At 39.5% G+C, this 121,896-nt stretch overlaps 4 protein-coding genes and 1 long non-coding RNA gene across 13 annotated transcripts; all 5 read left to right on the top strand.

The window, feature by feature from the left end:
• Positions 1–2,545: 2,545 nt before the first annotated feature.
• TLR3 (toll like receptor 3) lies at positions 2,546–13,602 on the top strand. 3 transcript variants are annotated; one of them, XM_030491844.1, is made up of 5 exons: positions 2,546–2,633; positions 4,475–4,923; positions 6,345–6,536; positions 8,209–10,028; positions 10,687–13,602. In XM_030491844.1, exons 1-5 carry the CDS (start codon positions 2,561–2,563, stop codon positions 10,913–10,915), a joined length of 2,763 nt encoding a protein of 920 aa, XP_030347704.1. In that variant the 5' UTR covers positions 2,546–2,560; the 3' UTR covers positions 10,916–13,602. The 3 variants fall into 3 exon arrangements, with proteins under 3 accessions (XP_030347704.1, XP_032775943.1, XP_030347705.1); XM_032920052.1 differs by lacking the exon at positions 2,546–2,633 and adding an exon at positions 5,668–5,948 and having other exon boundaries at positions 4,839–4,923; XM_030491845.1 differs by lacking the exons at positions 2,546–2,633; positions 4,475–4,923 and adding exons at positions 4,936–5,547; positions 5,668–5,948.
• A 1,433-nt stretch (positions 13,603–15,035) lies between these two features.
• On the top strand, positions 15,036–41,773 carry FAM149A (family with sequence similarity 149 member A). Of its 4 annotated transcripts, none has more exons than XM_030491846.1 (14): positions 15,036–15,415; positions 29,008–29,118; positions 29,909–30,041; positions 31,235–31,377; positions 32,642–32,767; positions 32,920–33,096; positions 34,596–34,786; positions 36,226–36,380; positions 37,266–37,366; positions 37,584–37,811; positions 38,135–38,255; positions 39,037–39,165; positions 39,544–39,622; positions 40,421–41,773. In XM_030491846.1, exons 1-14 carry the CDS (start codon positions 15,102–15,104, stop codon positions 40,492–40,494), a joined length of 2,082 nt encoding a protein of 693 aa, XP_030347706.1. In that variant the 5' UTR covers positions 15,036–15,101; the 3' UTR covers positions 40,495–41,773. The 4 variants fall into 4 exon arrangements, with proteins under 4 accessions (XP_030347706.1, XP_030347707.1, XP_030347708.1 ...); XM_030491848.1 differs by lacking the exon at positions 15,036–15,415 and adding an exon at positions 26,882–26,998; XM_030491849.1 differs by lacking the exon at positions 15,036–15,415 and adding an exon at positions 26,895–26,998 and having other exon boundaries at positions 29,011–29,118.
• Positions 41,774–44,421: 2,648 nt separating this feature from the next.
• On the top strand, positions 44,422–67,564 carry LOC115610388 (cytochrome P450 4V2). Its single transcript, XM_030491851.1, has 11 exons — positions 44,422–44,780; positions 47,714–47,826; positions 48,718–48,803; positions 50,059–50,249; positions 50,673–50,742; positions 52,426–52,552; positions 54,187–54,378; positions 55,983–56,085; positions 57,002–57,136; positions 57,294–57,473; positions 66,455–67,564. Exons 1-11 carry the CDS (start codon positions 44,570–44,572, stop codon positions 66,628–66,630), a joined length of 1,584 nt encoding a protein of 527 aa, XP_030347711.1. The 5' UTR covers positions 44,422–44,569; the 3' UTR covers positions 66,631–67,564.
• Positions 67,565–73,343: 5,779 nt separating this feature from the next.
• Positions 73,344–90,908, top strand: LOC115610814 (coagulation factor XI-like). 4 transcript variants are annotated; one of them, XM_030492832.1, is made up of 15 exons: positions 73,344–73,359; positions 73,979–74,037; positions 76,488–76,650; positions 77,319–77,425; positions 79,023–79,182; positions 79,759–79,868; positions 83,307–83,466; positions 84,251–84,360; positions 84,449–84,608; positions 84,739–84,854; positions 85,146–85,320; positions 86,486–86,661; positions 86,968–87,063; positions 88,410–88,549; positions 89,981–90,908. In XM_030492832.1, exons 1-15 carry the CDS (start codon positions 73,352–73,354, stop codon positions 90,134–90,136), a joined length of 1,896 nt encoding a protein of 631 aa, XP_030348692.1. In that variant the 5' UTR covers positions 73,344–73,351; the 3' UTR covers positions 90,137–90,908. The 4 variants fall into 4 exon arrangements, 3 of the variants coding, with proteins under 3 accessions (XP_030348692.1, XP_030348694.1, XP_030348693.1); XM_030492833.1 differs by lacking the exons at positions 73,344–73,359; positions 73,979–74,037 and adding an exon at positions 75,967–76,017; XR_003992344.1 differs by lacking the exons at positions 86,486–86,661; positions 89,981–90,908 and having other exon boundaries at positions 88,410–88,497.
• A 20,150-nt stretch (positions 90,909–111,058) lies between these two features.
• On the top strand, positions 111,059–118,414 carry LOC115610815. The gene is made up of 4 exons (XR_003992345.1): positions 111,059–111,161; positions 115,011–115,158; positions 116,705–116,814; positions 118,090–118,414. It is a non-coding gene; the product is annotated as an uncharacterized LOC115610815 (long non-coding RNA).
• The last annotated feature ends 3,482 nt before the right edge of the window (positions 118,415–121,896 follow it).

The following is a 121,896-nucleotide window of genomic DNA, read 5'->3' as shown; positions in this document are numbered from 1 at the left end:
AGATATCTATCTCCAGGTATCTTTAAATTCTGTTTGCATGGGATGTCTCAATGAAACCACAACATCTGGAACTTTCACCATTCAGTAGTAACAGGAAGTGTCTCCTTACAGTCTGACTTGCAGTTTGCAAAAACACTGAAGACCAATTAGCCATGTCCTAAGTTAATACACTTGTTTGTATCTGAAGATCAAGTTAAGACCAGTAGACTTTCTTTTTGCTTTTTTCTAGGCTAAGTTTTGGTGGCATGTTTGCTTTGGGAGTGTTTCATGGGATACTGCAGTTATGTACCCACCCTTTTGTGCTTACAGCCTGGATAAGTTTAAACTAGGTCTGTGCTGAACTGGTTATGCTGCTGTTAAAGATGTACGTGAAGTGGCTACATCTCCAGAATCTTGCCTGACTGCCTTTTGTCACCATTCCGAACCAACTCACTCAAGCTACTTTGCTTGACTACAATGTGGGAGCATTGCCTAGTTTTTGCATTGTTTTTTGCCTAAATTATTCTCTGGACATGTAGATTGCTTGACTTTCCCCTCCATTATGAGTTGCCATGTTCTTTCCAGCACTTGAAAACAGAAATTTAAATTTAAAATTCAAAGTGGAGTTACAGCAACTTGAGAGCCTGTTATGATTTCTTACCACTGAAATAAGCACAGATGTGTCCACTTTGTCCTCTGCCGCAGAAATATCATACTTGCTAAACCTGCACTGGTTGTGTACACTCTAGAGTCTACCTCGCACAGTAGTATCTGCTGGTTCTTGTAAGTCATGCTGCAAAATGCAAAGCTTTGTTGCTTTGAAATTTTCTGTAGTAAAATAAATGTTCGTACCCTCAGTGCAGGTGCTCCACAAGAGTGGAGCTTTTGAGCACCCTTGTGTCGTTGTCTCCCTGCGCTAGAGGAGTTGGAAAGGCACTACTGATAAAATTAGTAGCTTCATCAGCATCAGATGGTTTTCCTCCGTTATGTCTGAAACAACTCCAGCTTTCTAATAGTCCTCTATATGTATAGAGAAGAGAAGTTTGAGAAAGAATAAACTGTGAGGTGAGATCAAAGAGCACACTTTGTCTGCAGTATAAGTATAGTGCAGGGGAGTGGCAAAATACCTGACAGTATTGCTATGCTGGAATAATGATCTGCAAACATATGCCTCTATCATCATTGTGATCTCTTCTGTTCCAAAGCAGCAGAGTTATAGGACACAAAGGGAAAATCCTCCTCAAAGTAATTTAATGTGACTTCAGGTGGCTGTGCTTATAGTCAAATGACCTTGTCTAGTGCAGAAGCACACAGAGCAGCATGGAACAGAAATTTGATTTTCCCATAGCAAGGTGAAAGGGAGGATAAAGGTTTAACTGTGAAATGGGGATGAAACAGGCTTTAGAGCCTTTCATCTCCAAAGGAGCTTAGTTCTGGTCTCAGTTTCAGTGTCCTAACTCCAAGAACAAATATTAATTTATATTAGGCAGTTACCGAAAAAATTCAGAGAGCAGGAGGAGGAAGTAAGGGCCCTTACTTCTTTGTGTAGCCAGCCTACCTACCTGGACTCTCAGCAAATCTGTTGGTAGTCCCAGATTTAATGGGATATAGGATTAAAAACCAGCCCAGTGTCCCTCCTCAGAGCTCCTGATGGGCAGGTGGTTAACACATGGCTGCATGCTGTAATTTCAAATGCTTTAAATGAAGAATTAGTGCCCACATTTACTCTTTTCTGGGTGAGTCTGCAGCTACCCACTCTCCACTCAGGAGTACCTAAAAATACAGTGAACTCAGTGGTGTTGGTGTGTCCTAAGTGTGGCTGGATGAGCCCTGCAGAGGATTCACCAGTGCCAATGTAGTTGAAGTAGTAGCACCTTTTGGTACATACTGATGGAGTCTTATACTGAGGAAATCACCTCCAGGAAAGTGATGGTCAGGTCCCTGGGAGAGCAGGACATGTGAATTCACGAACAGTATGGAAAGGAGACACATCTAAAAGCTGTACCTAAAACTTTTACTTGGACTTTTAAAAGCAATTTCTTAATGCAATAGAAAATATTTGATTATCTCTCCTAAAAATGGAATATAGTACTCTTTCACATAAGCAAATTCCCTTTTAAAAAGGGATACTCTGTGTGGCTCTGTAGGATCTTGTTGGTGCTTTGTTTGTACATGAAAAGAGTAATATTTCTCCATCAGTAGTCTGTCAGTTGGTGTATCTGCAAGGATTTTTGGAGACACAGGAATTAGCTAGGAGTAAATTGAAATCGAGTTATAAGTAGGATTTTGTGATGATCACCCGTGACACATTTGTGTGCTTAAATCCATTTCTGCCAGCACATCACAAGTGATGATCTCAACTCTGAGTTTAGAAGGAGCGATCTCCACCCTCGGCACCTCTGACACATTTCAGGTCAGGGAAATGCATTGTGGAAGGGAGTACAGTGCTGTCGCTGTGGCTTGGGGTATGCTCCTCCCACCTACCCCACCGGTTCCGTCGCTCACCCTGACTTCCCGTGGCATAGGCCGCTGTCCCTGCTTTCGGTTTCACTTCTTCCGGCTCTGGGCAGCTTGTTTCCTCATGGTTTCTCTGTGCAGAGAGATTTGTGCTGTGCCTGGATGCCTCCAACCTGAAGCAGAGAAAGCTCACAGTGGTAAGTGGATGCTATTCTTCACTTCTTGGTAATAAATAAGGATATTGGAGGTACAAAGGCAAGTTTGGGCAACTTCCTTGGGCTTGGATTTCTCTTAATTTGCAAGTTAGCAAAGTCATATCACTGCTGCTTAATGTGTGTGCTTTGGTGCTTGTGCCTGGATGTGGTGTCCCCACCTGGCAGGTGGTATTTTTGCGTTTTAAAAAAAAAGGCAATATAGAATATTAGAATACCAGGTTGGAGGGGTCCTCAAGGATCATCTGTTCCAACCTTTCTTAGCAAAGCATGACCTAGACTAAATGTCCCAGCACCCTGTCCAGCTGAATCTTAGAAGTGCCCAGTACTGCGGAATCCACCACTTCCCTGGGGAGACGATTCCAATGGCTGATATAGGTCAAATGGGAATGTTTCTCCCTAGGAGATATCAGAGGCTCCCCAGCTAAATTCTCCAGGTTTTTTAAAGTTCTTACTCATAACATTAAAACTGTCATTTTTTCTTTTGCCTGTTAAATACTATGCTGTAACACTGTCCCTTAAGTCTCATAATGGGTGTGTGCTTTCCTCACTGGATCCCCAACCAAAGCATGAAACACCTAAAGTCTGACTCCAGACTTCCTGGAATGAAAAATGCAGAAAAAGGCAGCCCTCAGGCCTCACTGGAAGTCAGCCAAAGAACTCTGTTTGTGTTTGTGCAGTAGGTTTCTTGTGCTTTTCAAACTCAAGGAACCTGGCCAAGGAACCTGGCAGCTACCTGATCTCTCTAAAACAAACCCTCAGAAGGTTGCAGGCCAGAGGTAAAGATTTTGTTACAGAAAACTCCCCCTTTGTTTTCCTTTGCTCTTCCAGCAGTGGGGGTGCAGAGGAATGAGGCAGGACAAGAGGTACTTTATTTTCCTCAGCTACAGGGACATGGGTGCCAAGTTCGGCAGTGGCTATAGTAGGCTAGGCTGTCTGCAGAACCATCAGGTTCAGTCATTTGCTGCCCCCTCCCCTTCCCTGTTTGTTATTGGCAGGTGAGTGGAAAGCCAGGCTGTGTGAGCTGCAGGAGATGGGTCAGGCCCACAAGCAGTGCCCAGCAGGGAATTAATTTTTCATTAATGTTTGTTATAAATTGTCTTTTGCAGTCCTTTTTGTATGTCTTTGCAATGCTTTAGGTCCCTCTTTCCCTTGCTTGTATCCCCACTCCCACTGGATTTTACTGGTGTGTCTCCCTAGGCGGCCAGGTTGCTCCCACAGATGCACTCACAGGGTTCCCCTCTGGCCAGTGTAATGTGGCTTTTTGTCACTGGAGCAGCCCTAATGCATGCCCTCTGAAAAGGCAGGTCACCTACAAACTCTGCTGGGGTCTGACCTGCTAAACTCCTGTTTGGCTGTAGGTTGCAATGTCAGTTCCTCAGAGTTTTACTACCATTTTGTTATGGTAGTAAAAATGCTTCTCTTTAAAAGACATCAGTTCAGAAGGCTTTTTCTTTTTCTATACAAATGTGCTGGTTTGATTTCTCGCTTCATTGTTTGCTGTTGAGCAATAATCTAATGTACTCAAAGCAAGATCATGTTAATTAAACATAGCTTCCAAGCAAAGGAAAATGTGAGCTGGAGAATTAAGGAAGCTCATTTTCCTGGGAAGCTCTTCTAGTTTCCTGTGAAGTCCAGTAGGGTTAAATTCCCTTCTCCAGCCTGTGTTGTAATGGCACTGATAGAGCTGTTTTATGGGTGAAAAATACTGTTTGTTCAGTATAAAGCTACATGTTTTTTGAACCTGGCTTGCTTAACCTTCAGTTTGAGAAATAAGTTGTGTCAAAATGATTGTAATTTGTACTGTGCTCATTTTGCCTTTGCAGATAAAACAATGGGAAGTGCTGTTCTTTGGTGGAGCAGCTTATCTGTCAGACTGGTCTATGTCTTCTTGGTGTGTGTGTCATTCGGAAAGCAATGTCAGATCCAAGATGAAATGGCTGACTGCAGACACCTGAAGCTTTCTCAAATTCCTTCTGATCTCCCAAACAATATAACGGGTTTGGATATTTCTCATAATCAGCTAAGACAGCTAGGTCCTGCAAATCTGACCAAGTACAGCCAGCTGGTTTACTTGAATGCAGGCTACAACACCATCTCTAAACTGCAACCAGAATTATGCCAAACTGTGCCCCTGTTGCAGATTCTGAAGTTAGAACATAATGAGTTGTATAAGCTCCCTGACAGAGCCTTCGCTTTCTGCTCCAACCTGACTGAGCTCAATCTAGGATACAACAGAATAGATATAAAAAACGATCCTTTCAAAACCCTGGAGGTAAGCTTTAGAAAAGCATCTTTTCGTGTAAATAAAGTTTAAATGAGGAATTTACTGTATTTTCCAGTGTGTGTACAGAACAGCTGCCTATTTGCATCTGAAAATACCCAGCACGTTCCTTCACTGTTTTTCTAGAGAAAAGGCCTAGTGGCTTCTTGTGTTAGAACACACTGGAGTCTCAGCCATCCTTATGCTCTTCACCCCCTTTTCCCTCTTGTGTCCCACTGAGGGACCTCTCCATTCTCTTATGCTAAGAGAATAGCAGCAGCAAATGATGTGTAGGGAGAAGTGGATGGTGTGGAATTTGAGTTGCCTGGGGTCTAAAAATGATAGCTAGCCTAAATTCTCAAGGTCAAGGTGTAATTTCAGACCATGAAGGCCAGTGCTTAGGCTGAGTGTGCTGTCTCCCAGGGCTTTGGGGATTGAGAAAGACTAAAAACTTTTTTACTCTACCTTCGTTTTTCCTGGCAGTTTATATGTGGTTCAGTATTCTTCTCTATGGCCTCTATGAGGTTAGGGGACCAGCACATGAGGCAGGAAAAGACTATTCCATTGTCTTGGCACCAGGCAGGGAATCATGTGAAAGGAAGGGCCTAAGAAAAAAAAAAAAAATAGAGACAATGTGTAGGTTGTAATTGTACAATGTTCTAATAAGCATGCATGTTGTTTTGAACAAGTCTGAACTTTTATGCTAAACTCAGTATTCCAGTTCAGTTACATAAAATATACTTGCTTGCATTGTAGGACTGCTGACTCTCAACTAAATATAAATGAACACAGTCAGCTTCGGTGCTGGGAACAGAACTGAAGTTCTGGCCTTCCTCACTTTGCTGCTGCCCCGGTACTGATAGAGGCCAGGCTTGGGACACCTCAAGGCACATTCTGTGGAGTCACCTTTGGAGTAGCATCTCCCTCTCTGCAGGTGCAAGAGGAGTATGCACCTGGGCATAAACTGCAGCATTACAAGGTGTACAGCACTGATCTTTGTAGGCTGCTCTGCACTCTTCACCTTCCTCACTTTCATTTACAAGGGTGGACACAGTGAGGAGGGTGGAACACAAGGTTAAATACTGTAGTAGCTGTAACTGCAGCCAGCTTAGGCCTAGCTTTTATCATTCTAATTGGAGCAGGAGAGCTTTCAGAGAGTTAAGGAATTTTAGATAAAGTAATTTTTTGGTTTGCAATAGATATTTTAGCAGGTTAAGACCATGAACACAATGAAAGTTACAGGCGTGGAAGATACAGAAGGCTTCTTCCTGCAGGAGCTTGAAAGCTGCCATTTGTCCATTACAAACTTACTTTAACTATAGTATTGCAACTAATTTCTAATCAGTAAGACTCTAATGCAATATTTCAAAATGGTTTTGTGTTATATAAAATAAAAATAATTTTATACTTTTCTGTCTGCATCTTCTCCCCAGAACTTGAATATTTTGGACCTATCTCATAATTTTTTGAAGTCAGCAAATTTAGGGTTGCAGCAACAGTTGAAGAACCTTCGTGAGCTCATGCTGGATAGCAATGAAATCACTCAGTTAAGAAAGGATGATTTCAGTTTTCTTAGCAACACCTCATTGAACAGTCTTGATTTGTCATCAAATCCACTGAAAGAGGTAGGAAGCATTTCAGCAGAAATTCAACAGGTGTAAGTATAAAATGGAACTATCCTGATTTATTCTTTATAATTCTATGGCATTTACATTACATTTTTGATCCGCTCATGTCCAAGATAAAACCATTCTGTTGTATACAGCACTACTTCTGACCTCCGGTAGCGATACACATAATTATTTTTCTCCCACTGAAATCAGTAAGAGCTGGTTCCATGTATATCAGAGGAATCAAGCAAGAGTTAGGTCAAGCAGCTCTGTGAACCCTTACCAGGTATTTTCTATGCAAGAGTTTTGTTTATTTTGTATGTGCTGTAGGTGAACAGCTGACCTACTTTCTAAGTGGGGAAAAAGTGAAGTATTTGCAAGGCTAATTATACAATGTAGGTCTCAATTCCTAGTTAATCACAGGCACAAATGTTCTCTTCTGGGTACCCCACAGAAATAATACTCACTCCTTCAAAAGAAAGAAGTGGGCAGAAGTCTCTGCCACCTATCTCACTATTATCTCTGATCTGCTTCTCAGCGTTACAATATGTTTCTTTGAAGAGTGATAGTAAGTGTTGCTGTTCTAAACTGATTGACCCTCAGTGTATGAATACTGAATTTGCATTGAAATTGCTTGGGTTTGGGTTTTTGTGGGGTTTTTTTTTTTTTTTTTCCTCTTGGTTTATTTGTTGTTTTTTTTTTTTTTCTTCCAGTTGATTGATCTGTAAAGAACATGTACATTGAAATTACAAGACTATCTTAAAGTGGCATCAGCTTGTACCACTGCTTAGAGGTGTCCTCTTTCCCTTGGGCCTCTTTATCCCTTCCTCTTTCTGGTACAAGCTTTAATGAGGCTATGCACTTAATCACTGGGGAAACTGCAGATTTTTTGGCTTGGTTAGCTTGCAGTCAGGCTGGTTCTCTCTCTGGTTCACCATGTGGCTGCATGTACGTCCGTATTGGCACAAGGGTAAAGCCTGTGGATAAGTAGATGGGACTGCTTCTTTCTTGGGCAGAGCTGCTTTATGCTAGTTTAAGCTGCTCTGATTCTACAGTATTGCTGTCTGAAAAGCAGCCTTATGCTTTTGAATAATTCTGACAATTGGAATATTTGATCATTGAGCTGATACCTGAATCAAGATGAGAAGCCAGCACTATGATGGAGCCTTGATATTTGTACTGTGGAAGCAAGTGTGTAGTATCACATTTCAAGAGGGTAGCTTCTGCTTACACAAAGAAACTGGGTTTCTTCTTGGCTGTCTGAAGTTCTAAATAACTTTTTTATAGTATATCTGGTTTAGCACTAGTATGTTGTTATCCCTAGCAGATACCAATAAAAGAAAGCTGAAGGAAGATATTATCTCAACTTCTAAGATACTTCTAGTGAAAGAATTTTAGTAGTTAGATAGAAAATTGTAATTAACTTGCATCTCGCTAAGCAACTTTCTGTCTTCTTCTAAAAGAGTTCTACTACTATTATGATAATAATGTTACAAATTTAGAACTATTGTCACAAGCAGTATAAACTCCAAGAAGTGTTTGTCTGAATGTGGCCATGGAAAAATCTGAGTGTAGGAGTTATATTCTACTTGAAAGTCTTGTTTGAAAATATTTCAAAATTTTGGCTTTATGGGTCAATTTTCTTACATAATCCCCTTGTTTAGGTCAAAACTCTTTTTCCTTTCAGTTTGACATAGGATGTTTACATGCAATTGGAAACCTGTTTGGCCTCATACTGAACAATGTTGACCTTGGTGAAAATCTCACAAAGAAACTTTGCACAGAATTATCAAACACAGCGATTCAGAACCTCTCACTGAGCCGTGTTAAACTTTCATACATTGGCAAGTCAACTTTCCAGGGATTGCATGGAACAAATCTTACAGTTTTAAACCTTTCCCAAAATTCTCTGTCTGTGATAGAAGATGACTCATTTCAGTGGTTTTCAAGTTTACAATACTTAAACCTGAAGCATAATAACATTCATGTATCTTCACGTTTATTTTATGGATTATCCAGCCTCAAACATCTGAATCTGATGAATTCAGTTAATGGGAAGATTGAAGATTTTTCCTTCTATTGGTTACACCACCTTGAGTACCTTATAATGGATAATAACAATTTTGCAGGAATAACTCCTAATATGTTCACAGGTCTGAACAACCTGAAGTATCTAAGTCTCTATAACTGCAACATAAACTTACAAAGAATAACTAATAAAACATTTTCATCACTTGCTAATTCCAGTCTGCAGGTTCTCAATCTCACAAAAACAAGAATATCTACAATAGAAAGTGGGGCATTTTCCTCCTTGGGACACCTAAAAATTCTTGATCTTGGTCTCAATGAAATTAGTCAAGAACTCAGAGGTCATGAGTTTAAAGGTCTCAATAATATACAAGATATTTATCTTTCCTACAATAAAAAATTGGATTTGCAAAGTGAATCATTTATTTTTGTCCCAAGCCTTAGAAAACTGATGATGAGGAAGGTGGGCTGCAGTAATCTGGCATTTTCTCCTTCGCCTTTTCGTCCTCTACAAAATATGACTGTCCTGGATATCAGCAATAACAATATAGCAAACATGAAAGAAGACTTGTTTGATGGACTTCACAAACTTTACATTCTGGATTTGCAGCACAATAATTTAGCCCGACTTTGGAAACATGCAAATCCAGGTGGCCCTGTTCTTTTTTTAAAATATCTTCCCAACTTGCATGTTCTTAATTTAAAATCAAATGGGCTTGATGAGATTCCAGTCCAGGTTTTCAAGGGTCTATTTCAATTAAAAAACTTGGACTTAGGATCGAATAATTTGAATTTGCTTCCAGCAACTCTGTTTGATGACCAAGCCTCTCTGAACTCATTGAACCTTCAAAAAAATCTCATAACCTCAGTTGAAGAAGAAGTGTTTGGCCCAGCTTTCAAGAGACTGAGAATACTGGAGATGGATTCCAATCCATTTGATTGCACCTGTGAAAGCATTGCTTGGTTTGCTGATTGGCTTAATGGGACCCAAGCATATATACCTGGATTGCGGTCCCAGTACATTTGCAACACACCCCCTAAATACCACGGTAGCCTGGTGTTGCATTTTGACAGCTCAGCCTGCAAAGACAGTGCTCCATTTAAACTTCTGTTTGTGATTACTACCACTATTGTGACACTATTCGTTTTTACTGTTCTTATCATCCATTTTGAAGGGTGGAGAATAGCTTTCTACTGGAATATTTTAGTAAGTCGAATACTTGGTTTTGAAGAACTTGACAGACAACAAGAAGAGTTTGATTATGATGCCTACATCATTCATGCAAGACAGGACAAGAATTGGGTGTCTAAGAATTTCATGTCTCTGGAAGAAAACTTTCGAATTAGCTTTTGTTTAGAAGAACGGGACTTCGAAGCAGGCATATCTAAAATTGAAGCCACAATTAACAGTATAAAAATGAGCAGGAAGATTATTTTTGTTGTGACCGAACACCTCTTACAGGATCCCTGGTGCAAAAAGTGAGTGGGATATAAAATTTGATATGTAAGGGGAAAATTTCTTAACAGATTTTTTTTTTTTTTTGACAAGCGAATCTTTTTTGCTTTTTGTAATTTAATCAAAAAATACTATTTAATTAAAAATACCATGCAAATTCTACTTCGATATATTTACTTAATACAATTTAAGAAAAATTCCTAAATTAATGGAGTTAATTGCTCCACATGTACCCTAGTGGAAATTTGAATCTCGTAGTCAATGGTGGTGTTTTTCTCTTATTTTTCCAAACAATCAAGCAGATTGCTTTCCTTAGAATTACATGTTTGAAATAGAGCAATAATTGGTGAGATCACTATGATTTTTTATTTGCCTTTAAACGAGTCTTTTCACCTTTCTTATGTCATGATCTTGAAAAGAAAGGCACTTTGCTAAACAAGGCTATATCGAGACAGTAGACTTAGGTTATATATTTAGAGGATTATTTTTTTTCCTTAGTTAGAAGGTAACTCATTTAAGATAAGTAATGACAATTTTATATCACGGAATAGACATTAAGACCCCTATTTGAGTCCAGTCTTTGAGTTTGCAATGTGCTATTACGTGAACTATCAAAAGAACTGTTTGTCATTTTTCCCTCCGCATGAAAGAAAACGTGTCTTTGTCTTATTTTTGCTTCAGTTTTAAGGTGTATCATGCTCTTCAGCAAGCTATTGAACAAAGTCGGGACTCCATCATATTGATCTTTTTTCATGATATTGAAGATTACAAGTTGTATCATGCACTTCACCTGAGAAGAGGAATGTTCAGATCTCGCTGCATCTTGAACTGGCCAGCCCAGAAGGAACGAGTCGGTGCATTTCATCAGAAATTAGTGATGGCACTTAAATCTAATAGTAAAGTGCACTGAATTTTTACAATACAGATTTGAGTTATGGGGTCATGTTATTGCATGTTTTCTATCCTTGGAAAACTAACAAGCCTCCAAGAAGACCTGAAAAAGTTTGTCGTGCTGGAAAGATATGTATGAGCCACTATAATTTAAATTTACTTCTCTATATTCATGTTTTTCTTAATACTTTAATTGACCTGCACTGAAGTGACATCATGGTTGATTGTCGTTTCAGCCTGTGTATCAACAATGTGATACAAATTCTGAAAAGCAGTGAGAATGGCTGAAGTTCTAGGGAAAATGTCCATCTGATGCAGAGTAGCAAAGTCATAGACTCTGTACTTTAAAGGGGTATGCAAAAAACAACACAATGATAAAATAGCAAGTTCTGTGCAGAAGGTAGAGTGGACACTGCTGCTTGCTTTCATAAAACAAAGGGAGATTCAGTAAAATTAAAATTTGAAAGCGTTCCTTCTGAAGCACAGTGAGTAACATAGACAAATATTTCTGTAGTTGGAACCAAGAAATATAGCAGAGTTTCAAATTGAGCTTTAAAGCTTTTGTTTTAAGAGAAAGCCGCTTGATCCTGTGAGCAGCCTGGTCAGAACATGCATGAAAGATTGTTTATGCCTTCTGGCTGTGGCTAGTACTGGTGACAATCAAAACCAAATTTTCAGACTAATGAGTCAACTGATTTAATCAATGTGGTATGATTAAAAAAAAAAAAAATAAATTTACTCTTCCCTACTGAAATTCAGAGAGCTGACAGAAGGACATTCATGCTAAGAGATGTCACCTTCATTCTTTGAATGCAAGTAAAATTATATGTGGGCCTTTAAATAGAACTTGAAATCAGTGTGAAACGTGGCCAAGGGCACGGCTGTATAAACTGGGTAAAGGCATAGGTATTTCTGTAGCATAACTAGAATGACAACGATGTGGGGAAGGTGGCGCTACTGCAATTTTATTACCAAAAACTTTGTTAGTGGTGAACCCTCGCCCCCTGCAAAAGAAATAGTTTTAAACCTTATCAGGAATATTACTGTGACTACAGGTAGAGAGGCAGAAAAACTTCAAAACTAGATTAATTTCAAAATTTCTGTTTCCTTTTTCTTTATGATTGTATATAGTTTTGCCTTTGATATCTAAAAAGAAAATTGTAAAGAAATCAGAATTCTGTAGTTTAATTTCTTATGTAGTAATCTAGTTTGTTTTTTCCTTGACATACTTTACAAAAACATGGGCTAGTTGGCAATTGCCAGAGCATTAAGGTTCAAACACATGGGTTAGTATGTTCAGCTGGAGAGAGCTGAGCACCAGCCAAGTGTGCTCTGAAAGGATGTTTCTGACGTTTGAGACTGGTTGTAATTTTATGGAGTATTGAGCACAATTTATTGTAAATCAGACACTGGACAGCCATTTGTATGTTTTTGTTAATATTTAATTGCTGCGCCAAGGACCTTACAAAACACTTTTAGTAAGTGTGTGATCCTTCAATACTCAGGAAGATATTAAATTGTCTTTCCCCCCCCAGCATTTCCCTTATTAACTTCAATACCAGCATTGTTCCAAGAATGCTGTTTTACTTTTTTAGAAAACAGCTTTCAGACAGTTCAATGCTTAACACTGTGAGCAGCTTTTCTCATTATTTTTGATATGCATAGATGAAAAACCTTGGGTTTTAATAGGGTTGTATGTCCCACGATGATAAAAAATGTAAATGAGAAAAATAATGAAATAGATTTTGCACACACCAGAAGAACGAAGGGTGTGTAGACTGTCTTCACTTGCTCTGCAAGTGAAAACAGAAGAGGCTTTGTTTACAGTTGAAGTGATAAATGATGATTCCCTAATTACAGTAATAGGATTATCCCCATTGTGATGCTTTCATCTCATCTTTCTGACCTTTTCAGAGGAAGTGACAAATTCTTTCCTCATGCTCAGGCCATGAAAGGTGAGGAGGCAAGTTGGTAAGGATGTCATGCCAGGTACACACCATGTCAGTTGTTCTTCCCTTTATTTAAAGACTTGACATGTGAACAGGTTCCTGTATTTTCTAAATCTGTAATGACACACAGTAGCAGAATTTCTTATTCCACATCAATATAAATTGTTTATAAAATGTTAGCTGTTCACGTGGGTATTAAAAATTACACAAAGATGCAGAGGAAGCATGGAGAAATGCTGAGGTCAAATGTGATACAAGAGGACAGACGAGATGATCAAATGGTCTTTTCTGGCCCTAATTGCCTGACAAATGACAGCTTGGCTAAATTCTATAAAGATTTTTCTTGTTACAATAAATGCCCCAAAGTCAGTTTCAGAACAGTGAAAAAAACGTTATGAATGCTTAGTTTTGTGATATAGCTAAGAATACAAACTAGGAGTACTTGCTGATGAGTGAAACTTATTTTTAAATGATAAAACCATGATGATGCATTCTAGGCAGTTATTTTAGTACCTACATTCAGTTTAAAATATTTTACAACAGAAAAAATATTATAAAGGCTCATAATGGGAATTAGACTAATGTTAAAAAAAAAGACAAAAGGAATAAACACAGGGTCAATGGTAACCATCAATTATACTTGACGTAAAATTTCTTATCATTTTTCCCTGTTTGTCTGAAGGTTACCTACTTCTGCTCTGCTCCTGTACATTTGTCTGACAGTATTATTGAGAGTAAATAAATGGGCTTACCATGACGAAGAGTTGTAAATGCTTTCAGGATTAACAGACTATATCTGAGCTGGGTAGTTTCATTGCAGCAGGCAGCATCAGACTATATTATGCTGATTTGTTGAGGAGTTGGATACCAAATGAATGAAAAATAGTTGCAAACTTGTAGTGTCAAAGAGGTTACCTAGGACTAAAGGGAATCATCTGTACTGAAAGCAGAATATCTAAAGCACTTGAGTGAGGCAGAATGCTCAAGTCTGTAGATTTGGGGTGGAACCTGACTAGTTCTGTGGTTCTTGAATGACAGGGAGGAATGAACAAGTTACACAGTGATGAACATAATAGGTTCTATTCCAGGTCTTCTTGCAGGGTTGCTTCAGGGCTGCAGCTGAAATAAGTATACTACATCAACGTGCTCAATTATGCTACTTTCACTGTGGCTCAGTCAAGGCTTTTTGGTGTGGTGAGGAATAAATGCAGGTTGTGCTGCTGTTAGGTTTATGTGGACCTATTCCATAAGGTTTGGTCAGAACTTATTTACTTCAGTTTGCAAGACAAAAAGGTCAAGAATATCCCAGTTTCAGATCTCAGTCCCCTACTTGATGTCATGTGTGCTCTGCTCTGCCAGCTCATTGCACAACTTGATGTGCTAGGAAGACAAGGCAGGGATAAAATTTCCAGCTTTATATCCTTGGTTGTTGTCTACAGCTGGTTACTTCATGTATGTTCCTTGGCTTGTACATATAAACTTCAACCTCTGCCGTTCTTTTGGGTGCTGCCAAGGGCCACACTGCCTGCCACATTCTGAGCTCACACAACATTTGCCCTGTCCATAATACCAGCAATTACAGCGTCCCCACACTCCTGCTGGTGTGGTTACAGTTCTCTCCATCCACCCAGACCACCCTATGTTGCAAAGCTAGGACAGTGTTTGACCCAGCCCTGACTCGTGTGCCTCCAGGGGTCCGGCTTGTGCCAGTGAAGTTGTATTTGTACCAAAAGAGTGAAAGGGCTTTGGTCCTGACATCCTTTCCTGCTCTCCAAGCTGCCTGGGGTTGTCATTACTATCTTTTTGTACGTAGGCTGCTGTTCCTCCGCAGCTTCCTTCTGCAGCTGCCTAACACGGCGTGAAGAGGTGTGCTGGATTGGGTCCATCTGGGTTCCCATTACTGTTAAACTCTTTCTGCACATGAATGCGTGAAGGCTGTGAAGCAGGGCCCTGTGACCCTGGCAGACGGAGTTTGTTTCTGCCCCTTACTATCAGGTAGAATGTTAAAGAAAGGGAAAACGCCACACTTTATTCCGTTCACTCACAGGCTGCAACAGGTTACTGCCCCGCGCTTCCACACGACTCAAGTGCGGAGGCTACTGGCGGCTCACACGGCTGCTGCATGGGCGGTGCACCGAGGGCCGTGCGTGCCTCGGCGGGGTTTGTTTAGCCTAGCAACGCCTGCCGGGAGGGCCGGCGCCCGCCCCACCCGCGCCTGCGGCGGCGGGAAGGGGCTCCCGCGCGCCCGCCCGGGACATGAAAGTGGCGGCGTTGGAGCTGGGCGCTCTGCTCACCAAGCTGCGCCGCGCCCCCGCCGCGCCCGGGACTCGCGCCCCGCCGGGCCCTGGTCCGCGCCCCCCGTCCGGCGGCTGCGCTCCGAGCAGGGCAGTGCCGTCGGGGGGAGCGGACGGCCGCCCTCTGCGCCCGGCCCCTGCCGCGGCGGACAAGGAGCCCGGGGGGCGGGCGGGCGCCAAGGCCCTGCTCATCACCCTGCCCGACATCGGCGAGGAGGCGGCGGTGGACGAAGAGAGCGACGGCCGGGAGACGGCCGGCAGCCCGCAGCGCCCTGCGTGAGTGCGCGGCTCCTGAAACCTGGGGAGGGGGATGTGGTGTGTGTGTGCGCGCGCGCCTCTCCCGTGGGGTTCCACCCAGTCTTTTCTGCCTCTGCGCGTCCTGAGAGGTACCGAACATTTCCCTACGCTGGAGTTTCCTTCCCTCAGGGCTATGCTGAAGGTAGGAAGGAGAACCTCCAAGAGCAAAGTGATGGATTGCACAGGGGTTGTTTTCGGTGCCTGGAAGAAGCAAAGAGCAGGAACGCGCTCAGGGTCGCGCTTGGAAGGCGGGCAGCGGTGTGCTGGGGGAATGGAGCTCAGAGGCCGGCCCCGCGGGGCGCAGCGCTTAGGGCATGCAGGAGAGGCCGGGCAAGGGGAGCGCAGCTGGTGCTGAGCTTCAGTAGAAACGATAAAGGTAGCGCATACAAGTGTGGGAGTTGTAGCAAAGTCTGTTCCGAGGCTGCAGCTGTGCATCAAAGCAAACACTTCAGTCACTGCCTTGTAAAAATAACGGGTGTGAAACTTTGGATGCCTCAGTGTTTAATCTTCAAGCTACACCTTGAAAACGTTAAGGCTTTGCTGAAGATAGAAGCAGCGTAGTAACTATGGGTGCTGTAGGATTCAGTTGGTGATATTTTGCTAAAGCAAAGGTATAGTAAAGCAGAAGAGTTTATTAGAGTGAGCTAATATTTGTATTACTGTATTGGTGTAGTGTTTTGTACTCTTACAAAATAAGGTTACTATGTTACATGAACATCTAATTGCTGCCTCTAGTACTGAATAATGCTTGTCTTTGATATTGCTGATAACCAGAAAAACATGAACTCTGTCAAGTGTTGATAGGAATGAATATATTTTGGGAAGTTAGGTTTTTAACTTTTCAGGACTGAAATCTCTTTAGTAACACTGTTAAACTCTCAGATGGATTTTATAATCTCTACTTTTAGTTTGGCTTCCATGTAGCATAACATTTAAATGATATTCCCCTGGCTTTCTGAGTCAGTCTCTTGCTCTTCCCTGTCAGAGAAATTGTGCTTATTCCCCAGCATCCACGGTCATTAGAATAGGTATGTTAGAAGGTAAGTGCCTATTTAGTCCTTTTAGAATCAGTTTATGGGCCTAGTGTCTGTGAATGTGGCTGATCTGTTTTTGAATGTGCTAGTAGTGTTTGCTTCTGTAAGCTTTAGTAGCAAGTGTCTTGAAAGTCACTGCCTGCTCTCTTTTGGAGGAAAAAAAGAAAAGTTATTGTATTTCTGTTTAAACCCACCTACCGTTTTCAAGGAGTACTTTACACTTCTGTCTCGGTATCCTTCCTGATGTGGACGAGTGTTTCGCTGGTAGCTTTGTTTGTATATTAAGTCCATGATGACTCCAGGGTTGCTCTCTGAACTGTAACTACTGGTCTCAATGTCAACATCATGTAAAGGTGCTTTAGATAGTTTTGTGGGTGTTTTTTCCTGGGTAACTATTGACAATACATATTTGTAAATATATACTTTTATCTAAATATCTACACATTTATTTTAGCAAATAGTAAATTAATTGAAATATTATAATTGCTAGATAACTAAGCTATGTAACGCTATGAAAATAATAGAAGTAGGAACACAAACACTCCCTGATGTACTACTTTTATTTCCCCCTACTCCCATCTAACGTCTTTGGTTTTGTTTCAGAATAAATTGTAAGCTCCTTCAGGCTTAAAAGACTTAAACTTTCTGTGCATTTGTGTAGAGTAGCCTTGATGGAATAAGGAGGTTAATGTGGTTTGAAGTGTATTGACAGAATTCGATTTAGGTGTTTGATGCTTCATATAAACAATACCAGAACGGAATTAGTATTGTTTGCCTATAATTTACCGCTAGTTGTTTCTTTTATTAGTACCAAAAATAAAGTCAAATATAATGCCATATGAGCTGGTATTCCTTTTGAAGTGCTGATGACTTTTATCATTAAAGAAAAAAAGAAGAGATTAATTCCTAGGGTAAACTAACTGGCTTTACTGGGATGAAGAATAAACTCTATATACATTAAAAATGGTTGTGTGCAGCAAAATGCTTATTTTGGCTTGCTATTAAAACACTTGTAACTGCTATCCTCGAATTATCCTTTAACTGTTATACTTTTGTATGCATGGTGGCATTTCAAATATTTTATTCATAGCACTTGAGCTTATTCTGGTGAGGTATTGTCTGTCTCAAAAAAAACCCCCAAACCAAACCAGAAAGATGTAGAAGGAATAAGATACATTACTTTGACAAGGAAATTCTACACCTCCACATTAGCATTTTTTAATTAGATGGTTTCACTTAAGCTTTTAGAAGAAGCATCTTAATTAAATATTGAAAACTTTAGTATTCCTTGCCTAGAGTTCAGATTTGAATTTGTGAGTTACAGAATATGATATTATGTTGTTGATAGTAACATGTAGGAGGCTTTTGCTAACTGTTGTGGTTTAAGACCAGCCAGTAACTCAGAACCACACACCAGCTAAGAAGGAGAAAAGTAACTGTTACAGCTGAACTCGGAGCACTTGCTGGAACAAAGTTCCTCTGTGACAAGTGTTATTGCTGTTTAAGATGTTTTAGGAGACGTTAGCAATAGCCAGTGTACTTCCACTCATAGCAATTTAACTAGGAGTAATTGGTTAAGAAAGGAAAGGCTCGGTTTTATATCCTAAAATTTTTATTTTTTCCTTTTAAATTCATTTTTTTTTTTTTTTTTTTTTTTTTAGGTGCTGGCAAGCAATCAAAATATACTGAAAGTGCCAAGTGGCGAAAATGTGACACTGGTTTCTTCTTATCTTTCCCACATACTCTCAATTTTCTGAGCTCTGCAACTACCAACAACTGGTCCTAGTACTGTGTAGGGCTAAGCTACAGCAGTACTTTGTAAGATTTCACATTTACAGTTTATTTACATAGTAATTTCATATCTGTCTAATCAAATTGAGGGAGTGGTAGTGAATAAATCTCTTCAAAAGGAGGAAAAAAATCCACATTTATTACTGCTTGAAAAAATGTATTATGCTATAGAAGATCATGGAATTCTTTGGGAGGATAGTAAGATCACTTATTCTACCCTTACCACAGTATACTGGGGACACCAAAATACATAGTTTCCTTTTGTAAGAAATATTACAATCCTAACATCTTACAATAACTGGAGGAGACAACAGCCCTTAGCAGATCTAAACGTACATTGGGCAAGGTCTAAGTTACGTTGTTTAGGGGTGGGTAATTGTAGGAATGAATTGCACTGCTCCCCATTTTCAGGATAGTTTTAACACATGGAAAATGTGGATTTGAACTTGGTATGAGATGTGTAGTTTTATCAGTGATGTAAAAATGTCACTGTTTTCTGTCAGCTTTTATTTCTTGGTAGTTCAAGTTTTGGCCTTCAAAATGATTAACTTTGAAAATATGGACATGAGTAACTTGATGAGCTGCAGAAGAGGATGGAAACTCGGATTCTCTGTCTCCTGTTTTAACCACTAAAAGCAATAGATCTCTTTCATGCTGTAATGCATACTAACCTAGATAGAGCATTATGGTGTTACTTAGCTGCTCATTTCCATTGTTGTACTGATCTAAAAGAGTAAATGTAGTAATGTGGTGCTTTGCCATGGCCTATTTTTTCATTGCAAATAAGCATAAAAGAGCTTAGAAGAGAATTTTAATTTGACATGGTACTTTGGAAGTCAGTAAAAAATATGAGATTATGTATGTTAAGGTTAACCAAGTTCTGTCTCAAATTATCAGCATGGCTGCCATAGCCTGTACTTGTTACTCACCAAAATGTGTCCCAGCTACCTAAGCAGTACAAAAGTAAAGCATAATGGGAACTGTTCTGCACCAAAACATAAATCCCCTGCATTGTTTATTATGGGTTATTATGCCACATGACATAAAGAACCCAACCTTTTATTTCTTGCTTTCTATTTTACAACGTATTTCTAGTGGCTTTTGTGTTCCCCCAATTGGTTTTGTCTCCTTTTCATGTTGCTCTCCCTCTTCCTCCTGCTCCTTGCCTTTCATAACACTTTCTGAATGAGTGATAGTTTTTGCAGCCTTACTCTTCCCTCTCCTGACTGATTGTGCTGAACTACTAATAGTCTTTAAAGTATGTCCTCCCTTGGCCTTGTAGATTCCCCTGGATTGATTGGTTACTGTATTTTTATTTGCTATCCAAAATCATCATCTCAGCAATCACCAGAGGTTTTAATGAATGTTTGACCCTTCAATTTTGCTTTTTAAAATTATGTTTCTGTAACCTGACATTAAAGTGTACATCATCCTGTACTTTTCTGGATTTTTTTTCTTCCTATGTTAAAAATAAATGCCTTTCTCTGTTGACCTGTGTATGGACACAGAGCTTAAATGCTGCTGTGTGTGTTTGTTCAGTTCATAGCTGCTAACGTGAGGTGAAAGTTCATTAGCTGCTGGGTGATGTAGTGGCATTGTGTCCCGGAGGCTTCAGCCAGCAAGTAATAGAGGATTAGCACGGTGACTCTATGGCTCTTCCTAATAGTCAGAAATTGGGAGTATGCATGAGGGAATTCTTGTGGATGTGTAGCAAGAGATTACCTAATTGAACACTGTCCATCATCAGTGTGTAATACCTCTGCTCTGGCTGATACATCTCTTTCAGCATATTTACATACCGAGCACTTGTGCTTTAAAATATGTGAAATGTGCTCTAATGCTTTCTGGTATGGAAGAAAACCATTGGAATAAGGACGTTCTGCTCTGGGAACTTACTGCAAGATTGATTAGTACTTGTGATAAGCTCTGGAAGAGATGTGTACAAAGTACTGGCAGCATTTCGGTTGTATCCTTATTTTGGTTGTTCATGGCTACAGAGTTGGAGGGAGAGGCTTCTCCCATGTAACATTTTGGCAGGGTATTGGAGTACTTGCTGATGTTTGATACTAAATGTTAATGGCAACCTAGCAGATGAAATAGAGTATCAAGAATTATCTGGTGGTTTAAGTCAACGTAAGTACAGTTCTGGTTGTGTAAAGAGCAGAGTAGATGCGGTGATTATCTTTTTAACATTATAAACTCAGTGTCTTGACCTCACTGCATAATTCTGTAAGGTGTTTAAAACTGAGACTATTGAACAATTTATTGCTTGAAATGAAAGTTGTTCATATTGTAAGCAGACAGATAGATTATGTTACTTTGTGGCAGGTGTAGTGATCTTTAAAGATCAAGAAATCTGGAAATTTCAACAGAAAGGGCATTTTTTTTTATGAAAGGCAAAGCAAGCCTGAAATAGTTTGGGGTTTTTTTTTGTTTGTTTTTGTTTGGGGTTTTTTTTTTTTTTGTGGGGGTTTTTATTTTTGTTTGTTTGTTTTTGTTTTTGTTGGTGGGTTTTTTTTTTAGTGGGTTTTTTGTTTTTTTTTTTTGTTTTGGGTGTGTTTTTTGGGTGTTTTTTTGTTTTTCCCCAGTAGTGCCTTTCTTCCAATCCAACACCATGGAAATCATGCTATAGCAAGGGTAGAGAAGAAGTTTCATGTCCTCAGGTTACAGAAGCTTTATAGACATGAGCTTGACATCTCCAGCCAGGTGTGCCTGTGGTCCCAGAGGAAGGAGAAAGTTACTTAGTCTACCTGAGCATATACAGACTAAGGTCTCCCCACACTTGTATTGCTTCACTCTGTACTGTAGAGCTGTTGCCATACAACGTTTCAAAGACTTTTTTTTTTTTTTTAAATTCAATGTTCAAAGAGAAAAAAGTTTTGTTTCTGTTCTGAATTATTTATTATATGTCCAATTTTTTTCAGAGGTTAATGAACAGAATAGAAAAAATGTTCTGATCTCTGATGTTATGCTGTTGAAAGAAATCTGTTATAAAAAGGTATTAACTGAGTTTCCAAAGGTACATCAGTAACAAGATTATACAGGGAAAGTCTTGTGGACCACTTCCAAGTGTTTTGTTAGGGTACTACTCCCTCCCTGTGTGTTCAGATACTTGATCTTACAGCAGCAAATACCTCCTATCAGATCCAAAGAAATAAAACACCTTCTCTAAGACACTAATTAGCATTCTTTATTATTGCAGTTAATTAAGATGATAGTATTTTTCTTAAAGTTAATTAATAATTTATATTAAAAAGTCAGATTTAAATAAATTCTATAAATAGAAGAGGTACTTAACATGCATATATCTTGCACTCAGAGATTGTTTCTATTTCCTAAAACCAAGTATTGTGTTTACATTTTCACAGTGAACCAAAATTAGAAATCGATTTAAAAACACAATACATAGTACTGAGCAAGCTTATAGCACCTTAAAGGCTTTATAATTTTGAAACGCATTCAAAATTTGCAGAAGAATAAAATGACTATATACGAATAAGCCTATCTTTAGAACAGTTTGTTGTTACTCTGCCTTGTAAAGAAAGTAGCAGAACTCAACACAGATCATGGTTGCAAAAGCCTGACATCTGTTTCAGGATTCAATAGGAAAATGCCTAATAGTAAGCATTCTACTTTAGTGTATGTAGTACAAATATCCACCTAAAATGCTGTGTTGTATGTACACATTTATGTTATTGTATTAAAAATAGAGGCCTGTTTTTCCCTTATTCCACTTTTTCTTTTTCTTTTTTTTTTTTTTTTTTTTTTTGTCTAGCCATTATGCAATTGTTCCCCAAAACTAAGATATAAGATCAAATCGTAGTCATCCTTTAGGCCATTTGCCTACCATAGTCACTGCAGTGTTACCATGAGATAATGAGGATGTCTATTGATCAGCTGCATTGCACTGATGAGTGACCATATTCCTTCGGCAAAGTCTTTCAAGACTACCTCCCCTCTGGAGCTGAAGGAAGTGTGTTCCAAAGCTGTCTTCCTTTTGAACCGAGTGCAGCTTTTATGATTATTTAGGAAGATGTTTAGCTACATGTGAAGAAATTTACATTGTGGCAAATTATGTTAATTTGGTCAGATCAAAAAGACTGTCACCTCACTAATAACACTCAGTAACAGTTCAACTGTATGAATGCTCCCGGGTAGTCTAATCATCAAAGCATCAGTAAGCTGTATATAGCTTCAGAGATTCAGTGCCATTGCTGAAAAAGGGCCTAATCAGGTGGTATGATTAAATTCTAACAGTAGAAAAACTCTGTTAAAGATTCATATTTCAAGCTTCAGCTAAAGTCAGTACTTCATTGAACACTGACCAAGATGACTGAAAGCACCAAAATGGTTTTGACAATGCTTATTGATAGATAAGAGAAAAATGAAAATAATCTCTGGGGCTTGAGTGACACTTATCAACAAAGACATGTGCTGTCATTTTTTTGGGTGTATCTTTGCTAGCTATCAAGCCTCCAGTGTGTTCAGTAATAATAATGATAAAGCTTAGAAGGTAAATGTTTGCTATACCACCTTCCAAGGCAGATTCTTTTTATTTCCCGTCATTGAACCATGTCATTTCTAAGCAAACAGGCCAAACGGATATTATAGCTGTCTTAAAATAATTTTCTGTGGAAGGCTAATGAAAGATCTATTAAATTTCTCATGATTCTGCTTCATTTACTGTGCAGCTACTGGGGTTACCTCAGCTAAACTATTCCAGGGATGACTTTTCAAGATATGCCACAGCTGTCTTTGAGAAAGCTGAGGAATAGGGATTGTAAGACAGAACAGGCATTGTTGTCATCTACCTTGATCTCCTTTGTATTGCTGCAATAAGTAATTAAAGGCTGAGCCAAACTGGCTGCTTTAAACAGCTGTAAAAGTCACTGGATCTGTCTCATCTAAGGGCCAGACTGCTGAAGGAAGAATACAGTGCCGTTGTATTAATCACATCTAAGCATGCTCTGCTCTGAGCACTGTTGTTACAGCAGTGTCTTCAGGTGCACCTCCTCTAGGATCTGGCAGTGATGTTCAATGCTGTCTGTCATACTTGACAGTTTGTGGTCACTGAAGTTGTTACAAGAGGGTAAAAGTGCTCTTACCTTTTTCAAGACCCTCTGAGTCTGTTCAAAAAAATCTGTTTTGTCAAGCAATACAGGGAGTGTGTGCCATGGTTGACTGCAACCAAGTTGGACCTGACCTAGAGGGAATAAGATATGTGAATTTCCTATGAACTTTGTACTTTCTGTAGTATAAGTGTTCAACTACAATATGGCATTGCATGCATGGAATATTGTTCATCATTGGTACAGAAAGTAGTTATGTCATGTCTGCTCTTCCTTGCTCCACAGATGGAGCTGGGGGACATGTGGAAGGATTCTTTTGTGCAGTGGTGATAACTCTGTCATTTGTAATGGAGTTTGTACATTCTGGTCTGTGAACAAGATAGTGACAAGGAGTGGCCTATTTACGTTCATGAAAACACTCTTGAGAGATGAGCACTCTGTTGGGAGTAAACTTTACAGAGGAATACCAAGCAGGCTGGGTTTGTGGAGTAACAACTTCTGTTCATTGTATCACTTCAAAGAAGAATAAGAGATAGGCTCCCATGGTAATTGCCCCAAATTGATGTAAGAAAGGATGATATGATTTCAAAATCAATTTCTTCCCACAGAGGTGTACATTTATTGGTTTTGTAATTACATTTCAAATCAGGTGTGAAAATAATCTGCTACTGATGACATATGTCCTATCTCCCTTCAGAACTTTGACCTTGTGTACCACCTTCAAGTTCTGTCTTTAAAACCCCACTCCTTTTTCAATTGATCTCAAAACATTTCTCCTTCCATATTCATGATTTCTCTTGACTTTGTGTTCTCCTAAACCTGGAACTTCTCTCTTAAATTGCTGTTATGCCTTCATGTCAGGCCCTTCATGTGCGATGGGATATGTTTTTCCTGAGATTTTCCTGTCTTGTAATCGGAAGGGAAACCTGAAGCTCTAATAATTTTTATTTTTTTTTAAGCTTTTTGTCCATACAGACTCACTTTTCCTTCTTGTTTAGTCTACGTTTTCTTGGACCTGATGCCCTCTTCTTCTCTTCTTAATGTAGAACAAAAGACTCTTACCCCTGCACAGCATTCTGAGGTTGATGGTATAAACAATTCTGTAGCACAGTTTGAGCTTTGACTTTTAAATGCAACTATGAAACCTCTATGCTTAGTTGGCTTATTATGTTTATCCCTTTTTGATCTAAGCAACTAGACAAATTTTGTGCGTTGCTTGAGGAAAGAGGGGGGAAAAGAAAAATTATTTTTTTTTTGCAATAAATATTTAAATGTAACATGGACCAAATTTTAGACTTTTACTGTCCACAAGGCTCTACTTCCCTCATGCCCCTTCACAATAAACAAATACAAAGCAAAGATCTTAAAATTCAACTGAAGAGACATGCTGATTCATATGCTCAGGCCTTCTCCCCGTTTTGTGTTCTTATTTTGCTCTGTTTCAGTCTATTTTCACATCATTCAAACTCATGAGCAGCCTTATATTTTCCTTTAGTTTGACACATTGTTTCATTTGATACATTTGTTTTGAGGCTATTATTTTCTGTTTCAAAAGGAGATATAATGCTTTGGAGCAGTATGAAATAAACAGCATGCCCAACAGTTTGACTGAGGTTTATTCGGCCTACTATAGCATTATTTTTGTGCATTGACTCCATGCTGTGAATGTTGCTTTTAAAGGAAACAAATTACATACAGTAGAACCAGTTTAAACACACTATTATATAATATGCCTATTTATTGATAAACTGTTATTGGAAATGGCTGTCCCACAGGCTTTTGGGCTTTAGGAAAAGGACAGGGTGTCATTTTTCTTTTCGTTCCGTTTGTCCGCACTGTGAATGCGTTTGGTCGTAGACTTACCAAGATGGTGAAGAGGGCTTTAAACTAAAGTTGCTGGGGGAGGGTAACCTCAATTCACCCTACTCCCACCAGCTTGTGGCCAGTGAGAGGTGCCCAGAGCCTCTGGAGAGGATCACAGATCAGCAGGAGGGCACCTGAAGAGCAGCACAAAGGAATTCTGGCCATTCCAGCCAGTAAGTTGGCTTCATTGGGGGCCCAATTTAAATGTGTCTGTGCAAACTCACGTAGCATGGCTCCTCAACAAGAGGAATCAGACATGCATATGCCTGCAGGGCTGCGATCTCAGTGGCACCACAGAGACCTGGTGGTATGTTTCCTGTGACTGGACTGTTGGAATGGAAGGATACAGGCTCTTCATGAAGGACAGGCAGGGTGGATGAGGAGGGGGTGTTTCCCTCAATGTCGATGACCAGCTGGAGTACCTGGAACTCTGCCTGAGGATGGATGAGGAGCCAACCGGGAGCTTACGGGTCAGGATTAAAGGGAGGGCAGAGACAGGTGACATTATAGTGGGGATATGCTACAGACCACGAAGACCGAGTGGATGACGCCCTCTGTAGACAGATAGGTGCAGCCTTGCATTCACAAGCCCTGGTCCTCGTGGGGGACTTCAACCACCCTGATAACTGTTAGAAGGACAGCACAGCAGGGCATAAGCTATCCAGGAGGTTCCACAAACATATATATATATGTACAGTGATTTAGAAGCTAGAACGTGTTTTCTTAACCTGGACATGCTGTTCTAGATCTTCAGCTGCTTGTTGGATATGTGTATATTGACAAGGAACTATGCTTTTTTTCTGCGTGTGTATGGGATGTCAGGCAAACACTCTTATAGAAGAAAGATTGCAAAGGACAGACAGTTGTTACAACATGTGTAAAAAATAAAATCTTTCTTGATGTTTGACTGGACCACAAGAATGTGGATTTTCTTTTTTTTTTTTAAGCTATGTTTGGTGACAATTCTTTAAATGTCAGAGGAAAAATGCATAGTCATTTTCCATATACCTTTCTTAGTGAGTAGTATTTTGTTTGGTTATGAAACTTTAAATATAATTTGAATGTTGTTGGTTGTTTTCCTGTAATGAGAAGTTTCATACGCTGTATTTTTTTTTCAATCTTAATTTTCATCATTTCTAATGTCGCCTTTCTTCTTTCCGTGTAAGAATACTTTTATTTTCTTCTTGCTTATGAGCAGATGTACTTCCTCCTCTGCGAGAGGCTATTGGCAAAATATGTAGACATCAGGATTTGTGTACTAGAGCTAGAGATGAATGGTCCAGTGTAAATCTGCAGCTGACAGCCTGTGCTTTGCCCTGTCACCCGTGCTCCGGGAGATCAATGTTTGCACAGGGATAGTTCGGAGGAGAACTTAATTAACAGTGGAAATTCTTTATTCACTTGTCCAGCACTGTATAACTTTATCATCGATGAAGGCGAGGGAAACCCACTCTGGGCAGAAAGATCCTAAACTGAGCCTTTTTTGGCTGCGTATTCGGAGGCGAGCGGTGGGGAAGATGTGCACCTCTTCCGTTCAGGCTGAGGCTTAATTTTAGGGGGCACCCTTTCGTGGTGTCGGCAGCCCTGGGCGGGTGGGGGGGTGCCCCGCTGCAGAGCCGCCCCCGCGCGGTGGGGCCAAGGCCGGGCGGTGCTGGGCCGCCTCCTCGCCGAGCCGCCGGGGCGGGACGAGGGGCCGCCCGGAGATCCCACCGCGCCGTCCCCGGGCCCCCCTCGTCCCCGATGCGCCGGCCGCGGGGCGCCGGCCCTCCGGGCTGCGGCAGCGGCCGGGGGCTCCTCGTCGTGGGGTGAGTGCGGGCGACGGGGCTGGCGAGGCGGCGTGCCGTGGGGAGGTGGCCGGGCCCGGCTCGCCGGCCCTCCCGGGGCGGCTGGAGCACGGTGCGGGTATGGGGTGACAACGTAATTATTTGTACCGTCATCATTTGGTGCCTGCAATGGGAGAGACGTCGCTTAGGGCTGCCGTCCCTGGCCTTTGTTTCCCAGCGCTGGGGAAGCATGCTGTGGATGTGCTGGGAGGGGTTTTCCCGTTCGTTTTATTTCACTGCGGTTGTTTCCTGGCTCAGCTTCTCATAGCATGTGGTCCGAGGAGTCAGGGGGAGTAGTACCACAGCATGCAGGGGAACCATGTGGCAGTTTTCTCCATCTCATGTCATGTATTGTGCCATTAGGTATAATGCACGTGCTTTGTTTCACAGAGGAAGTCTATGAATTTATTTTTTTTTCTTCCATGTTTGTAGTTTCAGATTTCCTTCAAAGGCACAAAACCCCCCACTCAGCATGTTTTGAGAAATCAGAAAGCCTTATAGATACAGGAGATCCAATCAGTGTAGTTAGGTTGGGCTGCTAAAGTCTGTCAAGTAAATGAAGAGCTGGAATACAAAAAGAAAAGGTTCTTGCACAGGCAAATAACTACAGTGCTGACAATGGCCAAAACCAGATGCCTAGGGAATAGGGAGGAAATTTAGAGCAAACACGTAGAGATACTTTCTACTGCCGTTGTACCAGCCTCTAAGAATTTGCAATTCAAGGTCTTCGCTGATGAGAAGTGGTAATGCAGTCCATTTAAGTGGGGAGTTAGATTTGACATATGTATATATGTATTCTGTGTAAAGGCAAGATAAATATCAGAAGGAATAGGAAGAAAACAGAGCAATCCTAAGTGTTGCAGAGCCAATCTACATTTCTTGGCTAAAAAAATCAGGAAAACTCTTGAACTGTGAGCTGTTTCCTTACAGTTACTCATTCACAAATGTACTTTGATGCAGTCATGCTGCTAGTCACGGTTATGACCTGAGGATTTTATGGGGTAAAAATAGGAACTTCCACAGATGAAGTGATCTGTTGCTGTAAAAGTGTTTCTGAGCAACGCTTTTACACTCTATTTGACAGTATATATTCTGAAGAGGTGGGTTTAACACGTTAATGACAGAATTTAGTGGGATGGTAGATATGTGTGATTATAAACAGTTTCCATTAAAAAAAAAAAAAAGTTCCTTTATTAAAAAGTATTCTTTTTAGGCTAGTAGTAAAAGTGCAGGCATTCCTGAGCCTTACTGTATCTTAATATTCATCCATGTGGTTTGTAAGAGATGGTTTTAAAGTTTGAGCATGTGTTCAGGTATTTGGAGAAATAATAAAGAAAAGTTCTAGTGTTCCTTATGCTGGAAAGGCATAATACTAGAAAGTTTGTGGCTTGGTTTTTAAGACCAAGTGTTAAGGAGTCTTTGGTACTGGAGAAACGGATGCTTTGTGGCCTGTAAACATATTGAGACTATGCTCATGTTTCCTGATGTACTAGTAGCTTGGTTCACTTGAAACAGCCAAGCTGAGAGTTCATAGTTTTAGTAAAGACCACTGTCTGCTCAGCACCGTATCTGAAACTACTTTTTGTGTAAAGAGGCATGTGAGAAAGCGGACTCTGTGTTAATGATTGAACAGAAACACATACCTAAATAACTAACTGCTGTATGGACAATTGCTGGGTTTTGCCTTTGCTCTCTTCCTGCAATAGTGAGGTGCTGCTGTGCTTGTGTGTGCTTCAGGCAAATTTTAAACCACGGAATTGAAGGAGAATGCTTGTGGAGTAAAATAAGTTTCAAATATATATCTTTTTCCCCAAAAATACTTCTGTAAATCGGGTAAATAAAAACTATTTTAAAACAAGGTAGTGTGTTTCAAGCAAATATTTATGTTGATGGACAGGATAGAAAAATTCAACAGTTGTCATTTTTTCTCCACTGGAGGTGTGAGTTAACCTTATTTAATATTATGGAATGATGTGTTTCTGTGTTTACAGTAGGGGACTGTCCAGAAGTTCCACAAATCAGTGTCTTTCTGGAAAAAGTGGAGAGTCTCTTCCAGCAGTTTTTGCGAGAAATGTGCAGGAAGCCATCAACAATTATACTTGGTATGCATTCACTTCTGAAATAGTACTTCCCTAAAGGACTCTTGGCTTAAATAGTTATTTCAAGATTGGTATTCATTTTCACTAGCTAATCATTCTTATGGGTAACAACTACTGTAGGATGTGATGCAGGTTGACCAAACCCATTGTTTAGAGGGTTTGAATTTTACTCCTTATTTGTTTTAGGGATTTGTGTACTTTTAGAGCATAGTAAAGGGCACTGATTAAGCCTGGAAGAGAAGCTGGACTGCATGATTCAATGCAAATCATGCTCACCAGTGTTGCATGTTAACTTTCAAGAAGTTTTATTCCAGTTGGCACCGGTTAGGATTTGCCTGGCCGGCGCATTTGACCACCCTTGCTTTCACTGCATCCCAGGATTGGTGGTAGCTGGCAGGGACCAGCTAGAGCTTTCTGAGAGCTTGAATCCTGGAGCACAAGGCTTAAAGTGCACCAGGTCTAACAGCATAAAAGACATTGCGTATGTATATATAACTCAATCCTCACTGAAACATTTGTAGAGACGTGTTCAGTTTTGTAAAATTTTCTTGTGATAGCTTCTAATGGAGTTAAAGAAGGCTTATGTTATCTTTAACCTGTGGTTTTTCATGTGCCCATTAGCTGAACTAGGCAGTTGGGACTGGATGATCTTTAAGGTCCCTTCCAACCCAAAGCATTCTGTGATTCTATGAATATGTGTCACTGTCTATTTATGTGATCGGTTGCATTATTTTCAAAAAATTTATATTGAAAACCATTGTGTTCTTCATTTTAATTTGTTGTCTTGTCACAGTGAAACACTTTCATCAATTACATCTAGTGGTTGTACAACACCCACAGAGCTGAATAATTCTTGGTCTGGAATAAAGAGCTATGCTACTGCTTTGTCTACTGAAAGAAGTTCAGCTTACTCCTGGAGGGATGATGTACGTTACAGAAACTTTTACAATACTCTTTCTGTAAATATTGTAGAAAAGATCAATTTTTTTACAGAAAATGGACATGCAGCACCTCTCTTTTAGAAGTTAACCATTTTCAGTCATAATAGCCTTGTGATTAAGTGTGTTAATTGAATATTGTTAAAAAAATAGTTTTATTTGCATGTTGGTATCTGTGCAGCTGTTGTGTAACAAAGGAAAATGGAATAAAAATATAAACCGATGAAATCTGAGGAAAACAAAATTGTCTTACCAAAGAAGGTAGGCTTAAGTTTCTGAATCCAATAAAGTGATAAAATACAGCGTTTTCAAATACTGTATAATGGTGGCAATGTCTAAATTGAATTATTCTCGGTGGTTTGAGTCATAAAGTACATTCATGAACATGAATGTAAACGTCCTAGTCTCAGTATGTATTTAGCTCTTACCTAAGCTCAGTTCTTTTTCACAGAGGATGCAGAAACAGGTTAAACCTTTTATGGAGGCTGACCTCTGAGGCATACCTGGTTCAGGCAGGCAATGTTCAATAAATCCAAAAGCATTGCAGTTGCTGCCACTTTCATTTTAAAAAGCCATCCATGGCTGGTAGTGGTAGTTTTGCCATACCTTTTGCATAACCTTTAGTGCACTGACCCCATCTGTCCCTGACAGCCCTCGGGGAGAGAGTTATTTTCCTCTTCCTTTTTGGTGTGATCCCTTCTGTAGCCTGAAGTGGTGGGGACGCTCAGCTGAAAGGAAATAAATATGATTTGGGCCCTGAGTATTACCACTTTTTTTTTAGCGTATCAAAGTATCTAAGTGGCAAACATAGTTCTGAACAGTGTCCCAGCTGAGGAACCTTCAGCTAAATGCTTGGGTCCTTAGAATTGGATAAAGTGTGGTGCTTCTCTGCTTTTTTCATATGCCACTGCACTTGCCTATTTCTGGTTGCACTGAGTTATAGCTTCAGTGAGGAGGTGTGGAAGTCCATTTTTCCACTGATGGCTTTTGCCAGCCACAAGCCAGCTATGTGGAGTTTTTTTGTTCGCACTGTGGTATATAATGTGTCCGAAGTAGGTAGTCTGAAGATCTATTCTGAGATGCTCAGCCAAATCACTCCAGGTTGTCTGTTCTTTAAATATTGTGGGTTTTTTTAGTAAATATGCATATTTACTAACAACTATTAATTTTATAATATGTAGGAATTTGATAAAGCCAACACACAGAGAGTGCATCAGTTGTTTTGGGAGATTGATGAAATGCTGTTTGAAGGAAAAGTGACCTCCCAAACTGAGAGCCTGCAGGCAGAATGTGCAGACTGGGTTGAACAATTTCCTCATCTAAGGTAATGAAGTTTTTTACTGGTACTAGTTTTAACCAGTTATCACTCTAATTTGAATTTTTGGGGTACCCTTTTATGAATTGCTCTTGAGATATGGCATCAGTAACACTTCTGCATTCAAGTCTGGATGTCTGAGCTATGCCATAGTTACACAGTGTGGGTGGTGGTGCACTAGCAGCTAATGATCTATTTTTTGTTTAGTACAATAATTGCAGAAAAAGATACTTCAACAGGATGTAATGAGAAAATAGTAATGCACTATTTTCATAACGACTTTTTCTAAATAAAGAATACATCTTGTAAAAAAAAAAAAAAAACCCAAAAAAAACTACTGCTTGTTTTTACTGTAAGTGAATACATACTGTGAATTTCCAAGAAATTCAGTATGAATTCTGTTACTAATTGTTCTAAAAAGAAATGAAAAACGAAGGTGACCACATGCTTCACATATGCTGCACAGCTGTAATGTCTTCCTAGGCGGTGTAAATCAATGTAAAACAAAGTGTGATATTAACCCGGCAGTAACTAGTTGAACAGATACAAGGACACATACATGATTAATGACAATTGTTTTGCATAGATGTGCAGCCTGATGACTGCTTCATGTAGCATAGGGGGCAGAAGTGAATGTTGCACTGCATCGTACTGTCCTGCCTTCATAAATGATGTCATGTCATTCTTTGAGATGTGGTGACTCTAAGCTGTTCTAAACATAGGTCTGCATGTGTCTATCAGTAGTTTAACACCATTAGAAAGAACACTGTCAGTAGCTATGGGATGCTTTTAGATAATTTTCAGAGGCTTGTTACTAGCAAATATAAACTAAAATTGACCAACGAAGTTTGTCACACTTTGTCGAGGACAAGAAAGAATTGATAAACCTGAGGCAATCTTCACTAGCATTAAGCCATATTTTGCTTAGTGCTTTGCCTTGTTTAGATACTGTAAAAATTAATAGAACATGCATAAAATGGAAACAGGTTTTTGTGCTGTGTAGTTCAAAATACTAAGTCATTTCACTGTATTTTTAGAGTATTTTCACTAAGTGGAATTTCTAAGTGATTCCCTATACTTACAATTTTCTGATTCAAATCTAAAGTCCAAGAGGTTGAGAATGAACTGAAGAAATCTGGGAGACCTGTGTCATTTGGTACTAAGGGATGTAAAAGGGGAATTGGCTACTGTTCGCAGGTATTTGTATTCTTGATATTTTTATATGGAATGAATTTTCATCGAGGATATCACTTGCTTTCTCCTTTGTATTTAGGGTTCTAGGAAAGCAGCTCCTGCTGCCGAAGGATGAAGGCTTTCAGCATTTTCAGAGCAGAAGTGATGCCTGTGTGGATGTTAAGTGCTTACCTGACCTTCATGAACGTACTTATAACATAAAGGAGTATGTCCATTTTTTAAAGTCTTTTTGGTTTTCCCTCTTCAGAAATATGTACATATATCACTTTTGTATTACTGAAACTTTGCAGTATAACTAAAAATGCACTTTCTTTTTTCTTTGAATGTTTAATTTTTATTTTGTTGATATTTTTTCAGGCTCTGTGTTTCAGGTTCTAAACTGATCCCAACAGAATCTCCAATACAGAAATTACCGGGTTCAAGTTCCACTGGGATTTCTGCCTCTAACTCAAACATGTATTCATTCCTGGAAGAAGAAATCTATGATGTGGATGGAAAAATAGAAGAATATCTTGCCTTTGACAACAAGGAGCTGTAAATAACAGATACATATATTTTTGAAGAATATAATGAAAAACTTATCAGTGAACCCAGTCAGTTTTCATAAGCTATGTTTCTCCTCTGTAAGATACAGTTCCTTCTGTCCCTGTGTTTGGTAGCACAGTGGTCAGAGCACTCACTGGGCATGAGGAAGATTAGGTATGTTGTCTTTCTAGTGGTTCAAAACTCACATCTCCCATATAAGAGGAATGTGTCTTGACCACTAGTTGTTTTGAGATGCTCTGTGCATGGAGATTCATAAAATGACTATTTGAGTTTAAGATGGAGAGTAGAATGAAGGAATCCATTCCCCTCAAGTGAATGCCTTGAGCATCAGTTTGTTTAGATTCATTACACTGTACATGCTTTCATTATCTGTCCTAATGAATATTAAATTCTTTCTGTGCAGCGTATAAGAGCTTTGTGAGGAGAGGTGCAGGATACAACCTGTGTTTAGATCATTCTTGTGGGTCACAGGAGTCATGGAACTGTCCTCTTCACAGTGCAATCTAATTTTCCTGCGAGCCATTGAACGTTCCAGCAAATAGGCTAATAGGTGGATGAAAGCCCATAATGTGCTGTTTTCTAAAAGGCGTTTATGAGGGAGAAACTTTGGTAGGACTTAGTAGGATACAAAGCAGAGCTTTTTGTGCTAAAAAACATGATTCTGAAAAACTGAGGAACCAGACTGAGATTCTTTTAGTCCTGTTTTTGAAAGAGAGGGCCTGGGTGGCTGCCTTTTTGGAAAGGATTTGGGTTTGGGTTTAAAAATCCTCAGGATCATCCTTGTAATCTCAAAAAAAAAAAAAAAAAAAAGAAAAATTCCATTTCCTTAGAAATAAGTAAAATGGCATTAAAAAAAGAAAAAGATTAAAGTTTTCTTCCTGAGAGGTGTATTAGAAGACCAAGTTAGGAAATGTTGCTACACTTTGCTTACCCAGGGAGGGAGGGAGGGGAAAAAATTAAAAACGTAACTGCCCACACAGTAGTGAGAGGGAAGGAGGTAAGCATAAGGCTGTGGGCTCTGCTATTCTTGGTAGTCCACAGATATCCTTTGAAGTTGTTAGTCTTTGATCAGTGGTGGAGCGTTGCAGATGTGTGCAGGTACACAGGATGAGATAAACAAAGAAATGTTCTATGTGATAGTCCTTCTGCCAACTGCAGCAGACTGTAGTTCCCCTAAGTTATGGTGAAAAGCATAGGATTTAGTCACAAATGACTAAGTGCCGAGTATAAAGCTGTTCCTTCTAGAGCTGCAGATCTCTTTGTTGTAATGTCCTGACTGAATTTTTTAATTTTTCACCTGTAAGCAAAGGAAAAATAAATCATTATATCTGTTCAATAGGTTCTGTTCCCATAGGTACTCTGTACATTTGAATTTGATTTTTTTGTTATCTACATCTGATTGACTCTTCTTCCATATATATGTTTCTATCCATTCAGCATATTAGAAGGAGGGAAAAAAATTAATTTGAATTTGCTTTCTTTATTAGTGATGATGAGAGTTGGGAACAAAAGAAAATGCATCTTGCTGAGAAGAGGAGTAAGCGTGGTATTCCTCCTGTTTCTCCCAATGCCTGTATCAAAGATGCTGTGGCTTCTGAAGTTTTTGATTGTATCTGGAGCAATATAATTGGAATATTGGAGGAACTGATTAAAAAAAATTGGGACACGAACATCACAGGTATTTGGTATTTTCAGATAAGTTACTTATTGAAACTAACTCAGAAAAGTGATTTGCTTTCTACCTCCCCCCCACCTCCCACCAGCCCTGTCATAAATAAAGCTTAGGAAATCTGGGTATTTTAAGATAACCGTGGTAGTAGTAGAGCACCATAAGATACATAATACCTTGCCATGGATGTGCACTCACACACACACACACTCACACACACACATGTATGCACCTAAAATATAAACATTCCTACTAATTTTCAGGGAGTTTTGTATGAGAGGTGTAAGAAAGGGAAGAATATTGACTGAAAGAGCTTAATTGCAGGAGAGCATGTTTAAAAATAAAATCTGAATTGCTGGCTCAGGATGCAAATTGATGCTGTTGGCAAGGGATCACGGATGATGTGATCTGAATCTGGAACATAGGAATCAAAGTATCCTAGTCCTCATTGTTTGAGCTCTGTTAATAAAAAGAACCCTTATGTAGTCAGATTGTTAAAGCAAGATAGACAGTCTTGCTGACAATGTGGAGTTTAATAAAAGATGAAGAAATGGTGGTGCATATAATTTTATACTTCATATTCTAACAGACTGTAGTGAGGAAAAGAAAAGGTAGGAAAATTAACTACAAGTGAAATTCTATTTAGTGTGCATGTGTTGTCTTTGGAAGCTGAGTGAAATTTCAGTTCTTCTTTCAGAGTATTTTAAAAGGACAGTAACAAGAATACCTAAGGGATGGTTTTGGAAATTACCTCAAATGTAAGTCTACAACAAAGTGAGAAATGGCAAAATTTCTCAGAATACTTGCAGTGTCAGAACTTAACATTTCAGGTGTTACTGAACTATCAAAGGGCTTTTCACACCACAGATGGATTGTTTAGCACAATCTTTAGAGAGGATACCTTAGCAGTATTATGATAGATGTGCTCTTTTATATTCATGAAGGACATAAACTTACGACAAATTGATAGCTAACCAAAGTATTTCATCAAGGAATGTGAAAGAATTTGGGTTTATAATAGGAATAAGATGGTAGTATATACTCATAATGAGACAGTGTGTAGCTGTTGTCAAACAAGGATTAGGATGAATAGGCTTTATATATATTTATACATATATATATATTCTGCTTAAAGAAAAAATAATCTTTGGGAATTTAAAAATAACATTCTGAGAGTCTTAGTAGTATTTTCTTAAACAGACACCCCCTTCCAACTCTATGTTTATAAACCATCTTGTTTGTCAGTGTCAGAGAAAGCGTAAACAAATGGAAATGCTTTCAGTAAAACATTATTTTTGTTAGGTTTTTAAATATCATGGAAACGTAAAGCTATATGAAAGTCTTTGTTTTCCATAACGTGTGATATTGTTTGAACCCAAGAAATGATGGCTTGTAAACATACCAAATACCTCTTATTCCTGCTCTTTTATTTTTTTGCTGTTGTGCAGAGTGTGACAAACAGGTGGAAAAATTGAAAGCTGTTACAGCAAAACTGACACATTTGCCAGTCATTCGTACTACAGCAGATGCTGGGAATGTTCCTCTTTCCAGAGGCTCTGAAGCACGAAGTGTATCCTTTGGATCTCATTTTGTTTCCTCACAGGTAAAAATAAAAGTAACTTTCCCTGTAATGGTGTTCTCTTTTCTGCTGACCTTGGGCAGTCCTGGCTGAAGATAGAAAAGGCACTTTTTTTTTCCTTTCCTTTTTGTGGTGTTTTTTTGTTTTTCGTTTTTTGTGTTTTTTTGTTTTTTTTTTTAAACCAGTTAGATACACTTAAAATAAGTAATCTCATTTAAAGTGTTCATTAAATGTGACTTTCTTGTTTACCGTCCTGTGTTCTTTGGTGGTTTATAAAGGTGCCATTTACCACTAACATATTGCTGAAGTTGGTTTGCAAAAACCCACTTGTTAGATTGTATTCTGTCCTTAGAAAATAATTCTGCATTTACTGTGGTCCAGTCATTGGTAGAATCAAGAGAACAAATCAGGCTCTTCCCTGGGCTGCGGGGATGTGAAGCTGCAACTTGAAATGCTTTACTCACAACACTGCGAGTTTCAGACTCTCTCATTCGTTTTTATTTCCTTTGCCTCTTGTAAAAGCGGACTCTGCAGTACATCCACCAGTGCACTGGCACTAGGCCTTACCTGTCTTTGTGGAAGCTCATGTATATAGTGGTAAAATGCCCTTTTTGTCCTACTTGCTGTCTCCTCCTTCTGTCCCCTGGCTCCTGTTTTGTACTTCATCTTCATCTGAAACTTACTTATATTGCAAATTGAATTGCAATTCAGTAACTAAATTACCCAAGTTCTGTTTGTAGGAATCTGTTTAAAATAAGCAAAACAATGTATTTGACCCATCTACTATTGAGAATTCTACAAAACCATCTTAACAGAAACTTTTCTAAAAACAAATATCTCCTAAATATGTGCTTTTAGAGGTCTTCCTTCAAAAAAGGTAGATTAATGCTTATTTGTTGCTTTTACAAGGTTCACCATTTCTCTAGCAACATTAGTGATCTGAATGGTGTGATGACAATTCAAGCAAAACCACTCCAACAGAGACATGTTGCCACAGTAGAAAAAATACAGTAGGTGTTGGTATTGACATTTTCAAAATGCGGCATAATTCATATTATGTAGAAGATGTTTTGCAGTTATGAAAAAGCATTCATCTCCTTTGTGTGTATCACTGACGCGATAATGATTTGTAAAGGTTGCGATGATACTCTGTTAAAAAAAAAATATATCTCTTTTTTTCCCCTTCATCCTCATTCCCTACCTCATTCTCCTTTCTTTTTTTCCTAGGAATGAGCAAGAAGACAAACAGCATAGCATTGTCTCCAGCGCTCCAAATTCAGTGCACACTAGATTGGGGAGAATTGTTCATAACAGTGTTCTCTCATCATCTCGGGTACTGCCTGCACCTTCTAGGAAGCTACCAAGCCATTGTAGGTTACCTTCTCTCACTTCTGACCAACTCTCCTCAAAAGCTCCTAATATATACAATGATGAAATCCTTAGGGGGACTAAATTGTGAGTTTTTTCATTTTATTCTTTGCTTTCTTCAGAACTTTACTGAAATTTCACCAGTGAAGGATTTTTGCAAAATACTTGAGAACTAACCTGAGATTTATTATTCATGCTAGAATTCAGAGAGAAAAAGAAATCAAGCAGAACAGTGTTTTTTGAGGAGAGGCATTTGTTTGATTATTTTTGTTTTGTTGCTATATCAAGTATTGTTACTTTATGTAGCTGAGCTCTATAAAGAAATGTACTGCTTAATAATTTCATATTACTTCAGTGAAGAAGTCTTTAATATGAATTATTCTGAAAGAGGAATCCTTAAAATTCTGTAGGGGTCCCAGCTTCGATCGTTTGTCTTCTGCTCGTGTGCCTATCACCCGGAACAAGTTACCACCAATAAACTCGGAGGCTGTTGAAAAATGTCTTTCAGTACCTCGACTGCAACAGAACTCGGTAAGTTGTGTTCATTTTTGTACTTCAAGCTATTTGGAAAAAAATTGCTCTGTATCACTGGTTGAAATGAGCAGTTTTACAGGTCATATTGGTTCATATTTAATACATGGACTTAACATGCTTATATGAGTTACATTGGGTTACTACTAGAATGCAAGCGAAGCCAGTTTAAAACCTCAGGTCACAAACACATCATGATGGAAAGACTTTTCTCTGACAACAGAAATATTTAAAAAAAAAAAAAAAAAGTGAAAAATCCAGATGCAAATAAGTACAAGGTTACTGTCTGGTTGTCTGGTTACCTCTTTTCAGTGTTTCATTCACTTAATGTTAGGTTATAAGAGGTAGAAAATTAAGCTGACTGAAGTAGAAAAGGATACCAACTGGAAAAAAAAAAATAAATCTGGTTGATACTTATTTTTGAAGGATAGGGAAATAATAAATTGGCATGCTGATATATAATAATAATTTTTTGAATTATTTTGAGTAATACTTTGAGACATGTGTAATATCTATTATTTTAATTAATATAAATCTTTGGGGATTATAAACTGGTATTAGGGAACACTCTCAAATCTGTTTGCAAAACATGAGTACCCTTAAATTACTTTAAATCAGTGCTTTCAGTTAGTGAAAACATATTTTTCTTTTCTCCTTCTTTTGTAGATTTGATTATTTTTTTTTTGTATTTATTTTTTTAATTTTGCTTGGCAACAGAAAAATTATTATTATAACCAATTCAATTGCTGCATTCTTTTAATGCTATTTTTAATTCTCTCAGCATCGAGGACGATATGCTCATAGCAGAGTGTCAAGTGCAGTGCCTAGCAGTACAGAGCAACAGCCACTCGGAGAAACAACTGTTGTTATTGATCAATTTTCAAGGCCCAACACAACTCATACATTCAGGGTATGTTACAATGCAAGTAGAGACATGTAAAAATGAAGAAGCTTACATTCATGCCCACTGTTGGTCTACGGAAGGTCTCATTTACTGGTTCTCTCCTAATTTTTGATGTAGAAGGATTCTTGCTGCTTGTAGAGAGGAGGACGTTAAAAGGCTTTGGGAGGGTGTGGAACCTTGAGAAGCAGGATTAGTGTATGAGGAAGAGATTTTTTCAAGTCTGATGCATCAAACTTCCTTTGAGGGTGTCTATGCACTAGAAGTGTGCAGTTTTACTACTGTTCGGAGCTATGCAGCTTGGTAGGACTCTGCTGGACTGGGTCATAAAAACTGAAATCAAAGTATTTCAGCAGATAAACATTAGTATGTCTTTCCTTTTTACAGACAGGCACACCTCAGAAGAGATCACTGACTCCCATGGATTTTGCTAACCACAGAGGGACGGGTCAAGGATTTTTAATAGGTAGGCAAAGTAAGAACCACTTGGAAGGTAAAAGGCCAGCAAAACCAATTAACCCATTGTGCAGTCAAGAAATGCTCAGGGAGAGCTTGGCAGGATCTTTTGAGTTTGGTTTTAAAGTTCCTTCTTATTTGTCTGAGGTAGCCCTACTCTGACTGCTTGGAATCCTGCAAATCTTTGTTTCATTGTTATGATGTGGAAGGAAAAGGATTCTCCCTCATCTGAGTGTGTGTATATATATATATTTAATTTTTTTTAAGATTTCAGCATATTTACAATTATGGGAAGAGTATGTGATACACAGGCTAGATGTTTTGCAGCTGCTAGAGTAGCAACTCAGATACATGTTTGAACTGTTTAATGATGTAAATTTTATTTTAGGCCCCATATAAATTCTCTGAGTCAACTTTTTTCTGTGGGATAAAATAAAATTGAAAGTTTGCGTTTTTATCAGAAGTAGAAAGCTCTCTTAAATAAATGAGAAAATAAGTACTGATTTGCAACTTCCATTTGTAACACCAAAAAAGAGAGCAGCCCTAGGTGGTTTATTTAGTTCCATTGTTACAGTAAAGCTGACTGTCAAGTTCCTGAGATATTTGAGTGCTTGTGTGTAGTTTTTATTTGTTTGGAAGTTCCTTGAGTTTAAATAATTATATGATTTGCATAATTATAGAAAATGTAAGAATAAGGGTGGGTTAGCAAACATTGATCTAAACAGGCTGATAGAAGTAACTCATACTTAATCTTGGAGCATCTTTCAGATTCTATGACAATTAATAAACAATATTTTATCTTTTCTAGGCTCTCAGCATTACTACAGATCCTTTCAGATAAATCCGCCAACCTCAAGAAAGAGATTTCAGATTGCTTCTTAACCCAGTTTAGGAAGAAACATAACCACTGAATGGAAAATTGAACTGTTTGCCAGCTAGTAGCTTGTGTAACAAAGAACATGTGTAGTGTGCTGGTTTCTGCTGAGCCTTGCAATCCTCAGGATGCCTGAATTGCCTTCTTTGAAAGTTGTCTGACCAGAGGTTAGATTAAAAATCAGAGCAAAATGAAATAAATGGTTGAGGTGTCTACACTGTTTGCAGCATCAAGATGCTGCTACTGCTACACTTCCTTCTCAGGCATTCCTCCTTTTTCTGTCCTTCCTTAGGGAATTGTTATTCTACCCATACAAGCAAATAAGTTATGTTCAGGCCATGAAGTCCTGTTCCCACTTTTTTCGTGTTTCGTCAGTGTTCAAGATGTTCTAGTCTATCCAAGCATCAGTCATACATAAAATTTATACTTTTAAATAGGAGTTTGTGGTATCTCATCTTTAACTTCCATTCTAACATTTCTCCATTTTTCAGTCTGTCTGATTACTGCAGTTGCTCTCTTGTAAACGTTGTCTATCCCAAATTTTTCTGCTTCCTTGAATTCTCTTGAGATGATATAATTCACTGCTTCTACTTATGCTGTTCTAATTGTCAGTAAGTGTAGGAACTGCTGGGATAAACTTTGTTTATAGGAAGTAATGTTTTCCCTGCTAGGCCGAACATGTTTGTAGATGCTGAGCAATTGAACCTGCATACTGACAAGTTGGTAAGACTGTTCCCACTTCTTGAGATTTCATATAAAATTCTGACTGTTACTGTGCAAATTAATCATATCTTGAAATATCCAAGCCTTCAAAGTTTCAACATGAAAATACGTACTTAACTGATGCAAGCATTATTTTATATCTCTTTATGTAGACCCAGATAGGAAGATCAAAGAGGATACTGGGATTGCATTCTGCCCAGAGATTACAGCCCTGATCAGGTCCCTGGCTAATAGTACTGAGTGTATTCGCAGTCAAGGATTCCTCTGTCCATCAGAGAGACAGCAGTTTAAGTAGATGTTTATAAGAGCTGTTGAAGGGAAAAGGGAGGAGAAGGAACAATTATTTGCCCAAATTGTGCAGTTAAGAACAGAATCATTTTCTTCTGCTTGGGAACTAATACCAGTTCTCCTCACTGCTCTTTATGAATGTTCAAGGATTGGTAATCCAAGGAAATGCGTTTGTAATGTATATTTTATATCTGTACTGTTAATCAGAGTTCTGGTTTTTGTAAATGGTCATCAAGTGCTGCATTCTTTTGAGTAAATGAAAGCATTTTAAAATTACTTTCCTGGCTTAGTATTTTTCTTTGGCTACACTAAGTTTACTCACTGATGATATTATGGTATAGCGTCTGAGAAAGCAGAATGCTTTTGCTTTGAAATAGCAGGTTGATTTCATACAGTTGCAGGTCAGTTTGATGCAGTTTCTTCAAAAATCTCAGGTCAAAGATAACATAATGTTTGAAATTTGCACCATTGTCTTCAGTGGTGTGTCCAAAAATATACTTTTGCTCTCATGAGTGCTCCTGCCTGTGCTATATGTTGACAAAAATGCGAAGGAACAATGGCAAAATGTGTCCCTTAACATCCACGGCATTTCATGGCAACCTGCATCTTACATTGTGGACTAAATGAAGAATATGCAGTGGCTTGGTTCTGTAATGGCAGAAGTGGGACCACACAGTGAAGAGTTGTTCGTCATCTGTCACTTCTTTTTCAGTGCAAGTAGCTCATGTAGAAAGTTTAATTGTGTTCCTAAGAAAAACTCCTAACTGCAAATTAAATGTGATTGCTAAGTTAGCAACTGGTTAAGCTTGCTTAGTGTGGATGCTGTGTGTTTTGCAAGGGATGGTAATATGGTTTGCCTTGGCTGGGGTAAAGAACTAATGTAAAGAGCACATTGCAGTTTTTCAGAATGTATTGTGTACCCTTTTGTTCTTGTATCATATCGGATTCAGGCCTTGCTTTAGGTTTTTGTTTTTCTTGCTGGCAGTGAAGATTTTGTTGATTTCCTTATCAAAGAATCCAGACGTGCATTCTAGGCACCAGCAGAAGTCTGTGTTGCCATTGTGCCTGTGGGCTGATACAGCCTGACAGAATGCATGCCTTCTGTTGGCATGGGCAGGTAGGCTTCCACTTAGGTGAAAGGCTAAGTAAAAAAAACAGATTTGTGCTGTTAAATGCATTTATAAAAGCAAAGATTCACAAACTGAAATCAAACACTGAGCAAATAGCTCTCCATGTGAAAAAGGAATGCTAACCACAATCTGGTAGAAAACTCCTCTCCTACAGAACATCCTCCACGGTTTGTAATGATTGCAAGTCTCAGTGACGTAATTAGGCTTCAGAGATGCCAGACCTCTCATTTATTCTTTCTTGGGTATCTCATTGCAGTGCAGTTGCTGCCTGTTGTTAGCAGCATCACCATCGCCAGCTGCCGGCAGGACTTCGCAATGTTCTGGTAAGTTCCCTACTGCTTTCCCTGTGGCTTTTCACTGTGTTCGTGCTGTTTCACTGTTTCTCATTTTTTTCCTGCAGAAGGAGTTATGACCAGTTAGAAACAGAAATTTTGACTCAGAATCACAATCAACCACTTCATCTAGTTATCAGCTCCATGAAGGCAACAAACTGCAAGGTTTTTTATAAAGAAGACAGCATAGTTACTCAGCTAATCTCCATGTTACAGAGATAAAAGGTGAGCCTCTTAATCCTGCATGTATACTTCCTTCTTGGGATGTCATCTGAACAAAAGAGGGGACTGATGGCACATAGCTTACCTTATGTGTTTGCAAGACAGGGTATGTATCTGCTACTTTCTGTCATAAACCATTACAAATAACAGCAAGAATCACAAAGTTAATTTCCAGCTGTTCACAGTGCAAAAATTGCGACAGTCAGCATTTATGATGAAGTGTTTGCTGGGAAATTGCAGGAACAAAGTGCCAAAATTTACTCCCCCTCTGCTGCCGAGGATCATTAGCCTTTCCTTAGCTTCTGATGTTCTGAGCTTTCTTTGTGTTTCTCACCTTAAGGTGGTTGTTGTTGGTTTACTAGAAGTGCCAGTGCTGTCAGTGCAGTCGATTTTGGTACAAAGCAGATGAGAGAAACATCATCATGCTGATAAGAAACTTCTGTGGTATATTCAGGTGATGAAGCCATGGTGTCTTTTCACCAAACTTCTGTTTGATCACAAGGGTTTTTTGAGCATTGGAGGCTTTGAGGAGCAGGCACTCAGCAGCCCTGCAGCAGTAAGAGACCCTGGATCCTCCTGAAGCAGGAAGGGCAGCAGGGTATATGGCGTATCTGGCACCACTTCTGCCCAGGCACTTTGCAAGTTGTGGCACAGGTGCTGGTGCTACCAGTTGGCACCCTTTAGCCTGTGACTGAGCATTCAACGGTGAGATCAGTAAAGGCCATTTGAACCATGAAGCATCAGCATGCTTTGCAGTGCTGCTCTTGATCGCGGGTCTGTATATGGGCTCTGGTTTTTGTAAACCACTGAAGCCATCCACCCAACTGAGGGAAGTTACTCCCTATCTGAAGCACTTGAAACCGTTCAGGCATCATGTTGGAGATCACTGGAGCAGTTCTGTGTGGCAAAATGGTGTTCCCTGAGCACCTGAAAACAGATACAGAGAGACGATATTGAGAAAACCCATCCTTCCCAAAGCAGGAAAATAGATGGTTTTTTTTCTCTTGACAGCAGTTTGTATCTTTTCTTTCTGTGACATTGCACAGACCTGCAAAAAACTTCTTCATTCTTCACTTGAGTCAGAGGAACCGAGTGAGGGCAGGGAAGTGGAACCGAGTGAGGGCAGGGAAATAGCACTGTTCCCTGTGGCTGCTCTGCTGTCAGGCAGTGCTTGCAGGCAGCCTCTCCACGCATGTGTTTTTTAGATCTTTGTTTGTTTTCCTGACAGGAAGCTGCCCTCAGGGCCCGTGTGACAGCTCCGCCTCCTGCTCTGGTGCCTTGGTCCTGGCACACTCAGCCAGGTACAGGCAGAGCCGAGTACCTGAGTACTGGCAGCACTTGCTCCCCAGTAGGGATCAAGGCTTGGAGCGGGAGGCTGGGAGGTGGTGATGGAGGTCATGCAGGGAGCCGCAGGGGGACCCCAGCTGCTGCAGTTGGGGGCTGGGGTCATGGCTCTGCTGTTGGCAGTTGTGGCTGTGAGCTCCCTGCCCTCCCTGATGGATTACTGGAGGCGCTGGTGGGTGCTGAAGCCGATACCGGGTGTCAGCCCCTGCTATCCTGTGCTGGGAAATGCTCTACTCTTGGAGCGGAAGGGAGAAGGTAAGGGCAGCTCATGCCATAGCCCAGCTATGGGGAGGTCCCTGCACTGTGTGAGGCTTTGCTGAAGGAGCCAGTGCTGGTGAGGTGCTTGCGTGGTTGAAGTGTGGCTGACTGTGGGGGGTTGTAGCATGTGCCATTGCCTTTAGGTGTTTCTGGGCCTTTGGGCAACCTGAAGAGGGGAAGGGTGTGGGAAGTGGGCAGTGAGAGGGAAAGGAGATATGCTGCATAAATGTGGGGTTGTTACCGGTCAAATGTTAGCTGTAGGCTCAATCTAAATGTGGCTTCCAGATGTTGATGCTGGACTCAGACCTGTTTCCAGTTGTTGGTGAGGTGGAGCATGAATGCTGTGGAGTATGTTTTTCCGACAGGGAAACATGCTGGGTGCTCTCACAGGAAGTGCTGTTTCACAGTGCAGAGTACTGTGTACCCCTGGCTGCGATCCAAACAAAGATTTAGCTTGCGAAGGAAAAATACTTCTTTAAATAATTATCTTCCTCCAAGTGAGTATGTGCAAGGGACTTTAGCATGCTGAATTGCTGGGTCAGTTTCAGAATTGGTTGTGCCTCAGCTTTATGCATTAGATATAAAACAACTTGCTGAGTATTTGCAGTACATCCCTCAAAAGCAAACCTTTCTGTTCTTGCACTGATCAATGGTACCTTCTTTTTGCCAGATGCTTGAGAGAGCTCAAATGTGCTACATGTTCTTTTTTTCATTTGGTACTTGGTTTTGCACAGGAGCATATTCCTTGAGGAGTCTGTGGTGTGAAAGCAGCTCTGGCTGTGCTGTTAGTGGACCAGCAGATTCTTCTGGATATGTTTTGTGATGTCTGTGTACCAGTCTGCTCTGTGCACATGCACTGCTGGCTGTGCTGCCAGGTATGCTGCCAGAAGAGAGAGCAGCTGGGACACAGGAGCACGGCAAAGCCAAGGACAAGTGCATGCCATGGGCATGCACTTTGCCCAGTGCTGACACATGCTGAGATGTGATCCTTCTATTCGTGAGGGTACATGCTCGCATCTTTCTTCCAGATCCCACCCTGCATAAGGGCAAGCAGCTTTCCCTGAAGCTGACTTTGGGGAAAAAGTAGCAGGATCATAGTCAGGATGTGTATATGAGGCTGACTATGACACAAATCTTTTTTTCTCCCCCCCCACTCCCCCTTTTTTTTCCCCTTCTTTTTAAATCTTCTTAGAAAAGGAATAATAATAATAATAACAACAACAACAAAAATACCATTGCTTCTCTCTCGGGAAAGCAATTTGATGGAGACTTTTATATTGTATGAAGTCTGTCATCTCCTTTGTTAGCAGGAGTTGCCTGGCCTCCATGCTTCAGTTAAGTCCATGACCACCTGTCTTTGTTCTTCTTTGGTTATGTAAAAACGAGTGAAGTTTGTGGTTTATAATATTTTTCATTACATATGTAATAATTAAAAAGTATAGGTTTTAGAAAAAAGAATAAGGTTTTATAGCAGAAAGAAAAATGCGTTTTCATCTGATAGAGATTTTATTTATTGGTATATGTAGACAAATGCTGTGAAATTGTGATATCTCGATTATGGTGATGTTAGAGAAAATATTTTAAAAACAGCAAAATAATCTGACAATCTTAAGCCTTTTGGATGAGGTGTCATTAGAACTTTGCCTATGACTAGGGACTGCTTTTTGGGTATCTATTAGGAAACTAGGCTTTTTTCCTCTTTTGGGGGGGACCTTTGACTTTTCAGCTCTGCAGAGGCCTTAGAGGGAATCATTTATTGTTAATCTGGTTTCTGAAAAGGTGAAGGCATGTTTAATCCTTGAACATCCTGATAGCTGCCACCTCTTCTATAATCGCAAAGTGCATGCAGTTACCCTCTGTGATAAGATAGCTGGATCTGTGCGCAAGGGAAGAGCAGTAGATGGCATTTAATTTGATTCAGCAAGGTCTTTGATACCACCTCCCTTGCTTTTGGTATAGTTAAACTGACAACATGTAGACTGGATAAGTGGATAATAATGTGGGTGGAGAACTGGCAGGGTTGCTGAGCTCATTCGTATGAAGTCCAGCTGGTGGCTGGATAACAGTGGTATCTCTCAGATGGTCTGTAGCATAAATAATCATGCGAGTCTGTGCCCTTAGAGATGGGAACATCTGAATTGCCAAAACCACAGTGGCCCTGTAAGTGGCCTGCTTTACCCTCAAGAAGGTTTCTAAAAGGACAAGAGTGGAATTTAATCTTGGAGCAGCCAGCTATGAAAAGCTCCTGCTAGAATTGCAAACCATCACTGATGGTCAGGACTGCAAGGGAGTGAGAGGATTTAAACATGCTGGAGTAAGAAGTATTTTGCAGACAGTAGTGGTGTAAGGGCTCCAAGATTTTCTTCTGGAGTCCAGCTATCAGAAACTAGACATTTCAAGTGATAATGATTCCTGTGCAGTGCTCTACCACTACTGTGTATGACATCACTTGTGTGAGCACCACAAATGTAGTACCTGGCAATAAGGCCTCAAGAGGGAAAAGGCTTGATGCTGTATTTGGAAAGTAAAGAAGTGGCTTGATACAGCATTTTGGCTAGTGTCAGATAAGCCAAAATGTAAGCATAGCCTTGGTAAAGTTTGATTTGTCTCTTATCTGTTACGAAGAGTATTGCAATACAGAAAGCCCATGCTATAGTGCTTGGAGACTGCTTAAATCAAGCTGCCTTATCTACAGCTAGCAGAGATTTCTCTAGAATAGAGCGCTTTCAAGAGTGCAGCTATAAAGAAACACTCCTCCAGTACAGCTGATAGCTAGGTGCAAAATACACTGCTTGGTCATAGTAGCGAGATAAAACTACAACAAAAACATAGTTACAGGGCATATGGTGAAAAACAGTTCATTACGGAAGTCCTGCTTATTCAGTAAAACCTCCTTTTTAAAAAATTCTAATCTGCTTTTTTCATTCCAGGTTTTTTTAAACAACTACAAACTTATGTTGAAGAGTTCAGGAGTTGGCCATTGCTGAAACTTTGGGTAGGACCGTTGCCTGTCATGGTTTTGTATCACCCTGACAGTGTGGAGGTGAGCGTGCTTGTCTCCTGTCTATTCTACTGACATGCAAAGCAGCGTCCAACCTCTTAGCTTCTATTCTCTCAACGTAATTTTTGCAAAAAAGAAAAAGTTCTTGGAGTGATTTTACTTGAGATGGTCCTTGACCCAGTGCTAAAGAAAGGCTGAAAGTGGAAGAATAGGAAAAGTCTAGTCATGGAAAGAAGTAAATACTGAAGATGGCCAGCAAATGAAAACATCAACTCACTATGTTTTATACAAAGAAGCATCTCCTTTTGCTTTGTTTTCACATGTGTGAAAGTTTCTGCTCCCAGGAGCAGAACAGAGAAGCAAACACCAGGGAAGATTGGACCACTGATATCGGGATAGGACATTACGAAATGCAGGTTGCAATACTTTGTGTCTAACTGCATTAGAACTTGGTGGGTCTGTCTTGATGCGATGAAATATAGTCGTTAGTTTTGTTACTGACAATTGTCCTTGAACTGGGAAGATAGAGTTGTTTCTTTGTTGGAGTGTTTATTGAAGAGATGGTACTTCTTGTGAGTTTGGTTAAGGCTAGAAACTGTTAGGTTTTCTCTGAGCTCTACCTGTGACTTTGTAACACAAATTTTTCTTTTTAAGGAAAATAAGGGGAGTGGGAATAGTAGTTTTTGAGCGTTTCATTTGTTTCTCAGGATTGAGATATTTACTGAGACTTGAGGGTGTGAACTCAATGTTGCCCCTGTAATGTTTCAGCTTGTACTGAAATATAGTGCATTTTACTGAGGCTTGGGGCATTTCTGTGGAGGAACTGAGTTTGTGTGAAGTAATCTCAGCTGAAGAAATCTCTCTCCATCTAACAAGTAATGTTTTTTCCTTTGCTTTCCTTTTTTTTTCTTTTTTTTTTTTTTTTTTTTACAGGTCATTCTGAACAGCTCGAAGCATATAGAAAAATCATACATGTATGAATTCCTGCACCCTTGGCTGGGCACTGGACTTCTGACAAGGTATAGTGAAATGCAGGTGCCTCGGTGTCCTTTTGGAATCTGCAGGGTGTATGATAGGAAGAGGACTTGGTGACAGGAATGCTCTGCATATATCTGAACAGAGATGTAGCTGATACCTGTAGAACTCTTATTCCTTGTGGTGGTCTCAAATGCTCTTTAGAAGCTAATGTCTGATAAAAAAATCTTTTGGCATAATGTGTTTCTTGGCAAATTTGGCCATTGTTACCTTTTGTCCAAAGGTTTGAAAGGAATGTGGATTTTGGGAGATTGTATCCTATGGCAAGTGGTGTCATTTAGTCTGCAATGCTACGGGCTGGATGTTTTGAACGTTGTGATGTATATGAAGTGGTTGGACTGTGGCAGAACTGCAGCTGTGTGCATTGCTTATCTCAGCTTGTGGCACTGCAAACTAGTAGAATGGGCCTGAGGTTGGTGATACTTTGGGGTCAGATGGGAGAATATCTTAACCCTGTCCTTCATTTCTCTCATGAAGTAGAGGCTTGTAAGAGGTGAGCCTGGTAAGAGTGCAAGTCAGGAGTGAAGAGAGGAAGGATCAGTGATGTAAGGGTTTGGTGTCCTCTGGTCTTGGGATGGTCAAGTAGAGTTTGGTCTGGATAATGCAGATACTCAAGCCTAACAAGTGTAGAGTGCCTCTGGTGCCTTTATGCCTCTTCTATGTTTTTACGAGAATGTCAAGGTCTTCCTGTTAGCAGTGGAGCTCTGTTGCCAGTTTGGGGCCCTCAGAGGTGAACTCCTTGTGCTTTGTGATCGGACTATGATATAAAGGAACCAGACATTGAGGCAGTCAGTTGGCTAATGTCTGTGGACTACTTTAGTTCTCTGCAATCCTCATTTCCTAGTCAGTGGATGAAGATCTGCATGGGTGGTGATTCACAGAGGTTGAGGTCTTGATCCTAAATAACTGGTTTGTGCTATTGATGGCTTCTGCTCCATCCCTCTATAAAGAAGAGCCTATACACTGAGCAACCAGAGGCTGTATTGCCTGAAGGCGTGTTGGCATCTCCTTTTGTTGAGAGCAGCTGTAGAAATGGTAATTTGTCCTTTGGAGAGAGCTGGAGCAAGAAATATTTCTATTCTGGGAAGTGCTATGGACAAGTTGAAGAGCTATCTACAGCATCTCTGCCTATGAAGGTGTTTCAGGTTGCACTTTTTACTGTACACTTCCTGTGGTGATGAGGATTTTATTTTTGCCTTGGAGTTTTTAACCTTTCCTTCCTCCTTGTTAATTTTGCAGCACTGGAGACAAGTGGCGGTTGCGGAGGAAGATGATAACTCCCACATTCCACTTCACAATCTTAACTGACTTTCTAGAGGTTATGAATGAACAAGGAACTATTTTATTGGAGAAACTTGAGAAACATGTTGACAAGGAACCATTTGATGTCTTTCCGGACATCACGCTGTGTGCCCTTGATATCATCTGTGGTAAGCCCTCTTCAGTTATATGGTGGGGCTGTGAATAATGCAGGAGCTCATAAGTACGGCTGTGCCTCACATGTTGCGTGAGGAGACGATTGAAGAGGAATGTTGCTGCACACTGTGTGAATACATTTCTATCCTCTCAAGGCCATCCTTTTCCCTAGGATGTCTTGTGTGCATCTAAGCAGGTGAGTTTGCGGGATGGGCAGGGCAGACGTAACAGTCTGAAGTGAGGTTTTGTTGAGGAGCAGAGTTTCTGGGAATGTAAATATAAAGCAAGCTCATTTCCTGGAAAGGGATATGTGTATTCACCTGCTCAAGGGATGAAGTGGTGACAATCAGAACCTGAGAGCAGTAGTAACATATTGTGTACAGGTACTCTGCATTCCAATTTGTGCTTGTGAACCATTGATGATTTCCTCCTCCTAGAAACAGCGATGGGCAAGAGTGTGGGTGCTCAGGAGAATAAGGATTCTGATTATGTTCGTGCTATCTACAGGTAAATGGGCATTTTCCTTGGCTGCTTTGTAGTTGGGCTGGAGTTGATGCTACTGGTGTCAAGAGTTCATCTGCCATGAGCCACAAATTCAGTTCCTCCACAAAAATGCCCCAGGCCTCAGTAAAATGCACTATATTTCAGTACAAGCTGAAACATTACAGGGGCAACAGTGAGTTCATACCCTCAAGTCTCAGTAAATATCCCAAACCTGAGAAACAAATGAAACATTCAAAAACTACTATTCCTACTCCCCTTATCTTCCTGTGCTGATTGGCAGCTGAACATGAGCCAGCTTGTGCCCAGGCAGCCAAGAAGGCCAGCGGCATCCTGGACTGTGTCAGAAACAATGTGGCCACCAGGAGCAGGGCAGTGATTCCGCTGTACTTGGCACTGGTGAGGCTGCACCTCGAGTGCCGTGTTCACTTTGGGACCCCTCACTACAAGTCAGACATTGAAGTGCTGGAGCATGTCCAAAGAAGGGCAACAAAGTTGGTGAAGAGTCTAGAGTGTAAGTCTTATGAGAAGCAGCTGAGTGAACTGGAGTTGTTTAGCCTGGAAAAAAGGAGTCTCAGGAGTGAAGGGGGGATCTTATTGCTCTCTACAACTACCTGAAAGGAGGTTGTGAGGTGGGCATCAGTCTCATCTCCCAGGTAGCAAGCAATAGGACAAGAGGAAATGGCCTCAAATTGTGCCGGGGAGGTTTAGATTGGATATTAGGAGAAATTTCTTCCCTGAAAAGGTTGTCAAGCATTGGAACAGGCTGCCCAGGGAAGTGGTTGAGTCACCATCCCTGGAAGTATTTTAAAGAAGTGTAGGTGCGGCAGTTAGGGACATGGTTTAGTGGTGGACTTGGCACTGCTAGGTTAATGGTTGGACTCAATGACCTTAGAGGTCTTTTCCAACCTAAACAGTTCTATGATCTCACCCCTAGCCTTTGATGGGGCTTGTTGACACAGGTGTATAACAAAAAAGGGGTGGAATTAGCAGGTTTGGTTGTCTTTGGTTCCTTGGCCTTTCCCAAATTGCACTGCAAGTGGGCCCAAAGTTGGCCTAAATGTAATAATGGTTGCTCAAAGCCGCTTTCTATAGCCAAAAGTGTGCGCAAGAGCTGAATAGCAATGACAATCAGCTATTCCAAATGTACTCCAGTTCTGTTTCAGCATACTTGAAGTTTCATATTCTTTAAGTACTTTCCATTTGCTGTTTGGCATATATGTTATCTGGACAGTCAAGTAGAAATATAATGTTTTCAGATGGCTGTTTGAGGTCTTGAGGCACATATTTTGGAACCCTCCCTAACATGTCTTTTCAGGATGTATGCGTCTTTTTCATCATGGTCAATGCTTTACTGATGTGGAGTGGGACTGGACTGGATAGCTGAACATGTCTGTTTCAAGAGGATTCCAACTAAATGAGAATACACTCTCAGAGATCAATGCATAACAATATAAATCATGGTGATGTTCGGACAGGTGACAGAATTAAAATCAGGAAACAAATATGAACAGCCTTCCCTTCAGATGAATGGGTTTAAACCTACACAATATGTTAAGCTCCACTTCATTGGGGGAAGCAGAATTTTTTTTTTTTTTTTTTTTGGTTTGTGAAAGTGTGCTGTAAATTTGAGTTTGTTTTTTCTTTCTGGTCAAAGAATGTTACATGAGGTAATTATTGTGCCCTTAGGATGAGCGATCTAATCCAACAGCGACAGATGAGCCCGTGGCTTTGGCCTGATCTTCTATATTCGCTGTTCAAGGAAGGAAGAGAGCATGAGAGGAACCTCAAGATCCTTCACAATTTTACAGATACAGTAGGTACATTTTAGTTGTTGGAATGAAGACTCGCACTCAGTAGAGAGCTTCCAAATGATGGTGAGGATCAGCTCTCTTAATATGCATATATTAAAAGGAGAACACTCTCTCCGTTTGGATGCTGAGGAATTCCCTGAAAAGAAGACAACAGCTGACTTCACTGTCAGGAGCTCTGTTGTATGTAAGCAAGGGAGCATACAGCTCCAAGGGAGTAACAGGACTTGCAGGTCCTTGACAACCAAAACAAAGAACATGAATTCATTGATCTCTTTTTCTGCCCCAGATCCTCCACAACTGAATTGCCTGCAATAGCCCACTGCCAGGTCTGTAGCAGTAAGCATTGGGTTCTGTGTGGTAATACCACTTGATCCAGCTCTCAGAAATTGAAGCCTGTATTCATTTTCCCTTATTTGGAGCAGAACTGCTGGGATGAGCAAACGCATGGAAGTCCCCACATCAGCAGTAAGATGCTTTGTCACAGAAACTATTAAGCATATGTCACTGACTTGGCATAAAATGCAGCATTCCATCACCATATTGGACTGTGTGTGTAACACTCCTTTCTCTCACCAATTAATTCCCATGCTATTCTTGCCAACGGTTGCCTTCCCAAATCTACTGTTAAAACGTCACCAGAGAGGCTGCTTTCCCTGAAAGAGATATATGTACCCCACAATGTCATTTTATCAATGCCCATGACAAGAGAATAATCTCTGAACTTTCACTACATATAATGATACACATTGCATTGTTTTTAAGTAGTTCACGTTTTGCTTCCTTTTGTTGAGAATTGCAGCAGTGTGGCACAAGAGAGCCTCTTAAAGGAACCTAAGGTAACGCTTTCTTCCCATGATGGTGCACTGAATATAAGAAGCCATATCTTAGAAGATTTGGGAGCAGTAAATAATAATATCCCTTGAAAGATGAGGGAGCAGTAAATAATAATATCACCTAATGTAACACTGAGGCAAAAGGTGGTTCAGATCTGTCTTCATATGTTCAGTGAGGGAAACAATGTGTGTGTATATAACAGTAACTTTTTTTTTCCTGTTCTGTGCTTTCTTTGAATAGAATTACATCCTCTACAGCCTTTATTTTTAAATTATGTTGTTGTTGCTGAGAGCAATACCAGTTTATTGAAGGGTTTTGTTTTGCTGTTATGACAACGGTGGTGACAGCATGAAATCTCTGTCACTGGGGCTGTGTTTCAACCTAAAAAAGGGAAGATCGACCATTGATCTCATACTGAAGAGAATTTGAGACGCATTAGTGTAGTGGTTCCAGCTATGCTATGTGTAGTCCAGATGCAGGGTTGTGGAGTGCCCTGGCTTCTCTTCAGTCTGTCATCCTTTCCTTAGTTATTGGGTAGAGACTATCTTCGTCGAGGTAAGTCTGTTTAAATAGTGGTGATGTTCTGTGATTTGCTGTCACTAATGTTGGCCTTCACAATTGGCTTATTCCAGATATTCTGGACGTGTTTACACTTCCTGATGATCAATGAGTTATTTGCATGGTTTGACTATCTATTTTCTTGGTCTCACAAAGGCTGCTCAAAGTTGGGACAAACCTGTGTGATGTAGACTGTGTACATCTGCTGCATGCATCATATCTAATTTAATGGTTCTAATCTCAGGTCATTGGAGAAAAAGTTGCAGAACTTGAAAATGCCAAGCAAATGAAACGTGATAGTGATGGCAGCTCTGAAGAAAGTGGGTCCAAAAAGAGAAAAGCTTTCCTAGACATGCTGCTGAATGCAACAGATGATGAAGGGAACAAATTGGACTACAAGGATATTCGTGAGGAAGTGGATACTTTCATGTTTGAGGTACTCAAGGAACCCACTGCTTCATTTTTTGGGGGGGATGGGGTGTTTTTTCTTCTTGTCTCCCCAGAACCTGAGATCCTGAGATTCACCATTTATAGGTAGTGATTCTTCCTTTTCTTAGTTCAGGAGGTTGATTTAGTATGAAGTTATTTTAGCCCTGGAAGGCTAAGAGGAAATCTCTGTAGGATAGAAACCATTGAAGGATAGAAATATTTGATCCAGTACCCTGGCAAAATGTTGGACAATATACATGTGGCAGGCCCTGCCTATGTGAGCAGGCTCTATCATGAAAGCAGGTGAGTAGTGAGAGCTTAATAGCTGATGTGGGCCATGGTGTCTCAGCTCCTGTTAGAAAACTTATTAATGCGAAAGAGAGCTCTAAATGGTTTCAGTGTTTTGCCTTGTATTTTGTCAGTTCTCCTCACACTTTGTCCCTCGCCATGTTGGCTGTAACCTCCTGGTTCTGTCATCAGCTGTGCATTGATGTACTGTCTTCTCGCATCTGGTTTCCTGTCCAATGAAGCAACTAAACAAGACTTTCACAAGTCTTCCACATGCCTCCATTATGTGGACCTGAATTCCATCTCAGAAGACCTCAATTCAGAGTCATATTACTGCTGATGGGAAGAGAGTTTTTCCAGGTTATATCTTAACTTTCCTGTACTACTCTATAGCTGCACTTTGAAGAGGTGCAACATCTTGAACTTCTCAGCAAGTCCACCTTTTTAGTACCAAAATCCTTTTTTGGTCAACTTTTCCCTTTTTGTTGTTACTGTTGTTTGGTTTTGGTTTGGTTTTGGGGTTTTTTTGTTGGGTTTTTTTTTTTTTTTGGTTTTTTGGGTGGTTCTTTGGGGTTTTTTGGGTTTTTTGGGGGTTTTTTGGTTTTCTGGGGGGTTTTTTGGTTTTTTTGGGGATTTTTTTGGGGTTTTTTTGGGGTTTTTTTTGGTTTTTTTGTTTTTGGTTTTTTTTGGTTTTGGTTTTGTTTTTTGTGTGTGTGTTTTTGTTTGTTTATTTGTTTTGGTGTTTGTTTGCTTCCCCTTGTTTGGTTTATTTTTGGTTCCACTTCCCTTTTTTTCCCTTCCAAGTTTTTATGAGGTGCTGAGAAGAGTAGTAGCTGATCCCCTTCTCATAGGAGATGAAAAAGTATTCCCTCCTGTGGTCACTGTACTGTGTCTCATTACACCCTCTTTTGGATAATTTTGTAAAGGTTACAGATTGTGTCCACTGTATTTCTCCTGTGGTAGTCATTGGCCCCCCAGCAATCAAAAAGATGCATATACATCTGTTTCATTGTGTAGATATACTGATGATTCATGGAGTTTCTGGAAGGCAGAGGAGAGGTTGGTTTGCTTCGGTTATTTCAGCACTTTTCACTTTTGGTCAGTTTTCAGTCGGACAGAATCATGGGTCATCTTACATCCTAATAATCAGCATGTTGGATAGAGTTCTACACTTCTGTTTTGTTTTGGGCTTTTTTTGTGGTTATGGGACTAATAAGTGTCACTTTCTATCGTATACTACCTGCATATGTAGGTATTTATGAAACTACTTGTGCACAGGAATGGTGTTGAAGCGAATGTCTTTTTGTAAATTTGGACCTCTAGGGCCATGATACTACAGCAGCTGGTATGAATTGGACCCTGTACTTACTTGGACGTAATCCTGAAGCCCAGAAGAAGGTTCACAGAGAACTGGATGAAGTGTTTGGTACGTTTCTGTTTCCTCCTTCATTGTGGTTGCAGTGGTGGTTGCATTTGTGAGTGGGGATGTGATACATTATAAGCCTAGATGTGGAAGGGGAGGTAGGAACATGCCATATGCACTTCTGGAGCTTTCAGTAGCTAGAGGTGATTGGGATGGGTGCCAGAAGAGTAGGAGAGTATAGCCAACCTTATGTTTTTGGGGCAAGGCATGCACATTCAGTGAATGTGTAGCGCCTTCTTCTACATATGGTCTTGGTGCATAATGAGAGTTCCTGGAGGGAGCTGGGATGATGTCCTGGGTTCAGCTGTAGCAGTCATTTTTGTCCTTCTTAGTAGCTGGTGCAGTGCTGTGTTTTTGACTTTCAGCCTAGGAACAATGCTGATAATGCCAACATTTTTAGTTGTTGCTAAGTAATATTTTGTTTGACCAAGGACTTTCTCAGTCTTATGCTCTGCCAGGGAGGAGGGGAAGCCGGGAGGAAGGAGAGACAGGACACCTGACCCAAACTAGCCAAAGGGGTATTCCATACCACAGCACATCATGCCTAGTATATAAACTGGGGGGAGGCACCTGGATGGCCCAAATCGCTGCTCAGGTTGGGCTGGGTATCGGTTGGCAGGTGGTGAGCAATTGAATCCTCTCCCCTTGTTATTTCCCTGATCATTATTATTATTGGTGGTAGCAGTAGTGGTTTGGTATTATACCTTAGTTACTGGACTGTTCTTATCTCAACCCGTGGGAGTTACGTTCTTTTTGATTCTCCTCCCCATCCATCCGAGAGCGGGGGGAGGAAGAAGGGGGAGAAGTGAGTGAGTGGCTGCATGGTTCTGAGTTACCGGCTGGGCGTAAACCATGACAGATGAGTTTGCTGAACCAAAAATGGGGATTTTTGGTCTTGTTCCTGTTTGTTTTTGGACAGGCAACACTGAGCGTCCTGTTACAATGGACGATTTGAAGGAGCTTCGATACCTTGAGTGTGTTTTGAAAGAAGCCCTTCGGCTCTTCCCTTCAGTTCCGCTGTTTGCCCGTGCCTTGACAGAGGATTGCTCTATTAGTAAGTAGTGTCCTCAGTTTGGCACTTCCTATCCTGCTAGCATCGACTTAAAGTGTTTCCCAAGTAAACGGCAGCATTGTTTTATTTTTCACTGTGCTGTTGTATATAGAAAGTGACTTATTTGCTGTTGTTTTAACCCTTTCCCTTTTCTCTTTAGGAGGATATCAAATACCAAAAGGCACAAATGTTGTTGTTGTAACTTATGCCTTGCATAGAGACCCTGAGGTCTTCCCTGACCCAGAGGAATTCAAGCCTGAGCGTTTCTTCCCTGAAAATTGCAAGGGAAGGCACCCGTATGCATATGTGCCCTTCTCAGCTGGTCCCAGGAACTGCATTGGTAGGTACTGAAGAGGAAGCACTTGTAATGTGACAGTGTGGTAACTGTGGCAGCAGCATGCGTATGAGAAATGTAAGTCTTGATGTGCCTGCTGTTCATGTCCTGTTCTCCTCTGAGCTGCTGCTTCAGCCCCACCCTGAATTCTGAGCAGTGTCTCCCCTGCAAGCCTGGTGCTTGAGCTGACACGTTCCGTTTCTTCCCATGGGTTTCCTTTCTTCCAAGGACCTGTGTCTATCATGCTGATGCTTCCTTCCCACAGCCTGGCAGCATGTTAATGGGCTCCTGTGTCAGGATAGGATTGCTTCCAAATTTCTGATCCTCGGTGTCAACAAGACAGAGTGATGGAAGGTGCATCTGCGCTTGCTTTGCTCTGGAAACAACTAATCTGTTTATCTCATGATCTCAGCTGGGCGTCCCAAAGATGCAGTCTGAAACTGATGTATTCTTTCCCTCTTTCTGACTGTCCTGGGTTCAGCTATAGCAGTCATTTTTCTCCTTGGCAGCTGGCGCAGTGCTGTGTTTTTTAACTTTCAGCCTGGGAACAACGCTGATAACATTAATGTTTTCAGTTGTTGCTAAGTAATGTTTATTCCAACCAAGGACTTTCTCAGTCTCATGCTTTGCCAGGGAGGAGGGGAAGCCGGGAGGAAGCAGAGAGCGGACACCTGACCCAAACTAGCCAAAGGGGTATTCCATACCACAGCACGTCATGCCCAGTATATAAACCGGGGGAGTTACCCGGAGGGTCAGATCACTGCTGGGGTCGGGCTGGGTATCGGTCAGCGGGTGGTGAGCAATTGTATCCTCTCCCCTTGTTATTTCACTAATCATTATTATCATTGGTGGTAGCAGTCGTGGTTTTGTATTATACCTTAGTTGCGGGACTGCTCTTATCTCAACCCGTGGGAGTTACATTCTTCCGATTCTCCTCCCCATCCCTCCGGGAGCGGGGGGAGGAAGAAGGGGGGGAGTGAGCGAGCGGCTGTGTGGTTCTGAGTTACCGGCTGGGCTCAAACCACGACAGTTCTTTTTGGCGCCCAACGTGGGGCATGAAAGGTTGAGATAACGACAGATCTGACCAGAGTGTGTTTAATCATATTTGTGATAAGCATTCATTGTTACTACTTGTCACAATGGTGATTATTTGGCTCTCAGACTTGTTGCGCTTGATCTCAGAGTTTCAGCATGTTGTACCTTACTTACAGCCACTATTTGCTGTTTTAGCTTTTATCGGCTGGGGGGCCTGGGCTAAGGTTCTTGTTTCACTGTACTTCATGGTAATGACTTGTAATACAATAGACTCATTGATCATGAAACTGGTCTGGTTTGTGCTTCCAGCGTGGCCATCACCTCTATACATTGGGAGGTATATAATGAAATATTTTAGCAATTGCATATCTTTTTTTTTCTCCTCGGGGGGTAAACTTACGAAGGAAGCATTCTCTTTCACCCCCCGTTCCCCCACCACCCTATTTGCAACAGCAGTTGAGAGTTCTGAAGGTTTTAGATGGCCTTTGAATACCCTTGAAACCTGCCTGCTGATTGTGCTGGGGATCAGCATGTTGGCAAACATACGGAGTGTGTTTTACCCACGGCCATCCCGTCGTAGGAACATCCTATTTCGTTTAATCTCAAAAATTCAGCAGTATCAGGTTCGAATCTGGTCTAGGATTAGACGACGATATAGGAGGACCACCAAGAGATTTTCCCTGAGGCTGGACAGTTATGAGTGGCAGGGTGTGTGGGATAGTATGGGCAAGTATCTAGGCCAGTGGGCCCCTCCAGTGCTTTGGAACTTCACCACTGAACAAGTGCAACATCCGGAAAAACTAGTAAAACACTTAAACGAGGTGTGCTGTTGTCCTGGTTATACCAGAGAGGGACAAATCTTGGCAACGTGCTGGGGCTTGGCCTACGCCTACAGAGCCCTGCTCAACACTATCCAGCACCTTCAAAGGGAAAAAAGTGTCTCTGGATCTGATGGCAAAGCAACAGACAACGCAGCTATGCCAACTACAAGCACAGCAGCTACTCAGACCCTGACCACAACAGACAACACAGCTACTCCAAGTACAGCAGCTACATCAACCCCAGTGACAAGCACAACAGCTACTCAAACCCTGACCACAACAGACAACGCAACTACTCCAACTTCAAATACAGCAGTTACACCAACCCCAGTGACAAGCACAACAGCTACTCAAACCCCGACAGCAACAGACAATGTGGCTACTCCAAGCACCGCAGCTACACCAACCCCAGTGACAAGCACAGTAGCTACTCAAACCTCGACAGCAACAGACAATGCAGCTGTTGGTGTTACTCAACTCCCAAGCACAACAGCTGCACCAACCCCAGCAATAGACATTGCAACCACTCCAATCCTAGTGGCAGACACTGCAGCCACTCCAACCACAGTGACAAACACTGCAGCTAAACCAAATGGCCAGTTTGTGACAATGTCTGTTGCCCCTGTAAGCAAAATCAGACGAGAGGCACAAAGAGCAACCCGCGAAGCGAAGAAAGATGAAGACCCAGTGCCATTACTACATGCAACAGCATCTGAACAAGAGTTACTACTACGTGGGTCAGAGGAAGAGGAAGAAGAAGAAGAGGTCACTTCTCGACCCCGGACCTCAACCGAGCTGCGGAATATGCGAAAAGATTTCACCCGTCTTCCATGGGAGCACATTGTCACCTGGTTGCTCCGATGCTGGGACAATGGGGCCGACGGTCACGAACTAGAAGGTAGGTAAGCCAAGCAGCTGGGATCACTTGCTAAGGAAGGAGGAATTGACAAAGCGATTGCAAGAGAGAAGTGAGCCCTCAGTCTTTGGAGGCGGCTCCTGGCAGCTGTGAAGGAAAGGTTTCCCTACAAAGACGATATTATGAGTCGCTCAGCCAACTGGACCACAATAGAGAAAGGCATCCAGTCCCTGAGGGAATCAGCCATTATAGAGATGATCTATCGTAGGCCAGATGCCAGGAACACATCCGTAGACCCAGATGAAGTCGAATGTACACGACCCATGTGGCGGAAACTTACACGGAGTGCGCCATCATCATATGCCCACGCATTGGCATCAATGACCTGGAATGACGGAATATCACCAACAGTGAATTGCCTGATTCGTCAACTCCGAGAGTTCGAAGACAATCTCACCCCTTCCATCATTTCAGCTGTGGAAAAACTGTCCCAGAAGTTCAAACAATTGAGAGACGATTTATCCAATCTATCCAGCTCTCCACGCGTACCAACCCATGTCTCAGCTATCAACAGAAGGCGCCCTACTGCTCGAGAAAGAAAATATAGGAGGTACACACCACGGGCCACCCTATGGTTTTACCTGCGGGATCACGGAGAAGACATGAGAAAGTGGGATGGAAAACCTACTTCAGCTCTGGAGCAACGGGTGCGTGAACTGAAGAGGAGAACAATGGTCAAGGATGATCCTCCCAGGAAAGCTGCTGCTCCAGTCTCTGGCGAGCAGTTTCCCAGATGGAGTGAAAGAGCTGATTTTACTCCAGCTCCTGTGATAAGGAATACTAATCCTTTTCTACAAGACAGAAGTGGAGAATTTTATGATCACTATTAGATCTATCACTATTAGATCACTATTAGAGGGGCCCTACCTCCAGCCAGGTGGAGGAGAGGGATAATCGGGTTTACTGGACTGTGTGGATCAGATGGCCTGGCACATCAGTCCCACAGAAGTATAAGGCTCTAGTAGATACCGGTGCACAGTGTACTCTGATGCCATCAAGGTATCAAGGGGTGAAACCCATTTCTATTTCTGGAGTGACAGGAGGATCCCAAGCGTTAACTATGCTGGAAGCTGAAATCAGCCTGACTGGGAGGAAGTGGCAAAAGCACCCCATTGTAACTGGTCCAGGGGCTCCATGCATCCTTGACATAGACTATCTCAGGAGAGGGTACTTCAAAGACCCAAAAGGGTATAGATGGGCTTTTGGTATCGCTGCCTTGGAGACAGAGGAAATTAAGCAGCTGTCCACCTTACCCGGTCTCTCAGAGCATCCTTCTGTTGTGGGGTTGCTGAAGGTCGAGGAACAACAAGTGCTAATTGCGACCACAACAGTGCACCGGCGGCAATATCGCACCAACCGAGACTCCTTGATTCCCATCCATAAGCTGATCCGTAGGCTGGAGAGCCAAGGAGTGATCAGCAGGACCCGCTCACCCTTTAATAGCCCCATATGGCCAGTGCAAAAGTCTAATGGAGAGTGGAGATTAACAGTAGACTATCGTGGCCTGAACGAAGTCACACCACCATTGAGTGCTGCCGTACCGGACATGCTAGAACTTCAATATGAACTGGAGTCAAAGGCAGCCAAGTATGCCACAATTGATATTGCCAATGCATTTTTCTCAATCCCTTTGGCAGCAGAATGCAGGCCACAGTTTGCTTTCACTTGGAGGGGCGTCCAGTACACTTGGAACCGACTGCCCCAGGGGTGGAAACACAGCCCTACCATCTGCCATGGATTGATCCAGACTGCACTGGAACAGGGGCAAGCTCCAGAACACCTGCAATACATTGATGACATCATCGTGTGGGGTGATACAGCGGAAGAAGTTTTTGAGAAAGGGAGGAAGATAATCCACATCCTGCTGAAGGCCGGTTTTGCCATAAAACGGAATAAGGTCAAGGGACCTGCACAGGAGGTTCAATTTTTGGGAATAAAATGGCAAGATGGACACCACCAGATCCCCACAGATGTGATCAACAAGATAACAGCAGTGTCTCCACCAACTAACAAGAAAGAAACACAAGCTTTCTTAGGTGTTGTGGGGTTCTGGAGAATGCACATCCCAAATTACAGTCTGATTGTAAGCCCTCTCTACCACATGACCCGGAAGAAGAATGATTTCAAATGAGGCCCTGAGCAACAACAAGCCTTTGAACAAATTAAACGAGAAATAGTTCATGCAGTAGCCCTTGGACCAGTCCGGGCCGGGCCAGATGTGAAAAATGTGCTCTATACCGCAGCTGGGGAGAATGGTCCTACCTGGAGCCTCTGGCAGAAAGCTCCAGGGGAGACTCGAGGTCGACCCCTTGGCTTTTGGAGTCGGGGATATAAAGGATCCGAGGCCAGCTATATTCCCACTGAAAAAGAGATACTGGCAGCCTATGAAGGGTTCGAGCTGCCTCAGAAGTGATCGGAACTGAAGCGCAGCTCCTCCTGGCACCCCGGTTGCCTGTGCTGGGCTGGATGTTCAAAGGCAGGGTCTCCTCTACACATCATGCAACTGATGCTACATGGAGTAAGTGGGCCGCACTAATTACACAACGAGCTCGAATAGGAAATCCCAGTCGTCCAGGAATTCTAGAAGTCATCATGGACTGGCCAGAGGGCAAAGATTTTGCGATGTCACCAGAAGAGGAGGTGACGCGTGCCGAAGAGGCCCCACCATACAATGAACTGTCAGAGAGTGAAAAGCAATATGCCTTGTTTACTGATGGGTCCTGCCGTATTGTGGGAAAGCATCGGAGATGGAAGGCAGCTGTGTGGAGTCCCCTGTGACAAGTTGTTGCAGAAACTGCTGAAGGAGAGGGTGAATCGAGTCAGTTTGCAGAGGTGAAAGCCATCCAGCTGGCCTTGGACATTGCTGAACGAGAAAAATGGCCAGTACTTCATCTCTATACTGACTCCTGGATGGTGGCAAATGCCCTGTGGGGGTGGTTGCAGCAATGGAAGCAGAGCAACTGGCAACGCAGAAGTAAACCCATCTGGGCTGCTGCATTGTGGCAAGATATCGCTGCTCGGGTGCAGAACCTGGTGGTGAAGGTACGCCACGTAGATGCTCATGTACCCAAGAGTCGGGCCACTGAGGGACACCAGAATAACCAGCAAGTGGATAAAGCTGCTAAGATTAAAGTGACTCAGATGGACTTGGATTGGCAACATAAGGGTGAATTATTTTTAGCCCGGTGGGCCCATGACACCTCAGGCCATCAAGGCAGAGATGCAACATATAGATGGGCTCATGATTGAGGGGTGGACTTAACGATGGACACTATTGCCCAGGTTATTCACGAATGTGAAACATGTGCTGCAATTAAGCAAGCCAAGCGGTTAAAGCCTCTCTGGTATGGAGGACGATGGCTGAAGTACAAGTATGGGGAGGCCTGGCAGATTGACTATATCACACTCCCACCAACCCGCCAAGGCAAGCGCTATGTGCTTACCATGGTGGAAGCAACCACCGGCTGGCTGGAAACATACGCTGTGTCCCACGCCACTGCCCGGAACACTATCCTGGGCCTTGAGAAGCAAGTCTTGTGGCGACACGGCACCCCAGAGAGAATTGAGTCAGACAATGGGACTCATTTCCGGAACAACCTCATAGACACTTGGGCCAAAGAGCATGGCATTGAGTGGGTATATCACATCTGCTACCATGCACCAGCCTCTGGGAAAATCGAACAGTACAATGGGCTGTTAAAAACTACACTGAGAGCAATGGGTGGTGGGACTTTCAAACACTGGGATACACATTTACCAAAAGCCACCTGGTTGGTCAACAGTAGGGGATCTGCCAACAGGGCTGGCCCAGCCCAATCAGAACTTTTACGTACTGTATAGGGGGATAAAGTTCCTGTGGTGCACATAAAGAATTTGTTGGGGAAGACAGTCTGGGTTATTCCTGCTTCAGGTAAAGGCAAACCCACTCGTGGGGTTGCTTTTGCTCAGGGACCTGGATATACTTGGTGGGTAATGCGGGAAGATGGGGAAGTCCGATGTGTACCTCAAGGGGATTTGATTTTGGGGGAAAACAGCCAATGAACTCAATTGTATGCTGTTGCCTGCTCTATAACACTTTTGTAGCCCACCAGCCAGATATCTTCAGGTCGCCAGCCATTGACCCTGACTTCCCTCCGATCATCACCTCAACAAAGAATGAATTTTGAGGAAACCAGACGAGCTCAGCAGTGACCAGACGAGTTTGGCGGCATCATCAGCAGGCAACAACCCAGCACTACATACTGTCCCTCCTGCCCTGAAAGACTTTTACAAGAGATGGAGCCTGACATCATGGACTGGATGAATTCAGCAATTTTACAGGGATTGGTCCATGGACTAGGGAATGATATCTTTCTCTGTGTGTGGGTGTGGGTGTATATATATATGTATATATGGGACAGGGGCGATGGTGTGTTGAGAGATGTGGGATCTGAGCATGACGTGAATGGTATGGAATAAGGGGTGGATACTGTCCTGGGTTCAGCTATAGCAGTCATTTTTCTCCTTCTTGGTAGCTGGTGCAGTGCTGTGTTTTTTAACTTTCAGCCTGGGAACAACGCTGATAACACTGATGTTTTCAGTTGTTGCTAAGTAATGTTTATTCCAACCAAGGACTTTCTCAGTCTCGTGCTTTGCCAGGGAGGAGGGGAAGCCGGGAGGAAGCAGAGAGCGGACACCTGACCCAAACTAGCCAAAGGGGTATTCCATACCACAGCACGTCATGCCCAGTATATAAACCGGGGGAAGTTACCCGGAAGGTCAGAGCACTGCTGGGGTTGGGTTGGGTATCGGTCGGCGGGTGGCGAGCAATTGTATCCTCTCCCCTTGTTATTTCATTAATCATTATTGTCATTGGTGGTAGCAGTAGTGGTTTTGTATTATACCTTAGTTGCGGGACTGCTCTTATCTCAACCCGTGGGAGTTACATTCTTCCGATTCTCCTCCCCATCCCTCCGGGAGCAGGGGGAGGAAGAAGGGGGGGAGTGAGCGAGCGGCTGTGTGGTTCTGAGTTACCGGCTGGGCTCAAAGCACGACACTGACACCCTTTGTTTCTCTGGTGTTTTCACTGGCATCCCAGAACTTGTTAGCTGGTCAGGTGGTACTGAGATACTTGGTGTTTGTGCTCAGAATAGGGGCATTGTTATTCATATAGAACACATGAAAAGACTGTTCCATTCACTGATCTTAAGTGCATGTGGGGAACATTCATCAATTGTTATGCCACTTACAAAAACAAGAAACCCAATTTCTTTTGGGTTTTTGGTTTTATTGGTTTTGGTCTGGTTTTTTCTTTTTGAGGGGTGGGGTTGTTGGGGTTTGTTTGTTTGTTTGTTTTTAATTAGTCTCATTGGGAATAGGTACCTTTCCCATAAGAACAGCAGATGAGATCTTCCCATATTTCAAAAAGGAATCTAATTTTACATGTCTAGCTAGTTCCTGAGTGTACAGGAACATGTGCAGGAGAGGTGATTCACTAATGTCATTGCAGAAGTAAATCACTGTGTACATATGTATAGATACCCATCTGTAGATAATATACAGAGGGGAGAAATGAAAAAGTTTTGAGCACTGGGTTTTGTGTCCTGATCCTACTTTCAGCGTAGTTTAAATGAGCTGCCTGGATTGTGGTGACACTTTCTTTGCTTTCCCTCACATTTCTCTGTTCTCTCTTTTCCTTCTCCACCTTTCTCTGAAGTGTAAATTGAACTTTGCCCTGTGTGCTACCAAATCACTGGTATGTGTGATGCTTAGTGTTCATCGAAGGAAGGTATGTCTGTTGTTCTGTCGGAGTTGTATCTCCGTTGCTCCTCTGCAAACATGGATTGTCTCTCCTGACAGTCCCTGTGCTACATCTTCTCCTGCATCTTCTACTGTCAGCCATTCCTTCCTGTCTAGTCCATCCAAGAGATATGACAAGGCTGTGTTTTTTATTAGTTCCATATAAAGTGTTGACTGTTTCCTCTGTGCTGTTTGAGTTCTGTGTACTGTGGGAAGGGAGATAATACTGTGAATTGTCCCAGGAAGGCCAGAGTTGTCATGCAGGGAAAAGTACTAGATTGAGCAGTCAGTTTTGACCTAAATTGAGTTCTGTTCTCAAGGCACAGTCCCTGCTGTCCTGTGTTCCATGGGGTATCACTGTGAGCATGCAAATGCAGCAACTGTTGATACAATCCGACAATAACATTTTTATTTTTTTACTGCCCTGTAATTTGTAGGTCAGCGTTTTGCACAAATGGAGGAGAAAGCTCTTCTAGCTCTCATCTTGCGGCGCTTTTGGGTGGACTCATGTCAAAAGCCAGAAGAGCTTGGTATAACTGGAGGTCTGATTCTTCGTCCAAATAATGGCATCTGGATTAAGCTGAAGAGGAGGCCAAATGCTGGAACAGAATGAAAGGAAATTCAAGATTTTATTTTTCCCAAAACTTACAAACTCTTTAGGCTAACATGTTTTTAAATTGGGTATTTTGATGGCAGTGCAGCAATTTGTTGAAACTAAAGTAATCACTGATTGTTTCATTAGAGAAAATGTAATAGCCTTAAATTGCTCTACTTCTCTAGTTCATATGAACTTCATGTTCATCTTCATAGTGGAAGTGTTTAAACATCAAATCTCAGTGCTTTATTTACTCAAACTGCTTTATTAGAGGAGTGCAAAAAGCTTTAAATTATGATAGTCACAGTAATGAGTGTGATGAAGTGATCTGGTTATGTTCTATAACATTTGTGAGGTAACTGATAGTCTCAAATCTTTGTAATCCTGTTCAGGTTTCTTTGGTTCTGAAAGATAGAAGCAAACAATTCTTCCACTCAGCAAATCTTGTGTTTCTGTTTTGGTGATGACCGCATCTATGAAAACAAAACAGACATCTGATAATTTCACTTCTCCTTTGAAGCATTTACAGTAGTTCTTAAGCAGTGAGTGCTCTGAATTATTTTTTAACAAAGTGTTAAAAAGTATTAATCTATACCATAAGTATTAATCTATATAATCGTAAAATGGACTAGATACTGTGCAAATTGCAGACAGGATTTCATGTCAGCAGAAACAATGTATTATTACAAACTTTGAAAATAAACTTCTTCTGTGCCTCAATATGGAATTAAATTAGATCTGTAAAAATCACATGCCTGGGTGCAGGTAAATTAATGATGGGTAATTATTTCTAAACATCAGTTCCTCTAGGGTGATTGGTTGACCAGATTTTACTGTGTTAGTTAAAGCTGAAGCAATGTGCCAGTCTGCTTTTGCCTTGTATGGTCCTGAAGGCAAAGCAGAGAATTTCTTGCTAATTGATGCTAAAGAGGAATTACAGTGATTAAATGAAGCACCTGTGAAAGTTTCTACAGTTTGTATCTTCAGGACAGGTCAAAATCTGCAACAATCCACACCTGGAGAGCTGACTCTCCATGAGTTTGAGATAAGAACAGTCCAGTAACTAAGGTATAATACAAACCCACTACTACTACCACCAATAATAATAATGATAAAGGAAATAACAAGAGGAGAGAATACAAACTAAAAGGGGAAATGAAAAAAGCAATAAACACAAGTGATGCACAATGCAATTGCTCACCACCTGCCAACCAATACCCAGCTCGACGCAAGCAGTGATCTGGGCCTTCAGGGTAACTCCCTCCAGTTTACATACTGGGCATGATGTGCTGTGGTATGGAATAACCCTTTGGCCAGTTTGGGTCAGGTGTCCTGTCTCTGCTTCCTCCTGGCTTCCCATGCCCCACCTCACTGGCAGAGTGTGAGCGACTGAAAAGTCCTTGATTGGAGTAAGCATTACTTAGCAACAACTAAAAACATCGGTGTGTTATCAGCACTGTTCTCAGACTGAAGTCGAAAACACAGCACTGCACCAGCTACTAAGAAGGAGAAAAATTACTGTTACAGCTGAACCCAGGACACCTTTGAACTCTAAACCCAAATATTACTCCTGAGTAATGGTTCATGTAGGGTGATCTCGATGCTAATCATGGGGCCGTGCTGGCTCTGTTTCTGAAATATGAGTGCCTTGCTGTAAGAAGTTGATAGCCTTGTCTCAAAAGGATAAAGGTCACTGCCCTATGGTGACAGAAGGGACACAAGTTTCTACTGGGGTGACGAAATAAGAGTGCGTGAGTTTTTCTGGATCATGGTTTACAGACCTTATGAAGAAAACTGACAACAAGCCCCCTATATGACCTCTTGGGTGGTGCTGCTTGAAGGTGTCTTCAGGGCTGCCCCAGACACACTAGAGGTTTGTAGCAATCTTTACGCAAACTGCTTTTTGGGCTCTGAAAGCTACATGTTTGGGACACATGCAGGCAAGGGTCTACTAGTGCTTACCCGATATCTGCCTGCCTTTCTGAATTTAATCCTCATGCTGAAGACAAACACTCATGCGTATAGGTGTTAGTAGACTGGTGCATACATACGTGATCTAACATGTCATCTGACTGATACTCCTCTCTTCAGCAGGTAAAAGACTCAAAGAGCCTTTGGAGAATCCTACCCCTCTTTCCTTCCTAAAAGTAGTATTGGTGCCACCCCCTGCCAAACCTCCCAGAATAGTACTACCCCAGTTCATAGTCGGGTCATATTTGGAAGATGATCCTCATAGTTTGCATGGATTAAAAACTAAATCAACTCACTTTATTAAAAAAAAAAAAAAAAAAAAATCCGAGATTTTTCTGAAAATGGGAGTTATCTCCTAAGTGTAACTCCATCTTTTGCCCAATAAATGGGCTTTTCTGATCCATGCCTGGAGTGTAGCTTGTGGAGATGGAAAGTGTTCATTGAAAAATCAAATTATTTTAAGCAAAGAGAGGCAGTCAGTATGCCCAGACCTGCAGACCTAAGTCCAGGCTGTGATCCCACTTCAGGGACACATATAACTTGCTGAAGCGTTACTGTTTTTCAATTTACAGGACCTGGTCAAGACGCGGGACCCTTCAGTACATTGAAACAGTCTGTCTTCTCTAATGTCTAATAGTAACCAGCATCAGGTGTTTTAGCTACAAAGAAGCAACGCCTTGTGCAGTTAGCGTGATTATCTGTTATGAGAAAAAAACAAAGCCCTTTTGCAAAAAAAAAAAAAAAAAACCACCCCAAAAAAACCAAACAAAAAAAAAAACCCAGTAGTGATTTGTTGCTTAATATTTGCAACTTTTATTTATATATATATACACACTTTTTTTTTTTTTTTTTTTTTTTTTTTTTAAATTGATCCTGAATTTGGTCTGGATTGATTTTGTTTGACATCTGATGTGCAGTTATTTCTGGGCTGTATTTCTAGCAAGACTGCTATTGACATGTAGTCGCAGGATATAGAACTACTATACTGCTTTTATTTCAGTACAATGTGCAATCAAGCACTTCCTACAGGTCAGTGAATAACTTATTCTAGCCATTTTTTTGCAGCCATTTTAGGTGAAATTAAGTCAAACAAAAGAAGACTGGCTTGGTGAGAGAGTGGATTCTTCACTCAGACAATGTCATCTGGAATCAGATGACGAGGTTCCAGGTTGTTGATTGTGAAAAGGAAGGATCAAGATTTAATTTCTGGATCTTATTTTAGTAGCATTATTTTGCTCTCCTTTGTCATGTACATAATGGTAACCATAGAGAATTAAAGATACACAGAGAATGCTCTAGACTCTTTGGCTTGTTTGGGTTTTGTTTTTTTTTTTTGGGGGGGGGGGGGGGGGCGGGTTGAGGGGTTTTGGTTTTGGTGGTTTTTGGTTTGGGTTTATTTTTTTCCCTGCTGCATTCAGAACTAGGTTCATCTTATCATAGCATCCTCTTTCAGATGGAGGGATGTCCACAAAGCCATGCCACATCAAAATGAAAACCTGTGTTGTTCCTGCCTTACTGGAACTTTCCTTCCCTCATGCTGTCTGAGATGCTCTTCCTCTTGTTCCATGTCACGACTGGTGGATATCTCATCAGAAAGCAGATCCTCTCCCATGTTGAAGCTGCTTTTTGAATAGGATTGCCATTAAGAAATGTGAGATTTTGTTTTATGAGGCAGAATTAGACCTAAATCAGAGTAATGTCCATTTATTCTTTTCCTGAGATGAAACAATTCATTAATTCCAGACAGGTTTGCAGATGAATGAGATTTTGCATAAATCACAGCGAAAATAGGCAAAAAGCAATATCAGTCTAGTAGGTAATTGCACTGCCAGGGAGATTTAATCTTGAAGAACTTGCTGACATCTTAAGCTGAAGCAGGTTTTGTTTTGTTTTTAAATGCCAAGTCAAAATGAAACATTCAAAGCAGAAACAAGCAATCCTTTTTCTTTCAGATGATTGATCTATATTTTACACTTGTATCATCAAAAAGTGTTTCAATTTCGTCAGCGTTTTGATGAGCTCTTCTTTTAACTCTGCCATCTGAATTACTGAATCTTAATTACAATATCCTGATTTGGTTGCCAGAATATTATTGATAGCTAAATGAATACAATAAGGGAATTCAGACAACAGTAATCTTGTGTGTGTAGCCTTTATGAGCCTAAGAAGTGTTAAATGGTTTTGGTATTTTATGCACTTTGAATTTTTAGCTCTTCTCCTAGTTTAAACCATGTAATCTCTTTGGATTTCAGTGAAACTCAGTAAAATGGTACCAGCTGAGAATTTGTCTCAGCATATTTTATAATTTGCCCTGTAGTAAATATGTCCTATAATATAACATAGAATAATTCATTCATGAACATAGAGTTTGTAACACATTCTTGTCTCCATACAGAAGTAGAGCTCTGCTGACCTGAGCAGCAGTGCAGCTGTGTGGACAGGGGAGCATTTGTCATGTGAGTAGCAGGCCCACTGAGAGAAAATGCATCTATTTTCCAACATAAGCGTACTCGTTATGATTCTCTTTGAATAGCATTGCTGCCTTAGTTCTTAGATTCTCAAATCCAACTGATGTCCATATAGATGTGATTAAAATGATTTAGACTTTTTGAAGGAGTGTGATACTTAAATGTGAGAATTACTGCTATAAGAAAGTCTCTTTTGTCTTCCCTCCCCCCCACTAGTTTGCTTATAAAACAAAAAGGCATCACCGAAAGATTCTTTTTCCTGAGACAAATTTCTAGAACAGAGATAATGTATTATAGAAATGAAATCTTACAGAAGCTTCTGAAGAATGGGTATGACTGCATATTGTATAATAAGACACATGATCTTGTTGAAATTTATGACAAATCTGCCCTGTTTTTTCTGCAGATTTGAACTGTATACCTTACTTTTCCAGAAGTGTGGGGTTGGAGTTTTCTTGGGGTTTTGTTTTTTAATAAGACAGTAATGAAGTGAAGTAACACTGCCCAATAGCTGAGCTGGAAAGCCCAGATGAGAAATGAAAAGGAAGTAAAAGTCCTTGGAGAGAATTTCTAACCCCTTTGTGTCACCAAGTGAAATGCACACACACAAAATAAGGAAAAAATAATTATTTTAATTGAATACTAGTGCAGGTTGAGAAACACAAACACAAAAGTTCAGCTTGTTTTATCTATAAATATACATGGTAGGTTTTGTGATTACTTTCAGGATTATGAAAATCCTGTCATTTGAAGTAAAGGTGATAAATTTTACAGAGGTGTAAAAGATTATCATCACTTTATAGATGAGAAAAGAGACACTGAGTGACATACCTGTGGTTGCACAGAAAGACTTCAGTCGTGACTGGAGCTCTCTCCCAGAGCTGTACTGCCATGATACACACCTCATGGCCAATGGAAAAGCTCCCATTCAGAGCTGAAGGTGAGAGCTGTACAGACATCTCAGTCTTAAAACATTTCATGTTACAGGAATAAGCTACCAGTGTGTTTTGCCGTAAAGCAGTCTAGCACTCTTCTTTGTCACTGTTACACACTAAAACAGAAGAGAACACATAGAAATTGAAGCTGCTGCACTGAAAATATTGGAGTCCTCTCCTAGAAGCACGTGAGGGCAAAGCAAATTGATACATAGGAGAGAGTATCAAGACTTTCTTTGAGACAGTTCTTCCTCTGTAAGGGGGGGCTGGAGACCTTGCCAGCTCGCAAGTCATGGATAAGTCATTTCATCATTAGGATGCTCAGAAGGGTCACAGTTGGGTGAAATGCTTTGATCTAATAATTTTTGCATAGACCGTATGTATCTGTCTTTCCAGAATATTCAGTCTAAGAGAAAAGTGGGAAAAGAGTGGGGAGGAGGCAAGAGTTGTCCTTTTGGCAATTTCACTAAGCACCTCTTTCTTTTAATATTTGAAAGTTTTTTGATTTTTTTTTTTGTTTGTTTGAAATTTATTTTGCTTTGGTTACACATGTTAAAAGAATTGTAGAAATCAAAACAAACGATTCAGATCAGCTATAAATTAAGTTCGACTACTTCTTGTTGTTGCATTTACATTTGGTATATCTGCAAAGAGGGTTTTTATTTTTCTGGCTTCTGGCAGACTGAAGACACTCTCAGAAGCATAGAAAAGACCACAGTAAAACTACTTGGAAGACGTAGATGGGATAATTTCTACAGAATACTGAAAAGGAAGAATAAGAACTTGAGCTGATGTTAAAGAAAAAATAGCACAGAATACATAATTGAAGAATATAGCTGTCTCTATTTGCCAAGAGTGCTTCTAGAAAATAGTGTAATAGTAAGAAAACATGGGTGATAATTCTGTCCTTGACTACAGAAGTTTCTTAATGGTGTCATTTTCTTGGTCTGAGTCATTAGTCTTAAGGATTTCATGTGGATTTCTTCCCTGCCCCAACTCAGGGTTTATTCTTGAGATCTCATTTCCTTTATGTAGGTTCTTGTGCTAGTAGCAGATACTCTGGCTGTTCTGATCCAGGGATTTGTCTTTTATTTTCGAATGTCATCAAGAGGCAGATCCTCAGCGAGTGTGAAACCTGCACATTGATTTGAACCTGGATGATGTATGCTTTGAAAAAGGCCCAAGGTCGGTAACAATATTGACAGACAGAAAGAGTAGCCATTCAAAGTAAATATAAAAGATAAGTTAGCATTGCAGGCATAGTAATATTTAACATAAACTGTTGACTTATTCTTTTTTTCTTTTTTTTAATTTTTTTTTCTTTTTGTAAAGCATAAACCTTATCCGTTCGTCCAGACCTACTGTATGTTCAGGTATGTAGTCATTATTGCAACTTCACAACTGATATTCAGTGAAAGGTTTTGTTGTGGTTGAAGTGCTGAACCCAGGACAGGTTTTCATAGCCAGAAGGCAATGTATGCTGCTCTATTTATGGATTGTGTTGAGTGATTCATTTATTTGATTCTTTGATAGCTTAATTGTAGCATGTGTATTAAAAAAAAAAAAAAAGGTTTAAAATTCATACGACATATACCAGAAGCAGTGAGTGCTAGTCATTTGTTTGCTACGTTGATAATTGTATCCACTTAACTACCAGGACAGAGTAAAGATTAATAATGGCATTTTATTGGAATATTGTTCCCAGTCTAAACAAGAATAAATATTCTGCTGTAAAACAAAACAGAAATTCTCTGAACACTTACAAGCTTTGCTTGAAACCACAAGTAAAAAATAAACTTTTGTTGCTTTTATAAATTACTTTATATATCCCTCAACTGCATATCACAGCTGTAATTTGTAATTCTCAATGTAATTTTGAATTAATGATGTTAAGTACAAGCGTAAATCAGTGATATGCCTTATAGTACTTTATAAAACTAAGTATACACCCTTTATTAAACATATCCTAAAGAATGATTTTGTGTTTTTTAGGATGATTGGGATTTATCAGACTTCTTATTTCATTTTCTTATTTGCTTCTGTTTACAGTGGTAAGTGAATATATAATTCCTAAGATAGATAGGCACACAGAGTAATGCAACTCTTCTAGAAGGGGAGATGATGAATAACTACAGTATGGCCATCTGAGAGCTGTCTTGATTCTGCTGGGTTGTGCTCAGTTAAGTTTGGGTAACTCACGTAATCCTGTTGCTTTAATGGAATGTTATTACAGGGCTTTGCCGACATTGTCCCACCACCCCCCCATGCTGTCACCTCACCTAGCGTGCACGGGACCATGCTAGAGGCAATTTTCTCTGTCAGATTGAGGCTGCGTCCAGCTCGTAACTGTGAAATCAGTGTGATGTTCAGTGTCCTACAGCCAACAGCAAGATTAACAGCTTTAGCAGCAGTGTAAGAAGGGAGCCCTCTGTGGTAGATGGGGGTGCAGGAGGTGGGGCAGTGTCCCATGCTTCTCAGCTGACTTTGCACTAACCTGGTTGTCCCAAGCACAAATTAGAGCTCTCTGAAGTTTGCAGTAATGTGTGCTGGCTGTTGGAGGCTCAGTTTGGCAGTGCTGGGGTAAGCTGGCTGCCTCTTCCTGGCTACAGAGGAGCCTCAGCCCTTTTCCTTTCCCAGAAGCTGCGCTTGGCAGGACTGATACACTCAGCTCATCTGCCTCCCTGGGGGACAGCAGCCAACAGAGCTTCAGAGCCAACAGCCCTTTTTATGTGTTTTTAAACAAACAAACCCCACCCTTGAGTCTTATTCACACATTCCCTTTGTGTGAAATTACTGATGTAAAAAGTATCTAACACCTATGTACCATCATGCTTGAAAGACTATTGCAGCAAGTGTGAATAACTCCTGAACCAATTGTTTTATTGTAAATGTTGGGGTTTTTTTTTAATTCTCTTGATACACTGGAAAATCAGTGATTGTGTCTGTTTTTCAATGTCAGTCTGTGTTAATGATTTACTTAGTTCAGTTAGCAAAAATCAAACTACAAAGTTGTCTTGCATTTCCCTGAAGTTCCATGTGCTGATACATTCTAACTCAGGCTTAGCACAGGTTTATTATCAGTAATGTATTAACTGTTTTCTCAGAGGACAACTGGGTAACTCGGCTTTGTAGCAAAATCTGTTTGATAAATGTAGTATTATTTAAGGAAATGTTTTACATGGCTGAAAATCCCAGCAAAACTAAAATCTTGGAACATTTCTGAGGCCTAGGAAACGTATTTTTATTAAATCACAGTTTTCAGAACTTATAGTTTTACATAGGTTTATAGTGTAAATAAATTTCTTTTTTGGTGTTAATTTATACTAGAAGAAGGTAAATAAGATACAAAATGTCTGATAAAGCAAATAACAGCAATATTCTTTTGACTTTAAATTCTTTCAGAGTTTTCTAACAGAAAATGCTTTTCTGTTAATGACAAAGTTGGGTGAAAAAACTCTACCAAGACTCACAAATACAGATTTTTAGAGAAAGATCCTCAAAGTATAGAAACCAGAAAATCTGGATGCATATAAAATGCAAATTTTACATTAACAAGAAATCTTTAAATATATTAGTGTATCTTCCACATACACCTAATAATCCCTTTTTCCTTTTTTAGGTAAATTATATATTTTACCCATGTGCAGGAAACATAGAACTACTCAAGTATAGTTTATAATCACATTAACAAATGAAATTCACTTATAACATTTTAAAACTGTAAAATCCAGTATGATAGTTCCATTTGTTTTCAATTTTAAACAGCTTTTGATACAGTACAATCTGTGGTAACATATTAAGCAGCTAAATAAAATGTTTTCAGTTGGGTGTCTTCCCAATGTGTAAAAATACAGGATTTTTTTCTTTATCTTTTAGCTAAGAAAAAGGACTTTTGTAAATACAGGAATAAAAATTGGTATATTTGCCAGTTTGCTACCCCTTTGGAGGGCAAAATACAAGAAGAGAGTGGGCTTCTGTGTGTTTTAACATGGAGATCTTGCAAATGCCTTCAGTTTGAAAGATGGGAACAGGTTGCTGTTTAGATATCTTCAGTGTAAGGCTCTGCAGTGAGAATGTATTTTATTATAGAGTTCAATAAGCGATTGATGGTGAATTCCTGCAGATGCAAAGTGGTAGTTGAGCTCATTTTTATTCTGGACTGCTCCTGAGACACTACTGTAAAAGTATTTTCTTTATTGTGAAGCAAGTCAGATGGGGTTCAAGGTCCTGATGCTCTGGCTTCTGCCTTGGCTAAGCTGCCTTGCACCAGCATCGGATACAAGGCAGAGAACAGGGGGGAGATGCCCAGAGAGTATTATTTCTGCTGGAGGGCAAAGATAAGACTCAGAGAACTGTGCTATTCCTCCTCCTCACCCTCTTCTGCTGAAGGACTGTCTTAAAAGCAAGGTCAACGACAAAGAGAAGCAGTGGCTTCTCCCTCTCCTGGTGAACTGTGTGTCTCTAATCTCTCCTAATTTACACATTTTGTTGTTCTGTTCAGAATGTGTGACTCAGATCTATGAAGATACATACTTCCAAGGAGGAGATCTCACTACAGTTTTTACACCAAGTGCCAATTACTGCCAAGTAGTGTGTACTTACCATCCTACCTGTCTGCTCTTCACGTATTTGCCAGCGACATGGACTAAAGAGCCTGCAAAAAGGTAGAATGTTCATGTTCATGTGGCTTCTGCTGGTCTCCAAGTTTAGGAGTTTGGTAATGTTTTGACAGAACACGGGCACACAGGAAGAGCTAAAGGGTTGCCATGGAAAATAACGTCATGTATCTTTGAAACTGGTGACCTAAAAGGGTGTTTGCTTAAATTCAAAAGATAAAACTTGGTAATGCCCAGTCTTTCACACTCACATACCAACCCTTTCAAGGAAACAGAACTGACAGTGTTCTTCCTCCTCTGTGCCATGTGTTTATTATTGGGGAATAATGTGAGCAATTTCATATCTCCAAGGATCCCTGCTCCTGTCTTCCACCTTCTCTTGCTAGCATTTTTTTCTAATAATTAAGAACTTCAGTAGCCTGAGAGGGGGAGGTTGTCCTCCTTCTCTATGCCCACTGCATTTCTGTCCTTCAAACCCTGGGATCTGCTTCTTGCGTTAATGACACCTCTTGGAGCTCCCACATACACTGAGTAAACTCATCTGCCACCAGTGCCAACAAAGCAGGTGCAGCTCTACCCTATCTTTCTCCAAATCTTACTTGTCTAATCTTTAATGTGGAGGGATATTGGGCAGCCCGCATTTCATCTGAGTATCAATTATGAATGTCTGTGCTGTACTGCAAAAGCTGTGAATTACTGCATTTGAAAACACACAGGTTTTCCTGCTACTTAAAAGACAGTGAAACAGAAATGCTGCCGAAAGTGGATATGGAAGGAGCTATGTCTGGACATTCCTTAAAACAGTGTGATGTCCAAATTAGTGGTAAGATATGGTTATTCACATGTATGCATTTTATGCTCTCTATCATGTAGCAGATATTAGAAAATTAGCATTTTGGAAACAGAAATAGAATCAGGGAAGCAGCCAAACAGTGATATGTGTGACCTTTGCTAGATCTCTTTCAAACACAGTTTACAAAATCTTCCACTGGTTTCACCCTTCAGCCCCAACTATCCCCCACCAAGGTTCCCCAGAAATGTAACAGGGAAATTATGCTTCTGTGATCACTCTTTCATTTGCTAGAGGCAGATGGGAGTGCATGCTTTAATTCGTAGCTCCAGTTCTAAAGATTAATTTACCACTACAATTCAACTCCAGCAAGCTGCTCATGGTGTGTGTGTGACCCTGGTTTATAACTTTGTAGAGCAGATGTCCAGCAAAGCAGAAGTGCACAGTCACAAAGTGATGTTGCTACCTTCATGATTCTGTGTAATAATTTATTAGCAGCTCCATCTTTTAGTGTACATGTGCTATGCAGGGAGTCTTAGTGTCAGCATGCCAAACCTGCAAGTTACCAGCAGGCATATATAAAGCCTATTAAATGTCTTGTTTTAAATATATTTTAAACTTCTACCATTATAATGATGTCACTAAGTGAAGCTGAGCTTTAAGTGTAGCAAGGTACTGTAGAAAAACGGAATAAGAATGTATTTATTCAGTTCCTGACTTTGAGGCCAAATAATGTCTTATGGATATCAAGTTAATTCTTCAGATTTATCAGTATAGCACCTCAGTATGCCAGGGCTAAATGGGTCTTACTTTATGCAAGTTCTCCATTGCAGCTATTGAAAAATCAGCTGGGCTTGCTTTTGTTGATCACTTGCCTTTCAGAGCAGTCAAGACTTCTAAAAGCCTTTTCCTCCCAATATCCTGTCACATTCATATTTCTGAGTAGCTTTGGCCCAGTAAAATAGATTTCAATGGGGTGTTGCTATGCTATATAGACTAATTGACATCACTGGAGTTACTCTAGAATCAGACTAATGTCACTAAAAGAGAAATCTACCCATATATGTTAAAAATACCTCCAGCGTTTGGCTGACTTGTGCTCTGTGAAGAGGCCCCACCGACCATAAGGCAACACATGTATCCTACATGGGGGGAAAAGCTGTTTCAAACTCCACAGATCCAATTCTCTCTCCATGGAGTGTAAATTACGTCTTCTGACTCAAAAGGGAGATGTCTGTTGCTTATGATGGCAGAATTCACCTTTTAAACTGCTCTATGAATTAGGAAACGGGGAAAGTATGTTTTAGTATTAATCCTGAGTTCTTGATTTGCTTAATGTCATTGTGGTCTCAGCCATGGTGGTCAGAGCTCCTCTTTCATGTAGGCAAAGGCACTGTCAAAGTCTGCTGTTCTGTTCTCTGACATGCAGTGCCATACTGTACCTACACTTCTGATTTTGTTACTAGAAGTATATGTGAATTATGATGTAACCGATGTGAGCATGAGATGTGGAATCTCGATTGTGAGGGCTATGTCATATGAACTGCTATCTTTTGGGCAGTTTGGGGTGCATGGTGGGTAGGAGATCAGAAACATGTTTTCAGAACTTGGTCTCTCTTTATTTTCACAGCTTGCAGCCCAGATGTCCTCATAGGACTGGATATGGAAGGGCAAATTTATGATGTTACAATGACTGACAGCTACCAACAGTGTCAAAAAAGATGTACCAATGACAATCGTTGTAATTTTTTTACATATGCCTCAGAAACATTTCATGATGCAAGCCTTCGGTAAACACAAGTTTGATCCCTTTCCTTGGACAGTGCTGTGCTTTGGTAGTGTAAATCTCAGAGCAGTCTAAGGTGCGAGAATTTATTCAAGAAAATAATTTTTCCTTGACTTGTCATCCTTGCAATGCTATTTTCAAACTTACAGATAGGAATATGTCTGTAGTAAATGAGCTTTCATTTTCCATCAGTAAGAAAGACAAACTTGATTATCATAGCACTGAAAAAAATCAAAATCTTTTGGAGATACTTAAATGCAAATTATATTGGTAGATGCACAGCATTACTGGTCTGTTAAATCTTGCTCTGTTTATTGCTCTGAAAATAGCATCATCGGAGCAGCCAGAGGCATTCTTTCACTTTTATCAGGCCTATTTTTGAGGTGTTTATCTGATCAATTTTAAATGTTAAACATTCAGCTACTTCTATTCGTCATTTGAGATTGTTGCAGAGAATGGAGAGGAGATTGCTCTGGCCTATGACCAGAACATGCACCACAGAATTATGGGGCCAGGAGGATGGTGTAGACCAAGGAAGATGGCCTGTTGTCTTACTATTTCTTTATTCTTTGTCACTCAGTAAAAAATGCTTCTTGAAACATACCAATGTAGGAACTCCAACCAGCATAAAGGTGCTTGATGAGGTTGTGTCTGGATTCTCTTTAAAGCCATGCCAGCTTTCTGAAATAGGTAACTATTTAAAATCTCTGATTCAGTTTATTTTTAAGGGTTGTGGATGACAAGATGCAGTCTCTCTCTGACATGTATAAATGTTTCATTTATAAATTTATAAAATAAATCTAGTATAAACTTATTTTTGCAAATATAGCTAATACTCTCAGGCACAAAGGAGGTTCAGATCTTTTTAGTTTTCCTATTTTATCATTTGTCTTACAAAAACAGCTGTATGCTTTGAAGATCTAAAGAATTCTTTCATAAGATTAGCTTGATGAAATTGCATGTTATCTTTGTAGCATGGATACAAAAATGAAAATTAAAATCCCATCAAAGTCAAAGATCAGGAGAATATAAAGCTTTCTAAACTCTGTTTGGATACCTTGTGTGCACTTCGAAATTGTTAATGAAGATCTGCAACTTTCTAATACAACTGGCTAATACAAAGTGATGTATCTGTGTTTTGCGAATGATTTGTAATGAAAGCAGTGTTTGTGCTTGTTCCTGCAATCATCACTCAGGCAAAACTGTCAAGCGTAAGATCAGTGTGTATTATACCTTCTTATTCACAATTTAAACATCTTTAAAAAAAAGAAATCTACCTCCACCTTGCCTTGCTGTGTGGTATTTTCCTTTCTTAATGATGATATATAAGGCTTCACATAGCCTTATTTTAGCTCACAGATAATTTTTTTTTTTCCATATAAATCACATTTTGTAGAGACTGCATCTTTTTTTCTTTATCAACACATTTCTTTCAGATTCTACTAGTCATACTGCAGGAATAATCCTTGGAAACTATTGAAAAAGTAGTTTTGTTCAGATCTTAACAATGAAGACACTTCATTTTTCTTTAAGTGTGAAGAATGATAAAAGGTTCGTAAGGAGAAGAAAATGAATTAACTATACCATCACTATGTGTATGAGAGAATGGAGGGAAGATTGTTGTGTTTTTTTTACTAAACTCTTGATTAAAGATATACTAGAAAGACATGTGTTTGTGGTTAAAACAAAAATTACAGGAGAGTACAGCTCACTGGCTTTGATATGAATCAGAGAACTGTGGCATATACACAAACAATATGATTTTAAGTTAAAAAAAGAAATCAAAAGCCATTTGAGACTTTACCAAAGATGTTTATGGTTTATGACAGTGATGATAAGGCAGTAGTGATTCATCACAAATTAAATTAGGATTTTTGAAAGCGTGTGAAGGTCAATGTTGTTCCTACCTGTCTGTCTTTGCTTTCTGTGTCTAGAGAGAAAGGCAAGAGGAGAAAGAGAGAAGGAATAAATAATGGGATCATAGAAGCCTACACAGTACTATTGGATCAAGAGGTCATCTAAGGAGGTCATCTGTCCTAATCCAAGGCAGATCAGCTATACCTGTCCAGACAGAGCTTTGTCAAATGTAGTTATTGAATCTCAGTACTGCCTTTTGCCTTGTCCTGTTGTAAATATCTGAAATGGGTTTATTTAAATATTTCTTCTAGATTTTTTTCCGGCTCTATTTAGGCTGACTAATCCTATGCTGTGTATGTTCTAGTGTCCTCATTTCAAAACCAGATATTTCCCCTTTCAAAGCTTATTGAATCACAGCAGTCCTCTGTGAACACTAAAAGTTAAATAATACCAAGAAATTTTGAGGTTGCTTCAGTCAGATTCTAAGGCCACCAAAATCATCAATATGGGATTTCTGTTTCCTGTTTTGCCATGCTCTCTTTCCTCTGCTCAGTAATGCTAATGTTGTTGACCATCTAACTGTAGTTTGTTTTCATACAGAAAAGGGCAAAGTTAAGAAAAGGTAGTTCTTTAGCCTTGCTTGTGCCTTTCACCATTAGCTTTCATTCTCCCTCCAAGCAGAACCTGAGCTCCTTTCTTAATGCTGACTGATTGGTACTCTGTATTTGTGTTTCAACAGTTTGTTCCTTCCTATCTGGCCTTTCATTTTGTGCCTTTGCCTTTCTAATTTTGTCCTTAAACACGCATGCTATTGCACATCCATAGCAATCTGTATTTCTGTCCTTTCAAAGTACCTTCCTGGAAGTCACTGGATATCGAACAAATGATCACTGAACATGATCACTGACATCATGGGTTAGCTTCTCTGAGCTTCTGGATTCACATTTATGCTTTAAATATAATTTCCTTTAGAAACTGTCCATTCTCCTGATTTCGATTTCCCCTTAACATGGCACCTTACCTACTAATTCTCAGAATTGATTGACCCTTATTTTCTAGTCTCCTGATTTTTTTTCCTCTGTTCTTACTGTGTAATTACTGCCCAGTGTTGTCGTCCTTCCACACTTATGTTTTTTGAAAACTCCACCGAATTAGCAGGAGTCACATTAAGCTCTACCTCTCTCTTTTATTGTTTTTCCCTTTCTGTTGTAAGATGTTCCCAGTATTTCTTTAACTCATTTGGGAAGTGTTGTCTTGTCTGCTGTGCTTTCTCAATGGCTGAAGTTCTCTGGTGCCACAGTCTTGTGTTTTTACCATCCTGACAGCTTGATAGTTTCAAGAAGCATCCTCCATGTTGGTGTTTCCTTTTTTATCCTCTTTTAATTGTTCCACTGGGATTTTAGCTAAGACTTCAAGCATATCGTTGGAGGAGGCAACTCATTTTTCTCTTTCTAAACATGCTAGCATCTCCTGTAGCATCTATATCATAGTCTGGTTGTGTGAATTATCCTGCCAAGCCTCGCTTTGTTATTTTGGTAATGTCAGAGGGTAGACTGTACATTACTCCTTCTCATTCTGCCTGTTTTTCAAATAGCATTAAATAAAGTATTAAGATGATAATCTCATTATTTTTCTTCTAGTCTTTTCATGATCCTTTTAGATATACCCATTACCTTTATTATTTTAGGCTTTGCCTAAATTCCAATGGTTTCTTCCTAACTGTGAATTTCTACATTGGTCTCCACTGTTCCTAATTTAAAGTATTCCTTATTAGATTAGCAAACCTGTATTCTGGCTGAAGAAGGGTAGATATAGGTTAGTTATAAGGAAGAAATTTCTCACTGTGAAGGTGGTGAGACACTGGAACAGGTTGCCCATAGAAGCTGTGGATGTCCCCTCCCTGGCAGTGTTCAAGGCCAGGTTGGACAGGGCTTTGAGCAACCTGGTCTAGGGGAAGGTGTCCCTGCCCATGGCAGGGAGGTTGGAACTAGAAGATCTTTAAGGTCCCTTCCAACCTAATCCATTCTGTGATTTCTCCTCTTCTCTGTATGAATCTTACCCCTGCTCAGCAGTTCTCTCCATGAATTTACACACTCAAAAATGTTCTTAAGAAATAGTTTTTGGTTAACACGTGGTGTTCTTTTTCTAGCTTGTCAGTCACAAAGGAAAGAAAATGTGACTAAGGATAGAAATTAATAATCTGTAAACCTTATATTCTGATAACATAATGAAATGTTTGGAATTCTGACATTTTTTTCTTGTTTTATACAGATTGTCAAATGGACATTTTTGAAGATCAAGAATTTTCAGGAATGAATATTACAAGTTTTTTCACTCCTGATATCTCTGTCTGCCAAACTATTTGTACATATTTTCCAAAGTGCTTGTTCTTCACATTCTTTACCAGGGAATGGCAAATAAAATCGCAAAGGTGAATATGATATCTAACTTTAAATTTCTAAGTAGACTTAAAAAAAAATCCCAATCAACAGAGTCTTTTTTTCACCACTTTTTCCTTTATACCTATGGAATTTTTTCTTAAAAGGTTATTTTCAGTAAAGCACAGCTTTATACGTTTTGTATTTATAAGTTTATGATTTCCTGCGGGCATTTCATCTGTTCTCCAGTGTGATCAGGGATCAGCTGCATATCTGGTGTTAATTTGAAAAGAATTATACACATCAAAGCAACAGTGAGCCTCCAGATTGCTTTAGTTACTTAAAGCTGAATTTTATGAAGTTATCAGAAAAGTCATCTGGTTTCCCAGCAGTATTATTTACTTGAAAAGATTTTTGATAAAGTTAACAGGTTTAAAAATACTTCTATTGAGATTCCTTTTTTCATGCTTAGTAGTGAGGATAGGTAAAAATCTCCATTATGCACAAAACAGAAGTATAAAATTTCAAAGAAGTTTCAGGGAGAAGCAAAGGTGGGATGGCATATATCATTTAAAATCACCACTTTTACATATGTATAAATATTGTACAACCTTTAGTAGCACAGTCACATGCCATTTCACAAAAACTGCAAAACCCCCCTTAATTTAGTGTGAACTAGTGAACTTAATGAATGCATTTTCACATGAAATATTCTACCATTAGAGACTTGGGAGAAAAAAACCACATTTAAGAAGGAATGTTTCATTACCAGTACTTAAATAATGAATCTTAGAATGTGAGAACAGATTTAGTTATTATGAAAAAATTTCATTTTAGAAATCTTTGTGTTCTGAAGACATCAACAAGTGGGATACCAGAAGCGCTTATATCACGAGAAAATGCTGTATCAGGCTTTGGTCTCCTAAATTGCAGAAGATCATTTCCTGGTAAATGAAAAAATACAATAAAAGTACTAATTTTGAATTAATCAAATTCATAGACTTTCTGATGCTTGAAATGCTCTCATTCTTACAGCCTGCAATTCTCGCACATATATGCATATGAATTTTTTGGGTGATGAACTCAATGTCACTTACACTAAAGGACACAGAGCCTGTCAGCAGGTTTGCACAGATGTGATCCGCTGCCAATTTTTTACCTACTATCCCCTGCAAGATTCATGCAATGAGGAAAGGTGAGATATATTTGTTTAAATGTTCAAAGATTGCCGAAATAATCATTGCACAGACTTGCTGAGGGGGGATGTGTATGTTCTGCATGAAGAAAAAAGCACATATGGAATCTTTTCATGAATTTGTTGGCAGAAAGTGCAAGTGTCACCTAAGGATGTCCTTGAATGGATCTCCAGTGGAAATAGTACATGGGCCAGGAAGGATCTCTGGATACTCACTAAGGTTATGTAAAAAAAAATCTAGTACTGGTAAGTAAAACTTCTTTCATGTAAAAGAGAAAGTGCTTAACTGATTTCAGTATATTTAAAGAGTGTTCTGAAAATGCGATATCAGCTAGGTCTGCGCATTGTAAACACCAACAATAGCATTGTGAACTTGGTTTTAATAGACTTTATGATGATAATTTCATAAAGGTTTTAAAATGTATCATGTATCACTTTCTTTGTGGTCCATCTTCAGGGATCATCAGTAGTCTCATCTTAATTTTTTATTGGTGAGTGCAAATTATCTTTAAGCACAGTTTTAAATGATTTCTCTAGTGTGTATGCAACATTCTGCAAGAACTATTAGGATTGTTGGAGGGACAGACTCTTCCCCTGGTGAATGGCCATGGCAAGTCAGCTTGCACGTGAAGTTGTCTCGTCAGAGACACCTCTGCGGGGGCTCTATCATCAGCAGCCAGTGGATTCTTACAGCTGCTCACTGCGTCATGAGGTGAGGCCGAAATGTAAATATACAAATAAACCTCAGAATTTCATTCAGAGTGAGATCAGCTGAGATCTACCTTTCAGAAAGATAAAAATGAGGACTAGAATAAAATAAACTGTTTTATATAACCAAAAGGGGAACTTCCAAGATAAACTTCATATTCTTAAAGTAACTGGAACTCCATACTTTCTCCCTTTGTAACATAGTATTGTACTGTATTGGAATAGTATTACCAATATTTTGCCTCCAATGGAAACTTTATAAAAGTTTCTATAAAACCCTGTATAAAGAATATCATTCTCTACCTGCTATCCAGTGTAGAACTTACCAGTATTATAAAAGGCAAAGAGAGAAGATAGATATGTTTGCAAAAGAAAAATGAAAAATAGACGTAGTTAATTGGAAAGTGTTAAGCCCAACTGATATTTATGAATTTGTATATAAAATCTTCAAAAATTTTTGGAAGTTTATTTAAGAGAAGATTTGCATCTTCTTCATGCATATACCAAAAATTCTAGTTAGCCTTAACGGTAGAATATCACAGTGAAATAGCCCTTAAACTTACTCAAAGTAAAGTCAAAAACATAAAGATTACCTAGAACTTGTCATATAGGTCTATGATGTTACCCTTTCTAATTTATATTTACTTGGCTAGCACCATTTTCCTAACAAATAACTGTCAGGATAGACTCTACTTGGATTTCTATTGCCAACCTTATTTTCATTACTAAAAAAGCTGTGTGTTGGAATGAATGGAAAGAATCTCATGTATGACTTCAGGGCTTGCATTATGCCCTCGAAAATACATATGTATATATATGTGTATGTATATATATATGAGAAGAGAAAAAGAGAAAATAAAAGAAGGCAGAAAGGGAAGGAGAATGAAGAAGGATCAGGACAATGAGAGTGAACATAAAGGAGAAAGCTGATGTGGGAATGAAAACATGAATAAGGAGAGGAACAGGAAGAAGAAGTGGAGGGGATGGACAACGCAAACCTTTTTTTTTTTGTTTTGTTTTGACAGTCCGAAAATAAAAAAATTGAAAGAATGACCTCAGTGCTATTCACTGCACACTCAGGAGTAAGGGAAGATATTGGCATCTGCACACAAACTCTAAATCAGTGCAAGTCTTTTGCCACAGACTGACTGTTTGCCTTTTTCCCTCAGTCTTGAGAATCCCAACATTTGGCGTGTTTATGCTGGTATTTTAAAACAATCAGAAATAAAAGAGGATACGCCCTTCTTCAAAGTGGAAGAGATTATTGTTCATCCTCAGTATAAATACGCACAGACTGGATATGACATTGCTTTAATGAAACTTGATAAGCCTATGAATTTTACTGGTACGTAGTGTATTTCAGAAGAATTCTGAAAATGTGCAGGGTGGCACAGCGCTGGCATTGGTATGGCAGTGCATGGCACCTGGGCTGGCTTCCTTTAATATGCAGTTACCAGGGTTTGAGGAGAATGTCATTCTGTTGGCTTTGAAAAGAAAATGGGTGGCTTTTATTTATGTGACTGGAATGATACGTAGTGCAAGGAACAAAGCATAATATGGAGGCTATCATCAGGGATTGTGTAGATGCCCACAAAACCTTAATGTTGCAGTTGCCTCTGCTGGTCAAACTAACATTTTTATTGTATTTTAGATCTTCAACTACCTATTTGCCTGCCATCAAAAGAAGACAGTAACATACTTTATAATGACTGTTGGGTAATTGGATGGGGTTACAGAAAAGAAAAAGGTACAGATAAATATTTAAACACTGACTTCTTTTATTTGCAAAATTCACACCCCCTTTTTAAAAAAAAAAAAAAAAAAAACCAAACCAAAAAAGAAACCTCCTTTCTTTTTTTAAAGAAAATTCTGCTATGTTCTTGGCTAGCATTATTGCTATCTGGTTAGCACTGTAATATAATTAATTAGAATTTACTTCTATTAAGACATCATAAAACATATGAAAGATGTATGAAATTATCATTAAATAACTCCATGCTCTGGCACAGAAATCAGATTTTGTAAATTGATACAATAATTTGAAATGTGTAAGAATGCAATCTTAAATATATCCTGTACAGCACTTAAATACTTTTCCTTAGATTCTGTCTTAATCTACTGGCAAAGCCCATATGTGGAATGTACACTCCTTTTCATGCTCCCAGCTGAAAAAAGCCAATGGACTTATCATTGAACTGTGAAGTTTTGAATTACAGTTTGCGCATAACCCATGCTTTTCTTTTTTTACGCTGATTGTATTCATATGACTTTCGAAATTGGAGATTGAAGTATGTTTTTATGATTCTGAAGGTTGATTATAAACAATGCCAATGACTTTGGTGTTTTGGTAGTACATGGGATTTCAACTCCTCTGATTTTACATGGAGGTAGGCCAAACAGCTGTTAATTATTAAAGTATGTTTTTATATGTATTTATTTATATTTTTATGTGTGTAATATTGATGTGTGTGTGTATATATACGTACACACCTATTTAAACAGTGTCTTTTTCTTTATACACCTTCCTATTTGGAGGTTAGAGTCTGTCCTGGGTTCAGAACCCAGGACAGAGTCCAATGTGAAATCTAACAAATTTAGGCAGATATTGGCTGATATCTTCTCTTAATTTCTAAGAATGCTCTCAAATACTGTTATTTACTCTATCTGCAAATTTCTCCATCTTATAAACTACTAGGGCATAGAGCAGTGCTGATTTGGCAACTGGGAGATTCCAAACCTATTGTGACACATTACTAAGAAATAATTGTTAGTAACACAAAACAATACTTTTAATGGCAATGCTCCAGGGGCCAATGTCCCGAAAGCCATACTCATACAAGGATTCATTGCAAATCACAGGGGAGTTTTGCCCAGTCATGAGACATAAAATTGCATTACAAAATCATTCAAATTACCAGACAATTCACATTGTTTAGGAACACAAAAAAAGGAAAATCAGTGTCATGAACATCTAACAATGCTCTAAAATCAGGGACCTCCAACTTTGTAATATCACTGTACAGGGATTTCTAGAGTTTAGCTTTAATTTTGCTAGAAGCAAACATTTCTCTGTTCATATCTCCTATTACATAGGTCGTGTACAAGATATTCTTCAGAAGGCTACTGTTCCCCTCATGTCGAAAGAGGAATGCCAGGCAAGGTACCGGAAACACAGAATCGGGGACAAAGTAATCTGTGCTGGCTATGATGAAGGTGGAAGGGATGCTTGTAAGGTAATGAAGTAGTATATAGTCATAAATTCCAGCCATTTGTTCAAATATATAACTGAATGCTGTGAATATTTTTTAATTGCCATTAGAAAAAATATGGTTATCAATAGAGCTTATGATTAACTTCTCATTTTTGCACATCAAAAGCACTGAAAATCAATGTATATGTGAAACATTTTTTATGTGACGTTGAAATCATTATGGATAGATTCCATAGATATAAAAGTCTGAGTGTGTGTAAATATATCCCATCTATTTAGGAAATAAACCAGTATTCCTTTGAAGTATCAGAAATTCAATTAAAGCAAGTATAGTATCTCAAAGCATTTCTCCAATTAAAACAGGTTTTTATTTCTTGATATGAAATACAGTACATGAAAGCTTATTTTAAAGCATCCACTGGGCACAAACCAGAAGGAAGGGTGCTAGCTATGCTATTAAAATGCAAGGGGAATGGAATGATAAAGACAACAGACTGGTCTATTCAGTTGAAAAGAGTTGAAAATGTTTGAAAGTTGAAAAGTTGAATGAGTTGAAAAGTTAAAAAGTTCAAAAAGTAGAGTTGAAAATGTCACAACAGCATGAGTTTAGTGATCTGAATTCTCTGCTTAGGTGTAAATTCATGCACTTCCATTAACTCAAATATTATGAGTTAATTTCTGCAAGAAAAAATAGTCTGATTAGTAAGATTGAATTCTCTGCCAATACAGTATTTTCACTTTCAGTGTTTGACAGTTAACATTTTTATGTTAAAATGTTACTACTACTATGATTGGCATCGAGGAATTAGGAGTAAAAATACTTTGATCTGCAAAGTAATTTTTCTTCTATGCCAGTTAAGCTTGCTTTATTTGACACAGTGCACCAGAACATGGAGATGCTGCATTATAAAAATAGCATACTTGATATTGTCTCAACAACCCATAACAGCTATACTAAAGAATGTTATGTTCAGGAAGATCAGGTAGAAATGGGAAAAGGAGAGAGAGAAGTGGTTTATCTTTAGGGGGACAGAGTCACTCAAACAAGAGAAGCCACATAGAGAACTGAGGTTTGTATACTACAACCAGGGTCGTAAGAGAAAATTGGCAAACTTATTGTGTTTGTCACTTGCACATGTAGTCTTCATTGGGTTTTAAATCCGTGTATGTAGATAAATTAAAACAAACAAACAAAAAAGTAGTTTCGAACCTTTCATGGAAAGTGGAAATTATTTGCAATAACTGGAAAGTATTTAAGAGTCAATTTACTAGAAAAACAGAAAACCTGCTTCAGTATGCTTTTAATTAGTCTTAAGTGAAAGTGGTTGAAATCTAGGCAAGTATGCTAGTGTTAACACTGAATGACGCTGATTTTAATCAAGGCTTTCTTAGAGAGAGAAATACTGAGGAGTGCTCTTCCTTGTGTGCTCTGTCTTTTTCTCCTGTGACACAGGGAGATTCAGGAGGGCCGCTGTCATGCAAGCACGAGGAGGTGTGGTATCTGGTGGGCATCACCAGCTGGGGTGAAGGGTGTGCTCGCCGCAGGCAGCCGGGTGTCTACACAAAAGTTGCTGAGTATTCAGACTGGATTTTAGAAAAAACTACATAGCATGGGAGTGACCAACTGGTTCAAAGGGAGGTAGTGGAAAAGTAAACCTAGAAGCAATGTGATAAAGTGTATTAGCTTTTTTTAAATGGTATTTCTTGTTAGCCTGGAACGTAAAAGACTTGATTAAAAAAGTAGAAAGCAAGAATGAATGAACTTTGCCATTACCAAATAAAAAGCAGTAATAAAAATAAGCTCTGTGGTCACTGATTTGGCAGGAAAAAAAAAAAAGAATATATCTGAACTATTGATTTCTTCTGTCCTTGCTAGCATAAAATGGGAGTAGAAAAGGTTGCAAGGCATGTACGGATTGGGAGCTGTGAACTGCTTCTGACTCCTGAGGTTTGGACATAGTAATAGAGATTTCCCTTCCTTGTCTGAATTTGGTTGAAATGGACCAACCGGTTACAAAATTACTAAGGGGCTTGCAAAAAGGAAGCTGAGGCAAAAAGAAGCCTATACAGTTGTATAAACCTCATTTCTTCATGAATTCGCCAAAAACTGACAGTACTAATTGAGAAAACAAAACCAGAGGCCGAAGCAAGCTCTCCAGCAACAATTTTGCAAGTATGGTAACAGTGCCGTCTTTCACTTATATTGTTCTAATTTCTGTGGAAACTTCTGTGGCAAGAATGGTAATGTGGGTCTAATTCACTTGAAGCAGAATATCCAGAAAGTCAATAAAAGAATCACCCCTTCTAGGGACATCATATGTCATTGCTCTTTAGCACAAGATATTTTTATTTTCCAGAATCCTAGCTCTCCTTCATTAAAGAAACAGCTTTCTCGTTTTCCTTTGCCTCACTTTTTTTCCTTTTATCCTTTTTTTCCTTTTTTCTTTCTCCTTATTTTGTGTCAGGTAGCAAATATGTTTCATGACCAAAATTAACAGTGTGAGAAACAGCAGTCAAAAATGTATTACTTTCCAATAGTAAGAAGCAGCATTTCACAGAAATGTATCAGAAAGGAAGGTGTAGGATGTAGCGTTGGTTTTGCCAGGCTTCACGAGCTTGTTTCATCTACATTACCTCAATTGCTGAAACTGTTCTAGAGCACTATTCATAATTGCCACACGGCCATCCTGGATGTGTTATGGAGGTGAACAGCAGGAGTGGCTTACAAGTAAATGAGGCAATGAAAATTAGAAATTAAGCATCTGAAACTTAGAGGAGAAAGCAATCAAGCTGCTGAAAAGGACTTCTCTGTTTATTTTTTTTATTATTTATTTGCAAATAACACTGGGGGAAAAATGTAATTCCACAACTACAAGCTTATAAACAGTTGTTTCTGTGCCTAAGTGTCCTCAGAGCCCCTGGGGTCAGAGTCCCTCTTGGCATGTGCATTACTAAGCTGATCTCAGTCAGCACACCTGAAATTCCAAAGCTGTATTCAAAGGCTGGGGGGTTGGTTTTGTTTGGTTGTTTTTAAAGAATCAAAATTCAAAGCAGGGATGAAAACAGTCCAAGTGTACCAGGAGGGGAGAGGGAATGGTGCTGCTGCAGGCATGTCTTGGGAAAGAAGGACGCTGCCTTCCCTCCACACTGCGGTAGGCTCCTGGATATGGCAGCTTGCATTGCTGGTGGTGCACAGTGCTGAAGATCTCCCGCTTTGGGAATCCCAGTGAAGGCTGTGGGTGTTCAGAAAACCAATAGGCAAAGTCTGGCATGTGGTGTGGGGATTAGATCAAGGGGGAGAGGGAGGGCATATCACTGTGTTGAGACCTTTTGCTGGCACTACAGAAGCAGAATAGGAGATAAACGTAGGTGCTGATGTCCTTTTCATGCCCTGTTTAATCCACAACTGGTTTAAAATATCAGCAAACTTCAGACATGCTGTCAAAACCCTAGAGACTTACATAAGGGACTGAGAAAGAACAGGGGAAAAAAAAAACCCCAAACCAAAAACCCAGCGAAAGAAGAAAGATTCCTGGCATTCAGATGTGGTTCTGTCCTCATGGGGAAGGAATGGAGACAGCTGAAAAATCGCTGCGGGAGAAATAAAGGAATTGCTTCAGTATGAAAACAGAGACTGAAACTCTCTAAAGAAGAATCGTCAGGAGACCATCCAAAATACCTGTTTGCCAATACTCAAGCTGTATATTTGCCAAAAGAGCATATGCAATGTCAAACCGATAACCTTTAATGCTTTCTCATAATAATGCTGTCAGCTTCTTTTTGAAATGCGCACAGCATTCATATGCTTTTTTCTTCTCCCTTTTTCCCCCAAGGTTCCCTTCTCTTTCTTTCCCTCTTTTTTTTTTTTTTTTTTTTTTTCCACTTTTTTTGTGTTGTTTTCCGCAACTTTTAAGGTTGTGGCTACAGGAGTAATAAAGAGGAATTGCAGTATTCTGCAGTGTTCTGTAGGCCTCTGGAGCTCCCTCTTTTGTTTCTCAGAGGTATACCTCGTGACAGCAATATGCAAAAGGAAACAGCTGTTCCTGAGGAAAGTTTTATTTGTTCTGTGAAAAATTGTTGTTCTGCTGTCACGAAAAATGCATCTTCGGTGCTGAAAAATAAGGAACTGGATGGAATGAAAATAATTCATGGTGGTGGTCTTCATAGTAGGAGAACTCATGCAGTTAAATTAAAATGTGAATGCCAAATTTCCAGTATGTATGGAAAATACTTTGGAAAATTATTGCTAGCTCATTTTTTAAATGAAATATCTGCTTTATGATATATTAAAAATGCATTTCCACTTCAAATTGAGGCCAACAGTATTTTGCCTCTTTGAACAATAATAGCAGATATTAAATAATACACGTTTATAGTCAAGCATTTTCTGTAATAGTAAATTACTTGTTTTTCATATGATCTTTGTGTTGTAAGTCATGTTAGAAATATATATAGACATATTAGAGTTACTGTGGAGTGTTATATGTTACAAGACGTGTTTTTGTGAGAGCTATGCAGTGGAGATGTGAAACAGTTGTTTTGCATCTTCTTAATGTTTCTTAATTTTCATAGGATCCTAGAAAAGAGATATGGAGAAGGTCTTTAGAGATTAAGTAGTGCACCATCCTGCCCTCATGCACAATCAAGAACCCCTATGTTATTCATGACTAGAGTTTCTCTAGCTTCTAGCAACAGAGGTTCTACAGTCACCTTGTGCAAGCTATTCCAGTGCTCAATGATCTTTACCACTACAAAGTTTTCCCTTGTCACTGACTGAAATAATCTTGCAGTTTAATTCTAGTACTTCTTGTGCTACCTACCATGTAAATGGAAAACATGGAGAGGGGAACGTAGGCTTTTATTGTCATCATTTTTTTTTTTCACTTTCTGTAGTCACCCTTCATACATTTGATACTCTTCTCACATCACAGTGTGATATTAGCCAGTTTTGACTCAGTTCCCACTTTTTTGTTAGCTGGTTTGTTTGTAAAGACCAGGAAGGGCAGATGATGACACCGAATGAAGAGTACTATATGCACAGGGCATGCAAGAAAAGATTAGGAGGAGATGATAGGAACTAAAGCTGAAGTAAAGTTACTGAGAGAAGAGCTGGAAGAAACAACATAAATCAGTGCAAGCGGAAGAAAGACCAGCCCAAACGGCAGATACTCATCTGGGCACTTGGAACTAAAACCATGATGAAGCACCTAGACACCCCTTCCAGGCCCATGCAACTATATCCCAGCATCTGAAGCTTAATGAAGTACGGTGCAGAAACAGGCTAATTAGCTCTTTGTGTGCTAATAAGTTGTACAGTTGTCTGAAGCACAGCGCTGCCATAACATGAATGTACTGCACTCAGACTTGAGCTTATTGCCACACACCTCTGTTATGACTTTCTGTTCTGCATGGATGTACCAGTCCAAATTCTCAGCGTCATGACCGTAATTCCACTCCTTTTCCCATTGATTTTACAAACTGATTTTGTCTCCCAGTCACCTCTTTGCTCAATTTTGCCCCCAAAGGACAGGTACAGTGTGTTGTGAAGTTGGTGGTTTGGGATCTTGACTGCTTCTTTGTGTTCTGGCTTCCATTTCCGTGGTTTTCCCTTTCATTAAAGTGAGTATAGCGGGCAAGCAATTATAAAAAAAATGCAGGTATGTATTTCCTCCAATATCCTAAAGTTCCCATTAACTGTTGTATTTCTTTCCTAGACTGGGGCATTTGCCTCTCTTCTATTTCACTTACGCTGTCTGGTGGAATTCTGCACTACCTGCAATTCACTTAGTACCTAAAAATTTTACTTCTCTACTTGATTCCTCATGTTTTTCAGATGGATCTCAACTTGTGCTTTATGGAGTGCTTGCCACACTACTGCTGCTGCTTCCCCTATGTTTCAGGGGAACCTCCTCCAACTAGAATATCATTTATACATCAGTACAGTTTCACATTCTAAGGAAGTGAGACTGTTTGTAGAATTTCTGCAAGTGCAGAGTCAGCAATTGTGAGTGAATGTTTATAGTTCCATGACAGTCTGTTAAAGGTGTATTGTATACAGTCCCTAGTAATAATAAATTTTCTTTTATGCTCCTCTTGTAAGAGGATCATATAGAACATACACTTTACATCTAGTGCTGCCATCCTTGGGCGTGTGGCTGCTTGTAGTTGCTGTAGTGTGGCTGTTAGAGTTGCAATATTGGATACTGCAGCTATTAGTGGGACTGTGTTGGCATTCAAGCACTGGTAATCAATTGTTAGTCGCCATCTTCCATCCGGTTTTTGGACTGGCCAAACTGGTGAGTTATATGGGGAGTGGGCTCTGGAGATGATTTGTCATTTCTCCAAATCAGCTATGACTTCAAAAATTCCCTTTCGTGCTGCAGCAGAAATTGGGCTTTGTGGTACATTAGTAATCCTTGAATCAGAGAGTGCAGGTGCTGCATAGAGCAGATGTATCATCGCCTCCCAGTTTTTATTAGGATTAAGGTCAACATTTGAACCAAAAGACCACATGCTGCCATCAGGACAGCGCCAGGTTTGGCTGTTCACTGAACAGCCAAGTTATTTCCATTGTGATCTTTGACCATGAAGCGAGCAGACGACATGCGCTTCTTGCCCGGGAACCACAAAGTATCTTTTGCAGTTTGGCAGATAACACTTGGTCTGTTTATGCCAGTGATTTTAACTCTTTGATGTCCAGATTGTACACCCAGCATCTTGGTGTACAATCTGTTGTGTTAATACTGAGATTTGTGCTCCCACACTTATTAGGAATTTTACCAGTTGTTGTTGAGGCCCAAGTGGAATCAGAATGTATGTCTCTTTAATGATGGGTCTAGCCTCATAATGAGCAGAATCTGAGGGAAACAATCATCTTGCCCCAGTTTGCTATTGTTGGGGTCACCCCTTATGTTCCCATCCCATTCTTCAGGGGATACAATTCATTTCCTAATCTGTAAAATCTCAGGGGAATTGGGAGCCTCATAAGTATCATACAAGCTTTTCTTCCAACATTACTTCTTTCTTCTTCCTGTAACCGTTTCTACAGCTGCTCAATTTGCAAAGATAGATAACTTGGCTGCCTTTCTGCCTTCTGTTTCTTCTTGCAGATCTGTTCTTCCACAGCTTTCCAATCATGCCAGTTATCATGAGCCCATTATTCTGAGAATCTGGGGCTTGGGATTATTCCGTGCTTTTGTAAGTAACCAGTGATACCACTTGTCATCCTGCCAAGTATACCAATTTGTCATGAAGGGAGTGGCTTAGGATTGCTCAAAGAATGACCATCAAAGGTATTAGCAACAGTATTTTTAATATGATTTTATAAATGTGTGACTTACACGTTCAATGGCAAGATTCACTTTATTACTTATTACATGGATGATACATACGAAGGAAAATTGAGGTAAAATCAAGCTAAAATGATTAATACAGAGACCAAAGGCACAGAAGAGTAAGGGAGACCTTCTGTTGAGTCACAAGGTTCAGAATAGACCCCCTTGCTTTCTAAACTCCTGATGGAGCCTAAGTGCACTAGGTCTAGTTGTAGTCTTGGACTTGGTCAATGGTTTCTACCTAATGGAATGGACCAAAGGGAAATCAAGGTAAAATCAAGCTAAAATGATATGTATAGAAACTGAAGGTGCAAAAGGGTAAAGGAGACCCTTCCACTGAGTCATGAGGTTCAGAGTGGACCCCACTGCTTTTGAAACTCTTGGTGGAGCTTAGGTGCAACTGAGTCAAATCTTAGTCTCGGAGTTGGTCAACAGTATATGTCTAATGGAAGAGATGCAGGGAATAAGGAAATCCTCCTGTTGAGTCACAAGGTTCTGAATAGAACCCCTTGATTTCTAAATTCTCGACAGAGCTTAAGCGTGGCTACCTCTAGTCTTACTCTCAAACTTGGTCAATGATTTAAATCTAAAGTGTTATAAGTGTACATATTCACCACAGATTTTTACATGGCTTTCACCTAGCAGGAGCCTGTGGTTTTAAAGTGGATCTCAACATTTGCAAAATGAGTCAATAAGGTTTACTACACTTTCTATATTAATTTATACACACAAACACACACAGAGACACAAAGACATATAAAGATACCTACTAAAAATCCCCCTTGAGTTTATTGAAATGTTAACATCAAATGGCTTTTTTTTTTTTTATCAATGGGTAAGGGCAGATGTGTAGAATGGTATGATTGTACTTACTTTAGGAGATCTGGAGAAACTACTATTTCCACTATATTTGAGAAATCATTAGAAACCACTATTCTGGGGTGTTAATGGGTGATGAAGCCTCCCTGCAGCTTGCTCCTAGTGCAGCATCACTTTTTCAGTCATTCCTGTTGGTTGAGTGCTGCTTATGGAAAAGCGCTTCTTATGGAAGCACAATCTATAGCACTCCTGAAGCTTTTACACTTCTGCACCATGAGTGATACCCTTCTTCTCCACATGGTTCACCATTTAAGAACTGTAAGCATGAGCATTTTGGTTTTGAGCTTCTGTCAAACATATTGAGTAGGGAACAAAAACCATATTCAAAAGATCACCCAATGTGACTGGGGAAGGAGAGAGGAGCTGTGAGATCCCATGGGGGATGGGGAGAAGGTATAGCAGGGAAAAGACAAAGGTATGTCAGCTTTAGAGCTGCTTCTTTGTTCTGGGCTTCCTGGGATTTGGCTGCTTTGACTGATGACTTGATGCCATAAACTTCACTTAATACCTCTAATTTTATGAGCTCTGTTGATGGAACAGCTGTGGTGAACAGTTAATAAAACACATAATTCATATTGGATGAGTATACATAATCCAAAACTTTAGACTTCAAAGAGTCTAAAACTTTAAGATGGGCAGAACGGGCTTGTGGAAGCACTGCAATAACTATAAACATGAAAAAGAGATGGAATAAAGAGGTTGTATATTTCTTTGGATAAAGTTGTTCTGCTTATCTACAGAAAGGTTTGTATGGCTCTCAGTAAGCCTCTGACTTCTTTAACATTTTCTGCATGTTCAGCTAAAATATCAGGGAAAAAGAAGCATTTTCATGAATTCTAAAATAACTTTCAGCAGTTTTCTCACTAGGTGGCACTTTTGCTCTAATTTGTTTTATGTTTGAAAGCTATAGCAAGGAAATGAACTTGTTCTAGTATAGCTTTGATTAGAGTAAGTGTGATTAGTACATTTAAGAAGGATATTTTCATTCCTGTAGCTGATAAATAACAGTAAATAATTTAATTAACATCTTCATTTGTAGAACTCTGAGAGTTTAAAGACCGCAAATATATTTAGCTCCACTTTTCTGCATGGCACTTTTCTGCAGGGAAATGAAGAGACAGCAGGACATGAACACTGACAAAATCAAGCTAAGCAAATGCTATCTGGCCACAGCTCCCTGCCTATGGAAACCTGTATTATTTCACATTTTAATAAATAGGCACCAAAAGTACTGAAAACCACAGTCAAGGCCCTGAGCATAATCTGCTCACTCTGGGAGACTCTGACTTGAGGCCAGCTTGGGCACAATGCACTTGTCTGGCCCTGAATCAGGGAACTTAGGGAGACAGAGTTGGGGGAAACCACAGCTGAGGGAGCTATGTGTGAGCTTGGCCCTCACAAGCTACCGTGCTTGTAATCTTAAAGCAAACTTAGGCTGTACTTTAATAATATATGACTGGTTCTTACCACCAAAAATATATCTAGCTGTTAAGAATTCCTTTGTCAGATTTTCATGTCTGGAAAAATCCATAGCGAGATTGTTTAAAATGGGTAAATTGCTCATATCCCTGTCCTGCCATTGGGTAGAGATGAAAATCTGAATTGTTAGTCTCCAGCATTTGCTCTGGACACAATCAAAGGGGACCATGCAGAATGATGTCCCATGTGCTACAGGTTCTCAAGAAGCAGAAAGGTAAATAATATCTTGCTCTTCTACTACAACTCTATCGCTTAAAGTGCTCCATGATCTCACTAAAACTCGCACCAGAAGGAGAGATGTTCTTTATGCACATCAGTGAACCAACCAAAGGTTTAGAGATATTTGTGAATTAAAGAAGTAATGGCCTTCGGTTAGAGCAAGAAAGATGCTGAGAAAAAATGACTGGGGTAAAGAGAGTGAAGCAGAGGGCAGTTGAGAATAGTGTGGAACTTCCATCACTGGAAGTATTTAGAGCTGGGTTACACCGTGGTGTAACTGGCCCTGCCTGCACAGGGGAGGTAGACTGGACACTCTTCCTTGCAGCTGCTGACTGTGATCACCAACAATGATACAAAATCATGGGTTTGGTTTTTTTTTCTATAATACATGTGTCTTTTTGAACTTGAAATATCATCGGAAGAATATTTGTGTGTTTATTTTTCTTACCCATTCTTTAGCTGGTTTAGTCCTTTCCTTCTCCTTCAGACAACAAAATTTTTTATTATGGACTTCTTTTCCTTCCTTTCAGTTTTGTTTGTTCAGAAAACTCAAGGCCATTTAAAATCACAATAGAGTGAAAGGAATAAAGAACAATGAGAAGATAAAATAGGCCTAAACATGACTAATATAAAGACATGAGTTAGTTGTGCTAGCTCAGTAAATGCCTTGGCCTGAGCTGGTTGTAGCTTGGTTTAACAGCCGTGCAGTGGTCAGTGAATACTGTCTGACCTGTTGTAGCTTGAGCAATGCAAAACTGTATGCAGTAAAGGCCAAAGAGCCCTAGGGAACCAGTGTGTAACAAACAATAGCCCCTTGGGATAAAAGGGCTGGGGAGGCATCTTTCAAACTTCAGCTGGGAAGCAAAGAGAAAGAAGCAGACTATGATAAAAAGAATAAAAAGATAACTTCAAGTTGATCTTTGGGATCCCCACCATGAACATCATACTCCTAGTGAAGGACTGAGGATACTGATGGTTGCTGTACACACAACACCCGTTCACCCTACTCTCCTTGAAAGCCTCTCAAGAAAGCCTAAAACCATTGACCTTAGGACTAGAGGAGACATGGGAAAGGCAAATGCACATGAGAGAAAAGGAGTACATTATAGAAGACCTATTTTCTTTCTACAGCATTTTTCCTGTGTTATTAATGAAGCTTTTCTGTGTTAATTGGAATACATGGATTATTAAGCTGTTAAATTGTTTAGCTGGACTAGCAATACATTTTGAATGTGCATGTGTGGTGCCTCCCCTTTTGCCTACAAGAAGATTTTTTTCAACGTGGTATTAAGTAACTGGAGATTTACCTTGGGTTATGGAGGCATGCAAGGAAAAAGCAGAAAACCATCTCAAGGTGGTAGCAGAACTTTAGTTTGAAGTATTTTCATCCATTACATAACAAGAAAAATCACTTCTTTTGCACCTCTTTCTGTTGCTTCTGGACTCTTAGCTTACTACGCACAATAAAATGGAAACTCATCTTTGTTAGCTTCCACGTGCTACCTAATGAAAAAAACATTTGCAAAATAAATAACTCATAGGTCCTCATAAATATGGTTGATATTGACTTACAGATTTTTGTACTCGGTTGGTATTATTTTTTATTTTTCTACAGAATGTTCTGTATTTGAGATTCCTTTGAAAACTGCAGCTGCTAGATGCATAGGTCTGGGTAGGAAGGTCACCTTTGTACATAGAAAGTACATTTCTGTCTCCTGTGGTTGCAGAGAAAAAAGCTGAAAAACAGGATGACCTATGGCCATCCTAGAGGCTTACAAGCTACCATTAGTATTTGAAAGCAGTTTCTCTGGACAAAAATTCTCCTGATATTAAAGTTTTTTCCATTATTTTCAGAGATCTGACTCACAGCTGTCACATGTGTGGCACTGACAATACTATGTAAATCTTAAGACAAGATAAAGGGTAAATCTCCTGAACTAAAAATGTAGGCCAAATGTTCCATCAGAACTTAAATTTGGAAAAATCTGACCTGAATTTTCGGCATTCCCTTTTAGATTTAACACAGAATTTCGTAAATGATGTAAGTCACTGACATTGGTTCCTCCAAGGTCAATGTGCACTGCTGAAATACTCTAAACCTGAGAGCAGCCTCAATAGGCAGGCCACAGATTATATGCCAGCACTAGGCATTACTTTTCCATTCCAGAAATGAACTCCATCAACACTATCCAGACATACAGATAGATAAAATTACCGTAAGAGACACACACTTGGAAAAGAGATGAGTAAGGGTAATCTTGCAATTCAAATTGGGATTTGAAAGAGCTGATTATTTGAAGCACGTCTCTTATTCTTTCTTTGCTTCAAGACTATCACTTATGATGCCTCTCTACACTTCTTTGCTCTGGCCTGACTGGGAGAAGTCTTCAAAGTAAACAACAACACTGTTTTATCATTAAGTAATTACAGGAATGTTTTCAGCTACTGTTTCTATGCTTTGATTGATGGAGAGACTCTGAATTGCGTTTTTCAAGGATGTGCTTATGACACTGTGATGACCATCTACAATACTTTAGCACAGACAAGATTATAGAGAGATAACTCATGTTTCCTAAATGCATTGTCTGAACACAGGGGATACCCATGGTAAAATGACTCATGCCTTCCTGGTCAGTGAGACTCTTATTTTTCAGTGAATTGCTTTCAGAACCTTATTACTTGCAGACATATGTGGCACCAAAACAGCCTAGGTTTTGGTGTATATTTTGATGCAGTGCAAAAGGTTACTTCATAACATATCTAACACATGGTGTTTGATTTATTCAACCAAACATCTAGATTATACCCTATGAACTTAATGGAAAGGACTTAGTATGCTGTTAAGAATGTAATTTCTCAGTAGTACCAGGTGTTACAGGATAACCAATCATTATGAATGGACTAAGCTCAACTGTTGGACTTGATGTCATAGGCTGGACATTCCCCCATATTTGAAGAAATCTATGTCTGGACTTGATGGGTACTCTTTGCGCAGAGCTCACTATTCTAACTCTTGTCACTTTGATTCTCATTTTGTTCATCTCTAGTTACAGCATTGAAAGATCTTTTAAGGACAGCTGGATGGGCAGTGAAGGGCTTTTGCTGAGTTAAAAATGATGTTTCAATTAGAGGTGCAATTATGTTTCCTTAAGATAGATTGCAGGAACAGAAGAAATGAATAAAATTTCTAGGCTATTAGAACATAGACGATTCTTTAGTGAAATGAATTATTTCTACTAGGGTGAGAGAGAAGCGATAGATGAATGTAGAGGATAATGAACAAGTTCTTCATATGTACATCTGTTGGTTTCTTTTGCAGAAAATAACTAGTCCATATATTTTTATTATTTTTTCGGAAATAGTGTAAGAATGTACATTAAGCTATTAATATTAAATCAGCTGCTGTTGCTTTACTGAAATATATAGCAGAGATGGGTAGTGGACTTGTGTTTCAGATGCTGTGATCAGTTTTGTAAATAATAGATCTGCTGCTTTGGTCAGTGTTGCTTATACATCTTCTTTGTAATGTACAGTCAACAGACATTTTGACTGGTTGGGGTAATCTAATCTTCCATTTCATTAATGTTTAGTGTACGAAACATTACCCACAAATCAAAAGGCTTTTCTAAGCATGGTAAAGACAGCAAAAGGGGTTATGGCAATTTGTTGTATGAATGCATAACCCAAACAGCTTTATAACAGCTATGGACAACTTTTGCTTTGAAACACTGCCTGTTAAATTTGTAAGCACATGAGAAGCACACAGAAAAAAAATCTCTAAGTAAAGACTAAATACTCAGAGAGATGATAACTGAATTAGTGTACCTGGTAACTCTTCTAGATATGGCATTATATGAGCTTTTGCTGTTGTGTTCTGCAGTTAGGCTAGTGGGGTAGAAGGTAAACATAAAACAAAGTGGATTTTTGGATGTTCATTATTTTTAGACTGGAAACATTTCTAATGAGAAGATTATGACATTTTCATTATGTATATTAAGAAAATATTAATTTGATATGAAGTTAGTTTTCTTAACACTTGAGCTCAGTTTTATTTAAAGAAGTTTCAATTTTTCAAGCCACTGGACAGATCAAACCATTGTAAAACCAATTGTTTTGAATGAATAATTTTTTTTACATATTAATGTTGTTCAGTCATTTCTCATGATTAAATGCAGTTTTTCTTGTACAAAGACTCTAGGCAAAAAGAAATGGTAATGTTTTAATTCATAAATTATAATTTTCATTTTTTTTTTAAATTCTGTCCATTTTACCGAACAAGGAACACCTGACTGTGTACTTCCTAGTGTAGGAAATAGTTGACATTTTGAAAATGGCATCCAAATCTTGTTCCGAACCCACCTTGGCAAATTTCCATTATTACTTAAATGTTTATTTTTCTGGCTGTATCCATAAGTCTCAGGTGAGCACATCATGCATACATATGAGCCCTCTAAGGGATAACAAGAAACCCTGAATTTTCAATCAGAACATAGCTGTTATAAATACCAAAAATTTCTGAATATTGTGCTATGAAACAGCTACCCAAAGATGGGAGTAGGCTTCTCGCTTGCCTCACAGCCTGCTTGAGAACAGCTCTCACCTGAGGCACAGAAGGTGCAGACGATGATGCTATTGGCAACTGACTTCTAGAAAAAGAGAAAAAAACCCACACCTGGGTGACATATGTGGAAAGTCAGATTTTCAGTGTGTCTGTGAGGTCTCAGCTTTGACCATATAGTTTTATTTGGTAAATAGGATTCTTAAGCCATTGTGGTCTCTGATAAATTCCTCCTCTATATATTACATGCAGTTGTAAGAATATAAGCCTAGATAACTACACTAAATAACCTTTCAATCTTCTACACTTCTATTTATCATCACTTTGTCTCCTGGCACTAGCACCCTCAACTCAAATACCATTTTTTTTAATCAATCAAAAGTGTTCTTCATACCAGAGAGGCTGAGCTGCTTACCCGCTACCATATGAGTTTACAGAGACAGTAAACTGTATAGCAAAAAATTTTATGTGAGAGGATTAAATAAGTATCTGCTGGAATAATTATTTCTTAAAGGTAAAATGGGAAGTTGGTAGACCTCTTTGACATCAGGGAAGGAGTAAGAAGGAACTGGAGGATGTGCTGGTGTTAAGCAGTATATGTAGAAATACCGGTCCTTCCAGTGCAGTTTTAAACTGTAGAAAAGATTAAAATTCATGGCTCAAGGGAAGATTGATGAAAGAGCTTAAGCAAGAAAAAAAACAAACCAGCAACAAACTTACTGATGAGAATAAAGAATGGGGATTGTGTGTGAGAACTAAATATAGTTTGGCAGTTGAAGCATGCAAACATACAATAAGGCAAGCAAGAGGAGAAAATGAAGTGCTGTTGACTTTTGGGCTTTTAATTCTTCCATAAGAAACAAGAGAAAAAGCAATACTTTAGAAAGAGAAGAAATACAGAGGCCTGATTCTGTCCGTCAGCACTATAGGGTAATATATAAAAATATATAATGCAGAGAGAAAATGAAAAAGTAGTGGTACAAATTGTACTTTGCTGATAGATATTCAATGTTCAAGGAAGCGGAATAAGGAGCACCACCGCTTATGGTTACTCTGGCACTTTCTCAAAATATACAGATGCCAACTTGAACTGTCTCAGTTACATTTCAGCCAGGGCAACATATTCATTCTCCTCATCTGCCTTTTATTTACCGTCTCTTTTGAAGAATTTTCCTTTTCTTTCTTGTTTGAAAACCAGCTTGGAGATGTCACAAGAAAGAAGTGACAAGGAGCCTCTCAACCCCAAGGGTCAGCGCATTTCAGATGTGACTGAGATGATCTATATGTATTAAGCTGAACATTCCAGCTGGAGTGAATTCAGAGGTAAAGTAGCTGATGCTGAGTTGAACAAGTTGGGACTCACTATAAGGAAAGGGAAATTCTGGCCTTATTCAAGTTAATGAGTAGTTCACCTCTACCTTTAGTGAGGCCAGAGCTTCTCTCTGCAGGATATTATCCTATATCTTCTCTATGCTGCAAAGTGGCATCAATGTAACGATTTATTAAAGCTCTGCTGTATTACAGGAGAGGGCTGCAGGCTGTGTTCCTGTAAATGATCCCTGAGCCAGGTCTCTGTGAGCTGGAATGTCTGGGTGGTGCTGTGGGCTGTCCAGTGTGTTGCAAAGGCCCTGCCTCGGGACCAGGAGCAATTTAATGCTCCTCCAGAGTAAATTAGTTCTGCTGAATAGCAAGGCTAATTAGCCTTGATTCAGCACAATCTTGGTGCAACTGAGTTCTTACTGGTTTTGTTTTGGTCCTTGTTCAGAGCTTGGGTGCTTTTTCATAGTGCTAAATTGCACTGCATCGGTGTGCCTAAAAAGCAGAACCTTCCCCAATGCCTACACAACTAACCATGAGCTGTGCTTGATAAGTGTCTCTCTTCAATTCTCTGTAGTTTATCAGTTGTCTTTCTCAGCACATGAACTTTCATTATAACTTGTTCAGCAGAGCTTCTGTCTTTCATCTGACCTTGTCTGTGTTGGCTGAGGAAGTTGGATGTTCATTTAGCTGAATGAGCATTTGTTAGCTGTTACAGTACATTTAAGTGCAAGAAACATTTTGAAGAATTTAAAGAATTAATTAAATCTGTTCCTGGGTGATATAGCATATGTCCTCAGATACACATTTTTTGTATCTTCTGTACTTGATAGCTGAACTGTGTTTGGAAATTAAGAAATTTGTATAGATAGCCAAGTACCTTATTATAGAAGAACTAGCTTTATTTCACCAGGATAGATCAATAGTACTCTGAAGTAAGCTTTAAAAATCAATGCTAGAGTAATCACTTTGCTAGATATGGTATAACTTTTAGATAAAGGGAATTAGCTCAAAGTCTCCACATCTCACCAAGTTATTTTATATATCTGACCTAGGACAGCCCTTTTCTCTGAAAACGTAACTTCAGAAATTTTCCTTTGTGGGTGGGATGACTGTTAAAGGCTTTTCTGAGGTTTAATGCATCATTAAAAGTGATGATGCTTATGTCAAGACTTCCTCATCTTCAAAACCATGAAGAGACATTGAATTAGACAGAGAGTCCTTAGACTTGAGACTAGGACCAGGTCTTGAACAGATAGGAGGGGAATGGTTGGTCCTCAGGTCTCATCCTGACATAGTCCGAACCTGTGTGGGGCTTCCCAAGTGTGGGAGCTTGGAAGTGCTTGTGGGTCCCTTGGCTCTGATGTAATATTTACTTTATAGGCATATCCTTTGCCTATTCTTATGCTTAAAAAAGGTTGTGTGCTAGAGAGAAACAAACAAAAAAATAATTATGGGACTTCTGATAATTTTGTGAGATTTAGCAGCACTGAAATTAGTTTTAGAACATAAGACTGTGAAGCATGGATGTTTTTGAGGGCTTTTGGTGAATTAGTTTCACTATGCACGCTTAGAGATAATTAATAATACAATTCAGAAATGGAACCTTAATAGTATTAGAAGGAAATCCTAGAGATTTATTTGGTTACAAGACTATGTGAGTTATCAGGTGATTACTTTTTAGACTTCACTGGAATGGTGGCTTAGTCTGGAAAAATTAATCACACAGGTGTTCTCCTTCTATACTCTTAAAAACTACAGTTTGAATAGTGTTTTTAGGGCTGCTGTAATGTCATGTTTACAACTATTGTCCTTTGATAGATGTCTTGGAAATAACCACCTCAGTAAAAAGACCTGAAGCATGTTACTGGTCTTTAAACTATTTGAATCTAGGTAACTTTCTTAAATACACTATACATTGATACCAGATTGAGTTTTAAATACCTACCCATTTTGGATGGCTTATTTATGCCTGTCAACTTTTTGAGATTTTTTTCAAAGACTTTTTGAAACTTTTAGGGACCCTTACTACTTTTCACAGCAAATGATTGTAAATACTTGAAGAAATGTAGTAACAGCCATGTGACATATGATACAAGTTGTAACTTAAAGGTATGCTGCATCTTACAGCTGTCTATTTTTCTTGGTGAAAGTACTTTGCCCCCTCCCTTGCACTTCTTTATGAGGGCCATGCTTTTACCATAATCTATGCCTATCTCTGTCTCATTTATCCCCCTCATTATCCCCAGAAGTCAACCAGATCCACCTGCGTATTTCAGCTTTGGAAATCACGTCATAATTTTAAACATAAACCATGTTTCTTGTCAAAAAGTCTCCATTTTTTCACAGTCCTCCAAAGAGGGTTTTATTTTTTAAGAAAACTCCACTGCTATAGTGCTAAAAAAGAAAATCTTTTTGAATAATTTATCTCCCAGAAGAATTGCAGGGGCAATCATATGCACGTTGGAAAAAGGACTGGCAGCTTTCTCTCCTGATCTCTCCTCTGCACAGTTTTACGGTTTGCAGCTTATCTGACATCCTGGTGACATTTGTACGGGCAGTGTAAGCACTGAGTTACCTTCCATTTTCTAGCATCAACATGATAAGAAGAGATATGAATGATGATACAAAAACTACTGGATGCCAGTACTGGAAATCAAAGTGATTCCAAAGTGATGTATTTGTTTTACTTTGTTATTGTTATATAAATCTACATGAACCAAAAAATGCATAAAATCCAAACCCAAGGTTTTTCAGAACAAGCAATGGACTATACATGGGTTGGCTGTTGTTGTTTCTGTCTCATAAGACCCATGGACAAAGAGTAGCTACAAGAAGCTCTGAAAAAGAGGTCCTATATGGGTATGGGGTCTTGGTTTTGTGTTTGCTTCTGTGAATGTTCATTTTTGTAAATGAAGTCAGAGTTCTTGCATCTGAAGACCATGAGTTAAGCTGCCTGCTTTTTTCCAAAGTCTTTCTGATCACATCAGATAGGAACCCAGATGGCAATTCTAAGTGTGGTAATTTAATTCTCACTATTTAGATATCTGGCTCCCCTACAAATCCCTGGGAATTATAGAATGCACAATTAGTTTATTTGAATCTTCCCCAGCTATGCAGTACAAAAAGCTGTCCTTCAACTAACAAATTCACATTTTATTTGCCAAATGCGGGATCATATCCCAGTTACAATTAAGCATGTTTGCTTAAAAAGGTAGTTCATCCAGTTATCTAGTTGCATATATATCCAGGAAAACACAGACTTTTTTTCCTTTTTACTCTCTGTCGCTTCTTGGGTTCCTAGGTTTCTTTCTCTGATAGTGGAAGAAGTAGACAGTTACAAATTTAAAATATCAGCATTCTTTGTTCCTTTCTTACTCAAATCTTAATGGACAATGATAGGAATAATATAGATGAAAAAATAACTTTTCATCCTTTCGCAATTTCTTTGATGTTTCTAGAATCTATTTTAACTTGAAAGCACCAAATTTCCTAAAGACACTCTCAGGGATGTAGGAAGTCCTTGATTACTAGGGTAGAAAATTTAAGCTTGAATAAGCATGACTTTCAAGGATATCGCTTAAAATGAGGTACTCTTTCATAATCCTACAGAATGGCAGATTAGGACAGGCTGATTTTTTTCATTTCTTACAACACTGGAAAAATAACACCAAAATACTGAGGTTGGTTTCAAAATACTACTGTTTTCTTCATTTTGAATTTGGTTAATTTACAATCTTTTTAATGCTTGTGTTTATATTTTTACTTGGTAACTCTAAATGCTAGGCAGTACTTGTGCATTGTTTTTATGGAAGCTCAAAGGAACACTGAATATTGAGAAATCTGTGATTCAGGCTGTGAGAACTGCCAATAGCAGATCACAGTTGCAGTGGGATGCATCCTGTACACTTATTAATAGACAGCTTTTTGGCTATAATTAAGAATATAATTTATATAAACAGCCCTGACAAATCAGTCCCTGATTATGCAGTCTCAGATTTAGCTGGATTTCTCTGTGGCTGGAACTGAGTGTTTCAGTTAAATGTTAGTAATCTAAACCCCTTAGTCAATCCACCTGGATTGCCCTGATCAGTAAATAGCTTCTTGAAAGTATAACAGGCATACAAAATAGTATTCTTTTGCAGTTTTTCACTGGGAGAGAAAACTTTCCTACTATTTAGCACAATCAAAAAGGTCACTGAAGTGTTTGTGAAAGATGATGAGTTGAAAAGACAGTTAATGATTAACTAAAATTCTGAGCACCCAGTAAACTGCTTTACAGAAAAACAAACTTCGCACTGACAAGCTCAGACTGTAAGACTTCGCACATGCAAGAATGCTGCCCAAATGCACATACATGGGGATGGATGGAACTGATTTCTCATTACTTACACCTTGGTAAACAAAATTAGAGTGTTTTACAAGTTCCTCTGCCATGATTGAAGCTGAGGGCCCCTCAGCCAAGGCATAGGTTTAACATCGGGTCTTGGCACATGCTGCAAGGCTTACACATGCATGAGAAACTTACATCAGAGAACTGTGAAAAATTAAAACTTAAAGAGCCTGCCTGTGGAGAGAGAGTCCCATTAAAAATTCCCTGGTCACAAACTGGGTTTTCTGCTGCTTCTTATAGTTACCCATCTCATAGATGGGTAACTATCTTGGGATCAGAGCACCTATCTGGAAAACAGGAAATGGGATCCACGTCCTCCTAATCAGAACGTGTTCAAAATCATGTGTCCTACTTCTGTGAGGTATGTCCGAAACATGTTGTGGAAGAAATGCTCTCTCTTGCTCGTTGCAGCTGGTCACTATGAAGCAGAGTGTGGTGGAGAAGAGATGAGAAGTTTCTCTCCCTAGGCCAGTGGAAGGCAAAGGAAGTTTTTGGTTCCTGCCTCTGTCTCTTGTTATGTCCTGGTTATAATAGAACTGTGTTAAACACATATACAAATTAAGGTAGGAGGAGGAATTTAGGATCAGGAGAGAAAAGGCTGGGCTAGTAGAAGTGAAAGAAAATGTGAAGGATATAAAACATTGTTTTCCTTTTAGCTTATGCTGTTTAGTTAGAATTTTTTTGCTCCTTGACATGTCCTAAAAAAGTTCTGGTAAATGTCTGTGGAGGTCCAGTTCTATGGCTCTATGGTTTAACGTCCTGCTCTGGCTGTGCAGTTCCATCTCCATGATGGACACTGTGTTGTGAGAAGCTTCAAGGGATAGTGCTGAGATGGAAAGAAGAAGACGGAGGCAGGGAAAAAAAAGAGTTAGCAGAGGGTCTGGTTGGGTTCAGGGCTGTGTAAGTAGGGAACTGAGATCTGAAAGGTCAGAGGTGGAGTGACTATTGTCTGATGGTTGTTCTTCTGATAACTGTTACTTCAGTTGCTTCACTGGGCTGAAATTCTGTTATTTATAGTGCTTGGTCACTGTATGAAACATGTATCTTCTTATCCTGGGAATCACATAGGAATCAAAGGCATGCATGTTTCTCATGAAATGTGGGGGTTATGTCAGGTCTTTGGAACTGAGGTAAAAGATACTTGTTTTCTATTTTTAGAAAATTGGATGAGGTTTTGAGCAACTTGGTCTAGTGGAAGTTCCACCTACGCATGGTGGGGGTGTGGAACTAAATGATCTTTAAGGTCCCTTCCAAGCCAAACCATTCTGTGATTCTATAATTAGGGTGACAACAGAACTGCTTTCAGTAAAGCTGTATGAATAGTTGGGTTTATCCTTTGGCATATGAACCAAACTTAAAAAGAATATTCAGGTCAAACGTCAGTGCAAATTTAGCAAGTTTATTTGGTAAATCAAATATGTTTCATTTTCATTCTGACCACTTTTTATTAAATATACAAAAAAGCCAGTTGGATCCAAAAGGGTAATTTGCTGAAGGAAGCTCTGACCTTCCACGGAATGGGGAGGAGCAGAAACGTGACCTTCTTGGGAGGGCTCCTGTATCATTAAATGTCGTCAAAGTAGGGCTCTCTCTGCCACCTCAAGCATATGCTACATGATATAATTTGCAGGGCATTGCAAGGATTAAGGGTCTTGCCTGTGGCCTCACCTCTGTGCTTTTTATGTTCTTATTTCTGAGTTTGAATAGATAACAACATTGTACTCACATCTTGTGTTACATCCCCAACTGGCTGTTGTGCAAGTGTTCTATTCTAGTGAATGAAGCTTAGACAGATTTTGAATATAAACAGGAGAGGGGTTTGGGAGAGATTTTTTCTGGTTTATGACATTTTTGGCATACGGTGTTCCTGCTTATTTTTCAGTTCATTTTTAATAAAGTTGTAAGCATCTCTACAGGCATTTAAATGCCTGGATCTACAGAATTTATGATTTCTTCTACTGAAACCAAGAAAATCTTGTTCTTACAGTCTCAAAGTTTTTTTTTGAAGTGTTTTCCCCAAGTGAAAGAAACATAGTGTTGTTTTTCATGAACATGAAATGGTCATAGATGCATTCACTTTAAACTATGTCATCTTCTTCAAGTCGATTTTACGACCAATTTCAATTCCATGGGAATCATGGCATTCAGTATAATATCAAGTTTTGTAATTTGTGAAGTCTTTAGTTAATATTTGAATAGAAAGAAAGCATTTCACTTTGTAATAAGAATTTTCACTTTGGGGGAAAAAACCCCACAGTGTTCTGTTAATCCTGGAAATCTTGTTTCTGTTCACAGTTTGTTTCAACAGCTTCAGATATATTTCATATCTCCCAGGCACAGCTGAAGTGTTAAGACCAAAGGAGCTACCATCTTATTCAATTAGACTCAGCCTGTCTCAACTGCTACACCAGGGATGTAAAGTGGCTGCCACTTGGACTGGTTGTGTTGGGGCTGAGTAAGTAACACATTTTCCCACGCAAGTGCAGTAGTTTCTATAATGAACTACTCCATTTTTGAAAATCAGCAAGGAAGGGCTGTAAGTACTAGTTTTACAGTAGAGCTTTTTTGGAGAGGAAAGGTGAATGTAAAAACTTACATTGACTCCTTTCTCATATTTTAGCTGGAGCTCCAGATTCTGTGTCATATAGCATCTTTCATTTTTCTCACGACAGAGGAAAAAGTAAATCCCACAGCTTTTACTTTAGCAGTCTTGAGGATCCATGGCTGGAAATTTTAGGAAAAGCAAATTCTAAATAATTCAGCCACCCAGCCTAGCAAAATTGTTTGGACTAACCTCACACTTTCAATTCAAGTTGCTTTCAGGACTGACTGCATAGTTGAGTTTCAAAGGGAGTGTAGTTTAGACCTTTGTGACTATCATAGCTCACAGCACAAAGAAACCGGAACTTTTCCTTGTTGCATCAAACAGTCCCTCTCATTTCCTCTCCAAGACAGCAGCTTTCTGCACTATTTTATTCTTTGCTACTACACTGTCTCCTTCAGAATACAGAGGAGAGAGTCCTAACCTCTGAGGACACCTTTGTGTTACTATGTGGTGTTAATAAAATTCATGTTAAATATTGCAAAATTGCATATTAAGCATGTCTGGATTGCTGGTCACTGACTGGAAATAATATTACACGAAAGGTAGTAAAGGAAGTACATTTGTACACAGTTCAAAGTATTAGGAAGTACTTGAGCTATGCGGGTCATTGGCTTGAAGATACTGAACCATTAACACTTACAGGATTTATTCTGTGGCAAGGAAAAAGATTGCCAGACTAGGGGTGAAATCCTACCTTCTATTGGAGCAGGGATTTTGTTTCAAGACTTGGGGAAACAGAGAGATCTGTGTTGTGGTCACCCTCTCTACTACCAGGTCAAGTGGTGCTCTGGCTTCCCACTGGGTAGAGAGGTGAGGATCAAAGGAAATGGAAGGATTTGTAACAAAGATGAGCAGGGTCTAGCAAATAAAGTTGACACAAAGGCCAAGATCAAGAGAAACCTTAAGCTGAGGTTTTGAAAATCTTGTTTTATCTGACTATTTTTAGGGCTTGCATGGTCTAAAACCAGCTTTAGTAGACTTTCCTGGAGAAAGTCTACTTTCTTGGTTTGATCCCTAGGTGGCCAGAGTACTACTTGCTGGATATTAGGAAGGAAAGCAAAGCTGACATTTTACTGTGAAGATCAAAGCATGTTCAATACTGTCAAAAGCTGGCAGAATGCATCACTTTCTAGCCATGACTTTTTCTGTTCCTACATCAGAGAGAAAAATAATGGAAAATTTTATGGCACTGCCTCTTTTCCCTACATGAGAATTGTCTGAAACGTCTCCTGTGAAGAAGCATCATGCCTTTTTCTGAGTTATAGGCACAATGTGTGAAGGATTTAACAATGACACATTTAGCCCTCTAGATAATTTCTGGTATGAATGCTCTAAAATTCACAAAGTGCCTTAGAAGACTTTGGCTTAGTGCTAATCTGAACTATCAACAGATGAAATATTCAAGATGTGTAGCACTTAAGACTATAAGCATTGACTTGAATGATTAAAAAACCTAAAGCAACTGTAATTAAAGTTTAATAATTCATACACTGCAGTATTAAATTGTGGGTTGTTTCAGTTTGTAATTTTCCATTAAATTAATTGTGGTAAGAAGTGGCTGTTCCCAAGAAGGTACATACACAGAATCTCAGCCAATACCGATACATGCACTTGTAATTCACGTCAAGTAATTAAGAATATTTATGTAAGGGTGAGGAATCAATTTACGTAAGTAAAGCACTCTGTTGAATAACTGTGTGCATAAGGTATTTAAATGTTTGCTGCATCCAGACCAAGGGACATAAGGAGATATTTGATGCTGCTCTTGAGTGTAGAATCTAGGAACGTAACATTTGCTGTAGGAAGAAAAAGAGGGGTGATTTTTGCACACTCTCCTTCCCCAGCTGATGTATTTTAGTCAGCACAAGTCACTTTGCAGTGCAGGGTGTTCCCTGCAGGTTTTGTGGAATTCTGATGCTCATGCTTTGTATCCTGAACAAAAAATAGCAAGGCCATCCCAAGTTTACATCAGGGCAGAATCTGATCAGCAAAAGTTACCCTGAAAGAGTAGAAGTCAAAGGAAAAGGGAAAGGACTGGGAAAAGGAAGAGACAAAAATAAAAAAAAAGTGAAGAGAGAAAAGGGAGGTGTGTTGTAAATGGTTATTTCGGAAATAGAAAGATAATTTTAAAAGATTCCAACAGAAAATACTATTTCTTTAAAACTGTTTCGGGGTGGGGTTTTTTTTTTTTGTTTGTTTATTTTCGAGGTTTTTTTTGTTTTTTTTAATAAAGCTTGCTACAAGTTGCGGTCAGTGCTTGAATGGATGTAATCAATGAGAATTTATTTTTAAAGGTGGGTAACAGATATTAATATTACAGAGGTTTATCCTATTTTCTGGAGAATCAGAAATGAGCATGACTCTAAGAATTTAGACATTAAATATATATAACTGCATGGCTCCGGCCACAAAGAGAAAAATTTATTCTATGTTCAAAGGGATATTTCTATGCAGTAAGACACAGATAATGCAGAAAAGACATTCATAGCCTTTAATCCTGGGGAATGAATAAGTGAGATTATATTTTGCAAGGCAAAGAATGACAACACAGTACATCCATGGTATTTCTTGTGCCTATAGAGACACTTCAGTCCTTGTTAGCATTGTGTTGTTTGTTTTCTCTTTGTTTTTGCATTAAGTGATAAAAAGGCAACTGAATACTAAATAGCTTCATAATGAAACAAAAGGACTAATTTTATATGAGAAAAATGTAAAAATACATTTTAGTGTATTACATTGGGTGAATGCTCAGTAAAACAGATCTGTAATTACTATCTGAGACCTCTGTATGGAAGTGCAGTCAATGTCATAATGACGGGAGACACAGCTGATTATTTCCTTGTATTTCCATTCTGGAATGCAGGACTGGGTTATCCTAGAGAGGCTGAATGAAGAAGTAATTTGCAGAATGACTCATTGAAGTCATTCTGTAAATGTCATATTCTGATCTGTTCAGAGGTTTGCAAAGTAAAAAAAACCTCTGACAAATAGGAGATTGTAAAGCCTCTGATGGTGCCAATGGAATTAATCAAATTCTTAAGATAAGCTCCCCTTTTTGAGTTGGAAATATCCACTACAAAATGGATCTTTTCAGTAGCTCAGTTTCCTCAGTAGAAAATTATGGAGAGCCACATATGCATATGTTTAAGAGCTGCGTGTGAAGCAGTTTTCTCACACACAATTAGCATAGGTCTTAATCACCACGTTTCCCAAAGCTGGCAGATAAGATGGTTTAGTTCATTGTGCATTTGTCTGAAAAACATTGTTAGGCAGTCAATTCTGTCATTAGAGCTCAACTTTCCATTTTATTTTACACATTTTCACAGTTTTTTGTCTTTCTAATGCTGTTGGAGAAGATATTGTACGTTGTGGGTATCACTGCATTTGTAGCTCAAAATTCCGGATATTCCTAATGGCTTTAATTTTAAAGTATGCACCATTCACTTATTTACTGTGATTTAAAAAATAGTTTATTAATTGACTTTCAAGAATAAGCAAATCTTTATTGCTTCATAAGTATCTTATGTATCTTCATATATCTATGTATCTTCATGCAACATGTTTTGAGGCTTGCCTATATATGTAAATAAATATATGTATTCATTTGGTTTTATGTATATGTTTATGTAGTCTTTGTATTATATTATCTAGGAGATTATATATAATTACCTACATGGAGCGCTCATTTTCTCCTCTCAGGCAGATCAAAAGAGGATTGATTTAGGTACAAGTGGCCCAGTGGGAACAAAGACATGAGGTGCACCAACTCTTCCAGGCAATATCAGAGTGAACAGAATTAATATGGGCAATGAAACATGATCTTTCACTTGTTTCATTGATACAACAGGTAATTAGTAATAAAAAGCTGTGGTTTTCGAATTTAGATCTCAATTGTTACAAAGGTATGTATCATATAAAGAAGACAAATCAGGTGACCCTAGTTACCTTTTTATTCTAGTAAAAACTACAAGAAAAGCTCGATTCAGTAAATAAGTGACAATTTAAACAAATAAATACATAAGTTAATTACACTTTGGAATTCACTGCCTCAACTAAGGTAGAAATAAGTTCATATAAAGCAAACATATGAACTTTCACAATCTCATCAGTCACATTTGCTTACCAGACAGGTATTTTACATGGAATGTCTTCATTTGATACAGTTTTGATCAAAAAGCAGAATCTGGATGTTTAGCTGAAGGGAACAGAAAGCCGATAGTGAATGTTTATTCCTATTCAAAGTGACTTGGTTGGCTCATGCCCTTAAGAGCAATGGTTTGTATTAGATAACAATAATTGTTTTTAACAGGTCATTTTTCTTTAAATTTTCTTGCCAGACAAAACCATCTGATATACCCAAATCTGACAGCAGACTTTGAGAAAAAGTGTTTTTTTAACAAATTCAGTTTTATACTTTGAAAATCTAGATTATGGGATACAAGGAAAATATTTTTTTTTCTCTTAAATGGAAATGTGTAATAGACAGTAACTTGTCATAGATTTTCACATACAGAAATTGGCCTAACCATCAGAAATGTCAGTCATGGACTGGTTGGATGTTTCACTGTGCTATCGTGTCACTGGTTACATCATTCAACTTTTATGTTCAAATGCTGTTAGGAAACAGCTATATGTTTTGAGAAATTACTAATGTTGGATGTATTTTGATCTCTGTTTGCTAACAAAAAATACAGGAGAGTGAGAATGACAGCTGGGTAGGAGATTGTTACAGCCAAAATAACTTCCTTGCAAATTTCTCTGGACTTTTGATCTGTAGGAAAGCCTCTCTCGAAAGCAGAAGCAATTTCAAATATATTAACAGCAACAGAGATTCAAAATGAGATGTACTGAGACTCTAACCTGTGAATTCAAAGCACAAGAATGTCTAGGAAATTCTGGCTCTGGATAGTAAAAATAAAGAGAAACACTGAAATAATTGCAAAAATATTTAACTCATAATACAAATGCATTTATTAATATGTAAAAATGTATAACAAATAGAGTTTTGTGAAGAGCTCTTAGACCTAAGAAACAGGAATATTTAGTTTCTGTTAAGAATTATAGGGACACCCCCCTGCCAAACCTCACAGCTTTTGCTGTAAGAAGTTTGAGAGTTTGTCAAAGCAGCAAAATATGATTTTTTAGTTCCGAATATACATTTAAAAAATACATATTCATAATTAACAGTAGCAAAATTCAATAGGACTTACAGGTGTGTGACATTCTGGTTTTGACTTCCATCACTGATACTATTCATCTCAAAATGCAAGTGTTACGCTCACATCAACACAGAATGTCTTTTGTGCTTTGATGCTCCAGACATGGAACTGTAATAGTAGTTGTCTCCTCCCCTTCCTATCCCATCCTCCATTTTCCTCTGCTCTTCCACCCAGAAAGAAAAAGGAGACAGAAATCTTGACTTGAGCCATTTCAGTCAGAATGTTCATATCATACTGCCAGACGTCTTGCCACTAGGATTAGATGTCAACCCCCTCAGCAAACTGTAAGATTTTCTCTGTTAATTTTATTTTTTGGCATAGGCTCCGTGATTGGTTTTTATCCATTCTTCTTATTTCTGTTTGTGTTTGAACTAACACTAACCCTTTACCTGCACCATTTGCTGGTGCAGGCATGCATGTATGTGCATCTCTGCGATTCCTTTTCCATAGCCCGATCAGCTATGGGAAAAGTATGCGTCTTATACCATTATTATGTTCTAATAATCTCTATCCAGGTGCTTTAATGCGCTTGATAGAGTCTTTTTTTAATAGAAACAGAAATATGTAATCTGGTAGGGCTGTGGACGAGGTTATCCAGGACCCTTCAGCAGTTTGACATCTGAAGACATTATTTTCTTTTAGTTATCTGCAGGGTATGGATTATCACAGCAGTCACAATCTCACCACTCACAATCAGAGAGCTATGGTTAGCCATTGTCATTTCAATTGTAATAATGTATAGCTTTAGAATTATAAAGTGAAATACAATTGCAAGTTTATTTAGACCACTACCAAATAGCTTTTAAAATGGAAAACATGTTGAAAGCATTTTTCATTTTGAACTGAGCAAATAAAATAAAGGAACTCTGATACAGTGGCTAAGAGCTTAAACTGATGATACAATTGATACATATGAATGATACAAAGTTGCCTGACAAGTAAATCTAAGGGAATTTGACCTACAAAGTCAGTCGTTGTCTAGTGCTGAAAAGAGCTTAAGTTTCTGTTATAGGGACCCAAAACAAATTCTCATGAGTTTTTATCAAAGAAAGCACAGAATTTTTCTGATATGCTCTTGAGCTTTCATTAAGTTTAAAATACTTGCATAGTACGCAATTTCTGCACTTTTTTTTTTTTTTTTTTTAAGAATAAAAAAGAACAAGCACTACATGTAAGATGAAATATTCATTGATTTTTTTTTTTTTTTTTCCCTTTTGAACATTTTTGGTAATGCAAGTCACTCTTGTGGAAAAAACTTGACTAAAATAGCACATTATCCACAGACTCTGAATGAGCAAAGTATAATGAATGATCAAATGTGAGGGCTCACTCCTATGGAGGAAAATTCAGCAAACCAAATGTTAAAAATGATCCTCTTATTTTTGCAGATTTTTAATTAATAAATGAAAGCTGTAAGTCAAATGTTTTTCCAGCATAAAAGCCCTTTGCAGTCCTTGGTAGATAGGAGAAAAACAGAAGTCGTGATTTCAAATGTATTTTAAGTCTGCACACCTTTAGGTGATGTGATAATAGCATTTTTACCCCCATCTATCTTGCAGCTGATCTAACTATCTGCTGACAACCTGAGCAACATGAAAGCCTCTTTCATGGAAGACGTCTAAAACCCAAACAGACTTGATGATGAGTTTGTAACTGGTGTAGCAGGGAGACACGCACAGAAGAAACACTTGAGTATACCTGCAATTTCAAAAGAGAACATGGCTTATAGTGCTACTTAAGAAAACTGCCCAGTGAGATCATTGCAAGGCTGGGCATAAGGATATTTTATGTGGAGGTTAGACAAAACGCTTCATGCACCTCATAGCTGAGGACACCTAGAACAGAGCTCCGGAAGTCAAACCCCTCCCCACTGTTGTAAATTGCTAACAATTAGCCTACTTTATTCTGAATCAATATTTTTAATTAAAAATGAATACATAATGCCTTTCAATCCTATTGTATAGTTTCTCTGAATTAATTCAATTGCAGAAAGAGATATAATGCATGATAAAGTTTCCACTGTCATTCAAATATATCCTTTTATATTTATCAAATACCAAAGATGACCAAGGATTTTTATAACAATGGCTCTATTACTTTTTTTTCTTGGAATTTCAGTTATTACAGCTGGATATCTTTTCCTCAGTGACAACTTTTTTTGTGTTTAGACTATGCTAAGACATTTCAGATTATCTGCAGATAATGTTTGGCATTTTTTACATTGCAACATCTAGTTTGACTCTTCAGATGTCATTTATAATCAGCAATGTTGTCTCTACAGTCCCAGGAATATTTTATACTTGAAAGTGAACAGATTTTTTTAGTTTGGCCATCTGTGTACAACTCCTTACTCAAATCAGTGTAGCCAAGGTCATCTTCCATTTCTTGTCTAAGGCTGTCAAATTTATTTTCAGCTTTGTCAAGTTCGGCCTATGCTTTTTCTCTTTGTGCTAAGGGGATTTTAGTCTAAGTGTGTTTCTGTTGGCATTTCTTTTTCTGTCCCCCTTTTGACATATTGCTTTTTGTGCCATTTATTTCTCTGTGACCATTCTTGGTCTTATTTTAAAACACAGACTCTTTTCATTCTCGTGTTCATTGTGTCTCTTACAACCTTTAATACAACCTTAAACCCCCTTACAGCAAAGCAGATAGTGGTGGTATTTGGTTTGTTGCTTTTGTTTCATATGAACTGAACTCATAAATTTGATCAGAGTATCTTGAGAAGAAAATTATACAGTTCTGGCTCAGGAGGTGGGAAAAGTCCTGTAACATCTCTGAGTGCTTGTTTAATCTCTCATTATTCTTATATTTTGAACAAAAAAGGAATCACTAAGGAAAAAAAAAAAATCCTGAACTTGTGAGCCTTATAGCTAGTATACTTAAAAAATCCCTAAGAAAAAAAGTAACCAAACCAACATTTTGTGCGTCACTTTGTATACATGCATAATTTGTCTAGTTTATGATTAAAATGCTTGTATTATCCCATTTGTACTGTTCACCTGCAGACAGACTCATCTAAGCTTATCTATAGCACACCAGAAGTGGCTTACTGCAGTTTTTTCCTATACTATGGATCCAAAATAGGGTTGTGCCCAGGTACCTCATGCAACTACGACGACTAGCACCCAGATTGTGTGCACCCTTAGGGACACAAGGTGGTTGCAGCTGATTAAGCCATGCAACAAGTAACTGATCAGAGAATATTTTGTTTACTTCTTGCTTGGGGAATTTTTCAGGTACATCTTCCAGGACACTTGTTCACCCCAAAAGTTTCAAATGAAGCATTCGACACAAAAGTACTTAAGCATTTGCTGGAACTTATTACTCCCTTGTGATAGATTTCAATAACTGGTTTGTCCTTGTTGACACAGAGTCAATTGTACATATTGCTACATCTTTTTCACTTTGTTTACATAAAATAGAATGCTGAAACTCCATGACCGACCTTGAAAATATAGTTTTACACATAAGTATTTTTTTTCCCTCCTCCAGAGAGCTTTTGTCTCTACCTCAACAGACCATTCAAGAGTGGAAAATGTGAAGGTGTTTCAGCTGCTCCCTCACTTGTTTGCATAGCCAGCAAGGTCAGGTACCTCTTACTGCTAATGCTGTTCCTATGCGAGACCACGAAACGGAGTGGGGACACCCAGGCAGGAGTGAGTTTTATGGGCTTGAAGGCGCAGTCTGGGGCCTGACCACACCAAGGGCTCTGCCCATGTTTCTCCCCCTCACAGGGAGCCTCATCTCCCATCGCTGCTCCCCAGGGCTGCTGCTGTTCCATTGTGGGAATAATGTGATTTCCTACAACTTTGGAAAACTGCCAAAATGTGGGGAATGGAAAGCAGAGATGTACAGAGAGGGGTGCAGGGCAAGAGGGATGCACTGTTCCCAAATGAAAGCAAAAATTGTGCAATATCTAGATAGGGTGAACTGATGTAAATCCCTGCAAAGCAGGAGAGCGAAGGCTGGCAGGAAAGGGATGGCTTCAAAATGAGACTGGATTTTGATTCTGGTGCGATTTGGATGCTGCCTCCTGGTGGCGGGCTGCCCCATGAAGCAGGCAAGCTGCTGCACCAACACGGCAGGCTGTTCTGGGGTTCACTGGGTGCGCTCAGAGCAACCCAAAGCAGAGTCAGATGCCATCGCGAGCTACAAAATAAAACAATTCAGGCATTTTGCTCAGTTGTGGCTCTCTTAAAGGAGCTTAGGATGTTGGGGCAGGGCAGGGAAGGATGTGTGTGCAACCCAAAGCACTCTTGTCAGCTTTGTGCTCTCTCCTTTATAAATGTCACCAAGGCAGGCTGGTGAGGTGGTGCTCTCAGAGACATGACCCTCCTCCCTAATTCCTTCTTTCCTTGGGAGAGCTGACATTTACTGTCTTGCTTTCCTGAAATGGTGTTTTGAATGTTTGTGTTCAAAGAGCTGGAGAGAAGAAAGAAGTCTGTGCACGATATACCCTTGTGGTTCACCCAGACTGAGGAAGATATGGGAACCCTGGGGGCAGATGACAGAAACCTGTGACTGTGACAGGGGTTGCTTTGGTGTTTTGCGTTAGTGAAGAGTTTGCATGTAACTGATGAGCTGTTCAAGCAGCAAAGCCTGAAGTTTAGAATTGCCTTCTCCCAGCTGAGCACCCTAAAAACTAGAATGCTGGGTCAGATTCAAGTTTTCTTTTCCAAATAACCTTTTTGAGTTTTCTTTTCGGTGTGGTATAATGGCCTTAATGGGAGAGGAAAACCTCCTTTACCCAAATAATTCTCCTGGGAGGAGGCTGCTCACTGGTTTGAGGGGGATCAAGGTTCCTGCCCAAGGTCAGGTGACCGCCTTGGCCCACTTTAGTCTTTTCGCCTCCCAGGGCTGCAGGAACTCCCAGCTGCTGTTCCTGGGTGCTATGGGTGCCCCAAGCTGGCTGTGCAGTCATTATGTGACAGGGATTTGTTTTTCTGTCTCATGTTTTTGAATGAATTGGAGGCTGGTACAATATGTTGTGAGTTCTACAGTTCTCCTGCCCTGATTGTCTCCTAAGAGACAACCTCAGTCCCCTGGGACTTGTGCTTTAGGGAAGACTGGCTTTTTAAATCTACCCATGTTTATTTTTGTAACTAGTATTGCTGACAGACTGTTCTTTAGCCCTGTGGGTAAGTGGCACTCTTCTCCCCCTCTCTGGACGGGATAGCCAACTCCAGATTGCCTGTTGGGAGCAACCACCAGAAGTGCTCTCTCTTGAACTGTGTCCAAGCATTGTCTGTGAGCATCGTCACAGCCAAAATTATGCCAAAGGGTATGCTGATGATTAAATAATATGGGTAATTTCCATCTAGTTCATCTCATAACTTAGTTGAATTTGTAACCATTATAGTCATATA

This window comes from Strigops habroptila, chromosome 7 (assembly GCF_004027225.2).
Source record: "Strigops habroptila isolate Jane chromosome 7, bStrHab1.2.pri, whole genome shotgun sequence".
NCBI lineage: Eukaryota > Metazoa > Chordata > Aves > Psittaciformes > Psittacidae > Strigops > Strigops habroptila.
The sequence above is the reverse complement of the archived record's forward strand: the minus strand, read 5'-3'. Positions and strand labels throughout refer to the sequence as shown.

Excerpts from the sequence above, each read along its gene's own strand:
- TLR3 (XM_030491844.1), top strand. The coding sequence starts at position 2,561 with ATGGTTTCTCTGTGCAGAGAGATTTGTGCTGTGCCTGGATGCCTCCAA. Across the intron at positions 4,924-6,344 it reads ATCCTTTCAAAACCCTGGAG|AACTTGAATATTTTGGACCT; the intron begins GTAAGCTTTAGA and ends TCTTCTCCCCAG. Across the intron at positions 10,029-10,686 it reads CAGGATCCCTGGTGCAAAAA|TTTTAAGGTGTATCATGCTC; the intron begins GTGAGTGGGATA and ends TTTTTGCTTCAG.
- LOC115610388 (XM_030491851.1), top strand. The coding sequence starts at position 44,570 with ATGGAGGTCATGCAGGGAGCCGCAGGGGGACCCCAGCTGCTGCAGTTG. Across the intron at positions 48,804-50,058 it reads GGCACTGGACTTCTGACAAG|CACTGGAGACAAGTGGCGGT; the intron begins GTATAGTGAAAT and ends TTAATTTTGCAG. Across the intron at positions 50,250-50,672 it reads TGCCCTTGATATCATCTGTG|AAACAGCGATGGGCAAGAGT; the intron begins GTAAGCCCTCTT and ends TCCTCCTCCTAG.
- LOC115610814 (XM_030492832.1), top strand. Across the intron at positions 84,609-84,738 it reads GATTCATGCAATGAGGAAAG|AAAGTGCAAGTGTCACCTAA; the intron begins GTGAGATATATT and ends ATTTGTTGGCAG. Across the intron at positions 84,855-85,145 it reads TAAAAAAAAATCTAGTACTG|TGTGTATGCAACATTCTGCA; the intron begins GTAAGTAAAACT and ends TGATTTCTCTAG.
- FAM149A (XM_030491846.1), top strand. The coding sequence starts at position 15,102 with ATGAAAGTGGCGGCGTTGGAGCTGGGCGCTCTGCTCACCAAGCTGCGC. Across the intron at positions 31,378-32,641 it reads GAACAATTTCCTCATCTAAG|GGTTCTAGGAAAGCAGCTCC; the intron begins GTAATGAAGTTT and ends CTTTGTATTTAG. Across the intron at positions 39,166-39,543 it reads ACACAACTCATACATTCAGG|ACAGGCACACCTCAGAAGAG; the intron begins GTATGTTACAAT and ends TCCTTTTTACAG.